We start from the raw sequence: 144,179 nt of genomic DNA, 5'->3' as shown, positions 1-144,179 counted from the left end.
TATGGAGAATACAAGAAAAAATTGATCATTCAAAGTCAACAATCTAAACTTAAAACAAACCTAAAATCTAAATGACTTGAACAAATAGCTTCAAAAGATTATTAAAAAAATTGAATAAGTTCAACTCAAAACTAATCTAAAATTAAATGAAGTAAAAAATTTAAAAATTCAAATTGATCTCATCCAAATTTATTAAAATTTAATACTAACCAAGGTCTCAAATTAACAAATCTAAATTAAGCACATAAAATTAGAAGAAAAAAAATCCAAACCCACCAAATCCCAATGCCCTTTTATTATTAGTATGAGAAGTGGGAACTTTGCTTTTTTTCTTCCCTTCTCTTTTCCCTGTTCTCATCCTTTCTTAATTTGCATTTTAAATCATCCTTATTAAATATTCGATTAAAAAAAAGCTTTTAAGTTTTATCCAAAATTTCATTCTTGTTGAGTGTTTCTGTGTGTCTTTTAGATCGCGAAGCTATGTATTTATATGATATTATGTTCATAGATGTGATGTCATAGGTAGGTTCCATGCATGTTGACACGTACTTTACTCTAGGTCTAACACGTGTTTATACGATAGGGGTTCACCTATGTGATGGCGTGCAAACCCACATCGTGTGATCTCATGTACGAACTCATAGTGTTACATGAGCTTGAAGTGCGAACCATGTAGAATCTGACCCGTACTCAATCAGGTTATAGGTCGGTAATAATGAGTATCATAACAACATGTCCCCCACCTAGTTCGAAGAAGAGCTATAAAGTGACTCTTCTTGGAACCTGGTTCTATGAGACGAGAAGTAATATATAAGGAGAAGCTTACTGAATACGCTTTATAACTTAATCTGCAACATACACTTCGTTATGTGTCAATAGGGGGTATAGCTGTACGCAACTAATTATGTCTTTGTTCTCAGATATACGAATTGTTAAAGTGCAAAAAAAAAACCTTTTAAAAGGAGTTTACTTGAGCCCTAAAAATTACATTGTTTGAATTCGAGATTTTGGAAAAGAAACAATTGTTGAGAAGGACAGTTTCAGAGGTAATCTCCCTAATTTTTCCATCATTCTTTCGATTTTTTCTAGTTTTATTAGAACACCATGGCTAGGACTAGAGGAAGTGGTTGTGTTATTCAAAACATCCCCCTGCGACGCTGTGAAGCGAGTACTCCTGTGGACGTTAAGGCCTACGTTTGCATTACGAAAGTGGAATAAATGAATCACATTTTGGCTGCTTGGGGAATTCAAATGCCAAACTTCGCTTATGACTTATCAATCCCTGAAGGATTAAATCAGTTGAGTGACACCAACGGCGATAGTTTTTACTTCCATTGCACGTGATAGAGGTAGGTTTCCATTTACCACTCAACCCTTTTTTTTATGCCACATTTTCGACGAGTACAAGATAACTGGGGCAGTTATTTGGTTTTTCATGGTGGGTTGCAATGGTATACTTCTTCGAATGCAGCCGATGCAAAGAAGTGCCACTGATCGTTGTTTTTCAGAATTTGTATCAGTTGAATGTCTGCAATCGAGAGGGTTCGATGGGTTTATTCTATTTCTCTCCTTGCGAAGATGTGGAATCCATCATTACCAACTGGTCTTCGAATCTTCATCTAAATCACTGCAAGTACATAAGGGTTAAGTACAAGCTTAATAGTGGCTTTGACTTTCCAACCGAGTGGTCAATACTTGGTAAGAGTATATGTTTGAAGAAGCAAGGAATTATAACAGAAGTAGGTTGGGGAATATTATAGACTTCACAAAGGTAGTGTACTAGATTTGGAGGAAGTGCTAATTGTGATGAATGTGTTTAAGCACTGCTTCTTAAATCCAAGACCCAATGGATAGAGGTAAGCTGATGCTGATGGTGGTGCGGACACCGTGGGACTATTACCTGCACAATTCGCTTGGCCACATAGAGCTATTAATGAGTTAGGGTTTATACTCTTGAGGAGAGGAGAAGAGAATAACTTAAAAAATTATTTTTATAGTTTTTTTTGTAAATTGAAGTCTTGTCCATGGCCTTCAAAAGTAGAAAGTAGTGCGAACAGTGTAGAACTCGACTTAGACCCAGACCCAATCAAATTATAGATCAATAATAATAACTATCATCACTATTATTAATACATTCAATCAAATAAATCACAAATCAAGATAATTATGCTTTACATTTGAAATTAAAATTTTCGAAATTTGAATTCAGCTTGAAATAATGAATGTTGTTCTTTGAATTGAGGAAAAAAAATAAGATTCAATATGAAAAATCGATCTGAAAACCGAGCAAAGCGTTGTCGTGTCTACTTTTTAAATAATTTTTTAAAAAAAGCTCGTGCTTTCAAAAAATTCCAGCCTTTGCTAAGCTGTCTTGTTCGAACACCAATCCAACGCGTTTCTTTTTCCACAACAAAAAACACTTTCCATTTGCTTTCGTTGTTTTGATCTTTCCCTTTCCGAATCTCATATCTTTCGATGGCTCTGAACCAGAGCTACGATCTGTTCTTCATCTTCAACCTCTCACTCCTTTTCGCTCTCTTACCCTTCTCTTTCTCTCAAACCGTCGCCGATGCCCCATCACCCGCCGCCGATACTTGCAATGGGATCTTCTTATCTTACGCTTACACCTCCGGAACCAAGTTAAAACCAACGGATCCCAAGCACCAGCCGTACAGATTCGAGTCAGTCTTAACGGTGCTGAATAACGGCGACGAGAAGCTTAAATCGTGGAGGGTTTTCGTGGGGTTTAAAAACGACGAGTATTTAGTTTCAGCGTCGAATGCGGTTTTGGCTGATGGGACGAGCTTGCCTGCCAATGTTGGGAACGGTACCGTTTTTGCTGGGTACCCCATGACTGATCTGAAAACAGCGATTGAGACTGCCGGAGATTTGAATCAGATTCAAGTTCAAGTTAAGCTTCTTGGGACTCAGTTTGGAGTGGCGGCTCCTAGTGTTCCCTTGCCTGAAACTATTCATCTTGCTAATGATGGCTTCCTTTGTCCTAAGCCTTCTTTGCAAGGTAAAAAAACACTTGGGTAAAGTTTATATGTATATGCTTGATTTTTCCTTGTTGTTTGAATGAGATATAATATTTGAGTAGATTAGTGGACAGTGGAAATTTTTTATTCCTGTATGGTTTTTTAGTGGATTTGGTCAAGTTTCTATGTCTGGGTTAGATCAAAAGATGATCATATAATAGAGAGTGGGAAATGTTTCATTTCAAGCTGTTTTGAAAGATCAAAATTATGATTTGGTTGAAGTAAATCATTTGTTTATAATCTCTGCTACTAGGAGTTTTCTGTTGCTGTAATGAAATTCTTCTGTTGTTAAAGATTTTATTACTGGGTTTGTCTCCTTATGCTGTTTTTTTTTTAGTTATCATTTTCTTCCTTGGTTGGATAGGGATGGACACTCTTTGATCTTGATTCTAGTTCACCTCTATGGCTTCGATCTGAATTCAATTATAATGGTGATGTTGAGGAATGCTTTAGATTGTATGAATATGATTTCCATTTGCTGTTTTCCAGGTAAAAGTGAGATGCAAGTTTGTTGCACCAAAGACCCGAAATTCAAGACGAATGTTACGGTAGAGGATGAGTTCCTACCTCGGCAAAGTGGTGATCTTACAATTATGTATGATGTGACGAGAACGTACGACTCGAACTATTGGGCACAGGTTACTATCTCAAACCATAACCCCCTTGGGCGACTTGATAATTGGAAATTGAGTTTTGATTGGATGAGGGATGAATTTATATATACGATGAAAGGGGCTTATCCGTATGTCGTTGATTCATCAGACTGCATATTCGGTCCGCAAGGACAACATTATAGGGATCTAGACTTTGGCAATGTGTTGAACTGTGAGAGGAGGCCGACGATTATTGACCTGCCTCTGACAAAGGCAAACGATACAACCATGGGGATGATCCCAAAATGTTGCCGGAATGGTACTATCTTGCCACCAACAATGGACCCTAGCAAGTCAAGTTCAGTATTCCAAATGCAGGTCTTTAAAATGCCACCGGATCTCAACCGCTCTGAGCTCTCTCCTCCTCAGAATTGGAAGATCAATGGCACGTTGAACCCTAATTACAAATGTGGTCCCCCAGTCCGTGTAAGCCCTAGTCAGTTCCCAGACCCAAGTGGCTTGCCGTCGAATACGACCGTAGTTGCTAGCTGGCAGGTGGTTTGCAATATTACACGGCCCAAGAATGCAAGCCCAAAGTGCTGCGTATCCTTTTCTGCATACTTCAATGAATCAGTTGTCCCATGCCCGACTTGTGCCTGTGGGTGCCCTCGCAACTCAGCCAACACTTGTAGAGCAAATGCTACAGCTGTTCTTGTTCCACCTGAGGCACTTCTTGTTCCGTTTGAGAACCGAACTGCTATAACCAGAGCTTGGGCTGATCTTAAACACTTCACGGTGCCAAATCCAATGCCGTGTGGTGACAATTGTGGGGTCAGCATAAACTGGCATCTTTATTCAGACTTCTCTCGAGGATGGAGTGCTAGGATCACAATATTCAACTGGGATGAAACCGCCTTCCCTGATTGGTTTGCTGCTGTACAGTTGAATAAGGCTACCCCCGGGTTTCAAAAGATGTACTCCTTCAACGGAACAGCCTTGGAGATGAATGGTGTTAACAATACTATATTCATGCAAGGTCTGCCCGGATTAAACTATATCGTTGCAGAAACCGATGCAGCTAACCCTCAGAAAGATCCTAGGGTGCCCGGAAAACAACAGACAGTTATCTCATTCACCAAGAAAACTACCCCTTCCATTAACATTGCTGCAGGTGATGGATTCCCCTCTAAAGTGTTCTTCAATGGCGAGGAGTGTGCACTCCCTTCAATGCTGCCAACAAACAGCGGTAATCGAAAGGGCTCAATGACTGTAATCTCGATCTTGCTAGCAGTTCTTGTGTTCATGCTGGTTCAACAATAGCTAGAAAGTAGTGTGCCATTACTTGTGGTTGTGTTGGGTCTTTTCAGCAGGTTCTTCTCTTTTGTTCATGTTGCATGAATAGCTTGGATGACATAAGGATTTTACAATATAGGGCAATGGGGGAAATCCCCCCACTGTTTTTTTTTTTTTGGGTATTCTGTAATTATTTATTTATTGATCCAAATGAATTTATTTTTTTTTCAGTGTTTCTTCTCTAATTAATATTATTGGAAAATTAAAAAAAACATAAAATAAAATTTGATTTTGTAACAGAAAATTACAATGATAACCCAAGATATATTGCCTGATAAGCTAAGATCAATTTAAAAGCCTTTAATAGTGTTTCTTTTTAATGAAACATGATTTGAATATATGTTTATATGCTAGATTGTTTTTTTTTGTAAAATTTTTTTATTGGATGTATTGTTAATGTATTAAAAATTATATAAATACATAACTAGGTTGATTTGAGAAGAAAATTTTAAAGTGTTTTATCTCTCGAGATGAGTGTTTATGTTCGGATTTTGTCTTTTGCTTGCATTGAGAATCACACCAAGTTCACGAAGGGGTGCCTCCACTCACAATGTAGATTCACATTTTGTTTTTTGTGAAATTTGAACTTATGTTTTATAACCTTCATAACTAGGTGAAAGTGAGAGATACAGTTTAAAAATAAAATTTTTAAATATAATTATCATAAAAATAATAAATATTTTGTACGTAAAAAATGACTAAATAGATTAAAAAAATATAAAATTAATTATATGTTTTTATAGTAAATATAATAAAAATTTAAAACCACAGCAAATTAATTCTAAATTAAGGTTATAATTATATTATATAATTTTACTCATTATTTATTATTTTTAATCCAATTGATTGATTAAATAAATTTGAACAAAATTGATGGCATATCATCTTATTATCTTTGTTTTGTTGTGTTGTGTGGCACACAAAAGAGAGTCCAAAATAAAGAAGGTTGAGGAAACGCGTTTCAAGGGATAGTCCAAATAAAAATACCGTGTTACGTACTCAGGTGCTCGGACAGACGCAATCACTGCCACCACAACCTACTCCTACTTTTCTTTAATGTCAATACAATGGATGTCAAAAATAAAGATTATAAAATAATAAAACTTTTTTAATAAGGATAGATGATGGAGCCAATTAGATTTTTCAATTTTCAATTTCATCCGTTTATTGAGTTTAATTAAATAAATTACTAAAACTCATAAAATTTTAAAAAATAAAGAGAATTCATTTAATTTATTTTTTTTAAATTTAGTTCAATTGATTTAATTGTTGGCTCAATCGATTTATTAGTCAATTAATTCAATCTTTTATTTCGAATTGATACCCAATCAATTTTTGATCCAACCGATTTGATTAAAATTTGGAAATAGTTACATTTGCTATAAATTATAATAATAAAATTAAATATTTAAACTAGTTTAAATCCAATTGAAACTAACCCATTTTTTACCTGATTTAACATTTTTTTTGGGTTCAATCTTCCTCTATTTTAGGGTTTCAATTCAAGTGATTGAATAATTTGAGTTTAATCAATTAATCTAGTCGGACTATGATAATAATGCTTTTCTTTTTAGCTTTCCCAATTTTTCTTACTTTTTCTTTTGTTTTTATATAGGAGTATGAAGAGTTTGTTTATATATAAATTCGACACCTCAAACAACACACAAATTTTATTAGTACACCGATGTTAACAATGTCGGTATTTTTTTTATTCAATACTTTTCCTATTCCTAATGGTCCAAAGTACTTGAATTTAAAGTATTATATATTTGTAGCTGATTGTGTCTTAATTTAATTAGTATGAACATTGTTATTAATGTAAAAGGACATAAATTTAAATATGTTAAATGTATTATTCTCCTATTTACGAGTTGAGTTAGAGAGGCATTATAGATAATTCTAAATATTGTGTAAAAAAAGAAGAAGATATAATCAAAATTTATAATGAGATTATTAAAAAATATACTATCTAAGCAATACTCTTAATGAACCTTTTTTAATTATTTATGTTAATTTAGTTCATTTTAATATTATTAAATTTTAAAATTTAAAATAAAAATTAACAAACTATTTTATTTTACATAAAAAAATTAAAGTTGAATACTTTTTTTATATGTTAATTTTTCTGTTTCTTATTGTTACTTATTTCAAAATTTAAAATAAAAGTGAACATGGTATTTTTTTTATTTAGGAAAAATTTTAAATTATACATTAACTTTGACTCAATGTACAATTTGATTTATGAACTTTAATTTAGTACAATTATTTATATAAAGCTTTGATTGTGGTTCAAATATATACACAAAACTTTACTTTTGATTCTTTACACACGTTTAAAGAAGTAAATATATCAAATTATTTACATATTAGATAAATATAATTATTTGTATATGCGATATAAATATATAAAAGTTACATCAATAACTGTGTCAATAATTTATGAGGACTTAATCAAAATAAACTTTTATACATAAAGTTGCACATTAGACTAAAATTTATATATACCGTCGAAATTTGCCCCTTTTTATTTTATATATAAAAATAAAGTTGAAATTTTTTTATGTTAATTTTTCCTTTTATATTTTTATGTTAATTTTTGTTCTTATTGTTACTTGTTTCAAAATGTCAAATAAAAATTAACATAATATTTTTTATTTTATATAAGAATAAAAAATTTTTATGTCAATTTTTCTATACAATATTGGGGATATGGATGGGGCATGGACCCATGCTAAACATATGTCTAACAAGAATTTTAACCACTACTACATACAAGTTAAGACTTATGTTAATTTAAGTTGGTTGAGTCTTAACTCGATTGGTATTGACATTGCTGCTAATATAGAAGGACGTGGGTTCAAGAGTGCTGAAACGCATTATTTTCCTATTTATGAGTTAGGGAGGGAATATGAGTAATTCTAGATATTGTGTCAAAAAGAGCAGATATGGTCAGAACTTATAATGAAATTGTTAAAAAAAGAGATTTATATACATATTACATAGACTATATGCAAATCCTTTTATTAAAATATTATTTCTATTTTTTTATTATGATTTTTAATAATTATGTAATGATTGAGTTAATTTTTTATTGGTATCATATACTCTATATGTGATACTATAAAATATTATAAAAAAAAGTTATTTTAATAATTAATTTATAACTAAGTTGTTTTTATTATTTTTATACAATGACTCAAAGGACTCTTAACTTTTCCTATCTAATAACTTTTGTTTTGCTATTTTTTCCTCAATACATCCATTAATTTTGTTAATAATTATTTTTTTAAGGAGAACATAAGAATGAAGATAAATTATTTAATTTTATCAATTATTATTATTTTAAATTATTAATTAAAAAATATATTTTCACTTACATGTTAGATGTACCTAAGACTAGTTGTTGTTGTTGTTGTTTTTTTTACCGAAAGCTAGACTTTCATTTATGTGAACATGAGCAACAAAATAGAATTTAAAGCAAAACTAAAAGCAAATAAAAGTCAAACCAACAACACACCAAAAAACAAAGCAAACAAAAGCAAACCAAAAGACAAAACATGAAGAACGCAACGAAAACAAAAGACCCTTCCGAACATGAAACTGAAACCAAAGAAAAACCAGCCAAACTCTCATGAATTGGAAAAGTCTTGTAGTGAGCGAGAGCCAGAGGAGAAGCATCCCAGAAGCAGAATAAAATCCGGTGAACCTGCTTCCCTGAAATGAAGATTTCAATAAATTAGTCCGACGGGTCCACTCACCAACGATTAGTGACGGCAATAGGCTCCACCTCCACCCTGAACTGATCGAGCGACACCTATGGCAGCAAGATGGCGAGCAACTCTATTACCCTATTGAAAACAATGTTGAATAATAGTATCAGTAAAGCAATTTCTAAGCTTGTATGTTCCTTCTTTAATAAGCATCGCAATTTCTGATTTGTCATCATGCAAGGAATTGGCTTTCTTAACCACCGCCAAAGGGTCCCCCTCAATAGTAACATGCATGAACCCCAGATCTGTTGTGAAACAGACTACTCGGACAAAAGCAAAAGTCTCTACAACAAAAGCATTAGGTACATTACTATGCATTTGTATACTTGCTTCCAAAACCAGACCCACTTCATTCCGAACAATAATACCCGAACAAGGTTGCCTAGAGTGAGACTGGAAAGAGGCATCAAAATTTACTTTCACAAAAGGCCCAATTGGGGGCTGCCATCGCACCTCCGAACTCCCCATAAAGTTGTGAACCCTCCCTTAGAAAGGATAACTCCCGAAGCTACGACCGGATGAAAGTCACCACACTCGAAACTGATTGAGGAAATCCTTCATGATAGCTTCAATTACGCCCCATCCATAGAGCCCAGATTGTAATAAGAATAAAATTGATAGAATATTCAAAATAGTTGTAAATAAATATGAAAACCAACTAAAGAAGTCAGAATTGTTTTGTTGTACATGCCACGAAATTTGCAATGCTTGCCATACTGCCGTAGCAATCAGACACTCCCATACAATATGTGCCACAGTTTCTGGTCTAGCGGAGAATTTGTTACAAAATCTTTTGTTCATTACCCACCTATTGTAAGGATTAGAAAGCGTACGAACATAATTGTTACAAAATCGCCAACATGTAATTCTAATTTTTGGTCGAATTTTGGCCTGCCACAATTTAGAATAAAAGTTACTAGTAAGTGAGTTGTCATTGTGGAAACCATGCGAGTGATCTGTGCAAGAAGACCTTAGTAACATATTGTACCCATTTTTCACTGTATAGAGCCCAGTAGGAGAACCCTTCCAGACAAGAATATCAGGGGGCCAAATTGGGCTAGTGGAATACTTAATATTCTCTCAGCTTCATCAACTACAAAAATGTCATAGATTTTAACCTCATCCCATTTGTATAAACCTGGTACCATAAGGTCACTCACCCAACTAACCGAAGGAGTAACAGCTACGTGTTGTACCTTGCAGTCACTAGGTCTCGAAAGCCAACAGTCATTCCAAATGGAAACCGAAGTTCTAATACCCATACAACAGCCTAGACCTTTTTCAAGAAGATCACGCAAACTCCACAAGCTACACCAGGTATAAGAAGGGTAAGAACACAATCGAGCATTTAAAAAATCTAAATTTGGAAAATATTTGCCTTTCAAAGCCCTACTTAAAAGACAATCGGGTATCGATAAAATATACCAACATTGCTTAGATAATAGTGCAATATTGAACTTGGATAAATTTTGAAAACCCACACCGCCTTGCAATTTTGGCTCACATAAAGAAGACCATGAGCACCAATGAATTCCTCTTTTCGTGCTGGAATTCTGCCACCAGAATTTACAGATAGCAGGTTCCAACTCTTTACATAAAGAAGACAGAAGTAAAAAAAATAAAACATTGCATCGCATAGGTCAGAATAGATTGAAGAACCGATCGTATAAAAACTTCTTTACCCCTTGTGACAAAAAATGCATACTCCAATGATCAATACACCTTCTGAACCAATCTTTGAAATGTTGGAAAGCTGCTCTTTTTCGTTGTCCAATCATAGTTGGGAGATTGAGATATTTTTCTAGATTAGAAGTAAACTTCACTCCCAAGCTAGTACTAATTTGATGGCACACAGATTCATCCACATTCGTACTGAAATAAATTAAAGATTTATCGAAATTCACTTGTTGCCCCAAACAAGCCTCGCATTCTCGTAAAATGAGCAAATATTATGAGCACCTGAAGTAGTGGCCTCCCCAAAGAGAATACTATCATCAACAAAAAAATAGATGCGATAAATGGGGCCCAGCTCTGCCAATACTTGTGCCATGAATAATACCCTCCCGCTGTGCTAGCCAGAGCAAGGAAGAAAGACTTTCACCACAGATTAGAAATATATAAGGACTTAAAGGGTCTCTCTGATAGAGCTCTCGCAAAAGATGGAGGACTTCTCCCAATTGACCATTAAGCACCACCGAATAGGAAACCATCTTAATACAACTTATAATCAGTGAAACCTAGTCCTTACGGAAACCCATACAGTGTATCATAGCTTCCAAAAAACTCCACTCGACTTGATCATATGCTTTACGCATATCGAGTTTGAGAGCAAAGCAGTTCATTTTACCAACCCGTCGTTTTTTAAAAGAATGCAGAATCTCATAGGAAATAAAAGTATTATTAGAAATAAATCTTCTGAGAACAAATGCAATTTGAGCTTCATCAAAACAAATATGGAGTACTCGCTGAAATCTATTTACCAGCACTTTGGAGATTATTTTATAGAGAACATTGTATAGACTGATAGGCTGAACTGTGACATATTCCTCGGATTCACTACTTTCAGCATAAGTACAATATTAGTGCGGTTAATAATCTCCAACAAAACCTCACATCGAAGGATCGCAAGATAGTAATTTGTAATATCAGCTCTAACAACATGCCAATATTTCTGGTAAAAAAAAACCAGAAAACCATCCATACCCGAAGCCTTAAGTGGAGGTATATTGTACACAGCAGCCCGAACCTCTTCCACTGTAAACTCTACCATCAGATCGTCATTCATTCGGCTAGTTTGTATCAATCCCCCCAAGAAATGATGAGGATTATTGTGACTAGTGGATGAAAATAAAAACTCAAAATATTGTTTGGCGACCAAAGCCATGACATCCAATTGAAGAAACAAAAGACGCATCTTAATCCTCCAAACCAGTAACAATATTTACACATCTTCGATGGGAAGCAAATTTATGAAAGAAAGCAGTGTTACAATCCCCTTGTTTTAACCAATTAGCATGAGCTTGTTGCTCTCAGTAATTTTCCTCCTATCTGCTTCCATATTCAATGCTAGCTTGACATCAACAATCTCAGCCAGAATCTCCTCAGTAGGATTTGCATTGTTCAATTCAACCAAGCGAGCTGATGTTATCCGAGCAATCCATTTTCGGTTACGAGAGAGAGTCTTCCACCAATCTAACAAAGTTGTGCCGAATTTTCCAATCAATAAGGAACGTCCCCCCTACAAGTATTCTAGACACGACGAATTTCATCCTCACAAGACTGTTCATAAATCCACAAGACTAGTTGTTATTAAATGCGAGTTTAGTGTCAATTAATTGAGTGATATTACTTCAAATAATGAGATGATAAAGAATAATTATCAATGCTTTCTTTTAAATAAAATTTTGAATAAGAATCACGTAAATAAATAAAAATATTTTCAAAATTTGCTCTTGATTTAACTTCAAATTTAGTTAAAAACTAACTTGACTATCGAAATATTTTGTAGCGTTTATGCCACCAAATGTTGTTAATAGTTTAAATGTACAACTGTGTTCTTAAATATAAAAATAGTTATAGTATTCCCACCAATGATTTTTGCGCGAAATTTATTCCCACAATTTGAAAATACATTTAGGGTGAGTTTGGATGGGCGTTGCGTTTACCTGCGATTAATGTAAAAACAGAGGTGGCGGTGAGATTAGATACTGTAATATGAGACAAAAAGTAAGCTAAACGCACCACACCATATCGCTACCTCAAACGAAGCCTTTCTGTGATGTTTATACATATAATCGCTACAGAATATATATAATAATGACATTCTTCGTCATAAACGTTGTTATAAACTGTCGCTAATTTTATTACTATAGTACAATTATAATATAGTTAACAAATAGAGATAAATATATATTTTTTACTATGAAACAGAACACTCACTAAATAATATTTTTCAATTTTTATTTACACAAATATCTAGTATTTATCAACTTTTTTTTATCAAATCCATTTGGTGAGCTAAATATCATTAATTTGTTATAATATGAAATTGGATTTTATGTAATTTCTCCATTAAATTGGTATTATTTTATTCAAATATTTTAAATATTCAGTTTTTATAAAAATAAAAATGTATTATTATATAACTAAAAACCGACCTCAGTTGGGGTCTTGAATGTTAAAACTAAAACCTGATATTTTTTTGCAAACGAATGACATTTTTTGTTAAATCTAGTTTTTCCCATATGATATTTTTGTCCACCCCTTATGAAGAATCTTCTGGCTTAAATGAAAAGGTCTAGAAAAGAGAGGGGCATTTCCACAATTTAAGAAAACTTAATGGGCAAGTTTTAAAAATAACCCAATAAAAGCAAAAACGTGTTTATAAAATAAGCTGAAAGCCAGAACCCCATACCAGAAAAGTTCGGTGGAGAGTCTCTCTCTGGTCTTTTTTTCCCCAAATTTTTTTTATTTCTCTTTCTTTTAATTTCTTCATTTTTCCCTAATTAGGGTTTTTTTTTTGTTAATTTATGAACTTTTTAGGGACTTTATTTCAATAAATTTACCAAGTTTCTCAATTACTTAGATCGAAACTCGAACGAGAGAGAAAAAAAAGTAGCGTTCTTTTCTCAACAGAAGGAAAAAGAATGGAGTCAAATTCATGGAGGTTTCGATTTTCCAATTCTTCTTCGTCTTCCTCAAGGCGTCATCAATCTCGATCTGGTTTGTTTTATTTTTTCTGTTTGGTTCACGAGAAAATAAGGAATTGATTTTTTTTTAATTTGCTATTATTTTTGTTTTTGTTATGTTTTTCTAGATCCGTTTCTGGGTGGAGGATATGAAGAATTTGATGGAGACGAGGATTTCAAGGCGGAGTTTTTATGTCCGTTTTGCGCTGAGGATTTCGATATTGTTGGGCTTTGTTGTCACATCGATGAGGAACATCCTGTTGAAGTAAAAAATGGGGTACCTTTTTTCCTATTTTCTCATAAAATTATTCCTTTTTTTTTTGTTTCTTTGGATGAAATTTGTATTTTTTCTTATTGAATTTATTAGAAAAAAGATTAACTTTGTTTACATAGTTTACATATTGATGGAGTATTTTTTGAAGTTTATAAGTAGAAGAAATGTAGAAGTAATGGTGCATAATTGGGGAAAAAAAAGATATTGAAATTTGAAATGGGATTTTACAGCTGAGTTGGTATTGAATTGGGGATTTAATTACAGTAAGATTCTTGATAATTTTGTTAATTATGCGTCTCTCATTGTGAATTTCACTGTTGCTTGAGTTATAGATGTTGTTTACTTGAATATCATTCTCATTTCTGGTGTATAGCATTAAGCTGTTTAGCTTCAAAGTTAATTTGATAATTTGTCTGTTCTTCATGCATTTGTACTTTGTTTTTTCACTTGTGAAAGATATGTATTTTTGGTCTTTTAGACACATAACATTGCTTGAGAGTTAAAATTGAGTTTCGCTTAATAGGTGTTTGGTTGAATGTTACCATTTCAGGTTTGCCCGGTTTGCGCGAAGAGGGTCGGGATGGATATAGTTAGCCACATTACCATGCAGCATGGGAATTTTCTTAAGATATCCTTTTTTTTATGTTGATTTTGTCTCGGCTTATTTAGTTTTGATGTCAAAGCTAGTTAAATAATATCTATCTATCTATCTACTTTAAAAAGGCTAAACACTTTAATCTGATTTGATCTTCACCATGGTGCTTGACGATCTTTGCCATGCATTAGGGATATGGGAATTTGGTTTTCATTTTTGTATAGTGATCTACATTTCTGCTCACGGTCACCAAGCTTATACTTTGTTTTCCCCGTAAAAGCCATTTTGCTTTCTTCTTTGTATGTCTAAATATCTCTTGTTTGTTTGTGAGTTGGCATGTCTTGATGAAAGGTTCAGGTTATTCCTTGACTGGATTTTACGTGCAGCGCAAGCGAAGATTACGCAAAGGTGGATCCAATTTGACATTTTCTATGTTGAGAAAAGAACTGAGAGATGGAAACTTGCATGCCCTTCTTGGGGGATCTTCATGCATTGTTTCTCCCCCCAATGTTGAAGCCGATCCATTATTGTCATCATTTATGTTCAATCCACCCACAGCCGATGAGCCTTTAAGCTTGCAGTCTCTCTCTATTGCTGAATCAAGTGCAGACAAGGAAAGCACAGATAAAGAATCTCTAGAAAGGTATAACTGCTGGTGTCATTTATTCTTGTGATATGTTTTGTTTTGTTTCTTTATCCGGTTAAAAGTGATACCTTTTGACTTTCACTGATAATTTTCCGATTGGATTCAAGTTTCTAAAACTCGTTTATCATGACAGAAAGCCTCAACAGTCACAACTGTCGGACCAGGAGCACGAGGAGAAGGCTCGAAGGTGTGAATTTGTCCGAGGGCTGCTGATGTCCACTATTCTCAATGAGAATTTATAAGTTAAATGAGGGTATTTGTAGAATCTATTGGTAAAATATAATATTAGGTCTGAGAGTAAAGCATAAAGAGGAAGGTCTTCACTCTACCTCAGAAATGGCAATCGGTTGAACTAAAAATCAAACAAAACTCTGTATTCCTACTGTATTTAGAGCTTTTGTGCATAATGGAAAGATGGAAGAACTTCTATCCTCCTATATATATATATATACACTTATATGTGTTTATGCTTTGTCTTTAAATGATACATGATTGGAATTAGCTGATTTATTATAACTAAATATCTATATGCGGTTTCTTTGCCTATTGCAAACAATGTTTTTGCAGAAAGTATTAAATGTTATATCACGTTAATAATTAGGGTAACGATGGAGGCCTCTAAAAGGCTCACCTTTTCTCTAGAAGTTTCATCTTTTCCTCCACTGACTTAAGAACTTTGGTTTTGTCTGTGATCGGCTGTTTTAGGCTAGTGTTGCCAGTGTATTTCAGAATTGGATCGGTCGAAAACCAACTTGGTTGAATTAGATTTTATAATATTTAATATTTTCTTTTCTTCTTCTTTTTTTTTGTGACTTCTTTAATTCGAATCAAATTGATCGATTTAACATTTATTTGATTCTAAAAACGGTCATTTATAAAAAATCTATTTTTTTTATTTTTGTTCTGTTTGGCTGTAATTTGTTGTCATAGGTCAATGATTGTATATAATTTATTATTATTTTCTTTTGGGTTACAAAAGAGAGGGTACTATCTTAAAGCTTGCATAAGTGACCTGGAACAGCGCCTTCTATATTGGAGGTACGCTGTCAAAAGTGTTTAACCCTGCTTCCTTCTCCATTGAGAGCCACCCAATTCGGGCTTCTCTATAGACACGCCTCAACTTAACTTCCCAATGCCGTTCGCAAAGTTCATTGATGCCTCCAACAAGAGCCAATGGGTTAAATCCTACATGCTGGTCATTAACTATTTGTACCATCGCATTGTTGTCACAATCAGCTTCAACCTCGCAAGCTCTAATGTCGCAGCCTAACTGCAACCCATCAAATAGTGCCCAGCACTATGTTTGATTTTTTAGAATGGAATACAATATTAATGTAATAATTATTTTGTAGGAATAAAATAAAAGGATAATAAGTATTATGTTGTTTGATTAGTTAAATAGAATAAACATATAATAGTATTGTATTATTTGATTGGATAAAATGATATTAAGTAATAGGACATGAATAGATATAAAATGATAAATTTATCTTAATTTAAATAATATTTTTTTAATATATTGTAAAAACAACTTGAACATTGATCTCATTATATGTTGTTATCATATTTACTCTTTTTAATACAATGCCTAGAACTACTTATAGTTCCTTCCAACCTTAAATAGGAGGATAATGTGCACCCGAACCCATGACTTTTTTACACTGGCAACAACATTAATACCAATCGAAATAAGACTCAATCGACTATATTGTAAAATTTTAAAATTATTACATTTGCTAATAAAATAGAACTTATAATAAATTATTTATAACTTTTGAGTGCAACTTTTAAAAAAAAATTACAACTATTATTTTAGAATCATATTTTATAGTAATTTTAAATAATATGTAATAATATTAAAATGTTAAATACAATATAAATGAATATTAGTTATAGTATTCAAGAGTTATATAAATATTTGCAATGACGGTTCGATTTTTACGTCAAAAAATGTCATTAATGTTTATTTAATACTTAATAAATATTAACATATATTTAATGTAGTAATAAAATTTTCTTTATTTTAATCATTTTTAACTCTCTTTTCTCTCTAATTATCCCCACGCCTCAATTTCTCTGCCTCTCTGTATTAAAAACATGAACCCTTCAAGAAAAAAAAAACATCAACACTCATAAGAAAGTTCATCCTTTCCAGAATCCGACTGTACTCCGTAACAATCGTCGCCTGTCATCGTTCACCGATGCCTCTTTTTTTTAAAAATCCTTCAGGGAACGATCTTAATCTCTCCAAATTTAGGGACTTTCTTGTGCAACAATAAGCACCTAGATACAAGCTCAAATAATCAGCCATACAGAAGTCGAGTTTAGATTTAAAAGTCATCTCATAACTAATTTGATTGGATGTTACAATTGTAAGAGTCATCTCCTCTACCGCAACAAACAATGCCTTGATATCCTCTACTTTCAGTTATGTCACTTCATATCCATTGACAACCTTCCAAAGGTCTTGTCCTTGCCCTTGCTTTTAAGACATTATGCAAGTTAACCATGTATTATAGTTGTTATTAAGCTTCTTCATTCCACAGACAACTTACAGGTCTGTTATCTTACCAAAAGATGATTCTTACAATTAAATATTTAAAAAGTGAGTATTTCGTGAACAATACACCAAGTAGTTACTGGAAAAGAAAGGTGGGTCACAACGAACTCTCTTAAATATCAATTCTTTTCTTAACAAAATATTTTCTCAGACACACAATTTCACACTACCACACTTCTAATCACTAAGGATAATCTTCAAGTGCCTATGAAAAATTCTTTTCTAAAGTGGAAGATCACTCCTTTAACCTAACTCTGATATCAATTGTCAAACACCTAGACCTATGATATCACTAAACAAAAATTTAACTACAACCTTACAACTTCAAAAATAAAAAAATAAAAGAGATTTAAAAATCAAATGGAAAATTCAATATTTAATTTAGTGCAAATAAATATTTACAACATAGATCTTTACATAAACCTAAGGTGCCACTATAATTATTTTTTTAAGCAATGTAGGATAGTTTTATATAAACTCATAACCCTTGGCAAGTGATATTACCCTATTAGCAAAATACTTTTTCTAGCAAGCTGATGTTGATATTCCACATTTTCTTCATGCAGGAAGTCAAACAAATACATGAAGCAGAAGGTTGAAGCAGTAGACGAAGAAACTTCTTCGTATATTTACAGTGTCATTGAAGGTAATGCATTGATGATCAAGCTAGAAAAAATCACTTAAGAAACGAAATTAGAGGCCTCTCCGAATGGGGGATCTATATGCAAGACTAGTAGCAAGTATTACACCATAGGTGATTTTGAGCTCAAGGAAGAGGGGATCGAGATAGGCAAAGAAAAAGCATTGGGGAATGTTCAAGGCCATTGAAGCCTACCTCCTGGCAAACCCTGATGCTTACTATGATAGCATCATCCACTTCAACAATTATCAAGCTTCTAGATTTGAGTTTTGAAGTTGGAGGTTCATATTAACTTCAGATTGCTAATAAAGAGTTCATAGTTTATTCTGATTACCAGGATGCTTGAGCTGAAATGCGCTAAACCTGTAATAAATAAATAAAAAGCATCCAATTTATTTACTGAATCTCTTCCACAACGTAGAGAAATTGGATTTTCATTTGATTCTGGTTTTATTTCACTATAATCCCGAATAAAAAACAGATACTACACTTGATCTTAGCCAAAAGGCCGAGAAAGGTATGCCCTTCTCTGTAAAGCATCGCGCTATTTAAAACCTGCTTCTCGCCGCTAATTACATACACTCCCTGATGTGGGATGCTATGCAAAGGAGCAAGGCACCATCCCAGCAAAGATTTAGTTTCCGTAGTTGCATCAGACAAACAAATTTAACATTGAAAGAAGCATGCTTAAGCTAATTAATTCAACAATAAAACCACTTTTCTAACGATCAAAACTTTGAAAAACAAACGCTACATTTGCAATTTGTAAATCACGCCAGGCATGGGATTACGGCTCTGCTCAAAGAAGCAGCAATTGAAACAGCATTAGTTTTATCTATGTTGAACTTAAATGGTTTCCACAAGCCATCCACAAGTTGTACTGGTTACTTTCTCCCTTGTTTCAGTTTCCTAAATCTTTAGTTTTATTATTATTTTCTAATCTAAAGCATAGGAGAGTGGAGAGAAAATTAAATAAAATCTCAATTCAAATAGGTATTTATTTCAATAATTACTAATCAAGAGAAAATCTTTGGCTTGTAACTATTAAAAAAAATGGAAATTACAAACTGGCATTATTTTTCATGAAATTCTTTATGCATGGTGGTATTATTGACTATTTCTTTGTTAATGGATCTTACCCAGTGAAGAAAGCAAAATAGAAATGAAATTGCTAAGCTTCAAATTGCAGTATATAAATAGCATGTTAGTTTCTCATTTCTTCCCACACTTCAAACTCAAATCCTATCCACTTCATAAATTCTGTCTGTGTGTTTAATCAAATTATTTGTATAATTGGAAGAGAAGAATGGGTGTTTTCGCAAAAGAAGCAGAGGTTAGTACCCCACTCTCACCTACCAAGGCGTTTAAGGCCTTTGCTGTTGATCTGGACACCCTAATGCCCAAGGTTGCCCCACAAGCAATCAAGAGTGTGGAGCTCCTTTAAGGAGATGGTGGCCCTAGAACTTTCAAGAAGATCACCTTTGCCAAAGGTAATTTAATTACTTAAAGGGTAAACTACTACAAATTGAGATAGTTCTCTTTATATACCTACGTGCAAGTCTGATTTGGTTGATATCTGTTGAAGATTTGCTTCAGTTATCATAATCTAGTTAATTTTAGTTATAATCATAACTCTTTGATTTGTTTCAGAATTTTTAGAGATATTTTTTAGAGATTATGATTATGTTAGTAGCCTATTTTTAGTTAGTAGTTGTTAACTTGTTTACTATATAAATACTAGTTTCAGTTCAATAAAATGTACCTTTTCCATTTCAATTATTTGACTTATTGTTTTCTCTTTTCAATAAGTTCTTTTTAGTTCAATTTTCTTCATCATTTTAGTTTTCTTTTCTGATAAAATACCAACAATTGGGAATCAGAGCTTTCTTCTTGAGGGACCTGCGTTAGTGTTTGTTGTATTATGGAAGTTGAAATTAATTTCTCTTCGATTGCGCCACCTATTTTTGATGGAGATAGTTATTAGATTTGGATAGTGCGAATGGAGACTTACTTGGAGGCTATAGATTTTTGGGAAGCAGTGGAAGAAGACTTTGAGATTCCTACATTGTCTACCAACCCCACCGTGGCACAAATCAAAACACAAAAAGAAAAGAAGACAAGGAAATCAAAGGCAAAAGCTTGTTTGTTTGCTACAGTTTCACCAACTATTTTTACGCGAATTATGTCTCTAAAGTCAGCAAAGGAGATATGAGATTATCTCAAGACTAAGTTCAAGGGAGACGAGAGAATTCGTGGGATGCAAGTGTTGAATCTTGTACATGATTTTGAGTTGTAGAAGATGAAGGAGACTGAGACAGTTAAGGAGTATTCTGAAAAGCTCCTTAACATAGACAATAGGGTCAAGTTGCTAGGTTCATCTCTAGTAGATTCAAGGATTATAGACAAAATTCTTATAATAGTACCTGAAAGGTTTGAGGCTACCATTACCACCTTAGAGAACACGAAGGTTATGCCAAAGATTACTTTGCCAGAACTCTTAAGTGATTTACAAGCACAAGAGCAAAGACGTGTAATGAGGCAAGAAGGGGATGTCGAAGGTGCTCTACTAGTTAAGCATCAAGATGATGGAAAGAACAGGAGGCCAGAGAACAAAAAGTTTCACGCTGCGAGTAGAGAAAGCTCTGCATTTGGGAACAAAAGTGAAACTGAAAATAGAAGATCAAGAGTAAAGAAGGATTATCCTTTATGTCAACATTGCGGCAAGAAAGGTCACGCTCCTTTCAATTGCTAGAGAAGACCAAATGCAAAGTGTAGTAAGTGTAGCCAAATGGGACGTGAAACTGTTATTTGTAAGTACAAAAATCAGTAACAAGAAGATGAAGTGCAATGTAATGAACCGAAAGTTACGGTATCGGAAATCCAGTCTTGAGTACTATTTCCGTGAAATTAATTCATGAATATTTATTAGAAATATTTATGAATTATAGTTGAGTGGTTGATTAATGTTTGATTAAGTTAAGTAGCTTGAATTTAGAATAAAGACTAAATTGCATAAGGTATAAAAGTCTAATTATAGATTAAAGATTAGTAAAGGGACTAATCTAGCAATTAGACCCTAAGTGACATGTGTGTGTTAATATGGTATAACAAGTGTAATAGTTGGTAAAAATATTAAATGTGTTAAAGTAGTTTTTCTTATAGATTAAGTTATTTTATTAGAATAATATTATATTATTAATATTATTATATTGAATATAGATTTATGAATAAAGGAAATGAAATAAAAAAAAGAAAGAAAGATAGAAAGAGTTACAGAGAGTAAACGTGAGAAAGAAAGAAAGAAAAAGAAAAGGGAAAATTTGAGGATTAAGGCCTAAAGCTTGATTGGTAAGTTGTTTTAGCTCATTTTCTTGTGATTTTTATGTTTATGGATGCCTAATTCAAAGTTCTACATGTATGAGGTTAAAATGAAAAAAAAAATAGAGAATTTTTAGATATTGATTTAGTTGAATAAATTGAGGTTTATGGGTTAAATTGATAGAAATTGAAGTTAGAAGTGATTTGTTAAAGGAATTTTTAAGTTAGGTTTAACTAGGGACTAAGTTGTATAGAGCTCAAAATTCATGTTTTATGATGATTTTTTTATGAGCTTGAAATTGTTAATGAGTTGATTAAATGAAAATATGATGATTTAGTTAAAAAAAAAGATTAGTAATGGGAAAATGACGAAATTGGAATTTTTGTAAAAGTTTGATAGAAAGTGAAAATGTGTTTTATGAATTAGTATATTGATGATTTTTAATTGTATGATTGTCCGTAGCTAACGTAGCACCGAATACATCATCCAAGAAGGGAAAAGAGAAAGTGAATGAAGATATCGATTAAATTCGATAAATAGTGGTTTGTATTTCTATAAATCGAGCTTAATCGTTATTGCTATATTTGATATTTATATTGTATGAAAATGTGAATGAGGTAAGTATTCTTACCATATTGAAATGAATGTGATTTTGAATACCCTATTAACAGTGTCGAGCTAGTCGGATATAGTTGATATGTCATAGGAATTGGAAGTATTGGGATATTCCGACATTGAGTCGATGAGACACTATGTGTCGACTACTGTTAAAGTTCCAGATTTGTTCCGATGAAGTACTTTGTGTACTATAATGTTAAAGTTCCAGATTTGTTTCGATGAAGCACTATGTGCTTATCCCGGAGTGTGGGTTGGATCCGTGTATCCGTCAGTATCCGAGTTATGTTAATAAGGGTAAATAAAGTAAAGATTATTAAAGTACTGATTGATTGACTATTATTGAAATGATGATTGATATTGAATAATAGCAATAATGTGTTTGAATTACCATGTTTTAAAGTTGATTAAGCTATTGTTTATAGAAATACCACCGAGAGTATTCTCAGCGTACGGTTTGTTTCCGTGCGCAGGCTAGGTGCGAAGTATAAGGACTCAGCATACAAGCCGATCCCCGAACTCAAATTGGTGAAGTTTCTATCTTTTTGGAAAATGGCATTGTACCTAGGATGTCTTTTGGTCATTTTGAAAGTACTTAAGTTATTAAGTGATATTTTGGTATGTTTTGTAAATGTTACCAAAACCTTAAGTATGGTATGTTTTTGATATGTTAGTGAAGAGAAATAAGAGGAAGTGATGGTAAATATTGTAGAGAGAAGAAATGAAGATGTTATAAACTTAGTTATCAACATTTTATACTAAAACAGATTTGGACAGTAGCAGTAGTCCAACTTTGAAAATACACCAAAAATAGTAGAAAGTGAATTAGATGATGAATAAAATATGTAATTGAAACTTAATGAATCTGTTTTTATGTGGAAGAAACAAAATAGGTAAAAGATTTTTATTTTATGAGATATTTACGTTTTGGTGAAACAGGGTTAGAGCAATTTCTAGATTCCTTATTCTGACTTTAGAAATTCACCATAAATTGTGTATAAATAATTAGGACTCACACTTTATATGTATGGATTTATTATTGAGTCTATTTTTAATTGAAACAAACAGAATAGTCATTGGATTTCTGTACAGGAAGAAATTTGATTCGTAGTGTATAGGGGTCAGAGTAGCCGAACCCTGAAACAGGGGAGACTTTTACTAATAAACTGTACTAATTGGCCTAACAAAAAATTCTAGAAAAAAATTAGTAAGTAGATATATGAGTATAGTTTCAGGGAAAATTTACAGAATTGGATTTTGAGTTTTGTAACTCGAGATATGATTTTTTTAGCGACTATGACATAGATGGATAGTTTACTACAAGAATTGTTTGAACTTGTTTAAATGCTAAAATAAGTTTAGTAATGTCTCATGCTTGACTCCGGTGACGGTCTCGGGTAAGGGGGCGTTACTGCAAGTGGAAAATCAAGAAGAAGAAGATCAGCTTTTTGTTGCAACTTATTTTACTAGTCACGAAACAAGCGAAAGTTGGTTCATTAATAGTGGTTGCACTAATCATATGACACATGATAAAGAGTTGTTTAAAGAATTGAAGAGTACCGAGTCCAAGAAGGTCAGAATTAGGAACATTGACTACATTGCAGTCAAAGAAAAGGGCACTATAGCCATTACAAGTTGTCCAGGTACCAAGTTTATTATTGATGTTTTATGAGTACCTGATATTGATCAAAACCTGTTTAGTGTTGGTCAATTAGTAGAGAAGGGATTCAAAGTGAAGTTCATGGAAAAGGTATGTGTGATAGAGGAAGATGTTCGAAGTTAAGATGGCAGGAAGAAGTTTTTCCCTCAATCTGATGCAGGAGGAGTAATCAGCTTTTCTAATCAAAGAAAGCTTCACAATGCTATGGCATAAAAGGCTTGGACACTATCACCATTAGGGGATACTGCAAATGAACTCCAAAAAAATGGTAATTGATTTTCTAGAACTTGATGATCACATAATGAAATGTAAGGCTTGTCAATTTGGAAAGCAAAATAGGAAGCCATTTCCGAAGATAGCATGGAAAGCCACTTGTAAGATATAGTTGATTCACACAGACATTTCTAGACCTCAAAAAACTCCTTCATTAGCAAGTAGTTAGTAATGCTGCTTTTATTGATGATTTACCAGAATGTGTTGGATTTTTTTCTTAAAATTCAAGTTAGAAGTGGTTGGAGTATTCTAGAAATTCAAGAAGACTGTGGAAAATCAAAGTGGCAACCATATCCAAATATTAAAATCCGATAATGGCAAGGAGTATACATCAAAAAAATTCAATGCACTTTGTGAAGAAGTTAACATTGTGCATCAGTTAACAACTCCATATACTCCACAATAGAATGGAGATAGTGAGAGATGAAATAAATACATCTTTGACATCACTAGATGTATGTTGCATGAGAAAAACTTACCTAAAAAGTTCTGGGCAGAAGTAGCCCATACCGCAGTTTTCCTACAGAATAGACTGCCACAAGAGCGATCAAGGATCAAACACCCTATGAGGCTTGGTATGGTCATAAACCATCTTTAAATTTTCTCAAAATATTTGGTTGTTTGTGCTTCACTCACATTCCACAGATCAAAAGAGACAAGCTAGACAAAAAGGCACTTCTAGGAGTCTTTATTGGCTATAGCACTATTGCAAAAGATTATAAAATTTTCCAACCGTAGTCTGGGAAAATTGTTATAAGCAGAGATGTTTTTTTGTAGAAATGAAGAGTGGAACTAGGATGAGAAAAGTGGCCAAAGCAAAACAGATCTGAAGCTTAATTTTCCTGTTTCAACCACAGATAAAAATAAAAATTGGCTGAATGAGTTGGTGGATGATGCTCCAACAAGGGGTACTAGATTGCTCACTAACATTTATGCAACATGTAATGTAGCTATATGTGAACTTGCAGATTTTTCCTCATCAATAAAGGACATAAAATGGGTGGTTGCAATGAAGGAGAAGTTGTCCATGATTGAGAAAAACAAAACATGGGAGTTGGTTAATCGACCCATGATAGGAAGGTGATTGGAATCAAATGGGTGTACAAAACCAAGCTTAATGTTGATGGTTGGAACGACGGAAAAATGTGCAAGTGTACACAATCGCAATAAGTAATAAAGTGACAAGTAATGTCGAGTTATCGTACTCACAGGGACTGTAAAAAGAATTATTTATGAAATAAATTGTAAAACACTTTGGTGAGGTAAAAAAAATTTGGTTTTAAAAAATGGTCAAAAACTATTTAAAAACTAAGTAAATAACTTAAAATAAAACAAAGGAGTTTTAATACTCGATTTCAAATAAGATTTAAAAACTAAGTTACTTGTGTTGGATTAATTACATTTCTTTAACTTAGAATTATTAAAATGATATTTATATTGCTACGAATAAATTCACGGCAACTTGGTAATTGGCTAACTTCTGAACATATTCACATACAAAAATCCATTCATCTCCTGACATATCCCTATGTCAATTCAACTGACTAAACAGATTCTAATAAACAAACATGTTGTTGCATATACATACTCATTAAATTGAACTAATCTCTTGCATATCCCTATGTCAATTCAAACGATTAATTAAATCTAATAAGCATATAAAAGACTATGTGAGGTAACAAGGCATCCCTACCTTGAAACAGTTTAATCACAATAATCTTGCAAGTTATGCAAGGCAATAATATCGCCAGATATATTGCTAATTTAACCTTCAGCTACCTTAGAAGAATAAACATGCAATGATTAAGTATTGCGTCAATTAATTATAATTTCAATCCGTTTAAATAATTAATTCATTAGTTACCTCACGATAGTAATGCAAGAATAACTTAGGCATGATTTTACTTAATCAAGCATTTTACCGAGGCCTATAACAACATAAACATCTTTTTAACAATTCAAGCAGACAAGATATAATCAACCCAACACAAACTTAATTTAAGCTGAATTGATTAAAATAACCATTTCAATAGCATCAATATTCATAAACATGTTTGTAAAAACAACAACAAAAATTAAAGAGATAGGGAACAAGAAGCAAATCCGGTGTTTCTCCGTGGCTTGACTAGCTACTCCGTTCTTCGTTCTTCGTTGCCCTTGGCTATCAAGGTGGCTTATGAACACCTAATTACTGCTCCAAAATGGCTGATGAGAGCCTCTTTCCCAAGAGAAGAAATCGGCACTTGAACAATAAGGGAAATGGAATGGAAAAAAATGAGAGAAAAGTGAGAGAGGAGAATAGAGAATGAAAGAATGTTATGGAATGAGGGATGGTTTGAATGATCAATAAGGGGTGGCTTTTATAGCTGATTGTGGTTGCTAAAAATAGCAAAAAGAATCAGCCTAAGAGACCTCCCTCGGCCGGCCACACACATGGCAAAGTTGAGTTTCAACTTTGCTATTTTAAGCTTGGGGCAATTTCATAAAGCCACAATTAGAGGAGGGGTTTGAATGCATTTTGAAAGTTCTTCAAGGGCCTTTTTGCAAGCATATTTAATCAGCTAAAATGCTAATTTGGTTCAGCATATGGACTGTTCTGGGATGCCCTGTAACACCCCTCGCCTATATCCGACGTCGGAACAGGGTTCGAGGTGCTACCTGAATTAAACAATAATAAACGTATAAAACCAAGTCATAAATCTGTAATTCAATTAAAAAATTTCTCAAATTTCATCTTTAAGTCCTTAATATGGACCTACGAGGCCCAAAATATGCTTAGGAAGTGATTTGAGACTAAACCGGGAACTTTGGAAATTTTCCTTGAAAATAGGGGCACACGCCCGTGTGGCCTGCCCATGGGTGATTTTGACTTTTCCACACGGCCTGGGCACACGCCCATGTGACTTAGCCGTGTGAAAACCTCATTTTTCACCATTTTTAAGCTGTTTTCACATATCAAACACACCTAGATCATGCCCAAAACATTGACTTATAAAATGTTGATCAAATAACATTCATTTATCCATTTCCTGTACTTAAACAGAACTATACACTAATAGAATCCATCCAATCATTTATTTCAAACCAAAACATGTATATTTCATTTTCAAACATAAAACATCACATTCAACATGCTTTGTATACTTAATCATTCACACAATTACATTATCAAATCAACTCCTATACATGCCATATAAACCAAAAAATTGTTTAACAAAATCTACCGGAGTGAATCTGGATAGTGTGACCCTTAATGTAGATCTGATCCTTCGTATGTATATAAGTCAATCTACAAAACAAATCACATACGCAAGTAAGCTTATAGAGGCTTAGTAAGCTCATAGGCATAAAAACACAAATCTTACCGAACACTGTACACAAGTATATATGTATTAGTTAAACTATTTCATCCTGCAAATCACAACTTCATTAATAAACTCATTTGAATAATTTTCATGATGCAATTCACAAACTTAATTCTTTTGGGCCCATTTCTTATTTATTTCCATTGTCAAATTAGGGACCAATAATGGAATTGAGTGCTTCATTATCACATTGCCATAGTAAACTATGGACTTCCTCATTGTCACACATCACACATCGAAGCCATAGCCCTGCCATGGTCTTATACAGATCACATTTCATACCGATGCCATATCCCAAATATGGTCTTATACGGAATCACATTATCACATTGTACCGATGCCATAGCCCAGCTATGGTCTTATACGAAAGTACATATCACATCTTTTCCATCAATTCATTATGGTTATAAAATGAAGCACTCAAAACCATTGTTCCAACTAATTTGTTCTTTTAGTCACACATGATTTATTAGTTAATACAATTTGATAGTTTACATCTACAATAAAATACTTTAACAATCATAAGATTTTCATATCAAACATTGAAATTTTTGTCATATGAACTTATCTGGGCTAATTTGCAAAAGTCGTATAAATTCAGGGACTATTCTTGAATTTTCTCCTTTCTACGATTCACTTCGTTTTCTTGATCTATAATTATAAAATCATTCCTTCATTAGCATATATTTGAATTCCATTCTATTTCACAATTTATGCCCTTAATTTTCAAAATTACATAATTACCCCAAACTTTTCAATTTTTACAATTTGGTCCCTACTCAATTCATTCATAAATTAAACTAATTCCTTTCAAATATAATTTTATCTAAACTCTACAAAATATTTCACAGTCTTTGACATTCCAAGCTTCAACACAAAACCCTAATTCCAACAAGTTTCACAATTAGGTCCTAAAATAAATTTCTATGTAAATCTCTTCATAAAATCATCATATAATGAAATTAAAACCTTTATTTCATGATAAATCATCATAAAATTTCAGCACTTATTCATGGAAACTTTCAAAATTACCCATGAATTCAAAAACTAATGAATTAAACAAGTGGACCTAGTTGTAAAAGTGTCGAAAACACAAAATTTACAAGAAATAATCAAGAATTGAGCTTACATGTAGTAAAAATATGAGAGACCAGCTTAAAAGAACCCTTCAATGGTGTTTTTTCTGGAGAGGATGAAGAAAAATGAAGAAAACTCTAGATTTTACCTAATATATCATATTTTACAATTTAATTTTTACCCTATTTCCAATTTTACCCCTTGTTCACACCTGATTGTTATTTTTCCTGCACACTCATACATCCAACCCAACAATAGCTGTTTAATTTCCTATTAGTCCTCCTTTAATTATTACTAGAGCTATTTAATCACATTTCACAATTTTGCACTTAATTCAATTTAGTCCTTTTTACCCAATCAACTACCAAAACCTTAAAATTTCTTAACGAAACTTTAATACTAACTTACTAACACTCCATAAATATTTCTAAAAATATTTATGGCTCAGTTCATGAATTTGAGGTCTCGATACCTCGTATTTATCTCTTTTAATCTACAAATTTCTTTTAATTTCATAATTTCACTAATTCAAAATTATTTCTAAAATCAAACTTAACTTTTACTTACTAATATCTAAACTCACATGTCGGATTTAGTGATCTCAAATCACTATTCCGATATCACTGAAATTTTGGGCCGTTACATGCCCAATTAGTGGCTGGTTCGGTTCACTCAATATGGTTCGACTAGTGCGGTTCAACTGGACCCTTTCTCTATAATTAATTAAAAATAATTTATTTAACCCAAATCAAATGGAGAATAAATTAAAATTAATTAAATTATGAATTAAAACACATTTCTGGACCGTCTTAGGCTGGAAATTAATGTGCCTCGATGCTTCAAATTGCTTTTCGGTTTTGTGCTTTAAGCAGTGTCAGTCGAGCCAATTTTCGCCCTTTGCGCGAATCTGTCGAAAATAGTCAAAATTAATCACAATTAAGTATAAAATTAACTAAATTCACTATGTTCATATTTTTTAACACAATTTAATAATTTTATAATATTTAATTATTTTTCGATAATAATTTAACCGGATTTGCATGAATTTAAGTAAAAATGGGTATGAAAAAGTATATGAATTTTTGTGTTTCCAATGGCTCAATCAACAAGCACAAAGCACGACTTGTGGTCAAAGGCTATGGACAAGTTTTTGGCGTGGACTATTCAGACACCTTTGCACCAGTTGCTCGTTTGGACACTATAAGACTTTTACTTGATGTAGCTGCTCAAATAAATTGGAGAGTGTATCAGCTTGCTATAAAATCATCTTTTTTATGTGGCATTTTGCAGGAAGAAATTTACGTTGAGCAGCTTAAAGGTTTTGTGAAGAAAGGAGAGGAAGATAAGGTGTTTCTTCTCAAGAAGGCTTTTTATGGGCTGAAACAAGCTCCAATAGCTTGGTATAGTAATATGATCATTTACTGAGCTTGGGTTTTGAAAAAAATCTATTTGAGACCACTCTTTATGTCAAACGTCAGAATAATGATATTTTGATAACCTCTCTTTATGTTGATGATGTAACAGCCCGGTTTAGACCCTAGTTGGAATAGTGGTTTCGGGACCACAAATCCAAGTCTGAAAAATATTTTAATATTATTTTCCGTGCTTATTATATGTGAATTGACATGTGTGAAAGTTTTGTACAAAAATTTGATCATTTGTGTGCTTAATTAGATGAAAGGATCTAATCGCATAAAATATAAAAGTGGCCTTCTAATTGTTAAAGTGCCTATTTGATTTGGCTTTATATTTGTGAGGTCATTATGTGGTTATTTGACCATGGTTATGATTAAATGACATTAGTGGACATTAGTTGGTGGAATATTAATGTTTTATTTCAAGGGTATAATGGTAAATGGTGTACTCTTATGTGTTAAATAAAAGAAATGTTAAAATTAGCTATTATATTCAACCATGCTTGCCGAAAATCAAAGAAATAAGAAAGAAAAAGATTGATTTAGGGTTTGGCTAGGAAATTTGAGAATTAAAGTATGTGTTTTAATTCGTTTTCGATAATTTCTACGTTTTTGTGATCGTTGCTTTGTGTTGTACTAAGCCCATGCCTCAATTTCTAAATTTGATTATGATTTTAAGTTATGCCATTGATTAAACTATGAGTTTTGTAAAGTTAGTTGTTGATAAATGGAAGATATGATTTGGGTTAATATGTTTTGTCTTTGAATTTTTGATGAAATTGAGTAAATTGGGCTAAATTGTGAAAATGATATTTTGAGGGACTAAAATGTGAAATAAATGAAATGTGTGAAATTGCATGAGTAATAGGAGAATTCGGCCAAGCATGAGTATAAGCAAATTATATGTATTTTATGATTTTGTGAAAATGCTAAAATGTGAAAATATGATGGCTAAATTGTAAGATCCCTAAACATGTGTATATGGATTGAATTGAATGATTCGATGAATAAACGAGTTAATTTTGAATACATTTAGATCAAGAAAGAGGAATTTGGAACTAGATCGGGGGAAGGACAAAGTTATCGAGTAATTGACTTGTCTTGCCATTTTCAAACCTGAGGTAAGTTAGTATGCTATAAGAGCATTATTTCTTTATATAATTAATGTTTTGAGAATGGTTAAATTGTACATTTGTGGTCACTATATTGATGGATGGTATATCGATTGTGAAAATGGCACTTAGTGTGCGAAACATCCAGAAATGACACTTAGTGTGTGAATTATTGAGGATGGCACTTAGTGTGCGAAACATCCAAAAATGAACACTTAGTGTTCGAGACATCTAGGATGGCACTTAGTGTGCGATACATCCGTGAAGGCACTGAGTGTGCGAAACTTCGAGAACAACATTTGGTTGTAAGTCATTGATTATGCAATGACACCTTTGGGTATGTACAAGTTTAAGAATAAGCTGGTGAAAGGTTTGTTAGAAATCCCGGATGATGTGTATATAATTTAAACTGTTAATGTATATGTATATAGATGAGTTTTCTATTATACTAACTTACTAAGCTTTAAAAGCTTACCTTGTGTGCTCCCTCTGTGTTTGATAGATATTTAAAGCTAGCTTGGACTCAGGGATTGTCGAGGAATGTCATCACACTATTGAGCGTCTTTTTGGTACTTTTTGGAGTTTTGAATATATGGTATATGGCATGTATAGGCTAGTATTATTTCGGTATGTTTTGTGATAGGAATATAGCCATGAGATTTGGCTTGTAAATATTGGTATGTTTGATAAGTAAGAATTGGGATGTTTATATTGTTCAAGTGATGGTTTAAATATAGGAAGTTGAATTGGTAAGTTTTGTGGTATGGAATAAGTGTTAAGATGATGAGTTTATGTATTGGAAAATTTGATAAGTTATGATGATTTAGTACATCAATTTTGGTATGTTTTAGTTGTGAAATTGAGTGATGAATTGGATAGTATTTAAATGATTTGCAATATGATTGAATTGGTTGAATTGGTTACTTATAAATGTATACAAATGATGTTCAAATGTTTTGGTTCTAAGTGCTTGAGATAGATGGGAAATGTGGCTTAGACTAAGCCTAAATTTCACCCCACACGGTTGAGCACACGGGCGTGTGCCTTGACCGTGTGTCTGTTATAAGTTAGCTATTCAAGTCAGTCTCGAGCACGGCCTAGACACACAGGCGTGTTTGGTGGCCGTGCGAGATACACAACCTTAGTACATGGGCGTGTGTGGCCATTTCGAAGGGTACACAAGCTAGACATATGAGCGTGTTGTAACACCCCTAACCCGAATCCGTCGCCGGAATAGGGTTACGAGGCATTACCGATCATAAAAAAATTAAGAACAAACTTTCATTACAAGTTAGTCATATAATATTTTTTATTTTTTTTAAAACAACCAAACTAACACGTTTCGTTATTCCATATATCTTGTTAACTCAATATACACATATAACCATAAAAAAATCAAATGCTTAAATTATAACCCACTATACTTCGTTTCATAAGTACATTATCAAACATTTCACACATATATATGTCTAGGTATATTCATATATACATATCAAAATAACCAAACCAATAAATTACTCACGAACCAATTAAACATGATCATATTATTTTGACCCAACCAAACATATATGCATCATATATTTATAGGTCATTTTACTTTTTTTTTTGTCAATATAAAATTGACTATTCATTTGGTCATTTATTTCAATGTATTACTCGATTATAAACTTACCTAGTAATCATACTCTATTCAAGATTACATCTACTTCATTTAACCCTATAATTTCATATATATATCCTATCACGAAAATAAAATTAATTAACATATAAATTAACCATAATTTACCCCTCAAATTTAAATCATTATGAACATACATTCATTTACATATATGCATATTTCATATCAACCTATCTCAATAAATAATTCACAACACATCAAATTATTGAATGACATAACCGAATTTACATTATAAGTAACATTAATACTTTGCCAACTTATGAACAACCATATTAAATTCATATACTCTATATCTTGAGCTCATGTATTTAAATTGTTGTAATGCAAGTCATATCTTCCCAATATATCAAAATAAAATCACAACAAAAATATTTATGTCTCTAAACAATCATCGTTCAACTCACTTCCAAAACACGTGACCAATCATCTATATATATATACAAATGCCGGACTACTAATAAAAAATATTCCTTAACTCATTTCAACATTTATTCAAATATACTTTTAACTAAATTTTTAAACCTTTACTAACACATAAGAAACATAATCGAATCACTTTAATTAGAGGTAGTATAACAAACATAACTCATACTATTATATGCATATCATAGCCGAATCACTCATACCACGTCCAAAATCATCAATTAACCTCAATGTACAAAACACATATCACATATTCTATTCATCCACTAAACTTATTATTTCCTGAATATAATCATGCATTTAGTTCACTTAACGAATAATCACATAACCATTACAACATGTTTATAATATAATTATGAAATTAATTCAATTCATCCTAATTTATATATTATACATATCAATACTCAACCAAATCATATAACCAAAACACCATTCAAACATGTCATAGATTATACTTACCATAATATATTTATTTCTTGTCAAAATAATAAATCAACAACTAATCTAACAACCAAGCCGAACCATATTACCAATTACTACACATTCAAAAATTACTAACCAGACGTATCCATAGCTTAATCAAATTTAAACCAAACTTAACATGAATAAACAAGCCATTTTCGCATGGCTTTTATATATACAAACCAAAATCCAATGCTTCCAAATATTATCTAGCCTATACATGCCATAGATCCGAAATTTAACTTAAAAAAAATACCGAAAATGGTCGAAAGTGTGATAGACCTTGCTGACGATCCCCGAGCTCGTAACCAACTTCTAAAATCTATAAATAGCAAACAAACACACACAATAAACTATCATAGCTTAGTAAGTCATAAGCAAATAATAACTTAAATTTATAACAACTTGACTTAACCAAAATAAATTATGCTAAAATAATCACATTTATTTCAAGATCACAATTTCATATGTATCATATATTTCCATATACAATTTTACCTTAGCCGAGCATATACATATATCTATTATCAAGGTAATATTAAATTTCAAAACCTTAGTACCATTAGATAGCCGAATATACATAACCCCCATACATATATATCCATGAAACATTTCATAAATATCCGCATAATATAATAAAAAAGGCCAAATACATTTTCAATATGCATATACAAAATTTCCATTTACATTATACATGATTTATAACACATATCGAGTAACTTACTTACCTTATTTCAAATAAGTATTAAGCTATCACATACTTGATTAGTTTAGCTCGTTTTATCCATTCAATCATAGTTATCATTTGTCGTTGAATCATTCAGAATTGGATAGGACACTCGGATAATCACATATATCGTACAATGCCAAAGTCCTAGTCGTGGTTTTACATGTAATCACATATCGATGCCACTGTCCCAGATAGGGTCTTACTCGCACACATATATCGGAGTCACATATCGATGCCAACGTATAAAACATGGTCTTACTTGCACACCTATATCAGAATCACATGTATTCATTAACAAAATTATCATGCACTACCAATGCCACAATAACATTATATAATCGAATATATATCTATGATTCACATTTTAACATCATATACACAAACATATATTATATAGCCGAATATAAACTTGCAACTTATATACAAAAAATCAACATTTTAACGTATGTAGCTCATGTCACCACTTTCAATACTAAAATTCATTCATTACTTTATGATCAAACGTAAATTACTTTCATTACTCAATGTCAATTCATAAATTACTTCATATTATTACAACTATTTATTGATCACGTATATATTAAAAATTTAACCACATGTGTTTGCTTATAAACTTACCTCGAACGATGTAAAACGGAACTTACTTTAGACGATGTAAAACGGAACGGGACGACTAGTCGACAACTTTCGTTTTCTCCCGATCCTAATCCAATTTCTTTGGTTCTTGATCTAAACATATTCAAATTAAGCTCATTCAAACATACTTTCATTCAATTTAGTCAAAAACACATAAATGGATAAATTACCATTTTACCCTTGACATTTACACTTTTTTTACAATTTAGTCCCTATTGCACAAAACACAAAATATAAAAAATTTCACTATACCCATGTTAGGCCAAATTTTACTCATATCCATACAAGTCAATATATTTCATTTATTTCACATCTTAGTCCCTCAAATTATTTTTTTTCAATTTAGTCCTAATTACTCAAAATCATCAAAAACTCCAATACAAAACATGTTAATCTAAAACATATCTTTCATATTTCATCATCAAACAAAATAAATCAAAAGCTTTCAACAATGACATAACTTAAAATATTCACCAAAATCATAAATTCAAACATGGGTCTTGTAGATAACTCAACAACGATCTCAAAAACGTAAAAATTATCAAAAACTGGACTAGTTACATACCTTAATCAAGATCAACCATGGACAAAACCTAAACTTCTTTGTCTTTTCTTTATGTTTTCATATTCGGTCATAAGAAAAAATAATAAACATGGCTTTTAAGTTATGTTATAATATAATATATAATAACATATTATTTAATTTATATATATAACCTAAATTAAAACATTAGATTATTACTTATATTATGTCCATTGCCGTCCAAATGTAAAACCAATGGCATAATTGCATAATAAACACTTCCTTTTATAAAGACACATTCATTTTGGCCCTTTTATAATTAACCACCAAATTTTCATTTTACGCGATTAAGTCCTTTTATTTAATCGAGCATCCAAACGATAAAATTAAATTACAAAAATTTCACACACACAAATTCACACATAATAAACATAGAAACTAATTTTTAAATATTTTTCTGACTCAGATTCGTGGTCCCGAAACCACCATTCCGACTAGGGTCTAAATCGGGCTGTATAGCCGTGTGACTCAAGTCAGTTTCGACCACGGCCAAGACACACGGGCGTGTCTTGTGGCTGTTTGGGCAAGTCAATATGCATGCCTTGTTTCGACACGGCCTAGACACACGGGTGTGTCTAAAACCGTGTGAGGCACACGGTCTGTTCACATGGGCGTGTGGCCAGTGCTATTTTGAAAAATATTTAAGTTTTGAAAAATTTTGTATGTGATCGGTTTAGTTCCGACCCCTTTTTAATGCATGTTTAAGGTCTCGATGACCTATGTAAGGGACTTAATATGGATGTTTGATTTATGATGCTATGAGGTTTATGAATTGAATGTTAAATGTTCTATTTTATCCGGTAACACCTTTAACTCTAGTCCGGGATGGATACGGGATAAGGGTGTTAAAGATGATCTCTTGCTAATGGGAAATGATGCACGGTTACTTAATGAATTCAAGCAGGAGATGATGAAGGTTTTTGAGATGATAGATCTCGGATTGATGTCCTTTTTTCTTGGAATGGAAATTAAACATGCTAAGCATGAAGTATTCATCTGCCAGAAGAAGTATGCCAAGGAAATCTTGAAGAAATTTAAACTTGAAGCATGGAAGGAAGTAAGTACTCCTATGAATCAAAAGGAGAAGTTGTGTAAAGAAGATGGAGCTGATAAAGTTGATGAAGGATATTTTAGAAGTTTGATTGGTTGCTTAATGTATCTTATAGCAACACGTCCTGATATTTTAAATGCTGTAAGTATTTGTTACGATTTATACATTGTGCCAGTGAATTGCATCTCAGAACTGCTAAGAGAGTAGTTCGTTATATCAAAGGCACAAGTAATTTTGGTGTTAAATTCACAAGAAGCAAGGAGTTCAAGCTTGTTGGCTTCTCTAATAGTGATTAGGGAGTTCCATTGATGACATGAGTACATCAGGCTATTGTTTTACTTTTGGATCTGGTGTCTTCTTATGGAGCTTGAAAAAGCAAGAAACTGTAGCACAATCCACTGCTGAAGCAAAATTTGTTGTTGCGGTAGCTGCTGTTAATCAAACTTTGTGGTTAAGAAAATTATTAAGTGATCTTAACCTTAAATAGAAGGAAAACACAAAGATTTTTGTTGATAATCAAGCTGCCCTTGCAATTTCTCATAATCCAGTATTTCATGGGAAGACTAAGCATTTCAATATTAAGCTTTTCTTTTTGAGGGAAGTGCAAAAAAAAGGTAACTTTATACTAGTTCATTGCAAAACAGAGGAGCATGTTGCAGATATCTTCACCAAGCTGCTTCCAGTAAGCAAATTTGAAGTTTTGAGAACAACACTTGGTGTTTGCAGCAACTGAAGCAAAGAGGATTGTTAAAGATTTACTTCAGTTATCTTAATCTACCTAATTTTAGATATAATCATAACTCTTTGATTTGTTTCAGATTTTTTAGAGATTATGATTATGTTAGTAGCCTATTTTTAGTTAGTAGTTGTTAACTTGTTTACTATATAAACACTAGTTTCAATTCAATAAAATATACTTTTTCCATTTCAATTACTTGACTTATTATTTTCTCTTTTCAATAAGTTCTTCTCAGTTCAATTTTTTTCATCATTTTAGTTTTCTTTTCTATAAAATATCAATAATATCAAATGTAGGGTATGGATTCACATATGCGAAACGCAGAGTCGATGTATTAGACAAAGACAACTCGTTATACACTTACGTTGTGATCGAAAGCGATTTTTTTAACAACGTGGTGGAGAAAATCAGCTACGAGACCAAGTTTGTAGTAGTAGCAGCAGATGGAGGAACAAGTACTAAGGTAACTACAACCTTTTACACCATTGGTGACATTCAGATCTCTCCAGACCTAATGCTCCAAATCAAGTTAGCATCCGAGAAGCGAGCCCTTGTTTTGAAAGCGATTGAAAATTATGTGTTGGCAAATCCCGATTTCTGAAACTCTACTTTCATGGCGTTCAAAGTTTAATGGTGAGGTTTGGATGATGTTTCATGTTTTGTCTTACCCAAAAACCGTGTTGGATTGCGTATTAAGTGATTTGTCTCTCTAGATTTCATCATTTCTATTTCCATTGTAATAAGAGTCTGTTGAGTCGTTTCAAAAATATATACTTGAAAGCAATGTTTTATGGTTCATGACAGTACACTGTTATTATTTTTAATAGAAATTGGCAATGATTGGGTGAATTAACAATTTAAGTTAATTATGTTTTGTTGACACTACCCTGCAAAGTCAAATGGAAATACCAAAACAAGAAAATAGAATTACAATTCGCAACATTCCAAGCACATTGATTCAGGGTATTATATTGAACATTATCCAAGGTGTCTACATCCAGATCATTCTCAACGCTCGTTCATGAACCAGATTAGGCCATTACTATCAAACATCTTGCCACAACTAAATAAGTTAAAAGAATAATTCATCAACCAATTATCTTTCAACGATAATCTCATCCCTTGCGTAGATAAATCAAACTTTTAGAACTGGAATTGCGTGCGGTGCGCCAGGCCCAAGCAATAGTGCAAAACCTGAGCGACGCTAAAGAACCCCAGTAGCAAGCTACTGTGATGGACCCTCCCACTCGAAAAATAAATTTAATATCTCGTGATCCAATGGATCACGTATCAGATATTAAACTGATAAGAACAGATACTACAATTGATCTTAGCCAAAAGGCCGAGAAAGGTATGACTTCTTATATCGAGGGTCGGGCTATTTAAAACCTGCTTCTCGCCTGTTCTTTCGTACTCTTCCTGATGTGGGATTTTTGCAAATCAGCTAGAAAAGAGCTGCCTACCGCTGCTCCTATAAAGACTGAACCCTTCCTGAATAGACTGATTCTGGGTCTTTTAGGATTTGATTCAACAATCAGGCACCATTTAAGATTTGGTACTTAGAGTTTTTTAAATTCTACCACTAAGGTTAAAAGATTGACAAATATCTTACAATGGTATGGAAAAATGTTACAAAAATAAAAAAAAAGAAACATGTGACAATTTTTTAAGATTGTTTGTGAAATAAAAAAATACACTCAGTATATCAAATATTAACTTTTTATATAATAAATTAAAATTAAATTTTATATTGAATTACTTTATTATTATGGTGTATTTTCATTAACTAAGAAAAAGGAAATTGACACTGCTAACAAAGACTGATGTGGTAGGTCTTGAGCATTCAAGTTCAAATCTCATGGTACCTCTTAAATGGGAGAAATATGCTTAAGCATACTTGAACCAACGTCTTTCTTATTTTAACAATTGGATTTACATTTTTAAATTTGAAAAAGAATAAATGGACGGAATAAGAACTAAATTTCTTAAATAAAAGTGGATGGACGAAATAAGAACTAAATTTCTTAAATAAAAGTGGATGGACAAAATTCTAAATATAAAAAGAATATAGAAACTTGAAACATATTTTAACTATAATTATATTGTACTTGTACATACATTGTATTTATATTTATATTTGTATTTGTAAAAATTCTCTCTTTCAAAAGAAAATATTACTTTAATTTTATTGGTCAAGTTATAATTATTTAACTATGTAGTAAATAATTTTATATGTCATACATAAACTTTTATGAGTAGTACATTTATGTAATACGATACAATTAAGTAATTAATATATAACTAAAGAAATAGTATATTCAATTTATTGATCAATAATTAGGAAAGTAAAGAAAATTGAAAATTGAAGGTGGTGAAGTAGTATGAATTTACAATATATCAATTTTTTTTTGTATTGTACAAATGTTTACATGTATCAATTAACATTAGCTTGGAAGAAGTGGCAAAATCAACTCTTTCTCCAAGAATTTATTGAGACAATTTTACTTGAATATCTTTCTGACCTAAATAGGATTAGATTTAAACTGTAAATTTTTTAAAATTTTTATCTTAATTATTTTAAAATAAATTTTATAAAAATATGATTTTAAAACTTTTTAGAAATAAGAGATGAATTGAAAATTTTTTATCACTAAAAGTCAAAATATAACAAGTTTAGTGAGACGGATAGAGTATTATAATATTTGAGTTATTAAAAATAAGTTGTATATTTTATTATGCTTCTTAGTTATTATTTTTTAATAATATTATTTTACACTAATTACATAAATTAAAAAACTTAAATGTATAAAATCACGTACAATGCATGTAGTATTAAAAATTAATATAAGTTCATCATATACTGATAGATAAGCAACCTGTCAGTATATTCCTACTTATTTTAACGGAATTTGATCATTAGTAAAAACAAACATCAACATATGACAAATTATTTTGTAATGGTGGCATGTAAACATGTTGTGGATAAACATGCTCCCCCTCACTTCCCCCACTTTTTTTTTTTAATTTCTCGATGTAAACATGTCACTATTTTTAAGGTTTTATTCACTTCAGTATAAATATTAGTGTGTAAAAGAGTTACCAACAAATAAATCTCGAGAATACAATGAAGCTTAATAATTGTTGTGTTTTCAATTGATGAAAACAAGCCACTAAACACTATATAGCAAGAATATTAATTTCTATAATGAAAAACTTCTGTAATAAATTTTTTTATAAAATAATCTATGAATATTACAAAAGGGTAGTACAAAATGAAACTTTCTTTACAAATTTTTAGTGTGTCTTCCAAATGAAATTTCACTTTCATTTATAAGAATTCTTATGTCTTCAAACATAACTATCTAACTAAATGTCCATATGGATATTTGCTTATCTTTGCAATAGTTATAACTATTCTAATAGGTATCTATTTAAATGATCATAACTTAAATAATTAAGTAGAGGTGAACAAAACTCGATTCGACTTGAAAAAACGAATTCTTTTTTTAATTTGAGTTAATCGATTTGGGTTATTTGGTTTTTCAAATAAACTTGAATAAGTGATTCAGTTTCTCAAGATTGACACGAGTTGAATTTTACAACTTAAATAACTAGAATAATTCGAATAACTCAAATTAAAAATTGGTGTAAATACCTCTTAGGTCCCTATCAATTTCAAAATTAAGCAAATTGGTCCATTATAAACAAATTTACAAAAAACTTCAAAATACTCTTCAAATTTTTTCTTATGTTGGTTGTTGACTTCGAAGCATGAAGCAATGAATGCAAGCTCCTCCTGAGCTTGATTTTCTTCAGCAGCTTGAGCTTGATTAGGCTGTTGCTACTGCACTTTGTTTTTACAAATTCTAAATCATGGCCAAATTGCTTACAATTTTTACACTGCACACCAGGTCGTGTCCAACAAAACTTTTTTGAATGACCCATCTTCCTGCAATTCGAGCATGGTGGATACTTTTTCTTTTCATCATCTCTTTTTTACCACTCTTTTGCTTGATTCCATTTCTTCTTGCTTTGGTTGCTTGAAGAACATGGAGTTTCCTTGTTTCTTGTTTGGTAAACACCTTCTGCGTGCCCCTCTTCTCTGCTCGCTCTTCTTTTCTTTTGTACATATAGAGCATTTATGAGCTTTGACAGAGAGATTGTTTTCAAGTCTCTCAAGTCTTCCAAGGACGAGATCTTAGACTTATACCTCTCAGGCAACATTGTGATGACTTTTTCAACAACCCTTTGCTCATTGAATTGATCTCCAAGTAGCCTTATATTGTTGACAATGGTCATTATCTTGCCTACATATTGCTTGATAGTTTCAATTTCTTTCATCTTCAGGTTCTCAAAGTCTCTTCACAGATTCAAAAGTTGTTGTTGTCTTGTCTTCATCGTGTAACACCTCTAACCCGTATTCGTCGCCGGAATAGGGTTACAAGACATTACCGGATAATACACATCACTCACATACATTTATACATTCATAATCAAAATCCATTCAACTCATTCACATTGTCCCTTATAAGGTCTTACGGGACCTTAAAACATGCTTAAAAGAGGTTCGGGATTAAGCCGATAACATTTGCAAACTTTGAGAAACATATAAAATTTTTTAACATTTAAGGGTCACACGCCCGTGTAAACAGGCCGTGTGCCCCACACGGCTACCAGACACGCTCGTGTCTCAGGCCGTGTGAAAATAGGGCATATATACTGACTTGCACCACACGGCCGGAGACACGCCTTTGTGCTATGGCCGTGGGAAAACTTGAGAGGTTACTGACTTCGGTCACACGGTCGGTCACACGCCTATGTGTCAGCCCGTGTGCCACACACGGCCAGTAGATGCGCCCGTGTATTTAGGCCGTGTCAAAATTGTAGGGTATACTGCCTTAATTCGAAAGGGTACCCCAAGGGACACACGGTCGTGTAACATGACTATGTGTCACACACGGCTGAGACAAACGCCCATGTCTTTGCTCATGTTAGGCCATTTGCAAAACAAATTTGCCACCCTTCTCTCATGTACACGTAGCCAACAAAATGGTGTCAAAACAACACATATATAGGCAGCCAAAACATACCAATTCACACAAATATCATGCCATTTATCATCAACCATTTCAAATACTCAACTCCTTATTCAAAACATACCAAATTATTAAGCCAAAATCATCACAAATTGCATAAATTCCAAATGCATTAATTCATCATCTTATCATTTATTTCATGTCACAACACACCATTTAGCCACATCAACAACCAAGGCAAACCTACCCAAAACAAGCCAATACATAAGGCATTATTTATATCACGTTTATCACTTACCAAACACATCACCTAGGCCAACTTAAATGACCAAATACATGCCAACATTTTCTACTAAAGCAAGCCAAATCTCATGGCTATATCAAATCTCAAAATATATCATCAACTCACTAGCCTATACATGCCATATACCATAATTACAAGCATCCAAAATATACGAACAAGTATTTGATAGTGTGATGATGGTTTCCGATGATCCCCGATGTCCGAGCTAGAAAATCTATAAAACATGAAAAGAACACACAAAGTAAGCTTTAAAAGCTTAGTAAATTCATACTAATTATACTCAACAGTTCATAATATACAAATCATCAATTTGAATTTATTAATATCTAAATCATGGTGACCAACAAACTTTCCTCATACTTACTCAAGTATTTATAAACAAGTTCATAACTTCTTCTATTTGGATTTCATGCTTTATATGTACATACTTATACAACTTCATATTGAACTCATACCTTTACGTGATACTGTCGAATACTCGCTATCTCGGACACTAAGTGCTTTTCTGTAACACCCTCTAACCCTTATCCATCCCCGGAACAGGATTACAGGGCATTAGCGGTCTGTACAGTTCAATTATAGTCATTTATTAAAATAAATATTTCTAACCCTGCAAATTAAAACTTCAACCAATACAATTTGCCAACATTCAAATAATCCAAATACACTTAAATATACTCAAATCTTACCAATCTAAAACATTTTTTAACCTATCCAATGAATCTTTTTAAGTATATCACTTACTTTATCAATTATTTCAACTTCATACTATATACCATTGCCAACCATAATTTACTTATTTCATCAATACTTTCACAACCTAGATGACTCTCATAAGACATCCTAGGTACATGCTATTACCAATACTCAACATACTTTACCTCATCGAATTCGGGATCGGCCTGGATGCTGATTTAACGGTCTAGCCTTAACTTAACCTACGCACTGAAATAAATCGAACGCTGAGTATACACTCAGTGGTATTTCAATAATCTGAACACTTAAACAATTATAAAACACATTAATTTATATATATTGAACTATTCAAACTCAGTGAGTATTCAAACATTCACTTTCCAACCAATGTTTTGGTCTACTTTAAATTCAAAATCATTTATTATTTTTCAATAGCAATTAATCAATCAGTAATATTCATTAACAATCAGTCAATCAGAACAATTATTTATTCAGTAACAGTCAGTTATTCGGTAACAATCAATTATTCAATAATAATCAGTTATTCAGTATTAGTCAATTGATCGCTTATCCAGTAATAGTCAATTATTCAATAAAAATTAGATATACAGTAACAATTAAATTATTCAGTAACAGTCGATCTTTCCAGTTCCTTTATTTACCCCTATTAGCATGACTCGGACCTAGACGGATACACGGATCCAACCAACACACCAGTACGACACATAGTGCCTCATCGGCCGATGCCGGAACAGTAACAGTAACAGCAGCAGTACGATACATAAAGTACCTCATCAGAACAAATCCGGAACGGTAACAGTAACAGTACGGTACACGGAGTACCTCATCAGAACAAATCCGAAATAGTAACAGTAACAGTAACAGTAACAGTAACAATATCCGACACACAAAGTGCCGAATCAGTAACAGTAACGGTAACAGTAACAGTAGTCGACACATAAGTGACTGATCAGTAAGTCGGTAAAACCCGTACTCTTCCATATCCTATGGCATGCCAACTATATCCGACTAGCCCGACTAGTTAATAGGGTATTTAATTCACTTTTCAGTTTTCAATTAATTCATATTTTAATTAATTAACTATATATTTTCAATTCAATATAATTCCATTCACTTTTCACTAATAAATATTCAATTTCACAATAATCACATTTTTCTATCAATTTCATCACACTTCCAACTACATATATTTTCCAATATAATAAATATTTATTATTCAATTTCCACATCAATATTCATTTCAATTCAAACATTCACATATATTCATAAATCAATTCAATATAATCAATATTCAATCCAATTCAAATAATCATATCAAAACACCTACTATATATATATTTTAAATAATAAATCCAACAATTTAAGTATTAAGTTCGGATTATAAAAATACAAACTGTAATTTCTGAGCTAACTCCCGTTGTCTTTGTCTTTTTCCTTGCTTAGCTGAGATTTCCCGAGACAACATTAGCTATTAAACTTCCAAGCTTTAAAATCCCTATTTCTTTGTTTTCCTTTCTTTTCTTCTTTATTTCTTTCCTTCCCCTCCTTTTCGATCCACATTCTGTTTCTTTCTCTTTATTTTCTTTATTTCATTTGTTTTGTTTATATATATATAATATAATAACATTAATAAATATCTATTTAATAATCAATTATTACTTTTACATTTGTATAAATATATATTAATACACTTGTATCAATTTATTTCTATACACTTGTCTTTATTTAATTTATTTATCATATAAATATCTTATAACATAATAATTTAATTAATAAATATATTTTATAAATAATAAATATCTATTAATACTTAAATACAAGTATTACAAGTGTATGTATTTTTATTAATACATTTGTATCCAATCATTACCATACATTTGTCTTACTTTTATTTATTTATCATATAATATCAATTTAATAATAATAAATACATTAATACTTTCTTAAATAAGAAGTAAATACATACATGTATTACAAATGTATGTACATTATTTATCACACATGTATTTTATTTTTATCACACACTTGGCACTCACTTTGACTTATTTACTTATTTAATCCCCTCAATTTTCTTTATTCTATAATTAAACTTTCACACTTCATTCGATTTAATCCTTTTATCCATTTATCCTTAATTAAGCTAAATTCACTTCATTAAACTTTAATTAACCACTCACTTAACTTCATAAATATTTTTACTAAATATTTACGAATCCATTTTTCAGAAATGAAGACTCGAAAATACACTTTTCCTATAACCGTAAAGTTCGGGTCATTACACTTTCATAGCCAAAGCTATTTCAATCTCACACATTAAGTGCCACATATAGCCGAAGCTATTTTGATTTGCACACTAAGTGCTTTATATAGCCGAAGCTATTTCAAACGCACACTAAGTGCCAAACATAATCGATTTGTCGTCGTACGTAACCATCATATCATATATATAATTCATGCAATATTAAAGCATTAAAACATAATTGTAATAATGTTTAGCACGTACGAACTTACTTCGGACGTAAAAACGATGAAAGTAGTTAATTAGTCGAGTACTTTGTTCTTGCCTCGATCTAAGTCCAGGTTCCTCTTTTCTTGATCTATATTATAACAATTCAACTCATTTAATCACATAATCTTTCAATTTCATCCATAAACATATATTTAAGCCAATTTACACTTTGGCCCTAAACTTTCACATTTCTTACAATTTAGTCCTTATTTCATAAATACACAAAATTCACACAATTAAATTCAATTACATGCTATAAAAATTTCCTAGGGACCCCTAGTAGCCTAAAAATTTCATTTATTTCACAATTTAACCCCTAAATTTACACTTTTCTTAATTTAATCCATAATATACATTTTTATTCAAAATCACTTTACAAACATGTATATCAAGCACCAAGCTTTCATAATTCATCATCAAACATCATAAAACACATGAATTCATCAATGGAAACTTTAAAATCATCAACCAATTCAAAAATTAGGGCATGGGCTAGCTAGAACACGAAGCAATGATCACAAAAAATATAGAAATCATTAAAAATCGAGCTCAAAACATACCTCAATTAAGCCACACAAGTGTCGAACCCTGAATGAGCTTAAATATTTTATTTTATTTTGATTTTTGGTGGAATATGATGATAATGAAGCCAAATTTTGGTTTTCTTTTATTAATAATAACATTAATAACCAAATTACCAATTTAACCTTAATTAAAACTATTTTAAAACATCAAATATAAGACCATTTATGTCCATTCCCACTATCAATGGTCTATTTACAACATAAGGACTTCACATGTAATAAGCCATAGCAATTTGACACCTTTATCAAATAGAATGCAACTTTTTCATTTTATGCGATTAAGTCTTTTCCTCAAATTGAGCTATAAATGATAAAATTAGCTCACAAAATTTTAACACATATATTCACATGCTATAAACACCAAAAATAATATTAAAACAATTTCACGACCTCAGATTTGTGGTTCCAAAACCACTATTTCAATTTAGCTAAAATCAGGTTGTTACACGCCGTCCCGTGGAACTCTTCCTGCAATCTATGTTAGGCTTGTTTGGGAGTTTCACAAGCCATAATTCTTGTGAAAATAACATCAGACACACTATTCTGAAGGCAAGACAAAGCCTTATACTTATTAGCAACTTCATCGATTTGCTTTCTAGTTTGAGCTATCGTTGGATTAGCTCGCAACAATGGTGGTTCTCTGTCTGAATCAAAACTTCCGAAAAATCATATGCCTGAAGATACATCTTCATCTTCATTACCCAAATATAGTAGTTTTCTCCAGCAAAACTAGGAGGTGGAGGTGATGTAAAACTTCCAAACAACATTGCAATACAAACAAGATACAATAGACACTATTTTCAACAAGAAAAAAAATACACACAAGGCCCTTAAAGACTTGGACTCTTGACACCAATTGTTGGAGTTTAGAAAAGTTGAGAGAATAAAACAAGGAAAAATACTTAGCAGAATTTTTACTGCTATAAAAGTTTTACTCATCATTATTTTCTTTACGCATGAAATACAATATATATGGGTGTATTGGTTACAAAGAATTCAACAAACCCTACTAAAAACACCTTGTAAATAAAAAAGATGAAACTTATACATAAATTGATTAGGTAAAAGTCAGTACCTAAAAATGTCTCTGCTTACTTTAACAAGTAATCTCAGCAAGCAAACTAATTACAAAATATCATCAGCAGAATATGCCAACCCTTCTTGTAATACATTTGGGGTTCGCCAACAACTCATAATAGCTCGCATTTGACTTAGTAAGCAATTTGAGTTGAGCTTGCACTTTTTGTTGATCTTGAAGCTTTAGGTGAGCTCGCAGTTTCACGGGAAGAGTTCGCCATTGCATGAATGGCCACTTCGCAACAAGCTTGATTCCCAATCAAATACGTGAACATGCTGCTTCGGTTCGCATATGACACTCTGCCAGGCAGTAGGCAAGCCATCCACAAATTGTAATTTCAGTGGTTTGTTGAAAAATATGGACATCACATATATAATAAGGGTAATTACATGTTATTATTTACTATCATAATAGGATAGCCCAAATTAAAATTGATTTAATTTTGTTAAGATTTATTGGGCTTTAGCTATTAAATAAAGTATGTGTCAAATATGTATAGATATTCTAGTAACTAATTTCTAATTAATGATGGGTTGATTAGAAATTAGGGTTAATATGCAAAAGTGATGTATTAGGATTATGGTCCCCAAATTACATATAAGATAAATTTTTTAATATTGCATCAACTTTTCTAATATTGCATCTTTAGAACAGAAAGATCCACTTTCTCTAGGTTACATATGTGCTAATTTGGAAGGTTAAAACAGCATGAACTGTAGATTTCAAGAAATTGATGAATTCAGGTACATTTCCGCATCTAGTTTTGGTCTTGATTTATCTTTGATAATTTGACATGATAGATCCTGATTTATGGTTTGTTATGTTTTACACCAAATATTATTTTACAGTTCTAATAAGTGGCATCTGAGCCTCGTCATGTTAAATAATTAAGAATGAATTGATTCTTTATTATTTTTAGATTTATTCTTTTTTGAAATTTTATGGATTTGGTAACTTAATTTTAGATTATATATTGATGTTTGAGATTCATATTGATGTTTTTTTAAGTTTTGATTATTATATTGAAACTTTGGGATTTATGAATATCGATTGAAATCTTTGAATGTTATTGGTTTGGTATGAATTGCTTTAGTGCAATCCACATGAATTATTTTGGCTAAATTGAAGTTTATCTATGGGAATTATTGTGCGATTGAAAACCATTAATTATTAGGCTTAAATCAATATATGTACTTTGGATGTATTAATTAATTTGGTGATTAACCCTCAAACAATACTCTGATATAGTTGAGTAGAATAATTTGGTGCAAGTAAAATTATGGATTAAGTTATGAGCTTTTAATATTTATTATGTTTTTCTATTTGGTTTTGGAGTCAGAAGCATAATGCGATTAGCAATTCTGATTTTCTTTTCGGTAATACTTTTTTGGTTCATTAAGTATTATTTATTTATTTATTGTTTCTTAAGTTTGCATAATGATATGTTTACGGTAGAATTTTGGAATATGCATGCTTTTGATTTTTTTTTTTTGTGATTTTCAGTTTAGTGATTTTAGTTTTTGGTAAAAGGATTTTGGTAGCACAAAATTATATTTTTATGATATATATATATTTAAAGAATTTGGTTTTAAGTTCGGTTATATAATATTAGGTTTTGGCTTTTTATGATTTCAAATATTTGGTTAAATTTTGATGATATGGTTTATTGTATGAATGGTCAGATATACTAACTATTATAATTTTGTTTTTGAGATTTATTGGCTAGAAAATATTTTTCAAATATTCACACAAAAATATGTTTAATCGTAAATACAATTTTGGATTTATATGTTATATACAGGGTAAATTTTTCTATTTGATTTTGAATACACGTATATGCATATGCATGGATTGCTTTGATATTTTGTCTATGTTAAAATTATGAATACATATGTTTGGTAATTATTTTTGGATTATTTTGGGAACTATAAAACAATAAAAAAAATTTAAAATTTCTAATATGAGAGTGAAGAATATACTAACGGGTTACTACTTTTATTTGCTTTTTACAAATTTAAAAACAAGATTACAAATAGCCACATTCCAAGCACATGAATTCAGGGTCTTATTTGAAGATTTTAAAAGGTATTCTGATTTAAATAATTCGCGGTGCTTGTTCATTAGCTAAAATAGGCCTCTACTTATTATAAAGACATTATTTACAATGATTGCATGAATTAGTGAAACTTATTGAACTGGAATTGGGTGTGGTTCGCCAGGCCTAAGCAATAGTGCAAAACCTGGTCGACGATAGAGAGCTCCAGTACTAAGCTAATGTGATGGACTCGCCCACTAAAAAAATAAATTTAATATCGTGTGATCCAATGGATCACACATCATGATAGAAGCTTAGCAAAATAGAAAATTCTTTCAAGAAGGAATGAAGTAACTAACAGAGGTATTATTCTTATTCAATCTTAGCTTCTCTTCAGTACAACATGTCGAAACCATTTTTTTATCAAATTTTGGAAAATGAGAATCGACTTTAAGAAAAACGAAAACGGGAGTCGGCACCAATCTTTTTAGGTGTGATTGGATCACCTTATAAAATGTTTTGTTTTAAAACATTAATTTTGGTCTACGAAAGTCGAGAAAACGGATTCGGGAGTCGGTTACGTACGAGAAAGGGTTAGCACCCTCGTAAAGCCCAAAAATTGGTACCTAATTGATTATCAAGTGTCTTTAATGTCGAAAATTTGAAAGTTTTAAGATGCAAACCTCTTTTAATTAGAATGTCTCAATTTTGAAAATTAAGGCTCACTTATTTCAAACGAGTCAAAACATCACATCCAGTAAGTTAGGACGCAACATTTTAAAACCTTCGAAACTAAGCTCGTCTTTCAAAAATTTCTATCTCGAAACAACAAAACGCCATATCCAGTAAGTTAGGACACTATGTTTTGAAATCTCAAAATAATTGTTTAAGTTTTGAAAACTCAAAATCACTTAGAAGGGTGCTTGACTATTCGAATTCAACGAGAAAAGTCGCAACCCAGTAAGTTAGGGCACTACCTTTCTTGAAGTTTCCAAACATCAAGCATTGCCTTTTATTTTTTTTTAAAAAAACCTTGGAATATTATTTTAAATGACGTTTTAGGATGACATATTAATGCATCATGAAGCATAGATGTACAAAATATTCTAACATTTCCATACAAGCATAAATAATATCATTAAGACAAAACTAAATAACATGAACATACGTTTAATGAAAAAAATTATACTAGGGTAAATATAAGATAATAAACAAATAAAAATATGAGTAAACTAAAAGAAAAACATAATACATGCAAAAATTATACAACAATATATATCATAAAATAGCATATAAAAGAAATAATTAAACATAGCATATAAAAAAATGAAACTATGCACAAATAAGATAAATGACATACACTAAAAAAAATGAATAAATAGAACATTTACAAATTATAAAAATATAATGCAATAGTTCAAAATACTGAAATGATAATATAATATATATACATGCATAGAAAATATATATTTAAAAATAAACTATATAAAAAGGTTAAATATTATAATATATAAAATACATAATCAAATGTATAAAAGATAGGAATAAATTTACATATTTGAAAAATGAAGAAATTAAAATAAAAAAAAGGTTGAAAAACTACGATAGACGAAGAATAAAATAAGAACAAACCACAGAGAGTAAGAACGCAAGAGGGAGAGAAATTTGAGTGAATGCTCTCAAGAATTCTTATTACTTCCCAAAACTCAAGTCATTTACAATGAAGGGAGATGCCTCTATTTATAGTTGAGCCTCCCCAAATCCAACGGTACAGATCAATTACATCAACGGTTAAGATTAAAGAATATCTACAAATTAAATCTCCAAGATTACAAGATCATATCTTCAAGATTGCATATCATATCTAAGATTGCATATCATATCTAAGATTGTATCATATCTAATATTGCATATCATATCTAAGATTGCATATCATATCTAAGATTGTATCATATCTAATATTGCATATCATATCTAAGATTGCATATCCTTAAAGATTATATTTCCATATGAGTCAAGCTCATAGATGGACCTTCAATCTTTTCAAGTAATGGGCCATTTCGATTGGACCAATTTATATGTTTGTAATTTTGTACTGGACTTGGACTTTATTTTTTTGTTTTTTTTAACTTATTTCTGGGCCCGGGCAAAATTGAGTGTCTACAGCTGCCCCTCTTTGCTTCTTGCTGTGTAACATGAATAGAGCAAAGACTATAAAAGGACCAATTTTGGCCGGGCTCGCCGAGTCTTGAGTTCTTGATCCTTGATCTTCTTTAAATGGCCTCTTGACGGCTTCAATCTGCTTCACTGCAACTAAGGAAGGCGATATCTGCTATCTTTGATCTGCTCCCCGTCTAATACAGAGACGCCAAATCTGTTATCTTCGATCTGTTTTCTGACAATACAGAGATGCCAAATCATCTTAGATCTGCTTCAGCGTAAACACATAAAAGCCAAATCTTCTATATCTTCGATTTGCTCCTTATGAACACAAAGATGCCAAATCATCTTGGATCTGCTTCAGTAAAATCATATGAAGGTTAGATCTGCTATGTATCTGCTCTCCGTCGAAATGGAGATGCCAGATCTGTTATCTTGGATCTGCTTTGGTGTGAGAACATCCGAAAGCCAAATCTGCCATGTCTTCGATTTGCTCTCCGTCAAATATAGAGACGTCCGATCTGCTATCTTCGACTTGTTCCCTGTCATTGCAGAGATACCAAATCATCTTGGACTCTACTGCTTAGGGGGTTAAGGTGCATCGTCTTCGATCTGCTTTGCTACTACTTAGGGATAAGATCTGCAAATTTAACCTGTTACCCTACTGCTTAGGGGATTAAGGTGGATCTTCAATCTGCTCCACTACTGCTTAGGGAGATAAGATCTGCAAATTTAACCTGTTACCCTACTGCTTAGGGGATTAAGGCGAGTAGTCGTCGATCTGCTCCGCTATTGCTTAGGGAGATAAGATCTGCGAACCTGTTACCCTACTGCTTAAGGGATTAAGGCGAGTCTTCGATCTGCTCCACTACTGCTTAGGGAGATAAGATCTGCAAATTTAACCTGTTACGCTACCGCTTAGGGGATTAAGGCGAGTTTTCGATCTGCTCCACTACTGCTTAGGGAGATAAGATCTGTAAATTTAACCTATTACCCTACTGCTTAGGGCATTAAGGCGAGTCTTCGATCTGCTCCACTATTGTTTAGGGATTAAGGCGAGTCTTAGATCTGCTCCACTACTGCTTAGGGAGATAAGATCTGCAAATTTAACCTGTTACCCTACTACTTAGGGGATTAAGGCGAGTCTTCGATCTGCTCCACTATTGCTTAGGGGATTAAGGCGCTGAATTTTGTAATTTTCAATCAACCTTGCTACATTATCCACTAGGGAATCCACCTGTAGAATTGATTTCCTGAAATTTATGCTTATGCCAAATAATTAAGATGCCATGATCGAAACGAGTCAAATGCTCCTAATTAGACATATTATGATGCAAAATGTTTATGAAAATAACTCCTATTTCGGACGTCATCACTCATTCATCTATCGAGCTTTCCACCTCGTTCTTCTCGACATATCAATCATACTCTGCTCGTATGCCTCGAATCTTCTCCATCAATTTGGTCTACCGTACCATTCCTCGAATGTTACGACCCACTGAAGATGTTTATAAAATGATCCTTTCTTAAGATCAATATTGCTTAAAACGTCCAACCACCTTTTGGACTGAAGAAGAAAATCTCTCGAGTATCCCTAACCCATACATATGAGAATTCCTTAAACAATTGTCTTGTTTCAGTTTCTTGTATTATCTAGAAATTTCCATAGTAATATGCAAAACTTCGTTTGTGAAGATATTTTAGTTCATCTATCATTATTTCAATGCAACATGCTTTTTGAATAATGGGAGACAAATAAATTGATCCTAAGGATAATTAGATTTGGACAAACTATTGGAATGAATGCAAAAGGATTAACCTGAGAACATATCTTTGGGAAGAAAAAGAATCCAAAGATAGTAAATAGGACAGAAATCAGATGCCTCAGATATCACCGCTTGAGCGTCTATACACTAGCTCCATGAAGACTTTCTTGAGTTCAACATGTGTTTAAAAGATCCAAAGTAATTCGTTGATGCATCGATATGTAGCATACTTCACTTCTCGTCGAATCCGGTATAGCAAGGTCACTGCATGACTTTCCAAATTTGAGCTGCCCTTTCGGGTTTTCAACTCAAAACCCCTTTGGTCTCAAGGCGCCCTTTGCGGGTTTTCACCTTGGCCTCTCCATTTTTTTCTTTTTTCTTTTTATTTATTTATTTTTCTTTTCTTTTCTTTTTTTCCTTCTTTTTGAAATAGAAGTTCTAAAGTGCCCTTTGCGGGTTTTCACCTTGGCTTCCCTTCTCCTTCAGACAAAGTACTCCTTGACCGAGTCCGAATTCACTGGATCAGATAAATTCTTCGTATCCATTTCTTGTCAAAATCAGTGCACCTCTAGAGAAAGCCCTCTTCGCAACATATGGCCCTTCCCAATTCGGCATCCTTTTGCATGGGAAGGATCTCTTTCAGCACAAGGTTTTCTTTATGAAATTCTTTTGGACGAACCTTCTTTGTCATAAGTCTGTGTCATCCATTCTTGGTACATTTGCTTGGGATGAATACTTTCAAGTTAAGTTTACTAGAGGTATTCAATTCTTGAATCCATCAAAGGTTGGAGGAAAAATCTTGATTCATAAACCCATGAGAAAGGGATTGCCCCAGCAGCAGTTCTGGCTGTTGTTTGTCAAACCCTACAAAAAGATGGTTCAATGATTCTCAGCAGACAAGAATGAAGTTGCTGACTTTATCCTTCAACCTGGAAAGCTGAGGTACAGAGATTACTCCCGGAGCATACACCTCACCACGACTCGATGATGTTTCTGAAGCATCCCTAATCTTCATAAATTGCCCCTAACTGTGAAGTTGCCAAATGAGCGTAGCAAATAGGAGCCACAACAAATATGGCTGTGGTGCTCCTTTGATACATATAGGATAGAGAATGAACAAACTCATGCAGATCATCAGCCGAAAACCCAGCCTGGTCTAAGAGAACATGATAGTGGGTCTACCTCGTGATTCCAATCATTCCAGCATGGGTACCAAGGTAAAAATCATTGTTCTTTAGATGGCATACTTTGTTGTTAATGACAGTACCATGTAGCACATTATCAGGAGATCCCTGCTAAAAAAACTTGGTATGATGGTTTTTCGTACAACAATAACCACAATCTTTAGGGTTCCACTTCTCGTCAAGGAACTTGCAAGCCTCAATAACTTGATCAAAACTTGATTGAATTGAGACTCGCTAACCCCATCCCTGAAAATAATGATTTGATCAGGTTTCCTCTTCCCTAAACTTGTATAGAAGTCTAAGAGAGCTTCCTTCATGATACCGTCATCCACTTTGTCAGAAACTGGTTTTGAAGAAAGAATCTATCATTTTAAGCTTCAGATACTGTGTACGGCCTGATGCCCCATAGCTGGAAATCAATGGCCACGGCCTGGAGCTAACCATCGCAGCTATTGACGGCACATCATACTGCTCAGGAAAGCCAAACAATGCACCCATTCCAAGGATGATGGTTGGAACATTTGAAACAACTGGAATTGAAGGTGTTTGCCCCAGCTTAAGCATAGAGAGTAGGCGGTAGTTTCTTATGCCAATTTTTACCAGTCTCAGTCATCTTCTGTAATTTGTTTTTTCTTCTTTTTCTTTTCTTTTGGAAACCTTTGTTGTACTGTGGTATGGCGCATTATCTTTGAAAAGACTGCAAACTTTTGGCATTGTGCAGTTATATATAATCTTTTTTTTTGAAATAGATGACTTTTGACTTTGTAATATTGGCATATGAAGCTATCTCCCCCTCTTAATGGAGTGGTTGACATCTACAAAGATGAGTCATTATCAGCTTGAAACTTTTGACGAGCTCAGGCCCATAACATACATACCCCATAAGTCTTGACTCCTTTAAATTTGGCATTCATTGTACAACTGATGCGATCCCTTTCCATGGTGGACCAGCAGTGCCCCAAAACCTCATGTTTATCCTGGCAATTGCAAATCCTCTTGTATGCATCTTTGGACTCCACATTTTTAAATTCCCATAATAGTTTCAACAAGGTCTTGTTTTGTCTTCTCAGCTAATTCCAATTTCGCAATCTTTCCTTCCTCCAAGGCTATATTTCCTACCACCACTTCATGGGGTAAAAACCATTTTCAACAAATTCAGAAACAAGTCACAATTTCTGTCCCCTTCAAAGTACTGAGATTCCTCTAAACACATATCGCACTCAAAAGGAACTCTGAATCTGTAGTATCGTTGCCCGTGTCATTGATATCTAGGGATCTATGATAGGCACACAAAAGAATATATAAGGAATAAATGAATTCAAGAATGACTATTTACATGAAACGAAAATTTATAAAGAATGTCAAAGGTCAAAAGAATCAGAATGAAAGAATATTTACTCGGATAAATAATAAAAAGTATGTTTTATTGAAAATAAAAATGTCTGAACATGAGTCCACTTCTCAAAAGAAATCTCATTACTCCTAGGCTTTAGAGCAACAAGAGTGTTCTGAATATTACTCCGTAAAATTCCTAAATATTACAAGAAGTTCTTCTGCAGTCCAATTGTTTAAAGAACTTCCCGGTTCGTAAGGGCGAATGCCCTCAAGGTTTCTTTGTTCAGTCCCTTTCTCATGTATGACATTGATGGGATAATTTTCATTTCCAAACACCCCCTTCTCCGGGTAAGCTATCCCTCCTAACAAAAAAGTCGGGGATATGTAAGGGAACGTCGTTAATTCCCATTCAGCTTCTTTTTCACTCAGCCGTGACCCTCTTCTCTCTCTCTCTCTCTCTCTCTCTCTCTTTCTTACTCTTTTTAATAACTTTAACTAATTAGGGTCTTTTTATAATTTTGAATGTAAATGATGCAATGAAATACTATAAGATGTAAATGAATGCAAAAGGTATCGATCTCGATTCAATCTCATTTAGAAAACTTTATTTAGAAAAATAATATCTTTACATATAAATGGATTACAAATACGCTTTAGCCCTAATGCCTAAAGTTTTAACAACAAAACAAACTCTTGGCCACGATCAGATTGTAGCTCATATTGGTGCTCAATATGTCAGCTAGTGCCGCCAATGTCTGTAGATAATCAGCTGCCTCCTGAGTTTGAGCTACGACCTCATCTGTGGGGTAATCCGTGCAGCTAAGGGCACCTCCTCCAATACCTGTGAAGTTGTTCTGATTATTTTGAGATAGATTAATGAACAGGTAGGTATCCCGTTCTGCAGTGTGCTACCTTAAAATAATATTCTATATCCTCAATGTTTCTTGAGAGCTTTCAAATTTCTACCCACGCAGAGCATCCTGCCTCGGTACCTTCGCAGTATCGCTAATCTCTAAAGGTCTTTGTATGATACGGTCTTCTTTAATCGCTTTCTTTCACGCTTACTTGAGCTATCCAGGCCATCGGGGCTTGCATTTCCATTGTTTCTGATAAGTACAACAGTAAACTCAAGCTTGTTGTTTGGTAGCGGTCCTATATTAAACGAGCTTTTTACCATCATAGGCAAAATTCTTTCCATCCAACTCATTTTTGTAGGTCTCATGCACTTTATCAATCACTTTCCTTCCAATACCCTTACCATCCACATGGCAACCGTCTTCATATGAAAGAGAAATGCTATAATGGTAGAAGTGTCCATCAACACTCCCACACTCACTTTGAAATGCTCATCTATCCTCCTGTCAAGCAAATATTGCAAGTCCCCTTAGTTATTGTAGAACAACTGCTTGGCTTCATTACTCCATTGACCTCAGATTTCCTTTAACTCCTGGAGATTATTTTGCGCCACGCTGATGCGAGTGTAACCCCATAATTCTGATGTGTATCCTTCAGCGTTTCCTTTGACCATTTATGGACGTTAGCATTATCCTCCATTTTATCAAGAAGTCCGTTCTCCATAATAAAATTTTCTAACTTAGAAACTGATCGTGAATCGATATATTTTAAATGCAAAATGACATGCACAAAAGAAAGAAAATAGTCAGTATCATATGATATTAATAAACATAAAGATAACCTAAGTATAATTCTATCTATATTGAGCTCTTACGGTTTTTCTATATGTGGTTTGTTTCTAAAGTTTGAGGTACCCGAACCAGCAGATTCCTCGATCCTCACCCATTATAGGCTCATTTGAATCGAGTTCAGTTCAGGGGAATTCATTTCCCTATGGCTACACGGAGATGAAAATCTCACGAAACCATAAGTACGGATGTATCCCGAAAGTGATCCACTATCCTGCACGGAGGTGGAAACCTCACGAAGGTGTAGCTTCTCACTCCCCTTAAGGGTGTGACCACAACGGTCATGCAAATGCAATGCGTATCAGAATATAGCAACACATGCAATAATACAAACACATGTAATGCAAAGAGGATTAAATTTTAAAATTTTTAATTTCCGACATTAAGACAAGAGATAATCAATTACACGGCTTGACTCTCTTATTAGTCCCCACTGGAGTCGCCAAGTTGTCGAAACCATTTTTTATCAAGTTTTGGAAAATGGGAATCGACTTTAAGAAAAACAAAAACGGGAGTCGGCACCAATCTTTTTAGGTGTGATTGGATCACCTTATAAAATATTTTGTTTTAAAACATTAATTTTGGTCTACGAAAGTCGAGAAAACAGATTCGGGAGTAGGTTACGTACGAGGAAGGGTTAGCACCCTCGTAACGCCCAAAAATTGGTACCTAATTGATTATCAAGTGTCTTTAATGTCAGAAATTTGAAAGTTTTAAGATGCAAACCTCTTTTAATTAGAATGTCTCAATTTTGAAAATTAAGGCTCACTTATTTCAAACGAGTCAAAACATCACATCCAGTAAGTTAGGACGCAACATTTTAAAACCTTCAAAACTAAGCTCGTCTTTCGAAAATTTCTATCTCGAAACAACAAAATGCCATATCCAGTAAGTTAGGACACTATGTTTTGAAATCTCGAAATAATTGTTTAAGTTTTGAAAACTCAAAATCACTTAGAAGGGTGCTTGACTATTCGAATTCAACGAGAAAAGTCGCAACCCAGTAAGTTAGGGCACTACCTTTCTCGAAGTTTCCAAACATCAAGCATTGCCTTTTATTTTTTAAAAAAAAAACCTTGGAATATTATTTTAAATGACGTTTTAGGATGACATATTAATGCATCATGAAGCATAGATGTACAAAATATTCTAACATTTCCATACAAACATAAATAATATCATTAAGACAAAACTAAATAACATGAACATACGTTTAATGAAAAAAAATCATACTAGGGTAAATATAAGATAATAAACAAATAAAAATATGAGTAAACTAAAAGAAAAACATAATACATGCAAAAATTATACAACAATATATATCATAAAATAACATATAAAAGAAATAATTAAACATAGCATATAAAAAAAATGAAACTATGCACAAATAAGATAAATGATATACACTAAAAAAATGAATAAATAGAACATTTACAATTTATAAAAATATAATACAATAGTTCAAAATACTGAAATGATAATATAATATATATACATGCATAGAAAATAAATATTTGAAAATTAACTATATAAAAAGGTTAATATTATAATATATAAAATACATAATCAAATGTATAAAAGATAGGAATAAATTTACATATTTGAAAAAAGAAGAAATTAAATGAAAAAAAAGGTTGAAAAACTAAGATAAACGAAGAATAAAATAAGAACGCAAGAGGGAGAGAAATTTGAGTGAATGCTCTCAGGAATTCTTATTACTTCCCAAAACTCAAGTCATTTACAATGAAGGGAGAGGCCTCTATTTATAGTTGAGCCTCCCCAAATCCAACGGTACAGATCAATTACATCAACGGTTAAGGTTAAAGGATATCTACAAATTAAATCTCTAAGATTACAAGATCATATCTTCAAGATTGCATATCATATCTAAGATTGCATATCATATCTAAGATTGTATCATATCTAATATTGCATATCATATCTAAGATTGCATATCCTTAAAGATTATATTTCCATATGAGTCAAGCTCATAGATGGACCTTCAATCTTTTCAAGTAATGGGCCATTTCGGTTGGGCCAAATTATATGTTTGTAATTTTGTAATGGACTTGGACTTTGTTTTTTGTTTTTTTTTGAACTTATTTCTGGGCCCGAGCAAAATTGAGTGTCTACACAGCATACATGACTTATATATAGAAGAAATAATCCTAACTGTTGCTAACAACTCTTTAACAAATACCAACTTTGTTAACTGCCTAACCATCTGCCTTATCACTATAACCTATAACATTCACCCAGCTTCCTCAAGTGGCAACACCTGAAGAAGACTACGAAATAGACTAAACATAGACACTGATAATGGTTTAGTGAGAATATCCGCCACCTGGTCACACGCTGGAACTTCACCAACAGCCAAGTCTCCACTAGCCACCTTCTCGCAAACAAAATATAAGTCAAGCTCAACTTGTTTAAACTTGGAGTGAAGAACCGGTTTAGCTGCAACAGCGACAGCACTAGAATTATCACACTATAATGTTGGCAGATCAACTGAACTGACTTTGAGTTCTACTAACAGGGAGACCAGCCAAGTCACATAACTAGTGGCTGCTGCTAAACTACGATACTCGGCTTTAGCCGTAGAGCGAGAAACAACTGTCTGCTTCTTAAAACACCACGATATAGGGGTATGGCTAAAATATACACAGTACCCCGTAGTAGACCTTCGATCATCAAAATCAAGACCACAATTTGCATCAGCATAACTGACCAAAGATAGGCGATCAGACCAGCGAAAAACTAACCCATGAGAAAGAGTTCCACGTAGATATCGCATAATTCATTTTAATGCCACCATATGAGAAGTAGTGGGAGCATGCATGAATTGGCACACCCGATTAACAGCATAAGCGATGTCTGGTCGAGTTAGTACAATATACTGAAGTGCTCTTGCAAGACTGCGATATTCAGTTGGATCTGCCAGTGGCTCACCCTCATTTTTAGACAACATAGACGAACTCACCATCGGCGTATGAACACTTTTAGCGTTAGACATAGAACTCCGATCAAGAAGCTCGCAAATGTATTTGTGCTGAGACAAGTGAAGACTGCTAGAGGAAGATTGACTGACTTCGATTCCAAAAAAATAATGGAGATCATCCATATCTTTTAAAGCAAATTCATTATGTAATTACTGAACAAAACAATTAATTTCGTCAGATGAACTGCCAGTGGTAACAATGTCATCCACATAGACAAGTACATAAAGCGTAAACTCGGGGGAAGATCTGACAAATAAAGAAGCATTCGACTTAGATAGAACAAACCCAGTAGAAATAAGAAACTACTGTAATTTGATAAACCAGGTACGCGGAGCTTACTGTAAGCCATACAAAGCCTTCGTCAGCCAACACACAAGCCTCTCACCCTTTGGACCCGATTGAACATAACCAGGGGGTTGCTGCATAAAAACTTCATCAGTCAGGTCATCGTTTAAAAAGGTGTTATTCACATCAACTTACCGTAGAGGCCATCCTCTAGTCACAGCAATAGACAAAATGGCTCGTATAGTGGCCGGCTTGACCACTAGACTGAACGTTTCCCTGAAATCACAGTCAGGAACTTGAGAACAGCCCTTGGTAACTAACCTAGCCTTATGACAATCAATAGTCCCATCAGGATTCTTCTTGACCTTGAAGATCCATTTGCACCCGATAACCTTGCGGTTGAGAGGTAGGGGAACAAGCTCCCAGGTAGAATTGTGAACGAGAGCATCATATTCGACTTGAACTGCAGCACGCCATTCTGGAGATGAAAAGGCTTCCTAAATTGTAGAGGGTTCAACAACTTTAACATTCATAACTTTAGGCTTAAAAATACCAGCCTTAGCTCGAGTCACCATGGGATGCGTATTATGGACAGGCTCAACAAACACTCCCTTAGCACCATCAGTAGATCTGGAGTGAATACTAGCACTAGGTAGTGAACAAATATGTGGCTCACGATCAGACCCAGCCCCAGACTGCGCTGTGACAGGTACGGAGGAGCAAACATCACGTAGAGATGGTTGAGCAAGCGAAGGAGCAACAGATCAAGCAGTATCAACAGATTAACTGAGATCAGTTCGAACAAGCAGAACGAACATTGACACAGAATGACTTTGTACTGGCAAGGCATTTGGAGCAGACTCAGAGGACAAAAATCTATTCTCATCAAATACAACATGACGAGAAATCACAATTTTGCCAGAAGGTAAGAGACACTGATATCCTTTGTGGTAAGGACTATAACCCAAGAAGATAGAGGGTTTAGAACGAATATTCAACTTATGAGATGTAAATGGTCGTAAATAAGGAAAACAACAACACCCGAACACACTCAGATGATCGTAAGTAGGAGCATGCCCATAAAGAGCCTGAAAAGAAGTCTGACCCTTCAGGACTGGAGTAGGAAGACGATTGAAAAGATGAACTGCACAACAAAACGCATAGCCCCAGTATTCCATAGATAGACTAGCTTGAGCTAGAAGAGTAATACCCATATCAATAATGTGACGATGTTTGCGCTCAACCACCCCATTTTGTTCAGAAGTATGTGGGCATGTTATACGATGAATAATTCCTTGGGAAGCGAGGACCGATGTAAAGGTACGATACTCTCCACCCCAATCACTCTAAAATTATTTAATACTCACCCTAAATTGATTCTTAACAAGTTGTTAGAATTGAACAAAACATTGCGCTGCCTGTGACTTTTGACGCAGCAAATACACCTACATGAACCAAGTACAAACATCAGTAAACGCTACATAATACCAATGATTTCCGCAAGCAATAGACGCAGGACCCTAGAGATAAGAAACAACCAAGTCAAAAGGAGTACTATATTTAGTAGTAGAAAGAGTAAAAGGCAATTTATGTGATTTCCCTTTTTGACATGCCATACATACAACATCAAGACAATCTTTTTGTGACACAACATTAAATTTGTTTAAAACAATTTTAACAATACAAGCAGAGGGATGACCAAGACGTTTATGCCACAAAGAAAACATATCCCCTTTATTAGATTTATTCTGAAGTTCAATGGAAGCAGCAACTGGAGACAAAACTGATTGATTAGCCAGATCTGGCAGAGAGAACTAATATAACCCATCACGAATGTGGCCCTTCAGTAGTGTTTCCCGGGTCACAATGTCTTTAACAACACAATAGGTTGGGTGAAACTCAAAATACACATTATTATCTCTAGTAAACTGGGACACAGACAGCAGATTTTTGCGTATCCGTGGTACACACAACACATCAGATAATCGGAGTAATTTAGATAGCACAGGCAAGACACAAGTACCAAAAGAGGAGATCGGTGTGGGAGTGTCGTTACCCATAAAGAGAGGACTTACCACGGAGAATAATCATGAAGAGCCGACGCATCTCGATAGACATGATTACTAGCTCCCGAATCGGGGTACCAGGATGCAGTCCCAACAGGCATGTGTATGTACGAATCAGTGCCACCACCATTAGTCCCACACTGAGCAGTGTTGACATGCGATCTAGAATAATTCAAATAATCAGATGCATGTAAATAACCAACCCGAGGAAGACCAATACACGGATCTGAGCCACTACAAACACGACCCAGCGACTTGGTTCTCCAAGGAATAGGCAAAGCCAAAGGATCACACCTATCTCCAACTATAGGGTCACGACTCAAAGGATAACCAACCTGAACACAATTGCTAACGGGCCAAAGCCATTTAAATTTCCTGCCCAAAATTCATTATAATTTGCAAGTGGCCTAGGGGGTCCATGATGGGCACCAACCAAATGCGGCCTACTAGGCCCAGGTCTATGCATATGCCCATCCAATGCATGATACGGCCCAGCATAATTTCTATGCACAGACCCACCAAAACACCCATCAGGATGACCAGTTGGAGTTTAATTTGGACTAAAAACATGCTGATTTTGACCAAAACCAAATTGATTTTGACTGAAGGAATGAGTAAATCTCATTCGTTGAGTAGTCGGCCCCTAATGCCATCACCAAAATCCCCTTGCATCGCAAGAAGAATCAGAATATTAGAAACTCCTAACGCCAGCGATGGACGAGAGGCTCCAAGAGAACAATCAGCACCCTACATCTGAGCCACCACTGATGACCCATCAAAGTCTCGATTAAACAAATAGAAACACTTTTGAGCAAGGTGCCCGATTCTATTGCAGATTGTAATGAATCCTTGGCCGAAAACCTCACCCACAAACACTCGACAGAGGACAACTACCATGAACGGAACCCTTCGGTGCCTACGACGAAGCACCTTCAACAAGATTGGCATGCATAACCACCTCCTGAATCGCCCGTAACTGTCGATTCTCACACTCGATCAGAGCATCAACGAGGCATTGAAACGGCACCGGTTCCAGCTAAAGAGATGCCAAGGAGACAACCGCATCAAAATCAGACGGCAAACCTACGAGCATGACATGCGTCTTCTTCGCCTCCGAGATTCGAATGCCAGATGCCACCAATAGAGCACATAGGTTTTTAATCTTAGCAACATAATCTTTAATAGACAGTGTACCTTTTTTAAACGAATGAAGTTCATGCTGAATCCAAGATTGTTTTGCACCAGTGCCCGCCGCGAAGAGGCTCGCCGCCGTAGTCTACACGTCACATGTTGACCGAGCATCCGTGAAAAAAGACAAACACAAAGAACTAATCGTGGATAGGAGCCACGAGGTAAGAAATTGATCTTGTTGAGCAAACACTTAAGCAGAGGGATTGTGAACAAGAGATCCGTCTGGTGAAGAAACAAATCACGATGGCTGAGATAACGTGTCATCCACAAACCCTAGCAAACCATAACCACCAAGTATTAGACATATCTGTTGTCACCACTGGATGAAGATACCGTCATCTAGCTTCACTACATCATGCCAAGGAAAGGAATTCACCACTTTGTCACCGTGAAACGCAGCACAACCACCATCAGTAGAGGCAGAATCAGCGGAGTTCGTGTGAGCCATAGAACCAGGAATTAAGAGGCGACTGGTGCCATGATAGAAGCTTAGCAAAATAGAAAGTTTTTTCAAGAAGGAATGAAGTAAATAATAGAGGTATTATTCTTATTCAATCTTAGCTTCCCTTCAATACAACATACATAACTTATATATAGAAGAAATAATCCTAATTGCTGCTAACAACTCTTTAACAAATACCGACTTTGTTACCTGCCTAACCACCTGCCTTTTCACCACCTACCTTATCACTATAACCTATAACATACCAGATATTAAACTGATAAGAACAGATACTACACTTGATCTTAGCCAAAAGGCCGAGAAAGGTATGCTTTCATTCACCAAGCATCGAGCAATTTAAAACCTGCTTCTCGCCTATTCTTACGTACTCTTCCTCATGAGGGATTTTATGCGAATCAGTTACAAGAGCCGCCTTGATACGAGTAACTCAGCCCAATTCAAAGGCCATAATAGAGATGAGTTTAGTTTTCCTCAAGGCCCAATTACGAGATCCAAATCCAAACAAATAAAGTCAAAACTCAACTTAGTGGTTCAAGACTTTGTCACAAAAAAAAAATTCAAGAAGAAGAGTTGAAGTTTCAAGACAATAAATTCTGGAGTAATGATGAATTAGAAGAGACTAATTATGTTTGTGGGCCTAAACTCTCAATCTATGACGACAAGCCCATGTGGAAAATGCTAACAAGCTTAAGCATTTCATTTCAAGAACCCCAATTGATCTTACAAGCTTAGACATTTCATATTGGGTTTAAGTTTTAGGCTTAATTTTTATTATATATAAGCACAATATTTTGTTTATTAGCTCTTATTATTTTATTATTATTTTATTCCGAATTTTTGATAATTATTAAGTATTTTAAGTTATTTAGGAATTTTATGTTAACAAGAAAGTTTAGTTTAAAACTACTTCTTGTTTAGATTAAATTAGAGTTCTAGTATACCTAGGAGTTTTATTTAGATTTATTTATCTAGCCTATATATAGGCCTTTGCATTGTACACAGGGAGACGATTGATTATTATTCTATTTCTCTTTTGAGTTAATAAATTCTCTTTGAGTTTTTTCTTTTCAAGAATTTCTCTTGAGTTTCTTTTAGAAGAGTTTTAACAATCTTTTTAGATTGTGGGGATCATCTTCAATCTTTTTCTTGCTAAGGTTTTTATCTTGGAGGGGAAATTAGAGCCACTTGAAGGGGGTCGTGGATTCTTCGTGTTTCCAAGGCTTCTTAGGACTTCTACACGCCACGTTCTATCTTTCCATTTATCTTCTTTATTCACTTCCTGAATCTTTGATTTATTATTTGTTTTAATTATTTTATCTAACTTGGATTTAATTTCGTTTCAGGTTGTGTCAAGAAAAATCCAAGTTTCTTTCCGAACGTCTAGAGCCCTAAGTCAAATCCGCGACTTTGACAAACTTTACGATCCGCTTTCGCGTTCATCCTTCTCAACCTTTATCATTTGGTATTAGATTTGGGCGTTTTAGGTGTTCTTTTTTAAATTGATTTCTCGAAAACAGCTTCAAAACAAATTTTACCCCTACAGTTTTCAAAAAAAATATTTTCCAGTGGGTAAACGATTTTCAAATGATCTAAAATTTTGCATACTATTTCTTGGAACAATTTTAAAGTATAAAAAAATATTTCCCACAAAAAAAAAGTGATAAAAAAGTACAAAAAATAAAATACGAAAAAAAATAAATAAAAAAATTCTGTGGGTTGAATTTTGTGCCGAAACTTTCCAGATCAAATTTACATTATTTGAGGAGGCTTCAGTTTAAATTTTGTGATTTTTGGAAATCGGGAACACCTTGAACGAAGTTTGTCAAGTTGCTTCGCAGTTTTTCGGGTTTTCGGGTTTCAACAATTTTCATTGACTCTTAGCTTTAAGTATTCATTTGTTTTCCTTTTTATTTGTTCCTTACGCATTCTAACACTTTCTTGTTTCTTGTGTTAGTAGGTTAAAGCACGTTGCAAATTCCTTCATTCGTGCAACAAAATTCTTTGATGTCTAAGCAAATTTTGGACTCATAGTGCTATTAGGTTTGCTTTGATAGTTTGATTCTAAAACATCTTGATTGATTAATATAGACACTTTTAAAAGACTCACAAGATTAATTCTTACCTCATTGAGATTTTTTTTTGAGTGCATATAGGTGAGGTTTGCTTAATTTTTTCTTTTGAAGTGTTGTGCTTTTCCAGGCTTTCACTATGACTCGTGACACTCGTGCCCGTAAAAACCATGATGAGATACCATCTGATGAAAAAGAACAAGATGTTACATTGGAGAATATTGTGGGGATGGTAAAATTGCAACATCAACAATTGAACGAGGTACGTGATACATTTGAGGCCAATTTGACTACTTGTCGAACAGAACTACAAGAGAACATTAATCAGCTTTTCAATCATATTCAATTGCTCACTCAAGCTGTTGCTCGTTTGGAGACTTCTTCGAATCGACGATCTTGTACTCGTGATAGTGATCATGATAGGGATAATGAACAACTTCGTATTCGTTCTAATCCTGGTAGACACGAATATCGTCACATTGATGAAACTTTGGGTATTTCTAATCAAGGCCATCCTTCTGTCGCTAAACCAAAGTTCAACATTCCACCATTCCAAGGAAAGTATGATCCAGATGCATATTGCGATTGGGAGGATAAAATGGAGATCATGTTCTGTTGTTATAAGTGTCCGGAGGAGGAGAAAGTTCCATTAGCTATATTGGCATTTTCTGATTATGCATTGAGTTGGTGGACTCAACTTGTGTTGAACCGCCAAAGGAATCGTGAACGAGATGTTGATTCATGGGAATAGTTGACACAAATCATGCGAAAACGTTTTATCCCACCTCATTATTATAGGGATATTAAACGAAGACTTCAATGCCTTGTTCAAGGTAATCGATCTGTTGATGAGTACTTTAAAGAGATGGAGATGCTTATGCATAGAGCAAATATCCAAGAAGATGAGGAGACTACCATGGTACGGTTTGTAGATGGTTTGAATGTTTCGATAGCCAATGTTCTTGATCTTCAAACCTACATTGATCTTGAAGATACGGTACGTAAGGCAATTGAGATTGAGCGACAGTTTCAACAACGTCAATCTCGTTTATTTAGTACTTCACAATATTATAGAGGTACGAGTTCTAATTCTACTTTCAAGAATTCGAAATTTCCTTTTGCTACTAATAAGTTGCTGCCAAAACATGATGAGACTAAATCTTTTGAGGGGAAAAGTGGGGCTCCTACAAAACCTTCTTCTTCATCTTCTAAGCAGTTTACTTCTACTACTTCACCAAAAAAACAACGAGCTCGTGAAATTGAATGTTTTAAGTGCAAAGGGCGTGGGCACTATAGCCATGATTGTGCCAACACAAGACTTTTGTTGATCAAAGAAGATGGTGATTATACTTCTGATTCCGATAAAACAGACCCAGATATGCCCGAATTAATTGATGATGTCAACGATTGCGGTAAATTTTATGGTGAAGAAGAGTTGGTGGAACCACTAACTCATCCCCGATGTTTAGTTGTGAGGCGCACACTCAACATCTAATTGAAGGATGATCATGATCTTCAACGGAGTAATATATTCCATTCGAGGTGTTTGATTAAAGGTACACTTTGCTCATTTATCATTGATAGTGGAAGTTGTGCTAATGTTGTGAGCAGCTACCTTGTGGATTCTCTTACTTTGCCATGTAGCAAACACCCTACACCATACCATCTTCAATGGCTTAACGAAGGTTCGGAGGTCCGTGTGGTAAAATAGTGCTTGATCACTTTTAAACTTGGGACTTACATTGATGATGTTTGGTGTGATGTCGTTCCCATGCATGCCGCCCACTTGTTACTTGGTAGACCATGGCAGTACGATCGTGATGTTATTCATCATGGTAAATTAAATCGATATTCTTTTATTTTCAGTGGGAAAAAGTACACTTTCACCCCTTTGAATCTGAAAGATATTCACAATGATCAAATCGACATGATGAAGTTTTGTAAGGAGGTTATGGGAAGTAAGACACAAAATTCAAAAAAGGCAGAGAGAAAAGAGGTCTCTAGTGAAAAAAGCCAAATTAATAATGACGTAATGGTGAGTGTATCCTCTTGTGAGAAAAAAAGAGTGGTTCATAATTTTTATGCGAGTGGAAAAGATGTGCGACGAGCCTTACTCACTAAACAACCTTGCATCATTATTCGATTTAGGCAAAACTGTTTATCTTTGACTAACCTTCATAACTCTTTGCCTAATGTTTTTATGTCTCTTTTGCAGGAATATGAAGATATTTTTGAAGAAGCACCTAAAGGGTTGCCACCTTTGAGGGGTATTGAGCACCAAATTGACTTAATACCTGGGTCAACAATTCCAAATCGACCAGCTTATAGAAGCAATCCCGATGAGACGAAGGAGTTACAAAAGCAAGTAGATGAACTTTTGGCGAAGGGTCATATTCGTGAAAGTTTAAGTCCTTGTGCAGTGCCGGTAATTCTGGTGCCAAAGAAAGATGGTACGTATAGAATGTGCGTCGATTGTCGACCAATTAACCAAATTACTATTAAGTATAGACATCCTATTCCAAGGCTTGATGATATGTTTGATGAACTTTATGGTGCTTGTATCTTTACAAAAATTGATTTAAAAAGTGGCTACCATCAAATTCGAATGAAAGAGGGGGATGAATGGAAAACAGCATTTAAAACTAAGTTTGGTTTATATGAATGGTTAGTCATGCCTTTCGGTTTGACTAATGCACCTAGTACTTTCATGCGCTTGATGAACCATGTTTTGAGACCTTATTTGGGTAAATTTGTGGTAGTATATTTTGATGATATTCTGATTTACTCAACTTCTTTAGATGACCATGTTTTTCATGTTAAATTAGTTTTGGATATTCTGCGAACTGAAAAATTATTTGCCAACCTTGATAAATGCACTTTTTGTTGTGATAAACTAATCTTTTTAGGTTTTATAGTAAGTGCTCAAGGTATTCATGTCGATGAGGACAAAGTAAAGGCAATTAGAGAATGGCCCACTCCTAAATCAATTACCGAGATGAGATCTTTCCATGGTTTAGCAAGTTTTTATAGACGTTTTGTGAAGGATTTCTCCACTATTGCTGCTCCATTAACTGAGATTATTAAAAAATCTGTGGGTTTTAAATGGGAAGAAGTTCAGGAAAAGGCTTTTCAAACTTTAAAGGATAAGTTATGTTCTGCTCCGGTTCTTAAATTACCTGATTTTTCTAATACTTTTGAACTTGAATGTGATGCTTCAGGTATTGGAATTGGTGCCGTGTTGATGCAAGAAAAAAGGCCAATTGCATATTTTAGTGAAAAACTGACAGGGGCACAATTAAACTACTCAACTTATGATAAGGAGTTGTTGGCATTAGTCCGAGCTCTACAAGTTTGGCAACATTATTTGTTGCCAAATGAGTTCGTTATCCATACAGATCATGAATCCCTAAAATGGTTAAAGGGACAATATAAGTTAAGTAAGAGACACGCTCGATGGGTGGAATTCATAGAGACATTTCCATATACAATTAAGTATAAAACAGGTAGAGAAAATGTAGTTGCTGATGCCTTATCTTGTAGATATTCTTTGATAACTACATTAAATGCTAAAGTCTTAGGGTTTGAACATATAAAAGATTTATACTTAAATGATAATGATTTTGCAAATGTTTTTTCTAATTGTGGGAATGGTGCCTTTAACAAGTTTTATCTTGTAGATGGGTTTCTTTTTCGCCTAAACAGGTTATGTGTTCCACAATGTTCAATGAGAGAGTTATTAGTTCGTGAATCACATAGTGGAGGCCTCATGGGACACTTCAGTGTCGCCAAAACACTAGATATTCTACATGAACATTTTTATTGGCCGCACATGAAAAAGGACGTTGAAAAGGTCTGTTCTAATTGTATTACTTGTAAACAAGCAAAATCTAAGGTAATGCCTCATGGACTTTATACTCCTTTACCGATCCCTTCTCCGCCATGGGTAGACTTATCTATGGATTTCATTCTTGGTTTACCACGAACAAAAAAGGGTCGAGATAGTATCTTTGTTGTTGTTGATAGGTTTTCAAAGATGGCTCACTTTATTCCTTGTCACAAAACAGACGATGCTACACATGTGGCTGACTTGTTCTTTCGAGAGGTGGTGCGCCTACATGGGATACCTCGCACCATTGTATCGGACAGAGACGTAAAGTTCCTAAGCCACTTTTGGAAAGTATTGTGGGGTAAGCTTGGTACTAAATTATTATATTCTACTACATGTCACCCCCAAACAGATGGACAAACCGAGGTAGTCAATCGAGTCTTAGGTGCTTTACTACGAACTGTTGTGGGTAAGAACCTTAAAACTTGGGAAGAATATTTGCCATTTGTTGAGTTTTCATATAACCGATCTATTCACTCTACAACTGCATATTCCCCATTTGAACTTGTTTATGGTTTTAATCCACTAACTGTACTTGATCTTGCACCATTGCCTATAGAAAACATTTCTAGTTTAGACGGTGAGAAGAAAGCTGAATTGGTGAAATCCATGCATGCGAAAGCAAGACAACGAATCGCCAAAACAAATGAAACAACTGCCAACAAAGCTAACAAGGGGCGCAAGCAAATTATCTTTGAGCCCGATGACTGGGTTTGGGTCCACATGAGGAAAGAGCAATTTCCAACTAAACGCAAAACAAAATTGGACCCACGTGGCGATGGACCTTTTCAAGTACTCAAGCGCATTAATGACAATGCATATCAAATCGACCTTCCCGGTGAGTATAATGTTAGTGCCACTTTTAATGTCGCTGACCTTTCTCCTTTTGATATTGCAGATTCGAGGGCGAATCCTTTTGTGGAAGAGGGGAATGATACGAGTAACTCAGCCCAATTCAAAGGCCATAATAGAGATGAGTTTAGTTTTCCTCAAGGCCCAATTACGAGATCCAAATCCAAACAAATAAAGTCAAAACTCAACTTAGTGGTTCAAGACTTTATCACAAAAAAATTCAAGAAGAAGAGTTGAAGTTTCAAGACAATAAATTCTGGAGTAATGATGAATTAGAAGAGACTAATTATGTTTGTGGGCCTAAACTCTCAATCTATGACGACAAGCCCATGTGGAAAATGCTAACAAGCTTAAGCATTTCACTTCAAGAACCCCAATTGATCTTACAAGCTTAGACATTTCATATTGGGTTTAAGTTTTAGGCTTAATTTTTATTATATATAAGCACAATATTTTGTTTATTAGCTCTTATTATTTTATTATTATTTTATTCCGAATTTTTGATAATTATTAAGTATTTTAAGTTATTTAGGAATTTTATGTTAACAAGAAAGTTTAGTTTAAAACTACTTCTTGTTTAGATTAAATTAGAGTTCTAGTATACCTAGGAGTTTTATTTAGATTTATTTATCTAGCCTATATATAGGCCTTTGCATTGTACACAGGGAGACGATTGATTATTATTCTATTTCTCTTTTGAGTTAATAAATTCTCTTTGAGTTTTTTCTTTTCAAGAATTTCTCTTGAGTTTCTTTTAGAAGAGTTTTAACAATCTTTTTTGATTGTGGGGATCATCTTCAAACTTTTTCTTGCCAAGGTTTTTATCTTGGAGGGGAAATTAGAGCCGCTTGAAGGGGGTTGTGGATTCTTCGTGTTTCCAAGGCTTCTTAGGACTTCTACAAGCCACGTTCTATCTTTCCATCTATCTTCTTTATTCACTTCCTGAATCCTTGATTTATTATTTGTTTTAATTATTTTATCTAACTTGGATTTAATTTCGTTTCAGGTTGTGTCAAGAAAAATCCAAGTTTCTTTCCGAACGTCTAGAGCCCTAAGTCAAATCCGCGACTTTGACAAACTTTATGATCCGCTTTCGCATTCATCCTTCTCAACCTTTATCACGCCTACTGGTGCTCCTATAAAGACTGAACCCTTCCTGAATAGACTGATTCTGGGAAACTTAGGATTTGATTCAACAACCAAGGCACCATACAACAAGAAAACAACTGTCCTAACCACCAAAACTTTGAAAAACAAACATTGCATTTGCAATTTATAAATCAAACCAAGAATAGGATTATGGCTCTGCTCAAAGAAGCAGCAATGGCAAAAGCATTAGTTGTATCTATGTTGAAATGGAAGTCCTTGTACAACATTGTTTCCCGGATGGAAGTCTTTCGCTTGGGATCATTGCAGACGGACCTTCCCATAAACAAACAGTACACAGTTCTGTATCAGACACCTTTTCTTTCATTATAAAAAGCAAGTTTAGGCAATAGGCAAGCCATCCATAAGTTGTAATTTCAGTGGTTTACTTTCTTCCTTGATTCCGTCTCCTATATCTTTTGTTTTATTATTCTTTTCTATTCTACAGGTTAGGACTCTACAATTTTTGTCATTTTCATGGAGAATGGGAGAATATAATCTGACTTAACGGATATCTGTTTTCAAGATTTATTATTACAGAGTTCTTTCTTTTTAACCTTCTTTTGATATTGGCTGCTTTCAAGATCCATATATTTTGTTCTCCATGATAAGCTTACATCTGTTTCATGTCCAACGATATGTAAGGTCAGTACGCAAACCAGAATCAATTTTGCAAGTTATCTTCGGTGATTTCCAGACTACATTTAAAAATTTTAATAAAATATGAAGAAATTGATCACCTACCTAGGCTTTGAAAGAGCCTAATATTCTTCATTATTCTCACTCTATAAATACTACATCATCCGGTTTACATCTCCACAGCTCAAAAACCTGTTCGATCATTTCCTAAAATCAGTAGAAAATAATGGGTGTTTTCACTTACGAATCTGAGATTGTTACTGCAATCCCACCAGCCAAGATGTTTAAGGCTTGCATCCTTGACGGGGACACTCTCATTCCCAAGATTGTTCCTCAGGTTTTTAAGAGTGTTGAGTACTTGGAAGGAAATGGCGAGCCTGGGAGCATCAGGAAGGTCACCTTTGCACAAGGTTATTTAGCTTATTTATTTAACTTCATAGTTTGAGCCAAATCTAATATATGATTAAGTTTGAAGGAAAAAAGGATGAAAATGATGTGGTTTTTGGACATGTATGTTGCAGGAAACCAATTCAATTACATGAAACAGAAGGTAGAAGCATTAGACAAAGAAAAATTTGAGTACATTTACAGTGTGATTGAAGGCGATCCGCTGATGAACATGCTGGACAAAATAACTTACGAAATAAAGTTAGAAGCCTCTCCAGGTGGGGGATCCATATGTAAGACTAGTAGTAAGTATTACACCATCGGTGACATTGAGCTCAAGGAAGAGGCAATCAAGGCAGGCAAAGAAAAGGCTTCGGGTGTATTGTTCAACTCCATCGAAGCCTACCTCGTTGCAAATCCTAACGCCTATTGAGATTGCATTCACTACAATGAATATCAAGAAATTGGCCTTCTCCTCTTCTAGCTTTTACTTCTGCAGCAAATGAGCTTCCAATTTCTAATAAAGACTTCATAGTCTGCCTGAAATAAACAAAAGAGCAGACAAATGTATTTACTGAATCTTGTTGTGTGAGATATTCATTGAGAATAAAGAGTTGGCCATCTTTCATCTGAATAATCCTTGTCCTATTAACCACCTTTAATCATTAGTTGCATAAGTTAAACACGTGTAGTTCATAATCCATTTACTCAAGACATTTACCTGAAAATTTAACAATTTCAGTTATGATTCCATGATCTGAAAATTTTTCCTCTCATAGTATTTACTACTGCCAGAGGATTCTGGATTAGTCTTGCCAATGATTTTAACCAGACTCATCATTTTGTATATCTGTACTGAAAAAAATCAGTATGCAACACTCAACATTAAGTCTGTATCACATAATGCTAGAATTGATGAATTAAAGGTACTCATTGACTGCAGGAACCTGATAACAGGATAGAAAATGCAAGTGCTGAAGATGGTTTTAAGTACCCAACACTTAAAAGTTCTAGGCTATAAAAACTGAAATAGGGTTAAAGTGAGTTTTTGGGAAATTCCTAGGGACAATTAAAGTATAAGATATTCACCTTTTGTTCTATCTTACAAGAACATAACCATGTTAAATTTGGCACATAAATCACTGATCAACTGAATTTCTGGAACCACGTACGGTGGCTGTAATAACATAATATTCAGGATTTCATATTATTACTTTTGCTGCAACATGTTTTATTTCTAGAAAACTAACAAACTATCACCGAAAGTTTCTATGTTGCCCCGACTATTCATTATTCTTGAATTACCCATACATGGTACTTATGTTATTTGGACATTAGTATGGGGATATGATCCTCATAAGACTCTCTAGATACATGAAACACGTAATAAAATTGAAGAAAACTGTGTTAGATACATACGGCTGTCCGGAAATCTGACTAATTTAGAGTACTGTATTGATTACAATGTCAAAATTGAAGATAACGGTGTTAGATCCAAGGTTTTGATTGCTTAAAATATTAGTGAATTAGAGTCTTTTCTTTTCAATCTTCTTCAGAGTTCCAATAATGTTGGTCTCATGATTCAATGATTTGTTGGTGTATGGTAAGCTTGATGTTGTATATTGAAGAGATAAGTAAGATATGTACACAAACCAGAATCATTTGAAAATTTTTAGGTGCTTTTCTCATACTAAAGTACAAAATTTCACTAAATGCCAAAAATCCCATAAAATATAAAGAAATCACCAAAGATTCCAGAGGGCCTAAAATTCACAAACAGCTAAATCTTGAAGCTGACGCTATAAATACTACAATTATATATCAGATCTGTACATCATCGGCAAACATAAAACATATCCTCTGCAAAGTAACCAAATCCCAAATCACTCGAAATCATGGGTGTTTTCACATATGAATCGGTGGTTATTACAGCGATCCCACCAGCAAAGATGTTTAAGGCTTGCATCCTTGATGGCGACACTCTCATTCCCAAGATTGGTCCTCAGGCTTTTAAGAGCGTTGAGTACATTGAAGGCAATGTTGAGGCTGGTAGCATCAAGAAGGTCACCTTTGGAGAGGGTCTGCTCATTTATATAAGTTTGAATCATATACATATATGTGTTGGAACAAAGGCAGCAAGCAAGCAAAAACAAAAACAAAATCAAAAGAACTAAAGCAAAAACGAGAGAGAGAGAGTAGAGTTTGAACAAGAAGATAACTGAAAAACTCACATAATTTCATTGATAATTTGAAAATATATGTAACTTACATTGCAATTGGACAGTTACCTAGTGATGTAACTGCTCCCACTAATGCATAACAAATACAATCTTTGAATTACATACAAAAGTAAGTTGACATACCAGCCTTTACATCAAGTTCAAATCAAAACTAATCCTACCAACTTTGATAACAAGTTACACGTTACATGTCAACTTGAACTAACAACTTACAATTGGACCAAAATGAATCAAACTAGCTGCTACACTTGGTTCAACTCCAATGTTGGTCTGCTTGATGAGCTGCTGCTGGTCACATGTTGTATTGCAGGCCAATGCTCAACAATATGTATATTAAGTCTGAAGGGAAAAGGGTGAAAGCTATGTGTTTTTCTTCATGCAGGAAGCCAATTCAAATACATGAAGCAGAAGGTTGAAGCAATAGACAAGGAGAATTTTGTGTACATTTACAGTGTGGTTGAAGGTGATGCATTGATGAACAAGCTTGAGAAAATCACTTACGAGACAAAGTTAGAGGCCTCTCCAAATGGGGGAGCCGTATGCAGGACTACTAGTAAGTATTATACCATTGGTGACTTTGAGCTCAAGGAGGAGGGAATCAAGGCTGGCAAATACAAGGCTCTAGGAACATTCAAGGCTATTGAAGCCTACATGCTGGAAAATCCTAACGCCTATTAAAAATATCCCAATATTGAGATTGCATCCACTGCATGCAATGAATATCAAACAACTGCCTTTTTTCTTCTAGTTTTTGGTGTTGCAGCGTACCACCTTCAAACTGCTAATAAGAGTTCATAGTTTGCCCTGGTTACTAGGAAGCTTGAACTGAAATGTAAAGCACGTAATAATCAGAAGAGCATCCAATGTATTTACTGAATCTTGTTGTCAGATATCCATTGATAATAAATAGTTCATCATCTTTCAAGTTTAAGAAGAAATTTGAAACTAATTTTGACAGATATTCCTTAAAATTCAACCTGGAAGAGAAACTATATTGACACATATGCTTCATACATTAACTCAAAATTTGAGTAATTTCAGTCATAATTCCATGATCCAAAAATTGTTCCTCTCACAGTACTAACATCAAGTCTTTAACTACTGCTAGAGGACTGTGGATTATTACCATCAATAACTTTTCATTTTATATATCTGTTGAAGTTGGCATGCATGTAGCAGATAAAGCAACCAAGGAGCAGACCATGCAACATAAGTTATGCTGATGAAGTATGAAGAAGCAGATCAAGCTACACTTACAGCACACAAAGTACATACAGTCCAAGTTATGTGGATGAAATGTGAAGATTAAGCTGCTGTAGTATTTCTGGATGAAGTACACGCAGCTACTGAAGTTGATGCTACTGTTCAATTTCAGTTTCATTTTGTTACTTTAAGTAATATTTTGTAACTTAGTTAAATTAAAACTAAGTAGGTAATGTATTTAATGTTATTGGGTGCTGATAAGATTGATAGATCAGCTTACCTAATTAAGCAAGTTGATTTGCAAGTTGCAATGTACAAGCGGTGCAAGTAAGTCTAAAAATAATAAATATGTTAAAGCTGACCAGCTTATGACTGGTATATGTATTGGCAGTATGCCATCTTTTTTAATCAATGAATTTCAATAGAAATCATTCAAGAAAAATACTCTCAATTTTTGCTTTCATAGTTCAAGCCAGATTCTGCTCATTTGCTAAAAAACCTTCAGACTTGAATTTCAAAGTTTTGTCATACTTTATCCGGATTTATTACGTTGTTACTCAAGTTCTTGACTGAGCTTCATACTTCCTCCGGATAAATTATTCAAAAACCCAACAATTGGTATCTAGTGCCTTATTCTTCGTGGACTTGTCATTTTTTTTCGATCCTTAGAACCATGTCTTCATCAAGATTCTCACCAACGCCACCACCAGTGTTCAATGGAAAAGGCTATCACATATGGGTAGTAAAAATGAAGACTTACCTACAGGCATTTGACCTATGGAAGGTTATCAATTCAGAAGCTAAACCAGCACCACTAAAAGCTAACCCAACAGTGGCTCAGATCAGACAACATTCAGATGAAAGAACCAAAAGGCACAAAGCCATGTCATGTATCCAAAACAGTGTGTCTAATGTGATTTTCACAAGAATCATGACTTGTGAGTCACCAAAGCAGGTGGGATAAGTTAAAGGAGGAGTTTCAAAGGACTGAAAGAACAAGGCAGCAATAGTTACTGAATTTAAAAAGGGACTTTGAAAACTTGAAGGTGAAAGATGAAAAAATAGTTAAGCAATATTCAGACAGAATCATGGTTATAGTAAATAGCATAAGGCTACTTGGAGAACAGTTTAGTGAAGCAAGAATTGTGGAAAAGGTGATCTCAACCTTGCCTGAAAGGTATGAGGCAAAGATCTCATCTCTTGAAGACTCGAAGGACCTGACCAGCATTTCATTGACAGAGCTGATCAATGCTCTTTATGCTCAAGAGAAAAGGAGAGCAAGTAGACTGGAGGAGCATCAAGAAGGTGCCTTCCAAGCTAAAAGCAGACCAGCCACAAATTCCTCTCCCTACAAGGGGAAGAAAACTTGGAAAGATAAGCCTAGAACAGATGGTGCAAGAAAATATCCACCTTGTCCACACTGCAAAAGGCTAAGTCATCTGGGTGAAGTATGTTGGTTTAGGCCTGATGTGCAGTGCAAAATCTGAAAAAAGATGGGCCATGCAAACAAAGTTTGCAAAAACAAAGGCAAACAGAGGCCAAATCAACCTCAACAGCCAAGAGCTGAAGCTTGAGTAGCAGAAGAAGGTAGTGACCAAGAAGAGCAAGTCTTTGTTGTCTCTTGCTCATCTACCAAAAGAAAAGCCACAAAAGGTTGGTTGATTGACAGTGGATGCACAAACCACATGACTCCGGATGCTACTATCTTCAAGTCAATATTCAAAAAAAATGTGAAGGTTGGAAATGGACATTTCATCAAAGCAGAAGGCAAATGAGATGTTCAAATTGACACTTCTACAGGTACCAAACTTGTTTCAATTGTACTTTTGGTGCCTGAAATAGATAGAAACCTGCTCAATATAGCTCAGTTGCTAGAAAAGGGCTACTCTATGGTTTTCAAAGGCAAGGAGTGCCTAATCAGTGATCCAAATGGATCCAAGCTCATGACAGTGACCATGGCTGACAAAAGCTTTGTTGTGAACTAGAATAAGAGCTCAAATAGTGCCTATATAACTGTTCAAAATGAATCCAAGCTGTGGCATAAAAGACTTGGCCATGTCAACTACAACTTAATGACTGAGCTAACCAAAAAAGATTTGGTTGAAAACTTCACTAACTCGGTTGAAAAAGAAGAAGTTTGTGAAGTATGTCAGCTAGGAAAACAAGTTAGACTACCATTTCCTACGAACAAAGCTTGGAGAGCTTCTGAAAGACTGCAACTTGTACACACTGATGTTTGTGGTCCAATGAAGACTCAATCTATGAATGGCAGCAGGTATTTCATCTTATTCATTGAAGATTACTCGAGATATTGCTGAATTTATTTTTTGAAACAGAAATCAGAAGTGGCTTCAGTATTTTTGAAGTTTAAAGCTGCAGTAGAGACTGAAACAGGTTGCAAGTTAAAGACATTGAGGTCTGATAATGGGACTGGGTATACTTTATCTGGGTTACATACGTTTTGTGATGAAGCATGCATCAAACACCAGCTCACCAACACTTATACACCTCAACAAAATAGTGTAAGTGAAAGAAAAAATAGAAGCTTGATGGATATGGCCAGGTGCCTAATGTTTGAAAAAAATTTGCCTAAGACATTTTGGGCAGAAGCAGTTAACACTGCAGTTTACCTCCAAAACAGGCTCCCAACCAAGGCTTTGGCTCAGAAACTCCATTCGAGGCCTGGTTCTGGTTCAAACCATCACTGGCTCACCTAAGAGTCTTTGGATATGTATGTTATGCTCATGTTCCAACAGTAAAAGGAGACAAGCTTGCTAAGAAAGCTCAACCTGGTATTCTAGTGGGCTACAGTAGTATCAAAAAGGGTTATAGGATACTTGATCCTTCAACAAACAAGGTCTCTGTGAGCAGAGATGTTGTATTCGATGAGAAGGTAAGTTGGAACTGGGATAAAAATGAACTAGAAACTGCTGCTGAAGATTTGATGACAGATCAGGCTGAAGCTGATCAAAATGGTCCTGAAATAGACATTGATGATGAACCAGTCAGAGGCACTAGACCATTGGCTGATATTTATGAAAGAGTTCATGTGGCTACTATTGAACCAAGCTGCTTTCACTACACCAAAACAGGCTTTTAGCGGCATTTTTAGTGGCGTTTGGGTAAAAAACGCCGCTAAAAATCGAGCATTAGCGGCGCTTTAAATAAAATGCCGCTAAAGATCGACCTTTCGGGACATTAGCGGCGTTTTAAGAAAAGCGCCGCTAATGCTCTGGTTTTTAGCGGCGTTTTTGGAGAAGCGCCGCTAATGCTCTGGTCTTTAGCAGCGTTTTTGGAAAAGCGCCGCAAAAACATTTTATTTGTCTAATTACTATTTAATTTGTTTATTTATATTAATTAAAATTCTATTTATTTTTAATTGAATATTTGTTAAAAATGGATAAATTTGAAATAATGACACTTAGAAATAATTTGAAATAAAAAATAGAAAAATATTTGTTAAAAATGGAAAATTTAAAATACTATTATTTTAAAATAATTTTAAAGTTTTTTGGGTACATTACTGAGTGTTTTTTATTTACATATTAAATAATTTCTTATATAATCGTAAGATATAGTATTAATTTTAAAAAATTGAATTAATTATCTCTATAGTTTAAGGTTTTTGGTTTAGGGTATATGATTTAGAGTTTAAGGTTTAAGAGTTACTATTTTAAGGTTTATGGATTATGAGTTTAGGGGTTATGGTTTATAGTTTATGGTTTAAGATTTAGGGTTTAAGGGTTGCGGTTTATGGTTTAATGTTACAGGTTAAGGGTTGAGGTTTAAGGTTTAGGGGTTGAGAGTTAAGAGTTAGGGGTTTAGGATTTAGGGTTTAGATTAATTAGTTTTTTAAATTTATATATTAAATAATTTCTTATATAATTGTAAAAGAGATAATATTAAATTGATATATTAAAATTATTATTATAGTTTAAATTCTTTATAAATAATTTATATATTAAATAATTTAATATATTAAATATAGTGTTCTTGGTACATGATTGATTGTTTTTAATTTATATAATCGTAAAAGAAATAGTATTAATTTTAAAATATTGAATTAATTATGATTATAGTTTAGGGTATATGGTGTAGGGTTTAAAGTTTAAGAGTTATTATTTTAAGGTTTATGGATTATGGGTTTAAGAATTACGGTTTATGGTTTATTGTTTAAGGGTTGGGATTTAAAGTTTAGGGGTTAGGGGTTTAGGGTTTTAGAGTTATATTTTATGATTTATGGTTTAGGGGATAAGGGTTTAGGGTTTAGATTAATTAGTATTTTTTAATTTATATATTAAATAATTTTTTATATAATTGTGAAAGAGATAATATTAATTTTAATATATTAAAATTATGATTATAGTTTAAATTATTTAAGAGATAATCGATAAACTTTATATATATTAAATGGTTTAGGATTTAAGGTTTATTTGAGATTTGTTAAATGATGAAATTTTATACAATCAATTAATGCTTTTATATTTAAATATTTTTAATCTAAACCATTTGATATATTTAAATATTAGATTTAAAAAAATTAATAAATAAATAAAATCACTTAACTAATAATTTTAACAAATAAAATAAAAATTTTAACAAATAAATAAATAAAATCACTAAAAATAAGCATTAGCGGCGCTTTTCGAAAAACGCCGCTAAAAATGAGCATTAGTGGCGTTTTTAGAAAAGCGCCGCAAAAAAACTAAGCCCAACGACGTCATTTTATTGAGTTTTTGAGACTTTAGTGGCGTTTTTAAAAAAGCGCCACAAATACTAATATTTATTCTAAACCATTTGATATATAAGCAATAACGGCATTTTTTTTAAAACGCCACAAAATTTATTTTGCTTAAAAAAAATTGGCGCTGCTTTTTTCCCCAAATTTCCCCCTAAACCCAAAAACTAAAAAATCCCAAATTCGCGCTGATTTGTTCACAAAATCCCAATCGAAAAAATTTGGAGGAGCAGAACGACGCGCTGCGATTCCTCCCTCTGCGATTCGATTGTTAGCTTCTCCCACTCTATTTTCACAGCGGATGCACTGTTCTCAGCTCGTTAAATCTAATGGAAAGCGATTGTTTCTCATCGACACTTTAGCTTTGGTAAATTACAATGATTCCTTCTTTTGTTTTAGAAACTGTACTTTTGTTTGATTTTTGGAATCTTGAAAATATCTGAAGACATGGTGCTTATACTTATAGGTTAGGAGATCAGAGGCGGAAGGTCTGCCTTCGAAGCAAGCCGAGGCAATAACAGCAGCCATGACTGAAATTTTGAATGACAGCTTAGAAAATGTGTCTCTTTCAGTTGTTTCCAATACTACTTGCTCAATTCCTTCCCTTCCATTTCAATGAAAAAGAATTCAACCATGGTTTACCATTCTATTTATTTAGAAAAAAAAAAGACAGGAAATCAGGTATATTTAATTGTTTAATTTGGGTTACAAACTTTATCTGTTTTTTATATGTTTATCTCACAAATTTTCTTTTATCCGCTTTTTACATGTTTATCTCACAAAGTTCGGTTTATCAATTGTTTTACCTTCACTTTTTTAATGTGTTTCATGTGTTTATCGGCTAACTTTGCTTCTATTTATTATTATTTCCACTGAGAACAAAACTTGAGGGATTCATTTATTATTATTATTTGATTCATTGCACTGTGATCTTTGGATGGAAAACAAGTTTAATCAGGGTGGCTTATGTGGTAAGGTTTAATGGTTGCCCGTGAGATTGAATTATTTATGATTAATTCATATATTTTTTTACCAGACATCGTAGCGGGTTGTATGGTAAATATGGAACTGTTGGTTTTCTTTTGGTACATATCTATCGTTATTTAATAAAAATGATGAAATTCAATTCTTATTTTGTTCTTCCCAAACTTTTATCATTTTCTTTTGTAATTGTTCTTCCCAGATTTGTTTATATTCTGATATGTAATTTGGGGTCTTTTACAGGATGCTGAAGAGTGTTGGACACAACTTTTATACACTCTTTCTCAGTCTCTTCGATCAGCTGGTTCTAGGTAGGTTTCTTGTTATTTGTCATTTAGATATACTAAGTTATACTTACTGGCAAAATTTGAGCAAGTCCATGGTGCCTTTAACAACTGAAACAACTGAAACAGTTTGAAGCTGTTGCTTTTGGTTTATCAAACTTTTTCTTCAAAATTAGGGATCTCTTATTTGGAGCAGTGTTACCTTGCATAGTTCTTTTGCCACTGCAATGCTTCTCTAGCATATATATTTCTAATTTAGCAGCAAACATCTCTTTTAGAAAAAAATTCTAATCTCTCGCTGTCTTTTTTTTTCTTTCTATAGTGAAAATATAGATACTGTAAAGGACCTTATTGGTATTGACCTTGCAAGCAGGTAGATATCTACAGATTTGATAGTCATTTTTTTTTCTTTTTAATAATGATGACATTACCTAGTTAGACAATTTATATATGCTGATGCCATTTTCTATAACTGTTGAAGAATTGTTGCTGCTATTCAAATTTTCAAATACCACTAGTGCCGTTCATGTAAGAAATACATGTAAAAGTATATCATCTTTATACCGAGGGAAAAGATAAAGAATTTCAAAATTCAACTAGTCTAAACAAGCAAAACCAGAACATCCTTCTACTTATGCCTACATTGATATAGTTTATGCAGTTTTTAAGTTCAAATCTGTATTCCTTTTTGTCCTAGCCACTGTTCCATGCAGTTTTCGTTACAAATTAATGATTCATCCTTCTGTAGCTTCATTGGCTTCCAAATGAAGAATACTATTTCTAATCGTTAACGCATTTATTGTTAACATGAGTTAATAATATTTCTGTATTTTGGGTGTTTGGTTGATGAGAAAATATAAGAAAATTTGGTAAAAGATTTTTGATGAGAAAAAATTATAAATTTATAATTGTTAACTAGTAGATTGAGCTAGGTAATGGTGGTGGTGCTAATTTGCCTGCAATCAAAGAGAAGTTTGGTCAGTACATGGTGAGTAGGTGCTCCACCTTTACGGCGCAAACATGTTTACAATGCATGTAAGAAATAATTTGCTACTATTTTCCTTATCTTTGTATGTTCTACAGTGTATCTCCTATTTTAATTTCATCTAAAGCTGTCATTTAATTTGCATTATAGAGACCAAATGTTCGATTCTTTTGTTATTATACATTAATGAATAATTGGTTTATTGACTACTCTAAGCTTGTCAGATTGGGATGCAGTGAATAGGATTAATGATTATTTGTTTATATAGGAGCTAGAAGGGATTGTGTGTTGGCTATTGTAGCTAGTTTGCGGTAAGAAATGACTCCTATTTCTATTTTATGGTACCTGGAATGGTTTAATACTTCACCATCTATAATATTTCACTTGGGTAAAATAATTAGGTGGAATTTCTTTATTAGGGTTTTTATGTCTCATCTATGCTTGATAATTTCTGACGAATAAACTTGAAAACCTGATGAATTGAATGTACGGAAGTATCATATGCTTCAGGTTATACATGATTCTCTTTTCATGCTAATGTCAACTTATGCAATTTAAGATTGTGATACCTCCTTAAATTTTGCTAATTAGTCTCTTTATGAAATCATTTCTGATATTGTCAATGTTATTTTCTGTTTAGGAAATTGTGTTTTGTTAGTTAATTTAAGAAGAATGAGATTAGAGAAGTGCTGGTTTTGTTCCTCCACTGTATATCCGGGGCATGGTATTCAATTTGTTCGCAACGATGCCAAGGTAGGAGTTTCTTTCTTACTTTTACATGTATTCAAAGGTTATATTACTTTATTGCTCTTAAAGGTTCTTCGCTTTTGTTTGTTTCTATTTAGTTATTATCCATATTGGCTTATCATGCTACACATTTGGTTTGATTCTATGGAGTTGGCCTTTGGTTTGTCCAGAAGTCGCCTTTCTGTCTTTCTCATCCATTTTTTAGTTACTCTCGTTGCAGTATTTTTCTTTTTTGTTGCATTTCTCTATGTAGTGGCCTAAAATTTGATACTTGGTATGTGTTTATGCTTGGCAGTGTTCAGATACATGCAGTTTTCAGCAACATTTATGCCAGATTGAGGGCATCAATTAAAATAATTTATAGTACTATGTTCCCTACATGTCATTCGTGCTGTTTGCATTGATTTTAATTTCTGATGGTCCAAACATTTTCAGATTTTCCATTTCTGTAGATCGAAATGCCACAAGAACTTCAAGATGAAGAGGAATCCCCGTAAAGTAAAATGGACCAAGGCCTATAGGCGTTTGCATGGAAAGGACATGACACAGGTGATAGACCTAAGGCATTGATTTTGGACTTTTTATTGCATTATTACAATGCTTATACCAAAACACTGCATGATTTCTATTTCTTTTCTTTTTGCACCAGGATTCAACATTTGAGTTTGAGAGAAAACGTAATAGGCCGGAGAGATATGATAGAAACCTTGCAGAGAATACTCTGAAGGCCATTAAAAAGATTGATAAAATCAGATCAGACAGGGCATCTGACCACATCAAAAACAGGTTGGTTTGTGGTGCTTTCAGTTCCCATTGAAAGATATTATAACATGCACTTTAGTAAATAATAACCCTTCCATTTTTAAATCTTTTTCCAGGCTTAAGACAGGCAAAGTCCAGAGGCAGAAAGAAGCAAGGAAGCAATTGGAGCTGGGCATTCACTTGGTCAAAGCTCCGCTCGCACTTGCACAAGATTCATCTCTTTGTCTTCCAAAAATCAAAGTCAATGTGTCCCAAGCACAGACAGAAGAGAATCAGCCCATGGAAGACTGAAATTGCTTCTGCTGTTCCTCGGCTTGGTATTTTTGTCCACCAAAATCTTATGCATGCAACTCGTGGCTTAAGTTATCAAGAGGTTTTTTATGTTGTGTCTAGCGGTCCAGAATTTTGATTAGCATGTTCAAATGTTATTGTTTTGAGTAGCATATTTTGTAGTCACTAATTATGGAAAAGTCATTAAAAACGGATTATCTTTGTTTTTCCCTTTTAAATGTGGTGTTGAATATCTAGACTGATAATTTCTGGGGATAGTCTAAGAATCTTAAATTTTATAGAAAGCCAATAAAGTGCTTGCTGGACGAAATGTGGTGATTAATTGAATTGCAAGGTCATACATGCCGTTAATTTTTTAATAGCTGATAAATGAGTATGACATAGTGCTCATAAATTTTCTATGAAGGATGTCTTTAGATGAATGGAATTGTTTGATAGCTTGAGGTTATAAATCTTTGTATTGATTTTTCTCAACAATCTGAAGCCTGTCATACTTAGCAAATTTTTCTGTGAGAATGGGTGTTTAAGAATTGTGAATTGTCTTGAAATATATGCGGTTGTGATGGTTGATATATTATCAAGCATGCAATACATATCACTGTCATGACAGGTTTTTATAGGAAATATTTGAAATCGGTACGAATTTATATTCCTGTTACATAGAAATATATATTTAGCTTTATAGTTAAAATTTTAATAGAAATTTTAATTTAATTAATATTTTTATCCTTAAAAACAAAACAAAACATAATATAATAATTATCATACAAATAAATATTATTTAATTAAAATATTTTTTCAAAAGCCATGTTTTAGCGGTGTTTGTTAAAAAGCGCCGTTAAAACTTATCTTCATTGTGGCGTAAGGTCGTGGTCTTTAGCGGCGTTTTTGGGAAAAGCGTCGCTAAAGGTCGTGGTCTTTAGCGGCGTTTTTGGGAAAAGCGTCGCTAAAAGTCATTGTCTTTAGCGGCGTTTGTCGAAAAAGCGCCGCTAAAGATCATGGTCTTTAGCGGCGTTTGTGGGAAAAGCGCCGCTAAAGGTCATGGTCTTTAGCGGCATTTGTCGGAAAAGCGTCGCTAAAAGTCATCGTCTTTAGCGGCGTTTGTCGGAAAAGCGCCTCTAAAGATCATGGTCTTTAGTGGCGTTTGTGGGAAAAGCGCCGCTAAAGGTCATGGTCTTTAGCGGCGTTTGTGGGAAAGCGCCGCTAAAGTTAGCGACGCTGTCATTAGCGGCGTTTTTTGCGACGCTTCTCAAAGCGCCGCAAATTCTTTTAACGGCGCTAAAAAACGCCGCTAAAGGCCTAAAAAGCGCCGCTAAAAGCCTGTTTTGGTGTAGTGTTTGAAGAAGCTGAAGCTCATCAAGGCTGGAAATAGGCAGTGGCTAATAAAATCAATATGATTGAGAAGAATCAGACCTAGTAGCTAGTTGAAAGGCCACTCAATAGAAAAGTCATTGAAGTGAAGTGGGTGTTTAGAGCCAAGCACAATGCTGATGGAAGCTTGAACAAACTGAAAGTAAGGCTGGTTGTAAAAGGGTTCAGCCAAAAGTATGGCATTGACTACTTTGAAACCTTTGCACCAGTGGCTAAGCTTGACACCATAAGGCTGCTAGTTGCCTTATCAGCACAATTGTAATGGAAAATCCATCAGCTCGATGTGAAGTCAGCCTTTCTCAATGGTCTCCTTGAAGAAGAGATATATGTTGAGCAGCTTGAAGGCTTCAAAATTGTTGGTTAAGAAGACAAGGTGTACAAACTGAAGAAAGCCTTGTATAGCTTGAAACAGGCTCCAAGAGCCTGGTATAGCAGGATCGATGGCTATCTAGCTAACCTTGGATTTGAAAGAAGCATCAGTAAACCTACTTTGTATGTGAAAAAGTAAGGTAGTGAAACTCAACTGATAGTGTCTCTATATGTTGATGATTTGTTAGTAATAGGAGGAGACCAAGCAATGCTGACAGACTTCAAGTGCAAAATGCAACAAGTGTTTGAGATGTCTGATTTGGGACAAATGTCTTACTTCCTTGGCATGGAAGTATCCCAAACTCAGCAAGGGATCTTCCTAAGTCAAAAGGCTTTTGCCTTAAAAATTCTAAACAAATTCTCCATGCTGAATTGCAAAGCAACAAGTACACCAGTAGCCATTGGAGAGAAACTATCAAGCCAATGCGATTTTGAGAAGGTTAGTGAATCAACATATAGAAGTCTAGTTGGATGTTTGTTCTATTTAACTGCCACTAGACCAGACATTATGTTTGCTGCAAGTTTGCTTTCAAGATTTATGCATTGCTGCAATGAAAAGCACTTTCAAGCTGCCAAAAGAGTGCTCAGGTACATCAAAGGTACTAAGAGTTATGAAATGTTCTTTAGCAAAGTTGAAAACATGAAATTAATTGGCTATGCTGATAGTGATTGGGCTGGATCGATAGATGATATGAAGAGTACCTCAGGGTATCTATTCACCCTTGGTTCAACCATTTTTTGCTGGAGTTCAAAGAAGCAAACTGTTGTTGCTCAATCAACTGCTGAAGTAGAGTATGTGGCAGTTGCAGGAGCTGTCAACCAAGCCATTTGGCTAAGAAAAATAATGGTCGATTTAAATCAACACTAAAGGGAAGCAACAGAGATCAATTGTGACAACCAATCTACTGTTGGAATTGCAAAAAATCCAGTGTTCCATGGGAGAACGAAACACTTCAAGATCAAATTTCACTTTATTAGAGAGATGGAGCAAGCTCAAGAAGTAAAGCTGATTTATTGCAGTTTTGAAGAACAACTTGCTGATATTCTAACAAAGCCCCTTAGTGTGTTAAGATTTGAATATTTAAGAGCCAAAATGGGAGTTTGCAGCATGCTAGCCAAGAAGGAGTGTTGAAGTTGGCATGCATGCAACAGATAAAGCAACCAAAGAGCATACCATGCAACATAAGTTATGCGGATGAAGTATGAAGAAGCAGATCAAGCTACATTTATAGCACACAAAGTACATACAGTCCAAGTTATGTGGATGAAGTATGAAGATCAAGCTGCTGTAGTATTTCTGGATGAAGTACATGCAACTATTGAAGTTGATGCTACTGCTCAATTTCAGTTTCATTTTGTTACTTTAAGTAATATTTTGTAACTTAGTTAAATTAGAACTAAGTAGGCAGTGTATTTAATGTTATTGGGTGCTGATAAGATTGATAGATCAGCTTACCTAATTGTGCAAGTTGATTTGCAAGTTGCAATGTGCAAGCGGTGCAAGTAAGTCTAAAAATAGTAAATATGTTAAAGCTGACCAGCTTATGACTGGTATATGTATTGGCAGTATGCCATCTTTTTTAATCAAAATTTCAATAGAAATCATTCAAGAGAAATACTCTCTCAATTTTTGCTTTCATAGTTGTTCAAGCCAGATTCTGTTTGTTTGCTAAAAAACCTCCAGACTTGAATTTCAAAGTTTTGTCATTCTTTATCCGGATTTATTACGTTGTTGCTCAAGTTTTTTACTGAGCTTTAACTTCCTCCGGATAAATTATTCAAAAACCCAACAATACCTATAGTGGAAATATATCTATATCCAAAACTCATCATCAAGTTCAGGTAACATAATGAAAGAAATGATAAATAGAAGGTACCCATTGACTGCAACAACCAATAACTCAATAGGAAAATTGAAGTGCTAAAGATGGTTTGAATTACCCAACACTGAAATGGGGTTAAAGAGAGTTTTAGGGATGATTTCACCATTTGTTCTATCTATCTTAGAAGATAAGTGCTAGGAGTAACATGTTTTAATCTCATTTTAATACTTATTTTATGCTCTTAATCCTTTAAATTCATATTTTTATACTTAAGAGAGTATTTGGAAGTAAAAAGAACGAAAATCAGAAAAATCGGAGTAAGGTACAGGAGCTACACGGGCTGATCCTTTCATATGGCCGTGTGAGCCACACGGAATGCCACACGGTTATGTGGCAAGTCATATTGATTTCATGAATTAGCACTCTAAATTGCTATGATATTCTATGTTAAGATATAAACAACATTTTTTTGTTTTCATAATTAATAACAATCTTATAATCTATATGAAAATGAAAGCATTTAACAAAAAAAAGGGGGGGGATTGTGTATATGAATGGATTTAAGAAAGAAAGACAAGTTATTGATTTGTGAAATGTAAAAGTAAATGTAAAAGGAAATGCACATCAAGGTAAATATTATTACTATTTTGCTAACTTAATATTCTTATCATTAAGTTAAGAGACTCTTGACCACATTCATCTATATTATTACTTAATAAAAATTTAAAGGGTAAACTATTTAAATAATCACCCAAGTTTTAACGCAGTATTGTTTTAGTTATTTAATTTTTTTATTAATTTAATTACTTCTATAGCTCGATTTAATTTTTTAATCACTCTATTATTAAAATGTTTTGGTCATTAAACAGAAATGTTGATGTAACATTATTTTGAATAATATAATATTTAAAAATATATATGAAACTCTTTATATGGATTAGATTTGAAAATGAAGCATTTTAAAAAATGAGGATAAATTATATATGAACTTTGATTTAATAATTTGACATATGAACTTTAATTTGTTACAATTATACATATGAAACTTTGATTATGGTTCAAATATATATATGAAACTTTAATTTTGATTCAATCATGCTCATTTAAAGAAATAAATACATCAATTTATTTTTATATTCTATAAATATAATTATATGCGTACATCAATAAATCATGTTTATTTAAAGAAATAAAATGATTATATACTTATGTAATAATTAAAAATTATAAATATTATACAAAAACATTCAAACCCATTTCTATCCGAGTTATTTACCATTTTGATTCTTATATTTAAAAATAATAATTCCAATAACCAATTTATGGACATTTATGAAATTTTGTTTCACATTGCTTTCTAGATTGTCAAGCATTTGACTGTAATTTTGATATCTCGGTTACAAGGATTGCATGAAAAACGAGTTCGCCGCATTTTGTTTGTATTGAAAACTAGCCGCCGCCGCATAATATGCAGAGAAGAGGAATAAAATTACATTCTTTGTGCAAGGTGGTATTATTTTGTCTATTTCTTTGTCAATCAATCTTATCCAATGAAGAATAAGATGGAAATGAAATGTGAGTGTATAAATAGCATGTTAGTTTCTCATTTCTTCCCATATCGAATAGCATCAGTTCATAATATTTGTGTTGAATCAATTTGTTTGTATAATTTGAAGAGAAAAATGGGTGGTTTTGCAAAAGAAGTAGAGGTTAGTACATCACTTCCCCCAGCCAAGGCATTTAAGGCATTTGCTGAAGATCTGGACACCCTATTGCCCACAGTTGCCCCACAAGCAATCAAGAGTGTGGAGCGCCTTGAAGGAGATGGTGGCCCTGGAACTATAAAGAAGATCACCTTTGCTGAAGGTAATTTAATTACTTAAAAACGGTAAACTACAAATTTAGATTATCTTTCTTCACATACCAATGTGCTTGTGGGGTGATAACAAATGCAGGGTATGGATTCAGTTATGCGAAACACAGGGTTGATGTGTTGGACAAAGACAACTTCTTGTACACTTACGTTGTGATCGAAAGCGACTTTTTTAACAACACGGTGGAGAAAATCAGCTACGAGACAAAGTTTGTAGCAGCAGCAGATGGAGGAACAAGTATTAAGGTAACTACCACGTTTTACACCATTGGTGACAATCAGATTACTCCAGACCTAATGCTCCAAATCAAGGAAGCATCCGAGAAGCGAGCCCTTATTTTGAAGGCTATTGAAAATTATGTGTTGGCAAATCCCGATGTCTGATTTGTCTTACCCAAAAAACTGTATTTGATTTGGGTAGTAACTCGTTTGTCTCTCTGGATTTCATCATTTCTATTTCCATTGTAATAAAAGTCTTTTCAGTTGTTATCATCTTTCATATATACTTGAAACCAATGTTTTATGGTTCATGACACTAACACACTCATTATTTGTAAACCTCTAGCTTTTGTTTGTGTTTTTAAGGTTGGATTTATAGTTTTGTTAATTACTTATGTACTTTTTCATGTTTCTATATATGGGATCTTTTGCTTGGTTACTAAACTCTTAAGAGGGTTTTTAGAATCTCTTTAGTGTCTAACACTGTGGAAAAAAGTGGACATCAGAAGTCTATTTTATATTTCATTTTTTGTTACTCCTAAATTATTTAACTTGAAGATATGTATAATGGCCTAAATTTTTAGTGGTGTCGGAACAGTGATACGAGATCACTAAATCCGACAAATGATTAGAAAATATTATTAATTTAGTGAATATAAATTAAATGTGAAGTTAGGAAAATTTTTGAAATATCGAATAGTGTACTAGAAATAAATATTAAAATAATTAGAATCGAAAACGAGGTATCGAGACTTTGAAAATTTTAAACCGAGCCATAAATATTTTTATAAATGTTTATGGAGTGTTAATAAGTTAGTATTAAAGTTTGTCAATAAATTTTAAAGTTTCGATAGTTAATTGAATAAAAAGGACTAAATTGTAATAAATGTAAAATTATGGAAAATGATTAAATAGCTTAAATGATAAAAGAAAGAGGGTTTAAAAGGCAAATAGACCCAAGGTCTATTTGGGTTAGACGGCAAGGGCATGAAATCAGCAAGAAAATAAGGAGAATTAAGGGTAAAATTGGAATATTGCAAAATTTACTTAATAAAGCTAGGACTAAAGTGGAATTATCTAGATTTCTCTTTATTTTTATGTATTCTCATTAGCAAAAACACCATAAAATGGTTTCATTAAGTTGGTTTTTCATATTTTTACTGCAAGTAAGTTCAATTCTTGATTATTTCTTGAAATTTTTGTGTTTTTGTGACTTTTACAACTAGGTCCACTTGTTGAATTCATTAGTTTTTGATTCTATGAAAGAAATTTAAAGTTTCTATGAATATGTTCTGGAATTATATGATGATTTAGCATGGAATTAGAGCTTTAAATTGTTTATATGCAGATTTTATTGAAAGAATTGAATAGAAAGTGAATGTTTGGGACCTAATGGTGAAAGAGTTTGAAGTTAGGGTTTTATGTGGAAATTCTGAATTTAAATAGTTGTGAAATAACTTATAATGTCTAGGCAAAGTATTAATTGGGAAAAAAATAGTTTAATAGAGGGGTTAGTTGAGCAAGGACTGAATTGTATGAACTGTGAAATTTGGGGCAAAATGGAAATCAACATTTTTCACTAAAACAGTTATGGACAACAACAATAGTCTAATTTTGAAAAATCACCAAAAATTTTAGAAATCAAATTAGAGAATGAATAAAATATGAAATTAAAGCTTATTAAGTCTAGTTTCTTATAGAAGAAATGGTGTAAGCAACGGAATTGTAAATCATGAGATATAATAGATTTTGTGGGACAAGATCAGAATGATTTCGAGTTCCCCTGTTCTGATTTTGGAAAATCATAAAAAATTGGATAAAAATAATTAGGGGCTTAAATTTATATTTTTAAAATCCTCAATGAGTCTATTTTCAAGAAAAAGAAACGGAAACATCATCCGAATTCTGTAAAAGGAGATAATTAATTTTTAATGAGGAAGGGTCTGAACTGTTAGATAGTAGAACAGGGGTGACTTTAAAGAATAAACTGTACTTATTGGCTAAACCACAAATTCTGAAAATTTTATCATAAGAAAATATGTGAGTCTAATTTCAGGAAAAATTAGTGGATTATAATTTTGAGTTCTGTAGCTAAAGATAAAAATAATTTAGTGACTATGATACGGATGGACAGCATTGGAATATACATAAGTAAATAGTGAAATTATAGATAATGTTACTTATAAGCGGGTTATAAACATCAAGAATGTGAAATAGAGTGAAGATGAAGTCAATATTGATAAGTGAATGATTTTACAATGATAGATCGAGAACCCGAAGCAAGTCGAGGAAAAAAAAAGTAGCTAATTAGTCCCTGAACTTTCACAAATTTTGCAAATCGACTCAGGTAAGTTTATGTGGTTGAAATTTAATGATTAAATGTTAATGTTATGAATTATATAATGTATGATGAGATATATTTATTGATGAATAGAGAATAAAATAATTACCCGAAAACCGAATAAATGATCAAATTGAGCGGAACGTCAGATTTGAGTACTTCTGATCAGTGACAAGTGATAAGTGGTAGCCCCAGCTACACTTATCTGATCAGTGACAAGTGGCAAGTGATAAATGTGATCCTTGTAAGACCGTGGCAAGATTATGACTTCAAAAAGTGATAAGTGACCATACGCAAGACCATAGTTATACTATGGCAAAGTGGAAGTGAAGTACTCAATTTTCTGTAACTGTTCCCTAATTTGATTAAGAATGGTATGTGACAAATGGGCCCAAAAGAATTAAAGGAAATGGATAAGTGGTAGTGAGTTTATACAAGGGAACTCACTAATGATTGTGGTTGACAAGTGAACTTAATAATTGTGTATATTGTATACGTGTATAAATATTTGGTAAGATTTATGTTTTATGTCTATGAACTTACTAAGCTCCTATAAGTTTACTTGAGTGTATTCAATGTCTCTTGTATATTGATGCGAAAATATACGGAGGATCGGATCAACACTGAGGATCACACTATCCAGATTATCTCCGGTAGTTTTTCTTTGTAAATTTCTTTGTTGATTTATATGGCATGTATATAGTTTGATGATTAAGTAAATGCTAAGACTTGTTTAATGAATATGTATTAAAGTAAAGAGTAATGAATATGCTAAATGGTATAATTATAATAGAAGTATGATTTAGTATGAAATTGGTTGAAATGAATTGGTTGGTTTGAATTGGTCTTGGTCTTAAAATTGCAGGGAAGGTTAGATATTTATAAAGAGGTTATATTAAGCTTATTTTAAAAAAAAAACTGAGATTTTGTGAAAAATTCCCTATGGTTTCGATTTAATTCTGATTTGGTCCCGAAGTATGTTCTGGGCTTTGGAGGCCCATCTAAAGGACGTCATGACATGTTTTAGTAAATGATTAGTGTTTAACTCGTAATAACGGAAAATTAATTCGGTAAATTCCGGTAATGCCTCGTACCCTATTCTGGCGACGAATACGGGTAATGGGTGTTACAATATGAGAAAAGAAAGACAATTTATTTGCTTTATGAGATGTAAAAGGAAATACATATGAAGGTAATTATTAAATATTGTGTTTACTATTTGATAAAAGCTTACAATTTTTTATAACAATGCTTAAACTTTCTACAAAACAAATATTTGAATAAACTTTATTCAAAGCAAATAACTAGTTAGAAAAAGGTAGGAATGGACATTTTTTCTAGGTATTTAAATCAAGTTTGAATTTTGATGTCATCATTGTTGGGAGTATTTTACCTAAATATTACCTCACCCGAACAAGATTATTCTTAAACTATAAAACGGACAAGGACACATGTACTTATACCAAAAAATAAAAACAAATTTCATTCAAATATTCTTATTCTATAATTAAAATTTTTTATTTCATGCGAAAATATATTTATATGTTAGGCTTTTTAATTATGAATGTTAAAATATGACAAGGCTTGTTTTTATTGGTGATATTCATTAGAATGGGAAGTTACCTTGTGGATGGTGGGGTAGGATCCCAAACTCTACAACAACAGTGGACGTAATATATGGAGAAACACACACAATGGGGAATTTAGGGTCAAAATTGTGGTCTCTTAAAATGCCTTTCAAAGTAGTAATGTTAGAACAATGAACTCGTGTCTCCCATGCAAAGTGGAAATTCAAAGAAGAATTGGATCAGCTGAGACGAACTGTGCCATCTGTCTTGAGGAAGATGAAAGTAAATATCACGTACGCTATTGGTCATTTTTCTCTTCTAGTTTATAATTTTGAATTGGTGGTTCATATGAACTTCAGATTGCTAATAAAGAATCAATAATTTACTCTGATTACCGGGAAGCTTGAGCTGAAATGCGTGAAGCCTGTAATTAATAAATAAAAAGCATCCAATTTATTTACTAAATCTATCAAGATTTGTATATTGAATATTATGCGCTACGTGTTGAATTTAGATTTTCGATTGATTCTGGTTTTTCTTTATTTTATTCCCTAAGAAAACACAACAATCAACTAACCATTGAAGAACAATTTGTGAAACTAGAAAGCTACACCTGGAACTTAAAACAAGAGCCATTAACTTTGCACCTAGAAGTGATAATTGAAAATTCTGGTACTGGAATTAGGTGGAGTGCGCCGTGCCCAAACTATAGTGCAACGCCTGGGCGACGCTCGAAAGCCCCAATAGCAAGCTACTGTGATGGACTCTCCCCCTTCAAAAATACATTTAATACCATGTGAGCCAATGGCCCACGTATCAGATATTAAACTGATAAGAACAGATACTACACTTGATCTTAGCCAAAAGGCCGAGAAAGGTATGCTGTTTTATGTCAAGCATCGCACTATTTAAGGCCTGCTTCTCGCCTCTTCTTACGCTCGCTCCCTGATGTGGGATCTTATGCAAAGGAGCAAGGCACCATCCCAGCAAAGATTTAGTTTCCGTAATTGCATCGGACAAACAAATTTAACATTGAAAGAAGCAGGCTTAAGCTAAATAATTCAACAATAAAACCACTTTTCTAACGATCAAAACTTTGAAAAACAAACGCTACAGATTATGGCCTAAAAGAAGCAGCAATTGGATTTTAGAATACAGATTATCTTCTGCCCTCATTAATTAAATTATTTTTCAAGATTTTTTATTTGGAACAAAATGGAAATTTCTCTGGAACCCGGTGGTGATCCCATATGGAAATAGATGATGGTGAAGGTTCTTGAGAAGATGTGGATAGAAATACTAAGAAGGAAGAGACCAACGGTAAGGCAGACACAAAAATGATGGTTGACCCAAGGCCGACCCCAAATCTATCATGGAAGGACACTAATGGGGATTGGAACTGGTAATATTGCTAAAACGGCGATGACAAATTCTGGCATGGGGGATGATGATCATCTTGAATTCCTGGAAGGAGATATTGACAGATCTACTGTCAATGGGATTCCTGCGATAGATTTTTCTGATAGCATTCAACGAATCCTTTTTAAGGAAATGGAAACTATGGTGGTTCTGAAACTGCTAGGTAGGAACATCGACTATGGGGCTTTAAGCAATCGGATTAGTAGCTTTTGGAGACCTTCTAAACCCTTTCATCTTATGGATAAAAAAAACAGATATTACTTGGCAAAGTTTCAGTGCACGAATGATTTTGAGAAAGTTATATCGCAAGGCCCTTGAATAATCTATGGGCAATACTTGACTATCCAACGTTGGACCAAAGAGTTTAATCCGTTACAACCATATCCAAGCATGGTGATGGCTTGAATACTTGACTGTCCAACGTTGGACCAAAGACTCTCAGGTTTTTTATATAAAAAGAGGATTTATGTAATGATCCAAATTCACGAGCATCAGAAAAGTATAATATCGGGTCTCCGTCTTAGTAAACCGAATTAGTAAATATTATTAGAAATATTTATGAGTCTAGTAATGTGTTTAATTAAGTTTTAATTAAGTGAATTTAGTTTAATTAAGAGTAATTAGTAAAAATGACTAAGTTGAATAAGGGGTAAAAGTTGAATTATAGATCAATAGAAAATAAAAAGGATTAAAATGGAATTAAGCCATTAATAAGAAATGAGCGGCAAATATGCAATAAAAATCTAAGATTTTTATTTTAGATTTTAATTATATAATTAATATTTTAGATATAAATTATGATAAGTTAATTTAAAATAATTATATTATAAGATTTTTATAGGATAAATAAATTAAAATTTTGACAAGTGGATGGTGATGATAATATACAAAAGTAACAATGTATATGTGAACATTTGTAATATATGTATTTGTGTATTAAATAGATATTTATTATATTTATTATTATTATTTAATTAATTGATATTATATTATTATTTTAATGAATAAATTAGTAAGTTGACAAATGTAAGGTGATAATAAAATACAAGTGTAATAAATCGTATACATACAATTGTAATATACATATTTATTTACTTATTATTTAAGAAATAATAATATTTATTAAGTTAATATAATAAAATAATAAACTAAAGTAAAATAAAATGAAACAAAACAAAGCATAAAAGGAACAGAATCATTCGAAAACAGAGAAGGGAAAGAAGAAAAGAAAAGAAAAGAAAAGAAAAGAAAAGGGGGAAATAGGGATTTTAAAGCTTGGAACTTAAATAGGTAAGTAAATTAAGTCATTTTCTTTTAATTTTGATGTTTTAGAAGCTTTAGAACAAAATTTTGTTGAAATTAAGCTAAAGTTTTGGAAGTTCTTAGGTTTTTGAACATAATTCAGGTTGAACAAATTAAGCTATTAGTTTTACATAGTAGGGACTAAACTGAAAGAATTTTGAAATTAGGGTTTTATGATGAAATTTAGATAGTTATGTCTAAGTTTGGTTGAAGATTGAGTAGAAATAAAGTATGAATTGAGATAGAAAAGTAAGTGAATTTAGTTAAGACTAAATTGAAATTAAAGTAGAAAATTGAATAGAAATTAAATTTATTAGATATAAATTAGTAGTGTATTGATGATTATGAAATTATCTTAATTTTTTTGTAGCTAACATCGCACCCGAGGCATCTACGAAGAAAGGAAAAGAAAAGGTGACGAGGAGTAAACTCGAGAAAATTCACGGTTTTTTTTACTATAATTCAAACTATTATTTATTAAATGTTATATTTAAATTTATGTGTATGGTAAGTAAAGTAAGTATCAATATTGAATTGAATGAAATTGAGATGAAGTATTATTATGTATGAATATTTGATAGTATATTGTTGGAAAGTGAAAAATTGTATCGAATTGAATTGTACATTGAAAGTGAAATTGAAATTGAGAAATGATTTGAATACCCTATTAACTAGTGCGGCTGAGTCGGATATAGTTGGCATGCCATAGGATTGGAAAAGTATGAGAATTTATCGGCTTTGCCGATCAGGCACTATATGTGTCGTATTAGGCACCACGTGTGTCGTTTCAGGCACTTTATGTGTCGTATACTGTTTCTAATATATTAATCAGGTACTGAGTACTGTTTTAGGCATACTGTGCTGTACTGGTGTGTTTGATTGAAATCCGTATATCTGTCAAAGTCCGGGTTTGTTAATAGGGTGAATATTCGAAATGAGTTAATTGAATAAATTTGATTGATTGTATGACTAAAAGTATGACAAAGAAATTGTTAGTCGAATTGTGAATTGAAATTGTATGTGAGATTTGGAAACATGAACCTAAGGTTCATGAATTGATCAAGTTCAAGTTTTTAAGATATGATATTGTTGATGAATTATTATATATGAAATATGAAATTGAATGTAAATTAGTTCTTATGAGTTATAAATTTTACATGTTTAATGTTATATGATTAATATTTTTAATTCATTAGAGTTATATAGTTTGAATTTTGGTAATACCACTGAGTATGATATACTCAGCGTACGATTGTTTTCGTGCGCAGGTCAGTAGAAGTCAAAGGTTCCGATTTAGCATCCAGATCAATCCCAACTTCAGCACAACTTTGGTGATGTATTTTCTTTTCCTTTTGGTAAATGTGACATGTACCTAGGTTATATACATAGGTCAAATGATTTTGGTTATAAAGTATGGATGGTTTGTAATGTTTTAAACTTAGTCTAAGTGAAATGGTAAAGAGTATACTATAAAATTTGGCATTAAGTTTGAATGGAAAATAAATGAAGTTATTAGTCAATTTGAATGATATTATGAATGTTTAATTATTAAATTACTATGTTAATGAATTGGTTATGATATAAGTGTATTTGAGTATAAATTGTTTTTGGTTGCTGTTTGAAAATTTCAGGGAAGTTTAGATGTTTCTAAGGGGATTATATTGAGTTTAAAAAAAATATTTACGAAAATTTTTTGGAGTACTCGAACAAGTCCCATTCAACTTCTAATACATATTCTGGGCCTCGAAGGTCCTTGAAATGGACTAAATCATTAAATTATAATATGTATGTTATTTATTTGTGAATTAATCGTAAATTATCCGATATGTTCAATAATGCCTCGTAACCCTGCTCCGGCGACAGTATGGGGTTAAGGGGTGTTACAGGGGCTATAGGCCAGGTAACCAAATTGGACTTCAACACATACAATAGCTCTTCAACACATACAATAGGACTAGAAGCCGATTTGCATGAATAGTCGTTTACATGAATCTTGACAAGCCCCTGGTATCATAAGTCTTGGTTAATGGAGCTCTTCAAAAGGTTCAATATGAATCACTACCTACGATTTGTTTCAATTGTGTAAAGTATGGGCACACCAAAGAAGTCTATTCGTTACTGGAATAGAGATTGACAGTGGAAAAGGATCGAACGAAATTTGCTTTGAATGTGGTAATAAGCGGAGGGGACATATCAATCTATGGGCCATGGATGGTGGTTGAGAGGAAAATTAGGCAATACTCAAGGGTTAATAGTAATAAGAAAGTTGATTTTGGAGGGAAAGAGGGATCGGGATCCAAATCTGATGCACTGTCTAATCTGCAAATATCAGATGGCTAGGGGGTGAGGTGAGTAATGTAGGGTTGGAAGGTGAGATAAGTAAAGAAGAATCTGGAAAAGCGACAAGGGTTAAGGAAAAAGGGTTGGCTCAAAGGAGGGGATTATTTTGCAGGAAAACCCTATTGAGTGCATTGGGCCTTCCCTTTTAAGTAGCAGGCCTGCTGAGACACACATATCCAATGCAAAACCCATTTTGAGAAATTACAAGGCAGATTTTGCAGGCAATAAGCTGTTTGGGTCAAGAGACAAAAAGGATTTTTAGCATCCAATGGCCTTCCTTCAAAGCGACAATCTAAGGAGTTCTATTAATAATGCAAATTCCATTACAAACAAACCCCCAATAGGTTTTAGAATTTTTAATGCTTCCAATAATTTTTTTTAATTCTTTCTCAATGACTATTTCTTGTCTTAATCCCATTTTTTAAGGTATGGAAGAAATCATGGTTAAATTAAATGATGCAGTTCTGAATATTGGAAAACACTCAACAGTCATTTTTAAAAATAACAATAATGACCTAAATGGGGGGAGTTTAGGTAATGGTGAAATTCATAACCGAGACTGTGATACATCTATCACCTTTAAGGGGCATTTTGATATCAGAAGTGGCCAAATATGTAGTGGAAAGATACTTAACTGGACAATTAGAGATCGTGGGGAATGATTAAAGTTACCGGTAATTCTAAGGTTCCTTTAACGGAATCGATGAATTCGATAGTCGAGCTAATTAGCACCCAATTAAACACGAAAGTTCAACAAGTGCCTAGGAACATAGATAGAGAACCTATGGATAAATCCATGAGCCTCAAATAGTAAGGTTTGATTTTCCCTCTCATCATTTCTTTATGAATTTAACATATTTTTCTTGGAACTTTCAAAGTTGTGCGAATGCTAAATTCCCACAAATTTTTTGAGAGTATAATAAGAAGCATAACCGGATATTATGAGTCTACTTCAGACAAGAGTCAGTTGTGATGAGGCAAATAGAATCATTGTGAAGCTAGGATTTCAATATTCCCATTGAGTGGAGGCGATTGGTTTCTCTGGTGGTATTTAGGTTGGTTGGAAGGATTCGGTCCAAGTAGAGATAATGTTAATCATCTACAATTTATTGTGTTACGGGTCCTTGAAGGTAATAATTCACAACCCATTTTAATTGCTTTTGTGTGTGGGAGTCTAGATAGACTGATGCAAGCATCAGGGCCCAATCAATGGAGCATGAACATAATGGGCTAACTCTACCTCAAGGTCCTATTACAAGATTGAAAGGTAAGCAAATCAAGTCCAGATTGAATGTAGTAGTCCAAGAGTTTGTAACAAAGACCTTACAAGCTTATTCAAAGGAAAAAGGAGATTAAGATTCACTTTCTTGGCCCAATTCCAACATGTATGAAGATCCAAGAGTTTAAAGAACATAAGATTCTGAATATTGTTCTAAGAAACCACATTTTGGAGTTGGAACGAAATGGATCACACTGATGAGCTTAAACGAGACTAATCTTGCAATGAACAGATCCAACATCTAAAATTAGTTGATGGAGACGTCCATAAGCCCATTTTGAAGTTTAAACTAGAGTCTATTAGGATCCCTTTAGGACTTAATTTATTTTTCAGTTTTAGTTTGGCCCAATCTGTTAATGGCCCAGTTAATAAGCTTAATCAAGTCAAGTTATCTTCCACAATTTTAGGGATATGTTTGGCTAAATTGTGGGCATTTGTCTTCCACCATTTTAAGGATTTGTTTCTCTTTTATCCAACCTCCTTGTAGTATAAAAAAGGAGCATTATCCACCATATTTAGGATGCATTGTGAGGTTTTGATTAATAAAAAAGAAATAGTCTTTGAGTTTCCTTTTCCAAGATTTGTTTCTTGTTTGTTTTAGAAGTTGTTCAACACAGTCTTCTTAGATTTTTGGGGATCGTCTTCAAGCTTTGACTTGCCAAGAGCTCTTTCTTGGAGGGAAGATTAGAACCAATTAAAGGGAGTTGTTGGATCTCTTGTTCCAAAGGCTTCTTAGGGCGTCTATTCAATCATTCATACTCCATATTTCATCTTCAACTTTATCCACCCATCATCTTTTTCATCTCTTCTTTAGTTTTACTCGTTATTTATTTTATTTATTTACTTTCTTGAATCCAATAACTTCAAGTTCTTGTTTTCTAGGTTCAAGAATCTGAAGATCCATTTGGTATTAAGGCTACAATTTTCCATTCAAGTCGGTCTAGCGCCTTAAGTCAAACCCGCAATTTGAAAGCTTTTCGATCCTAAGCTAATACCTATATCATAGACGAAAAAAGGAAGAGTCTGTAGGGAAATCTCAAATTGGTCATTCCGAAAATTCTATTCTACGACTTGCGATCAGTGATTTTAATGTCACACTGTCTCTCAATGAAAAGAGAGGAAGACGACAAGAAGCGATGAGGTGTTCGCTTTTTAGTAATTTTCTTGAAGAGGCTGTGTTACATGATTTGGGCTTTAAGGGTCTTAATTTTACATGGCATAGGGGGCATTTTTGAGTGTTTGGATAAAGCTATAGGGAATTTTACTTGGGGTAATGCTTTCCCTCACATTTTGATCACGCACCTTCTTAGATTAAAATCTAATCATATACCTCTTTTACTCTCTCTTAGTCGAATGTTCTTTGCCTAGGGGGCTTCCGTTCAAGTTTTTGGCTGGTTGGGTGGAGCAATCAATTTTACTAATTTTATTAGAGATAATTGAAACTTTAACAGAAATATGGCTAAGTCTATCTCTCGGTTTACCATGTCCATAAAAAATTGGAATAAGGCAGTATATGGACATTTAGATTTTCACAAAAGACAGTTGATATAAAAACTTGCTAGGATTTAGAAAGCTCTATTTTAGATTCGAGAGGAGATTGGTAATGTCCTACATCATGAAAAGTTGTTGTGGAAACAAAAAGCCAAATGCAATTGGCTTCATTTAGCAGATTGTAATACCAAGTTCTTTCATGCCCGCATGCTACAAAGAAGGAAGCATAAATGGATCACGTGTCTAAAAAATGAAAAAAAGAGAATGGTTATATGATGAAGATGATATTTAGGGTGAGGCTGTTAAGTTTTTTCAGAGATTGTATAAGGGAAAACCAAGTCAGATGCTAGTGTTATCAACCAACCCCTTTCTAAGGCTAGATCATAGTGACATCATGTGATTTAAGCACGCCCGGGGGTTCCACAACTATGAACCAAGATCCATTAGAGCTTCCAAAAGGCCCCATGACTTGAGCGCGCACTAGGCGACTCCAAGAAGCTTTAACAGCTTTGTTGACGAAACAAAGCCCTTTTTCATTGAAGAAGTTGCGGACAACTCCTTAAAGACTCATTGCATCCTTGTGCAAACCCAATTTAGCTCCTCTCCAGCTACCCGAGCTCAACTCAGCTCCAATTAGCTCACTTGAGCTTGTTTTAGCTCGTTTGAGCTCAATTTAGCTTCTTTCTAGCTCATTTATTTTTCCATTTCAATAAACTACGTTTTAACTTTATTTTAACTCAATTTGCTACAGCTCAAGCCGAATTCCCTAGCTCAAATCAGTTCATTGATAGTTTTATGTTTATTTGAGCTAGTCGAATTTAATATGATAGTTAGTTTTAATTTAATGTGTCCAAATTGGTTAGTTGTTATTTAAGTTGTTTAGTTGCTGTTTAATTATGTCTAAATGAATATATATTTTAATTAATTGTGTTCATTTCCCTTGTAGGTTTGGTCGAATATGGAAGTGCAATTAAGGCTAGGTGCATGCACGGTTTTATTCAATGAATGGGAAGATTCATGCACGACCAGGTTCAAGGCTAAGGAGGGTTCATGAACGATTTGCTACATGCATTTCAAGCTGATGGTTGGCTTCCCAAAATGCCTATTCGGCTAAGGAGTAGCTACCTAATTAATTCTCATGTTACATTCATGGATGAAGTTTAATGAAGATGCATGGACAGCAAGTTACAACGAATGGGAGAATGCATCAATATCTTGATACATGAATTGTTTGCTGACCAATTGACTCCCCTAGGTGTCTATTCGGCCAAGAGACACTTCTTGAATGCTCTATTCATTCCATGGCCAAATTTAGACAAGCCAATAAGCTGCCATTTATTCATCATCCTTCAAATGGTTTTTCTTTAATCATGAAGCTAGCAATTGGAGTTATATTCAGCCGAATGTGGACTTGACCTTATTAATGATTTGTTCTAGAATTTTCTAGTGCATTCTTAGCTGAATTGCTTAGCCTTTAAGCTAGTTATTTTTTCCATTTGGCTATCACATGCTAGGCTATAAATAGTTTGTTTATTTCTTTGTAAAAGGACTTTTTGACAATTTGTTTTAATGAAACTCTGTTTCTGTGAGGTTGCTTCCTCTCATATCTCATTCAAGTTTCGAAGACTTATCTAGTTGTGCTAGTGGCGTCTACCGAGCTTGTTTGAACTTATCACTATCTCTGGTGTGGCATTCACCTATCCTATGACTTCATATTTCACCTTAACAATATAGGAACCAGGGTGACACTTTTTAGTGTTGAATCGCTCCTAACTTTGAGTTCAATATTCCATCTCCACCTTTTGTTATTTCTTTCTTGTTATTTCCAAAACCAAACCAACTACTCAACACCCATCTTTACTTCCCATAGCCGAACCTATCACCATACACTTACCCCCTTTTTTAACCCCATTTACTTCTAACAAGCCTATTAAGCCTGTATCTCCAATCAAGGCCCTCTTGCGAATGACTCTTCTCAAAAACGATCAGGCACATCATGAATTCGACTCTATCACCCGAGCCGGATCACATCATCATGTTCTAAGGGAGAGACGTTTCAAGGGAAGAAATTAATGCAGCACTATTCAACATGACACATTTAAAAGCACCTGGAAGTGATGGTTTCTATGCACTGTTCTTCCAAACTCAGTGGGACTTGGTTGGGGGTGTAGTTTGTGATTTAGTTCGGAAGGTCTTCACTGGACACACTGTTGACCCAGAGTTCAATAATTTGCTCATTGTCCTTAAACCGAAGTTTGCCAATCTGGAAAGCTTTGTGCAATTTAGATCAATAAGCTTATGTTCGATTCTCTATAAACTGGTAATGAAGGTCATCGCCAATCGGTTCAAAGTGGTATTCTATAAGATCATCACTCCTGAGCAGACAGGGTTCATTGTAGGTAGAAATATTACTAACAACATCATTGTGACCCAGGAAGTAATTCACCTCGTGAGAAGAAAACAAAAGAACAAGAAATGGATAACCATCAAAATGGACTTGGAAAAAGCTTACGATCGAGCTAGGTCAGACTTTATTGAAGCTTCACTCTATACTACAACTATCCCTGTATTTCTTATAAATGTTATTATGTCGATAATTACAAGTTCTTCTTTGTAGATTTTATGGAATGGAGCTCCATCGCAGAAATTTCATACTGCAAGAGTAGTTAGGCACGGGTATCCTTTGTCATCATACTTGTTCATCTTGTGTATGGAATGACTTGGACATTGCATAAAGTCTAATATCCATGTTTGGCAATGGTGTCCAATATGTTTATCCCAATCTGCTCCAACGCTTTCACATATTGTAACACCCCAAACTCGTATCTGACATCAGAATAGGGTTACGGAGCATTACCAGACTTATTTAAATAATCACTTATTCAACAGATACCCTTCTCATGCAAACCAAACATCACTCAATTTTAGTCATATCGTCACTAATACGAGCTCTCGAGGCCCTAAAAAATATTAAAAGTGGTTTGGGACTATGTAACACCCCAACCTGGCTGGGACGTTATTGTCAGATCCAGCGTGTCACATTAAAGTGTTTTATCGAAAACCTTGTTTTCATTGAAAACCCTTCCTTGGAATGAAAAACCTTAATTACTTTGTAAAGTCTCTTTTCAGTTGCGGAAGTTTTATTCAAAACATATGGTTTATGGAAACTTGTCATTTAAAAATTTAGTTGCGGAAACATAGTATTTCAAAAACTATGGTTTAGGAAGCCCATGTTCAACTTCTCACAAATATAATGCATGAAAATAAATAATACTAATTTGAACAATAACCAAAGGGAGGGCCTTATTACAATCCAGTCTGAAATAACTTAATAAACTAGAAACTATATGTTTTTTCAAAACAAAAATCAAGTCCAAGTCGTCTTGCTAGCTGGCCACCACGGAGTCCCTCCAACCGTCGATCCTCCTACTGAGCATCACCTGAGAAAAATAAAGAGGGGGTGAGTTTTCAAAAACTCAGTGTGTACAACCCTCAAAGAGTCTTAAGCAAACATCAATCACCATAATGTCATACATGCAATGCTGTGCAACCCACCCCAACATTCCAACCACTATACACCAACTCCGTCCCTCGGTACACATCATGTGGGGATATAAATATTGACCCACCCATCCGCTACACATCAATGGTAGCTCGGTTGCGGTACTACCTTCATTGCAGCAAGCTGCTAATCACATATTGGGCTTAATAGCCGTCGGTAGATCCACGGTTGTCAAGCAACCATGCGATCCTCATATACTTCCTCCATTCCGTAATTCCCAACCCATATGCCACCTAAACAGAATATCATATGAATGCAGCAGATATACATTTAACATTCGTAAATCTTACCTTCAACACATAAGGGTATTTTGGTCATTTTCACCTTTAGGAGCATTTCGGTAATTTCTCTTTATTATGGGTTTACTACTTACTTTGGCCCGCTAACAAGTCCTCGTTGGCTAAAGTGAACGGATACTATACACCAGGTAGGATTCCAGAGAAGAAGAGGTGAGTCATTAAGACCGCTTAAGTACCAAGCTCTCCCTAGATCCAATCCTAAACATGCATACACCCATTGCCACACCTTAACCTTATAACTCGTCCACGGTCGCAATTAATTAATTAAGTTTTATGTCCGTTTAAGTAGTTTTAGATACTAAGCCCAAAACCCCTTACAAAGCCCAAACAAGTCTACATATATGCATATGGTCCACTAGGCCTAATCTCATTCATGTGGTCCATTAGGCCCAAATCACATTCGTATGGCCCAAAAGGCCCAAATCACATTCATAGTCATGCTTTCATACAATTTCTCATCACTTAGTACCAAGTTGCAAATTTTGCCTATTATGGGCCCTACAACACATTGGGCCCATTTAGCCCATTCTGGCCCGGTTGGCCAATACATGGCCTAAGTCCATGGTATTGCTCATGGGGCCTTTGATAACCTATCAGTTTCCCCTTACGAGTGTACGCGCACTCGCAAGTCTTTTGTAGCCAAAATTTTGGCATTTCGGCTTTTTGGCATTTCGGGATTTACCGATCTACTGTGTGTGTGTAGTGTATGTACTCACCTGGTAATAAAGCGTGCTGCGATCTCCCTAGCCACGAAACTACAATCGATGTCACTCAATGATTAATCACATATACTTATCGAATACTTTTACCAGAAGCCGAAATCTTACCATAATCCTTACCTGAAACGCCAAGCCTTAATAGCTTTTCTTTGATCACTAATCACGAGTACTTTCCATATCTGTATTAACCTTTATCGTTAAAAAAAGACATAATAGGTGATTTGTATCCAACATAAGTCACCCTTCCCTACTAAGGCCCATTCGGCCAATCCTTACCAAAGTGAAGAACACTTACCAAAGTCCCAACACCTAAGGAGCAAATCGGCAAAGATCCAAAAGACTGAGATTCAATACTAATCTCCTACCAAAACCGATTTAGAAATAGTAAGGGACAGGAGTAATTGATACTAGCAAAACCAACTGGAAGAGCAAGTACTTACACTAGAATCGGGCGAAGTAGAGGAAGTAGTGGTGGTACAGAAGGTATTTGGCTTTTGAGAATTGTATGTTGAAAAAGGTTACTCTGCACAAAGAAGAAGAAAAGAAGGAATCGACTAAACCAAAGGTGAGTCAAAAGAGAATTAAGAAGAGAAAGGCAAGCGAAGAGCAAGGAATTCGGCTTTTGAGCACTTAGACTGAAAAGTGTTTCCGCAACACAAAATAAAGAATTCGGCTAAAGGAAGAGAAATAGTTTCAGCACCTACATATATAATAGCCGAATTACCTATCCCCAACTTCTCAATTCAGCTCCACCACTCTTCACATCCCTCATCCCCTAATTTTTCTCCATGATAACTCCTTAATCCCTTCTTTAAATTTCTCCTCTTATCACTCCCTACAGAGTTCATGCCCAATGCCACTATTAACCATCTATAGAGCAAAAATAAATCCTCCTTTTGAGCAAAGAGGGATTCGAACCTCAAACCTCCTTGTCATGCATGTGACGCCACCTTTGGCCTCACATGTGACGTCACTTGCCACACCAACATATGGCTTTTTATGTCCAAGTCCTCCTTCATTTATTTAAAAACCAACCCACTAGCCAACAAGGTTCTTTTGGTTATTAAACTATAATTTCCTTCACCCTTAAGTTCGAACCCTATAACTAACCTAGGCCTATTAACACATAATTAGGACTTAATTAGGAATACCAAACGCATATTTTATCAAAACTGAAACAATAAGAAAGTTCGAGATTTTGGGCCGTTACAGACTAAACCGGGTACTTAAGAAATTTTTGGAAAAACATGAAAAATTTTCAAAGTGCAGGGGACACATGCCTAAGTGGCCAGGCCGTATGGGCATTCGAAATGGGATCACATGGTCGAGTCCCAGCCTGTGTTTGACCCCGTGTAACTCTCTGTCTTGGGTCACACGGCCAAGCCACAAGCCCTTGAGCCAGGCCGTGTTCCCTTCGTAATATCCTCACACACCTGTGTGCTAGGCCGTGTAAAAACTAAAGGGTATACTGACTTATGCCCCATAACCATGCCACACGCCCGTCTGCTAGGCCATGGGAAGCTACTGACTTGGTTTCTAATGAAATATCAGGGGACACACGCCCATGTCTCTTCCATTGTGGACAAAAATAGACTATTCTCCAAGCCATTTTTCTCACCCAAAGTGGTGCCTACCTATACACATCAATATGCATAAAACCAAGGCATAATAGGCATACAAAATCAGCCAATGTCAAGTTTAAAACATGTAATACCAACACATATAAGTATGGTATTAATTGACATCTCAATTAGCCATATAAACTCATACCAAATATGTCGTCCATATCTACCTAAATGGTCAAACACATATATGCAATCTTTGTGCCTAAAACTTAACATGTATGTCATTTAAGAATCATAACCATGTGGTACACAAAAGACCATTTTGCAGTCAAGGCATTCATATGACAACCATACATCGAATACCAAGGCCATTTACATATTTACATGTCAAAATGTATCAAATTCAAGCCAAATTGATTGGCTAAATACTTAACAAAACACATAGGCTATCATTAGCCAAAAAGACCTATACATGCCTTTTAACCCAAAATACAAAGTTAAAAGTACCAAAATAATGTTTGATAGTGTGATGCAATCTTCGACAACTTTCAATTCGAGCGAGCTTCCAAAACACAAAAAAAAAACAAGAAAAATAAACAGAGTAAGCAATTAAGCTTGGTAAGTTCATTTAATATAGAATTAGGCTTAGCAATTGACTTCAATTTAAGTAATATGTTCAAAGCAAGGTACAATTCGATTTAGCCAAAGCCTACGATACAATCCATATTCACATTAGTCATATTTTCACATAAAAACCAAGAATCATATATAAATTCATCAATTAGTTGATTTCCCTGTACATGTAACATCTATGTCATGTAGTCATATACTAAATATGAACCATTTCCATGTAAATACCTATACTTGTTCATGACGAACTTGTATTATCTCATAATAAGACCATGCCCGTTGAACTACTTAGAATAGCATTAGATACGTGAGTGATACACATGAAGGTGTATTGAACTGTAATCCATCAACTCTTGTACAAGTATGCTCTTACGAGCGATAATCGGTAAGCTCCTCCAAGCTGAGTATCGGTAAGCTCTCACGAGATGCAAATCGGTAAGCTCATACGAACTATGGTGAGTCCCCAATAAATGCGGGATCTCAACCAAAACAGTAACCCTAATGACAAGTTATTTGTATCCTATGAATTTCTAAAGTTCAAACAAGGCTCGGTATTCATCTTACATTATCAGTTACGTGCTAGAAAATTATACATAACAATTAAATTTAATCTCATGCAAATATATTTCAATCAAAGCATATAAATATGAAATTATTTATACGAACTTACCTCGAGTTAATACGGAGTAAGTCGATTGATCAATCATTTACTTTTTCTTTGCCTCGATCTAATTTCGAACGTGGCTTTTGTTGATCTATATATATAATCATATTTAGCTAATTTAATACTTATTCTAATCAATTCAATCCAATTTCATGTTATGGAAAAATTATCATTTTGCCCCTAAACATTTAACTTCTTTACAATTTAGTCCCTAAGCCCGTAAAAATGAAATTCATGAAATTTTAATACACCCAAACGTAGCTGAAACTTATATGTGCTTATAACAGCCCATACATTTCACAAATTCATACATTTAACACATAAATTTCGAAGTTATCAAAAAACCCCTAATTGATAATTTCATTAAAATCCTTTAACAAAAGTTGTTTAATTAACAACAAAGACTCATATTCTCCCATTAAAATTCAAAAATAATAAAAAATATCTCATGTAAAAACCCTATACTTGCAACCATATTGCAAATTAATCCTCCATTTAGCTTGATTAAGCTACAATGGTCCCGAAAACATAAAAATCAACAAAAATAAGTCAAAGGGTTAATTACATGCAAGGTTACATGCAAGGTTACATGAAAGGGAACTAAGCAGATGAATTTTTAAGCTTCAAAAATCCCTATTTTGCTGCAATTTTTGGTGGAGAAGAAGATGAACACTATCGTCTTCTTTTTGTTTTATTTTTTTATCTTTTAAATCACCTAATACCAACCTAACATTGACAATTTCATAATTGAAATCCATGTACATCCACTAACTCATTTATTGGTCTAATTACTCAATAAGGACCTCTAGATTAAATTTCTATAGCTATTTAACACTCTTAGCTAATAGAACATAACTTTCGTAGTTTATGCGATTTAGTCCTTTTTCACAAATTAAGCATACAAACAGTAAAATTTCTTAACGAAATTTATATACCATGATTCTAACATGCTATGGATATTAAAAATATATTAAATAAATTTTACGACATCAGATTTGTTGTTCCAAAACTACTATTCCGATGTCACTGAAAAAAGGCTATTACAACTCTCCCCCTTAGAAATTTTCGTCCATGAAAATCTTACTAGAAAATAGGTTAGGTTATTTTTTTTCTCAAGGTTTCCTTGGGTTCCCAAGTAACTTCCTCAATACTATGACGATGCCAAAGAACCTTCACTAAAGCCATTGCAACACCCCTAACCTGTATCCGTCGCCGGAATAGGGCTACGAGGTATTACCGATCAAACACAATACAAAAGCATACATTCTACATATATTACGTATTTCCATATAAACATCAATCATACATAACCACATCATCCCTTAAGAGGGCCAATGAGGCCTTAAAACATGTTTGGAAAAGGTTCGTGACTAAACCAATAACATTTGCAAACTTTAGGAAACTTAGAAAATTTTCTTTGCTCCGTGTGAATAGGCCAAGTGCCTCACATGGCCACAAGACACGCCCGTGTCACAAGTCATGAGAAAATAGGGCATATATACTGAATTGTAACACACGGCCGAGGAGACGCCCGTGTGCTAGGCTATGTGAAATCTAAAAGGGGTTACTGACTTAGGTCACACGGCCAACTACATGCCCATATGCTAGCCCGTGTGCCACACACGGCTAGTAGAAACACCCGTGTGTCTAGGCTGTTGATCGCATGATTTCATGATAGGTTTTAAATATATATAATTACTCGTTCTTGAACTAACTATTACCGCGATGTAGGCAAGTGTACCTATCAAACAGTAGTATAGTTTTAGCAAAATCGGATTGTCGAACCCAAAGGAACTAAAAGTACTAGTAATGACTATTTTTTTATTATCTAACCTAAGAATAAAGAGGTTTTGTTTTAATTAACTAATTATCTAAACTAAGAACACACAGAGAATAGAATTGGGGAATTGCTTTTGGGAAAATCGATTGAATGAAGAAAATACCTAAGGAAAAATCCACCTAGACTGTACTTGTTGTTCTGGCTCCGAATCGGACGATTTATTCATTTAACTTGTTTCGTAGAGATCTCTAAGTTATGTTATTATCCCTATTCAAGACTAATAACATATAATCCCTTAGATTGAATAACCGAGACTTTTCTCTAATTAACACTCTAGGGTTGCATTAACTCGATCTATGGATCCCCTTATTAGGTTTCACCCTAATCTAGCAAAATATTGTCACCCTATGTCTAGGCGTGCAATCAACTCCGCTTAATTATGAAAAATGTACTCTTAGACAGGGTCTATTCCTCCTCTGAATAAGAGCTTATCTTGAATCAGTATCCTGGGATATCAAAACAAGATTTAAGAACACATAATTAAGAACAAGTTAAATATTTATCATACTATTCAGAAAATAATAACAAGATTCGTCTTAGGTTTCATTCCCCTTAGGTATATAGGGGATTTAGTTCATAAATAAATAAGAAAACATCGTAGAATAATAAAGAATACAAAACATAAAGAAAACCCAAAACTCTTGAAGAGGAATTGAGGAGAGATCTTCAGTCTTGATAATGAATCCGGCTTCTGAGATGAATCAATCGGCTTTCTTAGAGTAATTCCTTACCCCCTCCTCCCTCCTCATTTTCTTCCTCCTCTAGGGTGTATTTATAGGCTTTGGAATGCCTAAAAGTCCTCAAAATTAGCATTTTCTAAATTGGACTCAACTTGGGCTCGGCAAGGACAAGCCCGTGTGACAAGTCCGTGTGCGATTACTTCAGGCCATGCTTGAGCCTTGCAAATTGACACAGTCGTGTGGTCTGCCTGTGTGAGGAGGTCTAGGCTATGTTGATTTCGTACTTTGACCCATTTTCTCCTTTTTTGGCCCGTTTCTCGTTCTTTTCACTTTCCTATGCTCTCCTAAGTATAAAACATGAAATTAAAGTATTAGGAGCATCGAATTCACCAATTCTAATGGAAAATCATCCATAAAATGCGTTAAACATGGGGTAAAAATATGTATAAATTACGGTTTATCAAATACCCCCATACTTAAGCATTTGCTTGTCCTCAAGCAAAATTCTCAACTCATAATCAAAATAAATTCTTCTCAACTTATAATTTCTATCGATAATATCTCAAAATAATCCATAGGTAATCATACATTGATAATTCAACTAAAAGAAAATAAAAATTTCAAACACTCCAAGTTGAGTATTTAATCATGCAAACATAGGTGTCTCTCCTCATTTAAGTAATTACCTTTGATTCAGAATATCACAGAGTTTCACATCCTCACTAAATATTTACTTAAATCACTCAAGGGGTTTAAGGACAATAAATGAAGCACTCAATAGTCAATAATGAAAAGTCATTACCATAGGCTTGCATGAAAATCAAATTTCCACCACTATAATTTAAGATGATACATCAATCAAAAGGTCTTTAGAGGGTTGTAATGAGGTTTGGTTAGGGGGTGTGGTCACAAGCTGAAAGAAAGGGTTAGAATCGAGATTGAATTGAAAAATTGCCTAACTAGAAAAAGGGTTGATCAACACTTACGTACAATAGGGCTTCTTTTCAGAATATGGAATTACTAATGTGTATACATTTTTTTTAAGAACAAGTTAAATTACAAAGTAGAATAAAACATAGCTAAGCAACTATTTCAATTTAAATCTCGATAAAAATGGGGCTTAAATTAATTTAGGGGATTTTAACAAAAATGGGTTAAAAGTTAATATTAAGGGTAATACAAGAAATGACTTGTTAGGTTCAAGGGGGCTCACTAGGGGTTAATTGTGGAGGTAGGCTTTTCATGGAATGAGTGGGTTAATCATAAGTGCCTTAATCATTTTGACATATCAAATCAAATGGTGTGGTCTCGACATGCATAATCAAGCAAGTTCTATAATAACAGTTTAATACTGACGCACTCAAAGCAACAATAAAAGTAAGCATGAAAGAATTAATAGATGCTCAAAAGGCTCAAAAATCTCACAAAAATAATGGCTTTTTGATGTTTAAAACTTGTGAATCCCAACTCAAAGTAATACCTAAACTTTGGGGAAACAACCTGAGATTTAAATTCTTAAAAATCAACTTTTCATGCTTGATTCTCTAATATCTTGAGGTTTAAACAATCAATGCATAAATGCCTATGTTTTAATTCAAGACATATAAATCGAAATCATAAATCAATCAAAATTTATCCTAAATATGATATGAGAGCTTTTTAAGAGAACAATGCAGTCATTCAGAGATTTTTCTGATAATGAAATAAATACCCCCCACAATTAAGATGTACATTGCCCTCAATGTACAAAGATAGATATTAGAGTATAAAAATAAGATAGGGAAAGAAGTGAAACTTCCTGTATAATGAATTCCTCGAACTTGAGTTTTGGAGAGTAATCGGTTCGAGAGTGGAGGAGGATACTCCGGCGGTTGTAGAGGTTCATTATGCCATAAGTCCTGCACCAAAAGGATATTATCTCTAATGGTAGCTATGGTCGTGGGCGAGCAGGACATGGCAGTCGTGGAGAATCTGTCCCGGTGGAGTTTTAGTTCCTATGTGACGATGAGCTTAAGAGCTCTATATAACTATGATAAAATCAGGAACTTTTTAAGAGATATTAGGAAGAATAATTACTCAAAAAGAAATAACCGAAATTAATAATTAAAAATAAAATTTCTAAAATTTAATAAAAATAAAAAGTAGTTTTAATAAAAATTAAAAACATAAAATAATAAATAAATATTTTTAAACATCTTTATCGCTGGATGGTTCGCGAGGTGGGACTAGCGATAAGATGCGAAGGTGCTGACAAATCTGCTGTAGAGTAGCATCAATGTTGTCAAATCATTAAAAACACTGCTGCTCGAATCGAGTGAGGCGCTCAGAGATGTCAGCATATGAAGCCACCGCATGAACTGGACGAAAGGGTGGTGGTGGTTGAGTCGGTGGGTCCTCGTGCTGTGGGGGGACATCATCAGGAATGTCCTCGTAGGCCTCCTCCTCGGTAGATTGGGTGAGACGATACTGGGGAGGGTAGGTTCCTCGGCGCCTTTCGATCATCCTCATGCTAAGCATGCTCGAGATGCCTTGTGGAGACATCTGGCCGATGAGGGTAAGGGATGATTCTTGGGCCGCGGTGTTGAGGAGCCCGAAGTGTCGTACCAGTCGAGTCACGCAGGGGCCAATGGAGATGAACCCCTTCCGATGTCGCTCCGTCTGGTGCTGAATCGCGAGGGCGATGAAATAGGCAAGGTTGATTACGTGCCCGTGCGACATGCACCATAAAAAGTAGGCGTCGTGAGTGTTGACGACGCCAGTGCTCTCTCACCTCCCTGTAATCGTGTGAGCCAAAATGGCGTGTAGGTACCTCAGGGATGGTGGGAGAACTGATGCTTTGGAGTGGCTAGGATTGTAGGAGGCTGCGCCAGGGGCCAAAGTGTGCCAGCATTTCAAGGGAGAGATATGTATGTGGCGTGTAAGAGCATTTAAGTCATTCTCTTCCTTGAACTCCTCCGTATATAAACTCAATACCGTACTGAATTCTAGGACGCTAAGCTGGCGGACTAATCCGCCTAGGAGAAATTACACCATGTCGGAATCATCGTAGTTTGTCATTACGGTCTGGAGATGGAGCGTTGAGTATAGTTCTATCGTGAGCTCGAGGTATGTTGGTTCGATGATCCCAATGAACAGCTCCCAAGGGTCGGTGGTTAAGAGGGCCCGAATTACATCAACCAACTGAACTTGTTCTACGGTGGCCCAGTCAGTGCAGCGGCCCATAATTAAAGGTCGTAGCCAAAGTATCTGGAAAAGTTCTTCCTTGGGCCCATGGGGAAACTGTAGGAGGGGGTGACGAATTTCTGCGGTTGGACCTGTAGAAGATGACGCTCCTTTTCGTTTCTTGGAAGCAGGGACAGTAGCCTTTTTACCCCGTGAAGATGACATGGTATCTGCGATTAGAATCATCAAGTCATCTTGCTGAGTGGTCAAAGTAAAACGAAAGACAAATCTTAAAAATCATAATTTCAAGCCTCAACTACTAAAACTAACTAAAAACGATAAGTTCAATAGTATACTTTTGTGGCACTAGCATGCTGATATAAGTAAAATGGCAAAGAATGGAATGCACATTACTGTATGAATGAATAAAAATGTCAATACAAAAGGCATGATTATTTTAATTGTCCTAACCATGGATATTCATTTCTAACTAATTAAATGGAGTAGATAAATCATGTAATGAGTAGGAATTTGAACATGAAAAAGATGATGACTTGTATCATAAATGAAATTTGTGTGACAGAGAGATAAAAATGACATGAAAAATATAGACTACTAAGATAAATAGCATTATAAATTAGTATAATTAAAGGGAAAAGAGTAAACAAACGCTAGAAATGGAAGAATGGACGTAAAAAATAAAGTTGGAGGCGGCGCACAGGCGTGGTAAGGAGGCCGTGTGAACTTGCAACGGCTAGGTTTAGGGTTTTTGAAAGGGGAAGAAAGTGAATAGTGCAAGGTATTTATAGATTTTGGGCCACACGACCATGACACACACCCGTGTTACCCAATTTATGCCCGTGTGTTTCGCGTTTTTCCTATTTGGGCACTTCTAAAATTCGCCCTACGCTCGAGTACCTCGGGCGTGTGGGTTCACACGGCCGTGTCGCACAATCATGTCTAGCTTCATTCACTTCTCCCACGCCTGTGTGTGCACGCCCCACGCCCGTGTTAATTTTACAGGTTCGACCACGGGTGTTAGACACGAGCGTGTCGCACGCACGCCCGTGCTAGTTTCTCAGTTTCAACAACGGGTCTTCCACACGGGCATGTCACACGCCCGTGTAGTTTTGATAGGCTCGACCACGACCATGTCGCACGGCCATGGCATTTTATCATAGCCCGTGTTTGGAGAATTCCTTGCCCTATTTTCACACGGCCATAAGCACGCCCGTGTGCTTAGCCATGTCTCTGTGGAAAACCTGTATTCAAGAGCTCCATTAGTAAGTTAGGTGTTGAAGACTAAATTTTAAATGAAGTTAATACAGTTAGTGCTCGAGTTGCCTCCCGAGAAACGCTTATTTATAGTCTAAGCTTGACTTACCTCTTCGTTGAATGATCATGGTGGTTCGAGGAGTTTATACTCCTCATTCTTGCTATCAATCTTAAAATAAGGTTTTAAACGGGTGTTGTTTACTTTAAAAGTGCCGAACTTGGGATGATTCACCTCCACCGTATCGAATAGAAAAATGCTGAGTACCGTAAGAGGGATTTCTTCATTCGGTGTGGTAGTGACAATGTAGGGGTCTGCGGCATCTAATAAGACTTCATCTCCAACTGTAAGTTGATTTGGAGAGGTATCAAGCTTGTTCTGGTGTAGTTTTGGTTTATCGTGTGTTCTTAGTTTATGTGTTCACCATTCATCTAACTCCTTTATGTGCAGCCTTCAGTCTTCAGGAATAGATCCTTTACTTTTATTTGAGAGTGGCTCATGTACTTCCTTCAGACTTATCTCCTGTAAAGTGGGTTGTATCCTGTGGTCAGCTTTAATAGAATAGTTTAGACGATCACTTCAATTTCCAATGTGTTGTCAGAATTGTGAGCTTGAAGGGTGAGTATTTCGTCTCTTACGCGAAGCGTGAGCTCACCTGTGCCAACATCAATAATTGTTTTAGCAGTTGCTAAAAAGGGCCTTCCTAGAATTAAAGGGGTGCTGCTATCCTCCTCTATGTCTAAAACAATGAAGTCAACAGGAAATATAAATTTATTGATTTTGACTACCACATCTTCAATAATACCCCTAGGAAATCTTATAGTTTTATCTGCTAATTGAATGCTCATCCTAGTCTGTATGGGTTTCCCCAGACCTAGTTGCTTAAACATTTTATAAGGCATGACGTTGATACTAGCCCCTAAATCGGCTAATGCATTATTAACATCTAAACTACCAATTAAGTCAGGAATCGTAAAAATCCTTGGATCTTTTAGTTTGTTCGAAGCTTATTTTTTAGAATAGCTGAGCACACTGCGGTTAGTTCCATATACGATGCATCGTCCAACTTTCGCTTATTTGCTAAAAGATCTTTTAAAAATTTCATTGCGTTTAGTATCTGCGATAGGGCTTCAATAAACGGTAAGTTAATATGCAATTTTTTTAAGATTTTATGGAATTTACCAAATTGTTCATCTGAGCGGTCTTTCCTTGTCGCGTTGGGGTATGGCACATGAGGTTTATATTCAACATTCACTGTTTTGTTTTTATTGTTATCTACTTCACCTTAACCTTTGCTTACCACAATTTCTTGCCTTAGTTTTGGTTCAGGCTCAACAACTCCTTCTTCATCTTGAATATTAATTGCGTTGAGCTGTTCCCTTGGTTTGGGTTCAGTATTACTTGGCAAGCTACCTTGTGGTCGTTCGGAGATTAATTTGGAAAGCTGGCCTATCTGAGTTTCGAGCCATTGGATCGACGCTTGTTGATTTTTAAGTGCTGTCTCGGTGTTCTGAAAACGAGTTTCGGACACTGATATAAACTTTAAGAGCATCTCTTCAAGGTTCGGCTTTTCTTATTGGTAGGGTGGTTGTTGGTAGCCTAAAGGTGGTTATGGTCTTTGATTTCCTTGACCACTCCACGAGAAATTGGGATGGTTCCTCCAACCTGCATTGTAAGTGTTACTACATGAATTGTTTTGAGGTTGAGGATTATTACCCATGTAGTTTAATTTCTCGTTATCCATGTTGTGGCCATAAGGTTGGTATTCTGAATGGCTTGTTACACCTCCACTTGCTTCGCACTGCATTACTGGGTGAACCTGTGAAGAACTAAGAAAACCATCAAAATTTTTATTTAAGAGTTCTACCTGATTAGAGAGAATGGTGACCGAATCGATGTTATAAACACTGGCTATTTTCGTTGGCTTTTTCCTCATGACTTACCACTGATAGTTATTCAGTGACATCTCCTCAATAAACTCATAGGCATCTTCAGGTGTTTTATTATTGATGGTTCCGCCAGCAGCTGCGTCAACCATTTGTCGAGTCGAAGGATTCAGACCATTGTGGAATATTTGTACTTGGAGCCAAAGCGGTAACCCATGGTAAGGGCACCTTCTCAAAAGGTCCTTGTATCTCTCCCATGCACCGTAGAGTGTTTCTAAATCCATCTGCACAAAAGAAGAGATATCATTACGTAATTTAGCCGTTTTAGCCGGCGGAAAATATTTTAGTAAAAATTTTTCAGTCATTTGTTCCCAAGTAGTAATTGACCCTCGTGGTAACGAGTTCAACCACTGTTTAGCTTTGTTCCTTAATGAAAAAGGGAATAACCGAAGATGAATGGCATCACCAGAAACACCATTAATTTTAAATGTATCGCATAGTTCTAAGAAGTTGACTAAATGAGCGTTGGGATCCTCATCCTACAAACCATGAATTTGAACAAATTGCTGTATCATTTGAATAGTGTTAGGTTTTAATTCAAAAGTATTTGCAGCTACAGTAGGTCTAACTATGCTCGATTAAGTTCCTGTTAAAGAAGGTTTAGCATAATCATACATAGTACGTCGAGCAGGATTTTGATTTACCGCAATTGCAGGAGGTAGCTGATTGCCTTGGTTTTCATCCATCTTTTTGGTTGGGGGTTGAGTATCATCTTCTTGCTCATTCTTTATGTATCATAAGCTTCGCCTTATTTCTCTTTGATTTCTGCGAACTGTACGATCGATTTCTTCGTCAAAAAGTAATGGTCCTGACGGGTTTCTTCTAGTCATAAACTATAAAAACCTGCCAAAAGAAAGAAAAAGTAAATTAATAAATAATAATAATAAAATTAAATTAAATTGCAAGAAAAATAAATGGCTAAAGTAATAAAAATTGAGCGTTCCTAATATCTTAGTTTCCCGGCAACGACGCCAAAAACTTAATCGCGTGATTTCGTGATAGGTTTTAAATATTTATAATTATTCGTTCTTGAACTAACTATTATCGCGATGTAGGCAAGTGTACCTATCGAACAGTAGTATAGTTTTAGCAAGACCGAATTGTCGAACCCAAAGGAGCTAAAAGTACTAGTAATGACTGTCTTTTTATTATCTAGCCTAAGAATAAAGAGGTTTTTGTTTTAACTAACTAATTATCTAAACTAAAAACGCACAGAGAATAGAATTGGGGAATTGCTTCTGGGAAAATCGATTGAATGAAGACAATACCTAAGGAAAAATTCACCTAGACTGTACTTGTTATTCTGGCTCCGAATCAGACGATTTATTCATTTAACTTGTTCCGTAGAGATCCTTAAGTTTTGTTATTATCCCTATTCAAGACTAATAACGTCTAATCCCTTAGATTGAATAAACGAGACTTTTCTCTAATTAACACTCTAGGGTTGCATTAACTCGATCTATGGATCCCCTTATTAGGTTTCACCCTAATCCGGTAAAATCTTGTCACCCTATGTCTAGGCGCGCAATCAACTCCGCTTAATTATGACAAATGTACTCTTAGACAAGGTCTATTCCTCCTCTGAATAAGAGCTTATCTTGAATCAGTATCCTGGGATATCAAAACAAGATTTAAGAACACATAATTAAGAACAAGTTAAATATTGATCATACGATTCAAAAAATAATAACAAGATTCGTCTTAGGTTTCATTCCCCTTAGGTATTTAGGGGATTTAGTTCATAACTAAATAAGAAAACATCTCAGAATAATAAAGAATACAAAACATAAAGAAAACCCAAAACTCCTGAAGGGGAATTGAGGAGAGATCTTCAGTCTTGATGATGAATCCGGCTTCTGAGATGAATCAATCGGCTTTCTTGGAGTAATTCCTTACCCCCTCCTCCCTCCTCCTTTTCTTCCTCCTCTAGGGTGTATTTATAGGCTTTGGAATGCCTAAAAGTCCTCAAAATTAGCCTTTTCTGAATTGGACTCAACTTGGATTCGGCAGGGACATGCCCGTGTGACACGCCCGTGTGCGATTACTTCAGGCCGTGCTCGAGCCTGCCAAATTGACACAGCTATGTGGTCTGCCCGTGTGAGGAGGTCCAGGCCGTGTTGATTTCGTACTTTGGTCTATTTTCTCCGTTTTTGGCCCGTTTCTCGTTCCTTTCGCTTTCCTATGCTCTCCTAAGTGTAAAACATGAAATTAAAGCATTAGGAGCATCGAATTCACCAATTCTAATGGAAAATCATCCATAAAATGCGTTAAATATGGGGTAAAATATGTATAAATTACGATTTATCAGCCGTGTCAAATCTGTAGAGTATACTGACTTTAATTCAAAGGGTACCCTAAGGGACACACGACCGTGTAGCATGACCATGTGTCGTACACGGCTGAGACACACGCCCGTGTCTCTGCCCGTGTGGACAAATATAGGCCATTTGCAAAGCCAATTTGCCACTTTTTTTCTCATGTTCACCTAGCCATCAAAATAGTATCAATTCATCACATATATAGGTAGCCAAAACATACCAAATCACATATAATTCATGTCATTTCATAATCAACCATTTCACTATTTAAATTCTCAAACACAATCATGCCAAAACAATCAAACTTGCATAACTTCTAAATGCATTTCATCATCAACATCATCTTATCACCTATTTCAAACCACAAGACTTACCATTTTAACATCCCATAATCAAGCCATCACATAAGCATTATATACATCATATAATTTACTTATTAAACACATCATTTAGGCCACTTAAATGACCAAATACATACCAATAATTACAACCAAAAGTAAGCCAGATCTCATGGCTTAAATCATAATTCAAAACATATCATCAATTCACTAGCCTATACATGCCATATACCATATTTACAAGCATCCAAAAGTACCAACAAGATGATCGATAGTGTGATGATGTATTCCCAATGATCCACGAGTCCGAGCTAGCTTGGATACTCTATAAAACAAAGACAAATAACCAACAGTAAGCTTCATAGCTTAGTAAGTTCGTACCAACAATACTCAACAGTTCATAAAAATACAAATCATCAATTAATAAACACTTAGTAGTTCTTATATCATCATTCAATTATAATTTATGATTATTTATTTTGCATATACAAATTCATCAGCTTCATACACATAGTATCAACTACCACATAGGTATAGTACGTACTTGTACTTTCCCGTATTTATTTATCTCATTCTCACCTCTTTGTTCAATACATTAAATCGTTCGGAAATCTTTCAATACTTTAAGAACTTGCACACTCAGTGCATAAATGTTTAGCCTAAGCTACAACGATATCACACACTGAATGCCATCACATTAAACTGAAGATATCTCGGTATCGCACACTTAGTGCCACATAAAGCCGAAACTATTCCAATTCGAGCATTAAGTGTTGTATATAGTCGAAGCTATCTCGAAACGCACACTAAGAGCGAAATATAGTCGATTTATCGTCGTACACATTCGTAGTCGCATATATACAATTTAAGCATTATTAAAGCATTAAAAACATAATTGTAACAATGTTTATCCCATACAAACTTACCTCGTACTCGGAATTGACGATTCGGATCGATTACTCGATAACCTTTGATTTTTCCCGATCTAAATCTGAATTCTTTATTTCTTGATCTATATGTATTCCAAAGTAACTTATTCAATCACATATTTATTCAATTTAATCCACAAACCATATTTAGGCATTTTTACACTTTAGCCCCTAAAGTTACACATTTATTCAATTTAGTCCTTATTTCATAAATACACAAAATTCACAAAATTAAATTCAATTATATGCTAGCAGAATTTCCTAGGGAACCCTAGCAGACCAAAAATTTCATTTATTTCACAATTTAACCCCTCAATTTACACTTTTCTCAATTTAATCCCTAATATGTATTTTTACTCAAAATCACTTTACAAAGCATGTATATCAAGCACCAAGCTTTCATAATTCATTATCAAACATCATAAAACACATGAATTCATCAATGGAAACTTTCAAAATCATCAACACTTTCAGAAATTGCGACATGGGCTAGCTAGTCTTCAAAGCAACGATCACAAAAACGTAGAAATTATAAAAAAACGAGACAAAACACATACCAATTAGACAAATATGAGCTTGCCGAAAGCTTGAGCCTCAAAAATGGCTTCCTAAGCCCTAATTTTTTGTTACAAGAGATGGAAATAAAGATGATACATAGTTTGTTTTATTATAATTATCATTAGTTACCAATTTAGCAAATTAACCTTAATGAATATTAATTATTTCACTACATGCCAAACCATTATCATCCATTAACTCTCTAATGGGTAAATTATCACTTAAGAATCTTTACTTCAAAGTTCTATAGCTATTTGACATCATTAGCTAATAGAACAACACTTTTGCAATTTATGCGATTTAGTCCTTTTTCTCAAATTGAGCTATTAAACGATAAAATTAACTAACGAAATTTTCACACATACATTCAATCATGCTATAAACATAAAAAATAATATAAAAATAATTTTATGAACTTGAATTTTTGGTCTTGAAATTACTGTTCTAATTTAGTTAAAATCGGGCTGTTATAGTTATTCTTTTATTTCTTAACTCTTTGATCTCTTGAGCAAAAAATTCTCATTGGTTCTTCATCATACAACATGTTGGGCTGGATTTCAACCTCGATTGGAGATATTACATGTGATGGGTCTGATCGATACTATCGTAACATCGAAACATGAAACATATTATGAATCTTTTCAACCTCTGACTGTAACTCAAGTTGATAAGCCACTAGCCCAATTATTTCAGTAATATCGTATGGTCCGATAAATCGCGGACTCAACTTTCCTTTACGACCAAAATGGAGGATTTTTTTCCAAGGCGAAAATTTCAGAAACACTTTATCACCAAACTGAAATTCAATATCTTTACGCTTCAAGTCCGCGTAAGATTTCTATCGATCTGAAGTAGCTTTCAAACTGTCACTAATCACTTTCACTTTTTCTTCAGTTTCTCTGATCAATTCAACCATGTGTATATTTTTCTCACGAAGCTCAATCCAGTACAATGGGGTTTGGCATTTACGATCATACAAAGCTTGATACAGTGACATCTTAATACTCGATTGAAAACTATTATTATACGCGAATTCTACCAACGGTAAATATTTTTCTCAATTACCTTCGAACTCTAAAACACAACAACAAAGCATATGCTTGAGAATCTGAATTACTCTCTCAGATTGACCATCGGTTTGGGGATGAAATACAGTACTAAAATGCAATCGCGTACCCAAAGCCTCTTGTAATTTCTTCCAAAACCGTGAGTTAAATCGCGGGTCCCTATCTAAAATAATAAAGGCTAACACTCCGTGTAATCTAACAATTTTAGAAATATACAACTTAGCTAGTCTATCAAGAGAGAAGTCTGTACACACTAGAATGAAATGTGCGGATTTCGTCGAACGATCTAAAATGACACAGATAACATCTTTTTTTTGAAGACAGAGGTAATCCCGATACGAAATCCATCGTAACTCTATCCCATTTCCACTCCGGTATCATCACTGGTTGTAAAAATCCCAAAAGCACTTGATGTTCAGCTTTTACTTGTTGACAAATCAAGCATTTCGACACAAAATAAAAAATGTCACGTTTCATACCTGACCACCAGTACATTTGCCTTAAATCAGTGTACATCTTAGTACTCTTTGGATGAATAGACAACCTGCCACTGTGTGCTTCGTATAAATTTTTTTGTATAAGCTCGGGATTCTTCGGCACACAAACTCTACCTTATAACAACAAACAATCATCAAATCCGGTCTAAAACTTTGAATTAGTAGTCGACTCGCACTGTACTCTTCTAGTTTGAAATTCATTATCACTTTTCTAAGCCTCGCAAATTTGTTGTAAAAACATTAGTTTAACTCTTCGTTCAGCTAAAATTGAACCATTATCAGACAAGCTCAATCGTGTATTCATTGCTGTCAGAGCAAAGAAAGATTTTCTACTCAAAGCATCCGCTACTACATTTGCTTTCCTCGGGTGATAATCAATCACTAACTCATAGTTTTTCAATAGTTCGAGTCATTTTTGTTGTCGCAAATTCAGATCCTTCTGAGACATCAAATACTTCAAGCTCTTGTGATCGGTAAATATATGGCACTTCTCACTGAATAAATGGTGTCGCCAAAATTTTAACGCAAATACTATTGCGGCCAACTCCAAATCGTATGTCGGATAATTATTTTCATGCGTTTTTAACTATCTGGAAGCATATGCTATTACTTTTCCTTCTTGCATTAAAACATAACCCAATCTGTTCAACAACGCATCACTGAAAACTACAAACTCCTTTCTCGACTCAAGTTGAAATAAAATTGGGTTTCGGTTAACAATGCTTTCAACTAATTAAAACCTGATTAAAACTTTGTTTACATTTCTCAGACCACTCAAATTTTACATCTTTCTACAATAATCGAGTCATCGATGTAGCTATCATTGAGAAACCTTTAACAAATCTTCGATAATAGCCCGCTAATCCCAAGAAACTTTTGACCTCGAAAATATTTCTTGGTGGTTTCCAGTCAACAACCGCTGAAATCTTGCTCGGATCAACTCTAATGCCTTTCACTGATACTATGTGTCCCAAAACTCTAACTTCTTGGAGCCAAAACTCACATTTGCTAAATTTAGCAAATAGTTGTTTATCACGCAGAGTCTGTAACACAATCCTCAAATGCTCGACATGCTTAGATTCATTTCGAGAAAGTATTAATATATCAGCAATGAACACTACGACAAATTTGTCCAGATCCGGTCTAAAAATTCAATTCATCAAATCTATGAATACTACCAGAGCATTAGTTAACCCAAACGGCATAACAAGAAATTCATAATGCCCATACCTGGTCCTAAATGCAGTTTTCGATATATCTGAATCTTTAACTCGCAACTGATAATAACCGGATCGCAATCAATCTTTGAGAATATTGTTTCTCCTTTCAACTAATCGAACAAATCATCAATTTTCGACAAAGAATACTTATTCTTAATCGTAACCTTGTTAAGCTGTTGATAGTCAAAACACAACCTCATTGATCCATCTTTCTTCTTTACAAACAAAATCGGTGCACCCCAAGGTGAGAAACTTGGTCGTGCAAAACCTCTATCCGTTAACTATTGCAACTAAGCTTTCAACTCTTTCAACTTTTTCGGAGCCAATCTGTACGGAGCTATCGATATCGGTGATGTTCCAGGTACTAACTCAATAGCAAATTCAACCTCTCTGATTGGTGGCAACCTGGGTAATTCCTCTGGAAAAACATCTGAGTATTCACAAACAACTGGCACTACCTCAATCTTTAATTTCAACACTTTCATATCCAATACATATGAAAGATATGCCTCACAACCTTTTTTTCACATACTTTTGCGCTAACATAGCTGATATCACGATAAGTAACCCACTCAAATCATCGGGTTCTATACTAAGAGTCTCATTGTTCTGACATTTCAATACAATAAAATTTCGTCTACAATTAACAACCGCATCATGTAAGGTCAACCAGTCCATACCCAAAATTACATCAAACCCATCAAATGGTAAAAGCATTAAATCAGCCAGAAAAATGTAAACTCGAATCCTCAAAGGACAATTCTTACAAACTTTAACAATTAGGACATATTGACCTAAGGGGTTCGATACCTTAACCACAAATTCAGTGGACTCAATAGGTAAACTCTTATTAGACACTAATTTTGTACATACATATGAATGAGTTGATCCAGGATCAACCAAAGCAGTTACAGTAGTGTTATAAAGAGAAAATATACCGGTGATAACATCTGGTGCTGACGCATCTTCACGAGCGCGAATGGCATAAGCTCTGGCTGGCGCTCGTGCCTCTGATCTCACTGTAGTATTCCTCATAGCACCTTGACTACCACTCATATTTCTAGTGTTTCGGGGTGGTCTCCCTCTAGTAGTTGTATTGCTTGGCCTCACGGTTTGAGATTTTCCTTTCTCAGACTTCTCAGGGCAATCTCTAAGGTAATGGTCGAATGAACCACACCTAAAACATGCTCCACTCTTTACCCGACACTAGCCATAATTTGGCCTGTTGCAATGTTTACACTCGGGTCTAACATTTCTAACACTACCCACGTAGCTACGGATGTAGCCTGAGGTTTAAGACTGAAGTGTCTCGCATATCTATTTTGACAAGAATGTCCTGCAGGAAGAGTGGAACGGTAGTGATGTTCTTTAGATTTCTTCGATGTTGATTGATGAGACTTTCCCGTAAATCTCTTCCTCGAATCTCTAGCTTCAAATTTGGCCTTTTTATTTTCTTTGCTAAGCTCATCGGTTTTGTGATCTCTTTCGACTAAAACCACAAATTCTTTTAATTCAAGTATCCCGACTAAAAGCTTGATATCTTCGTTTAACCCATCTTGAAATCGTTTGCACATAATTTCTTCAGTGGATACGCATTCTCGGGCATACTACTTAGTCTCACGACTTCTTTTTCGTACTCAATTATGGTCATACGACCCTGTTTCAACTCTAGAAATTCTTGCACTTTTTATTAAGAAATCACTGACTTATGTACTTTTTCCTAAACTCGATCTGGAAGAATTCACACGTGACCCGTTCTCTTGGCACTACAGATATCAAGGTATTCCACCACTGATAACCTGAATCTTTCATAAGAGACACAGCACATTTAATACACTCAGTCGGTGTACAGGACAGTTCATTAAAAACTCTAATTGTATTCTCAAGCCAGAACTCAGCTCTCTCAGAGTTGTCATCAACTGTAGCGCTAAACTCTTCAGTCTCACACTTTCGAATTTTATCAGCTGGTGGTCTGTTCATACGTACTGGTTCTAGAACTTGATGAGCTACGGGAATCAGTTGGGGATAAGGTGGGGGTGAAGGTTGTTAAGCAGTCGGGTTCGTCTGGACAATCTTAGTGAACTATTCATTCATTATCTGGAAGAAGGCTTCTTTAGAATTTCCTCCCTGACTATCAAAATCGGGTCTAGACCCAGACGATACTACCTCTCGAACTGAGGCTAGCGCGTTACTTTCAACATCATCTGAATCTACTCGATTGGGATCCATTACTATATGAAAAACATGATTTAAACTGTTAGGAGATGTCACACTATCATATGTTAATAAATTGCATGTATAGCTAGACTTACACACACTACGTTAATCCTAGAATCGACTAAACCGTAGCTCTGATACCAGTAATGTAACACTCTTAACTCGTACCCGACGTCAGAATAGGGTTATAGAGTATTACTAGACTTATAGATTAAACAATCACTTATTCAACATATATCCTTCTCATGCAAACCAAACATCATTCAATTTCAGTCCTATCGTCCCTAATACGAGCCCTCGAGGTCCCAAATAAACATTAAAAATGGTTCGGGACTAAACTAGATACTTAAGAAATTTAAAAAAAAAACATGGAAAATTTTCAAAGTGCAGGGGACACACACCCGTGTGGTCAGGCCGTGTATGCATTCGAAACGAGATCACATGGCCGTGTCTTAGCTCGTGTCTGACCCCGTCTAACTCTCTGACTTGAGTCACACAGCCAAGCCACACGCTCGTGAGCCAAGCCGTGTTCTCTTCGAAATGGCCTCACACGCCCGTATGCTAGGCCGTGTAAAAATTGAAGGGTATACTGACTTGTACCCCACAGCCATGCTACACGCCCATGTTCTAGGCCTTGTGAAGCTAATGACTTGGTTTCTAATGAAATATCAGGGGACACACACCCGTGTCTCTATCATTATGGACAAAAATAAGCTATTTTCCAAGCCATTTTTCTCATTCAAAGTGGTGCCAACCTACACACATTAGTATGCAAAAAACCAAGGCATAATAGGCATACAATATCAGCCAATGTCAAGTTTACAACATGTAATATCAACACATACAAGTATAGTACTAATAGACATCTTAATTAGCCATATAAACTCATACCAAATATGTTGTCCATATCTACCTAAATGGTCAAACACATATATGAAATCTTTGTACCTAAAACTTAACATGTATGTCATTTAAGAATCATAACCATGTGGTACCCAAAAGACCATTTCGCAGTCAAGGCATTCATATGACAATTGTACATCGTATACCACGGCTATTTACATATTTACATGTCAAAATGTATCAAATTCAAGCCAAATTGATTGGCTAAATACTTAACAAAACACATAGGCTATCGTTAGCCAAAAAGGCCTATACATGCTATTTAACCAAAAATACAAAGTCAAAAGTACCAAAATAACATTTGATAGTGTGATGCGATCTCTGACAACTTTTAATCCAAGCGAGCTTTCGAAACACTAAAAAAAATACAAAAAATAAACAGAGTAAGCAATTAAGCTTAGTAAATTCGTTTAATACAGAATTAGGCTTACCAATTTACTTCAATTTAAGTAATAAATTCAAAGCAAGGTACAATTCGATTTGGTCAAAGCCTACCATACAATCCATAATCACATTAGTCATATTTTCACATAAAAACCAAGAATCATATATAAATTCATCAATTAGTTGATTTCTCTGTACATGTAACATCTATGTCATGTAGTCATATACTAAATATGAACCATTTCCATGTAAATACCTATAGTTGTTCATAACGAACTTGTATTATCTCATAATAAGACCATACCCGTTGAACTACTTAGAATAACGTTAGATACGCAAGTGATACACACGCATGGTGTATTGAACTATAATCCGTCAATTCTTGTACAAGTATGCTCTTATGAGCGATAATCGGTAAGCTCCTCTAAGCTGAGTATCGATAAGCTCATATGAACTATGGTGAGTCCCCAACAAATGCAGGATCTCAACCAAAACGGTAACTTTAATAACAAGTCATTTGTATCCTACAAATTTTTAGGGTTCAAACGGGGCTCGGTATTCGCTTACATTGTCAGTTACGTGCTAGATAATTATACATAACAATTAAATATAATCTCATGCAAATATATTTGACTCAAAGCATATAAATATGTAAATTATTTATACAAACTTACCTCAAGTTAATATGGAGTAAGTCGACCGATTAATCCACTACTTTTTCTTTGCCTCGATCTAATTCCGAACGTGGCTTTTGTTGATCTATATATATAATCAAATTTAACTAATTTAATACTTATTCTAATCAATTCAATCCAATTTCATGTTATAGAAAAATTACCATTTTGTCCCTAACATTTAACTTCTTTACAATTTAGTCCCTAGGCTCAGAAAAATGAAATTCATGAAATTTCAGTTCACCCAAGCATAGCTGAAACTTATATGTGCTTATAACAGCCCATACATTCCACAATTTCATACATTTAACACATAAATTTTGAAGTTATCAAAAGAACCCCTAATTGATAATTTCATTAAAATCCTTTAACAAAAGTTGTCTAATTAACAACAAAGACTCATATTATCCTATTAAACTTCAAGAATAATAAAAAATCTCTAATGGAAAAACCCTATACTTTCAACCATTAATTAATCTTCCATTTAGCTAGATTAAGCTACAATGGTCTCGAAAACATATAAATCAACAAAAACTAGTCAAAGGATCACTTACATGCAAGGGAACTAAGTGGATGAATTTTTAAACTTCAAAAACCCCTATTTTTCTACAATTTCCTATGGAGAAAAAGGTAAACACTATGGTCTTCTTTTTGTTTTATTTTTTTATCTGTTAAATCACCTAATACCAACCTAACCTTGGCAATTTCATAATTGAAATCCATGTACATACACTAACTCATTTATTGGTCTAATTACTCAATAAGGACCTCTACATTAAAGTTCTATAACTATTTAGCACTTTTAGCTAATAGAACATAACTTTCGCACTTTATAAAATTTAGTCATTTTTCACAAATTGAGCATAGAAACGGTAAAATTTCTTAACGAAATGTTCATACCATGATTCTAACATGCTATAGATATTAAAAATATATTAAAATAAATTTTACAATATCAGATTTGTGGTTAAGAAATTATTGTTCCGATTTCACTAAAAACAGGCCGTTACACATATGCTCTTCGCAGGCGATCTGGTCATTTTTAGTTAAGTTGATATACAATATGTAACTGTGATTAAGAAAGTTTTAGATGAATTTTTTTTTCAAGACATCGAATTAATGTGTCGAAGACCAATGTGGTTTTCTCTAATGGAGTGGATAAAGATCTGGGAAGGAAATTGTGTGAAACTCTTGGATTTCAAATGACACAAAATCTAGGGAAATATCTTAGAGTTCCCCTATTTTCAAGAAAGGGTAACGAACAGTTCTCTGTGATTGATAGTTGACGAGGTTTGAAACAAGTTTCAGAGTTGGGAAGCTAGGAAACTACTACTGCCAATCAAGCTACTTTAGCCCAATTGGTTCTCCTATCTATCTCTAATTTTTTGCATGCAGTTTGTAATGATCCCCTAAGGTATTTGTGATGGAATCGAAGGTTTGGTGCTAAAGTTTATTTGGGGGACGACTGGTGACAACAGGAAAGTGTCATTGGTTGTCAATCGACCTACTTTAGCCCAAGTTCTCCTATCTATCCCTAATTTTTTCATGCAATCTGTAACGATTCCCCAAGTTATTTGTGATGAAATTGAAGGTTTGGTGCTAAAGTTCATTTAGGGGGTGACTGGGGACAATAAGAAAGTGTTATTGGTTAGTTGGCAAGCGGTTTGTCAACCAAAGGCTTGTGGTAGGCTTGGTTTTCACAAACTAAAATACCAAAATTAGTATTTTATGTTGAAGTTGGGCTTCAATATTGTATCAATCAATATTTTTTGTGGGTGCGAGTACTTAGGTCTAAGTATGGGGTTAAAGAAGGCATACCGAAAGATATATCTCGCAGTAAATGTTCATTCCTTTGGAGGTCTCTTTCTAGAATTTGACCCGCGCTCAGAAATAACATATTTTGGTCAGTAGGTAATGGGGAAAGTATTAGGTATTGGAGGGATAATTGGATACTGACAGTTGGCCCTTTAGTTAATCACATCCCTTCCTATACTTGAATTTAGATTGTTCTTTTAGGGAATTGGTCACTGAAGATAGGTCCTGGAATATGGATATGTTTCGGGTTTGGTTGTCAGATGGGATCATCAATTACATTGCAAGTATTCCTCCTCTACGACCTTTAGTAGGACCTGATAAAATTGCTTGGATTGGATCTGCTTCTGAGGGCTTTATTGTTCAGAATGTGTATCAATAGCTTAGTAAGGAACCATGGAATTCAATAGATGATATGTGGAAGATGGTGTGGAAATTTCTAGGACCGTAGGGAGTTTGGTTGTTTTTTTGGCTTGCATTTAAAGAAAGGTTACTCACATAAATAGAACGAGTAAGGCAAGGGATAAGGGATGAAAAGTGTTGAACAATGTGTGAAAATGCACTCGATGATGTTATTCTTGTCCTTAAAGATTGTTCTGTGGCTAAAAAAGTGCAGTATCAGCTTATTCTAGTGGAAAAGCAAGACAAGTTCTTTTCAGGGAATTTGCAAGAATGGCTTGAATCTAATTTAGGGAATCCTTACAAGATTTCATTAAGAGAAGTGGATTGGCAATGTTTCTTTGGCCTAATGATGTGGTGTATTTGGAAGAACTGAAATCTTCTTATATTTCAAGGCAATCAGTGGAGCGTCGATGAGATGATTAAAAGCTCATACAATTGGATCTTACAATATATTTCTTCCCAAAAGTCATTGCCATTTGAGACTAGCTACAGGGATATTAGCCACTGAAGAAGGTAATTGGGTGTATCTGAAGACTGATGGCGCTATGAAGTTAGATTCTAGGTTGACTACTGCTAGAGGAATATTGCAATATCATTAGGGGGTTGGATCCTTGGGTTCAATAGGAGTTTAGGTTAGTGTTCTATCTTCAATAAAGAATTATGGGATATTCTTGATGACTTGAGAGTTTTAAAAAATCAAAGCATGATGGAGTGTTAATTAAAACAGATAGTTAAGAAGCTATTTGAACTATTCAGGAATCCTTCTCAAAGACATATTCCTCAACACTTATCCGGTACATTCAACAGAACTTGCTGGACATTGGCCAATAGAAGCTTGAATATATTTCTCAAGAGATGAACCTAGAAGCAGATTATATTGCTAAGATGGTTTTTAACAAGAATGAGGGTCTTCAATGCAGAAGATTGAAGACTTGGAAATTGAAGGCGATGCATTGATGAACAAGTTTGAGAAAATCACTTACGAGACGAAATTAGAGGCCTCTCCAGATAGGGGATCTATATGCAAGAGTAGTAGCAAGTATTACAACCTATGTGAGTTTGAGCTAAAGGAAGAGGCAATCAAGGCGGGCAAAGAAAAAGCATTGGCAATATCCAAGGCCATTGAAGCCTACCTCCTGGCAAATCCTGATGCTTAATAAGATAGCATCATCCACTTTAACAATTATCAAGCTTCTAGATTTGAGTTTTGAAGTTGGTGGTTCATATGTACTTCAGATTGCTAATAAAGAGTTCATAGTTTATTCTGATTACCAGTAAGCTTGATCTGAAATGCATGAAGCCTGTAACAAATAAAAAGCATCCAATTTATTTACTGAATCTATAAAGATCTATATATTGAATATTATCCGCAACGTTTTGAATTTAGATTTTTAATTGACTCTGATTTTACTTTATTTTATTCCCTCAGAAAAAACAACAAACTTACCATTGAAGAACAATCTGTGAAAGTTGAAAGCAACATACCTGGAACTTTAGAACAAGAGCCGAAAAATCTTTTAATCAGAGCTGGTTAATTTATCATAATTGGCCATTAACTTTGTACCTTGCAGGAATAATTGAAAATTTTGGATCTGAAATTGGGTGGAGTGCGCCGAACCCAAGCTATAGTGCAACGCCTGGGCGACGCTCAAGAGCCCCTGTAGCAAGCTTCTGTGATGGACTATCCCATCAAAAATAAATTTAATATCATGTGAGCCAAGGGCCCAGTATCAGATATTAAACTGATAAGAACGGATAGTACACTTGATCTCAGCCAAAAGGCCGAGAAAGGTATGCTTTTTTCCGTCAAGCATCGCGCTATTTAAAACCTGCTTCTCGCCTTTCTCACGTACGCTCCCTGATGTGGGATATTATGCAAAGGAGCAAGGCACCATCCCAACAAAGATTTAGTTTCCGTAGTTGCATCAGACAAACAATTTAACATTGAAACAAGCATGCTTAAGCTAATTAATTCAACAATAAAACCATTTTTCTAACGATCAAAACTTTGAAAAACAAACGCTACATTTGCAATTTGTAAAGCACGCCAGCAATGGGATTATGGCTCTGCTCAAAGAAGCAGCAACGGAAACAGCATTAGTTTTATCTATGCTGAACTTAAATGGTTTACTTTCTCCCTTGTTTCAGTTTCCTAAATCTTTTGTTTTATTATTATTATTTTCTAATCTAAAGCTTAGGAGAGTGGAGAGAAAATTAAATAATATCTCAATTCAAATAGGTATCTATTTCAATAATTACGAATCAAGAGATAATCTTTGGCATCCGAGACCTAATGCTCCAAATCAAGGAAGCATCCGAGAATCGAGCCCTTGTTTTGAAAGCTATTGAAAATTATGTGTTAGCAAATCCCAATTTCTAAAACTCTACTCTCATGGCGTTTGGATAATGTTTCATGTTTTGTCTTACCCAAAAACTGTGTTCGATTGTGTTATAATTGATCTGTCTCACTAGATTTCATCATTTCTATTTTCATTGTAATAAGAGTCTTTTGAGTTTTTTCAATTATATATACTTGAAAGCAATGTTTTAAGGTTCACGACAGTAACACAGTTATTATTCAACAGAAATAGACAATGATGGGTTGAATTAACAATTAAGTTAATTATGTTTTGTTGACACTAACCTGGAAAATCAAATGGAAATACCGAAACAAGAAAAATATTGGTATGTTTACTTAATTTTATATCAACTACGTTAAAGTATATCTGTTTAATTATTAATATTTGAATTTATTATTGATGTCAAACCTTACATTAAGGAAACTATGTTAGGTGTTAAATTAAAATAATGATACAAATATAAATTTTATATTATTATAAGAAATTAGTGTATAATAATTATATATAACCTTGAATTAAGGAAACCGTGTTGGGTGTTGATTAAAATAATAATAGAAATATAGGTTTTATATTAATAAAATTTTCTATATAAAAAGTTAATTTATAAGAACTATTTTTTATATATAATTTTAGGATGAAACCATAACAGTATTATTACTAAGAAGTTTAGCAGAAATTGAAAGACAATTAAGATTATTATTATCACATGATTATATATTTGTGACATTTTGTCAATGGATGGTTTTGATTTAAACTTCAGTTAAAGTTGATTTGGGAGGTTAATGTCTACTTTACATAAATGACCATTTTGAATATGGAAATTAATGTTGTGTATAAGTATGTATATGTTTTGGTAAGGTGACAAACCATTATATTACTAAGATAATGTGAAATGAAATGGTTAAGTGTTGGTTGTGACGGTTTAAAATTCATGTGAAGTAAGTTGAAATAAGTTGTTTTGGTTTGATTTGATTTGGTGTCAACTTGTGTGGCATGAATGATGTGGGATGGGTTAATTGCATTGTTTTGGGATGAATTTTGGTCAGTTTTGTGCATGTATGGATGTGTAATTGTGCACCAAATGATTAATGGTATAGTTGGCTTGAAATATGTATCAAATAGCTTGATTTTCACCAAAAACAGAGTTTTCGTCTTGTCGACCACATTTCCTCGTCGCAACGTTGAATGGACAGTATGTGACGTCAGGTGGTTTAATACGTGATGTTGGTCCTGAATTTTTAAAACTTTACAATTTGGTACTATTTCATTCTCGAGTCAACAAAAGAACTTTCATAAACTCGATTAAGAGTTGAACTTAATTATATATTATAATATTTGAGTGTTTATGACATGATTGATTAGTTGAAGGATTTATTTATGATATAATTGATCTAAAATTTTGAAAATGTTGCAAATTAGTCTTTGTTCAATTCTGAGTTGATTCTAGAGCATATGTAGGCTCGTGTAAGGCACAAGAAAAGTTGTATTAATTGATTATGAACTAAATTGACTATGATTGTATGATTTGTGTGTAATTTGAATGTTAACTGTCCGTATTTACTCCGATAATGATTGTAGCATCCCGTAACTCGAATTTGACGATCAGGTTGGGTGTGGGGTGTTACACCTATCTTGAGCATCAATAAACTCGGGTTGTATCGGAGCGCCAATCTTTAACTTCTCTAATTTTTTCGGGTCATTCAAATCAGACACAATAGTGTTTGAAGGAACGATCCCCTGCTTCAAACTAGGCACTCCTTGCACTGGATGGTTTGAAGCACTGGCATTGGCAAATTGTTGCCTTGCAATCATGGGGGGCCCGTGGGTATACCCCTAGTGGCACATGAGGTGGGGTAAATCCTGGCGGGTATATAGGATCCTCGATACCATTTGTATAGTGTTGGTATCCTCTTGTGTTAGGATTTTTAGGATTTTCAGCAAGACCTTTGCCATTGATCAGATTCCTTATCATCTGTATCATCAGAGTCATCTCATCTCTTGACTCCTCCCTTTGCTCCCTCATTTCTTGTTAAGAATTGGCTAATTGTTCTTTCAATTCCTTTTATGCCTTTTCTAACTTCGCTATCTAGGCTGCTTGTTCGTTTTCCATAATTCCTCTTTGTCGTATATTGTACTAATGATGAATCTGTTGATTGACCATTAATTAGGGATCAAAACCATGAGATGATGGCAAAAGGCATGTCATGTTCATGAGTGAACGTTTTTGAATGAAAGGCTAAAAGGATGGAAACATAGATGATAATGTAAGCATAGCCAAAAAAATGCATGAATGCAAAAAGTGTTGATTGAGACCCAATCCGGTTAAAATTAACCCTTTGCTACAACATGTTTTATTCCTAGAAAAATAACAAACACACACTGAAAACTTTTCATTATTCTTGAAGTACCTGTATATGGTACTTGTGTTTGTGTTAGTGTTATCCGGACATTAGTGGAGGACGTGATCCTTATAAGACTCTCTAAATATATGAAACATATAATAAAATTGAAGATAACTGTGTTAGATACATGCCCATGTCTGGAAATCTGTCTTATTTAGAATAATATATTGATTACAATGTCAAAATAAAAGCTGCAACAATAATTTAATAGTCCAAGCACTTGCATCCAAGGTTTTGATTGCTCAAAATATTAGTCTATTTAGAGTTCTTTTCCTTCTAATCTTCTTCAGAGTTCCAATAATATTGCTCTCAAGATTCAATAATTTGTCCATTTATGATAAGCTTGATTGAAGACATAAGTAAGATAAGTACACAAACCGGAATCAGTTAAAAAATATAGGTGTTTTTCTTGTACTGAAGGTCAAAATTTCACTAAATGGCAAAACATCCCATAAAATATAAAGAAATCACCCAAGATTTCTAAGGGCCTAAAACTCACAACCGCTAAATCTTGAAGCTGACACTATAAATACTTCCCTTATATATCAGATATGTACATCAGCAAACATAAAAAAAATCACTGCAAAGTAGTAATCAAATCCCAAATCACTAGAAATCATGGGAGTTTTCACTTATGAATCTGAGGTTATTACAGCAATCCCACCAGCCAAGATGTTTAAGGCTTGCATCCTTGATGGTGACAATCTCATTCCCAAGATTCTTCCCCAAGCTTTTAAGAGCATTGAGTACATTGAAGGCAATAGTGAGCCTGGTAGCATCAAGAAGGTCACCTTTGGAGAAGGTTACTTCATTTATGTAACTTTATACTTTGAATCATATATATAAATATATATTAATTGGAAGGAAAAAGGTGAAAACTGTGTTTTTCTTCATACAGGAAGCCAATTCAAATACATGAAGCAGAAGGTTAAAGCAGTAGACAAAGAAAATTTTGTGTACATTTACAGTGTGATTGAAGGCGATGCGTTGATGAACAAGCTTGAAAAAATCACTTACGAGACAAAGCTAGAAGCATCTCCAGATGGGGGATCCGTATGTAAGACTACTAGTAAGTATCACACCATTGGTGACTTTGAGCTCAAGGAAGAGGGAATCAAGGTTGGCAAAGAAAAGGCCTTGGGAATATTCAAGGCCATTGAAGCTTACCTACTGGCGAATCCCGATGCCCACTAAAAGTCCTAGTTCTATGATAGGATCCACTTCTTGTTTTCAGTTTATATTGCTAATAAGAGTTCATAGTTTGCCTGGTTACAGGGAAGCTTGAACTGTAATGTGAGGCCTGTAATAAACAAAAGTGCATGCAATGTATTCAATAAAATTTGTTGTATGAGATATCCATTGAGAATAAAGAATACATTATCTTCCATCTTTGAAGATTTATTAATTATATATTAAAGTTGAGCATAACAAACTTGAGTTTCAGAAGAATCGAAATTAATTATATAACTCCATTCATACATTAGAAAACTTTAAGGATAGGCTACAATATAATGGGATATTTTCATTAGTGGCGGGGATTTGCAAGGACATAAGCGTCAACAGCCTTGAGTATTTGCAAGGCTTTTTCTTTGCCAGCCTTGAGTCCTTCTGTGATCTCAAAATCACCAATGGTGTAATACTTACAGCTGATCTTAGAAATGGATCCACCTGCCGATGATGGCTCCAACTTGGTTTCATATGCGATTTTCTCCATTTTATTGATAAAAACACTCCCTTCAATCACACTGTAGCTGTACACAAGTTTATCTTTGTCCAATGCTTCCACCTTTTCCACCATATAATGACTGGCTTCCTACATGTTGATAAACACATAATTTTCACCAACTTAATAGTATATATGATTCAAGTTATATAAATGAACTGACCTTATTCAAAGGTAATCTTCTTGATGCTACCAGGCTCATCATTGCCTTCAATGTAGTCAATACTCTTAAAAGCTTGATCAGAAACAACCTTAGGAATAAGGTTCTCTCCATCAAGGATGCAAGCCTTAAACATCTTTGCTGGTGGGATTACTGTAATAACCTCAAATTCATAAGAGAAAATGCTCATGATTGGAAATTATCAAAATGCAGAGGGAAATTATAGTTATTTTGCACATGTGAGATTCTGGGTTAGAGGTTGTTGAATTGATATTTCTTTAGATTTGATTTTTTAAAATTAAATGACTTGAATCCTTATTTAATTAAAATAAAAATAAAATCCATATAGAAGTACACTTCTTTTATTTTATTTTAGAATAAGGTTTTTTAAACCTTATTAAACTCCATTTATTTTATATTAATTAGAATAAAGTGTTTCAATCTTACTACACTCTTATTAGAATATGGTTTTACAAGCCTATAAATAGACATAGTCAAGTCTTCTTGTAATCATTCGAATTCGACATAGTGAATTTTCTTCTCCTCTCCCCGTGACTTTTTCCCAAAAGGGTTTCCACTTAAAAATCTGTGTGTTTTTTATTTTTATTTCTCTTTTATTTGCGATATATTGTCATTACTAACAATCTATTTTTTACAAATTGGTATCAAAGCTTCAGGGTTGTTCATCTCGATCACGGTAATGGCGTCTTTAAAGTATGAAATTCTGTTGTTAGATCGCAACACCAGATTTACGTTGTGGCAGATTAAGATGCAAGCAGTTCTTGCGCAGATAGATCTGGAGGATGCCTTGCTAGGGATAGATAAGATGCCTTCAACATTAATGGATGAAGAGAAGAAGTGTAAGGATCGAAAGACATTAACACAATTACATCTGCATTTGTCTAACAAAATTTTGCAAGATGTGATGAAGGAGAAGACCGTCGCTGCATTATGGAAGAGGCTGGAACAAATATGTATGTCGAAAACTCTAACCAGCAAGTTACATATGAAGCAGTGTCTTTATGCTCATCATTTGGAGGAAGGTGCGTATGTGTAAGAACATTTAACAATGTTTAAATAAATTCTCTCAAACTTAGAGGCCATGGAGGTTCAGTATGATAAGAAAGATCTAGCGTTGTTTCTACTTTGTTCGTTGTCCCCGTCTTATTCACCCTTTAGAGACATGATTTTATATAACTGCAAGTCTCTCACAGTTGATGAGGTTTATGATTCTTTAACCTCGTATAATAAGATAAAGCATAATGTGGTTAAACTTGACTCTCAGGGAGAAGGTCTCATTGTTTATAGGGGACATTATTGGAATGCTGATAATGATCTTGGAAGGACACAGGAACGGAATCCTCACAGTAAATCTAAGGGTAGATCGAAATCTTCAAATAGAGGTAAAACTTGTAACTTCTGCAAGAAGAAGAGACACATTAAATTTAAGTGCTATAAGCTACAGAACAAGATCAAAAGGGAGGCTGCGAATTAAAAAGGAAAACAACTAGAAAAATACGGTGAAGCTAATGTTGTAGAAGACTATAGCGATGCTGAACTTCTAGTCACTTCTATCAATAATTCTAAAGTGAGCGAGGAGTGGATCCTTGATTCAAATCGCACCTCCACATGAGTCCCAATCGGGATTGGTTTATAACTTACAAAATAATGTTTGAAGGTGTTGTTTTGATGAGAAATAATGCTTCGTGTAAAATTGCAAGTGTTGGAACGATTAAAGTTAAGATGTTTGACAGAGTTGTCAGAACACTTAGTGACGTGCGACATGTTCCAGAATTGAAGAGAAATTTAATTTCATTAGATACTCTTGATTCAAAAGGGTACAGATACATAGCTGAAAGTGGGTCTTTAAAGATTTCCAAAGGTTCCCTTGTTGTGATGAAAGAACAAAGAAAGACTGCCAAGTTATATGTTTTGCAGGGTTCTACTATTACTTGTGATGTAGCTATCGCTTCCTCTTCCTTGTCAGATGATGATATTACTAAAATTTGGCATATGCGCTTAGGGCATATGAGTGAGAATAGCATGGCAGAATTGAGCAAAAAAGAATTTCTTGGTGGGCAATGAATTTGCAAACTAAAGTTTTGTTAGAACTGCGCTTTTGGGAAGCAAAAGAGAGTTCGATTCACTAGAGGAATCCATAACACGAAAGGAAAATTGTAGTATATTCATTTTGATCTGTGGGGGCCATCTAAAGTGCCTTCAAGAGGTGGAGCTAATTATATGCTAACTTTTATTGATGATTTTTCCAGAAAAGTTTGGGCATTCTTCCTAAAGCAGAAAAACGATATGTTTTCTGCATTTAAGTTTTGGAAAACTATGATTAAAAAATAGACGGAAAAATAAATAAAACACCTCCACACAGACAATGGCTTAGAGTTCTATTCTAATGAGTTTAATGAACTATGCAAGTCAGAAGGGATCATGAGACACTTGACAATTTGTCATACTCTACAACAAAATGGTGTTGTAGAACGAATAAACAGAATGATAATGGAGAAAGTTCGATGTATGTTGTCGAATGTTAACTTACTGAAGTCGTTTTGGGCTGAAGCAGCCTCTACTACATGTTTTTTGATTAATCGATCTCCATCCGTTCCCATTAAGAAAAAGACTCCACAAGAGGTATAGTCTGGTAATCCTGCTGACTATTCTAATTTAAATATCTTTGGGTATTCTGCGTATGCTCATGTTAATAATGGAAAATTGGAACCGGGATCCATTAAATGTGTTTTTCTTGGTTATAAAGTTGGTGTAAAAAGGTATAAGTTATGGTGTCTTGAAAATAGAAAAGTTGTGATTAGCAGAGATGTTATTTTTGATGAAACTGCTATGCTACCTAACTTATCTCTTAAAGACTCTTTCAATAAAGAAAACCAAAAGCAGGTGGAGCATCAAATTAATCCAGAATCTACAACAGAGCCGACTACTCAAGCCAGTACAAAAATTCATAATAGAGTTGTTTCTTCACCATAATACTCTATCGCCAAAAATAGAACTAGAAGAGAAATTAAACTTCCAAAAAAGTATGCCGGGGCTAATCTAGTCACTTATACTTTAAATGTGGCTGAAGATATAGATGTAAACCAAGAGCCATCCAATTATTCTAAGGCGGTTAGCTATGAAGACTCAGAAAAGTGGATGTTTGCTATGCAAGAGGAGATGGAATCACTTCACAAAAATAGAACATAGGATCTTGTGAAACTTCCTAAAGGTAAAAAGGTTATTCGTTGTAAATGGGTGTTTAAAAAGAAACAAGGGACTCTAGGAGTTGAAGAACTCAGATATAAAGTAAGGCTTTTTACAAAGGGTTACAGTCAAATTCCAGGAGTTGACTTCACAGATATGTTCTCCCCAATTGTGAAGCATAGTTCAATTCAAGCTTAGTTTGGTATTGTGCCCATGCATGATTTGGAGCTTGAGTAGTTAGATGTAAAAACTGAATTTTTGCATGGATAACTTGAGGAGGATATTTATATACAACAACCAGAGGGTTTTACAGTCTCAGAATAGGAGGATTATGTTTGTTAGCTGAAAAGTCCCTTTACGGTTTGAACCAGTCACCAATACAGTGGTACAAGAGCTTTGATTCCTTTATGACTTCTCATGATTTCAAAAGAAGTAGCTTTGACAGTTGTGTTTACTTTAAGAAAAACAGTGATGGTTCTTTTGTGCATATACTCATTTATGTTGATGACATGTTGATAGCAGCGAAAGATAAAGGAGAGATAAGAAATGTCATAGCCCAACTAAGTGAAGAATTTGATATGAAAGATTTGGGACCAGCAAAGAAGATACTTGGTATAAAGATTCTCATATATAGAAAAGTAAGTAAATTGTACTTAAGTCAGAAGGGGTACATTGAGAAAGTTCTTTGCAGGTTCAATATGTAGAGTGCTGAGCCTGTTAGTACTCCTTTAGCAGCCCATTTTAGACTTTCACCAGCTTTGTCTCTACAATTAGATGATGAGATTGAGTACATGTCACATGTTTCATACTCTAGTGTAGTGGGATCTCTTATGTATGATATGGTTTGTTCACGTCTAGATTTATTATTTGTAATTAGTGTAGTTAGTAGATATATGGCAAATCCTGGTAAAGAACTAGAGATTGAGTCATTGGGTATGTTGATGCTGATTTTGCTGGAGACCTTGATAGAATAAGATCTCTCACAAGCTATGTCTTTACAATCAGAAGTTGTGTAATCAGTTGGAAAGCCACTTTGCAAACTACAGTTGTAACACCCCTCACCCGTATTCAACGCTGGAATAGGGTTACAGAGTATTACCGAACATATCACACATTAAACATACATTTCATAAACAATTTAATCAATTCATATACAATTCATTCATAACCAAACATTTTGTCCCTAATACGAGCCTACAAGGCCCTAAACATGCATTGGGAGTGATTTGGGACTAAACTGATAACTTTGGAAACTTTTTAAACACTTAGAAAAATTTTCTCAAAATAGGAAGGACACATGCTAGTGTGGCCAGGCCGGGTCTCTCACACGGCCAAAGACACGCCCGTGTCATA

The 144,179-nt window shown here is 34.2% G+C and overlaps 9 protein-coding genes, 2 long non-coding RNA genes, 5 other non-coding genes and 1 pseudogene across 17 annotated transcripts; 10 read left to right on the top strand and 7 right to left on the bottom strand.

Moving 5' to 3' along the window:
- Window positions 1–2,206: 2,206 nt before the first annotated feature.
- Window positions 2,207–5,154, top strand: LOC107933235 (COBRA-like protein 7). Its single transcript, XM_016865391.2, has 2 exons — window positions 2,207–3,019; window positions 3,528–5,154. The coding sequence occupies exons 1-2, from the start codon at window positions 2,476–2,478 to the stop codon at window positions 4,949–4,951; spliced, it is 1,968 nt and encodes a 655-aa protein (XP_016720880.1). The 5' UTR covers window positions 2,207–2,475; the 3' UTR covers window positions 4,952–5,154.
- An 8,000-nt stretch (window positions 5,155–13,154) lies between these two features.
- LOC107933240 (protein DEHYDRATION-INDUCED 19 homolog 4) lies at window positions 13,155–15,473 on the top strand. The gene is made up of 5 exons (XM_016865397.2): window positions 13,155–13,476; window positions 13,571–13,719; window positions 14,267–14,344; window positions 14,692–14,954; window positions 15,091–15,473. The coding sequence occupies exons 1-5, from the start codon at window positions 13,401–13,403 to the stop codon at window positions 15,197–15,199; spliced, it is 675 nt and encodes a 224-aa protein (XP_016720886.1). The 5' UTR covers window positions 13,155–13,400; the 3' UTR covers window positions 15,200–15,473.
- Window positions 15,474–18,480: 3,007 nt separating this feature from the next.
- On the bottom strand, window positions 18,481–18,678 carry LOC121216864 (U2 spliceosomal RNA). Its single transcript, XR_005913069.1, has one exon. It is a non-coding gene; the product is annotated as a U2 spliceosomal RNA (small nuclear RNA).
- A 19,776-nt stretch (window positions 18,679–38,454) lies between these two features.
- Window positions 38,455–38,650, bottom strand: LOC121216743 (U2 spliceosomal RNA). The gene has a single exon (XR_005912923.1). It is a non-coding gene; the product is annotated as a U2 spliceosomal RNA (small nuclear RNA).
- Window positions 38,651–64,912: 26,262 nt separating this feature from the next.
- LOC121216843 (uncharacterized) lies at window positions 64,913–65,019 on the bottom strand (annotated as a pseudogene).
- An 8,488-nt stretch (window positions 65,020–73,507) lies between these two features.
- On the top strand, window positions 73,508–74,567 carry LOC107933227 (major allergen Pru ar 1). The gene is made up of 2 exons (XM_016865386.2): window positions 73,508–73,712; window positions 73,824–74,567. Exons 1-2 carry the CDS (start codon window positions 73,529–73,531, stop codon window positions 74,120–74,122), a joined length of 483 nt encoding a protein of 160 aa, XP_016720875.1. The 5' UTR covers window positions 73,508–73,528; the 3' UTR covers window positions 74,123–74,567.
- A 1,017-nt stretch (window positions 74,568–75,584) lies between these two features.
- LOC107933226 (major strawberry allergen Fra a 1.06) lies at window positions 75,585–76,607 on the top strand. The gene is made up of 2 exons (XM_016865385.2): window positions 75,585–75,768; window positions 76,312–76,607. The coding sequence occupies exons 1-2, from the start codon at window positions 75,585–75,587 to the stop codon at window positions 76,605–76,607; spliced, it is 480 nt and encodes a 159-aa protein (XP_016720874.1).
- Window positions 76,608–82,037: 5,430 nt separating this feature from the next.
- On the top strand, window positions 82,038–83,414 carry LOC107933218 (uncharacterized). The gene is made up of 3 exons (XR_001693578.2): window positions 82,038–82,237; window positions 82,337–82,551; window positions 83,095–83,414. It is a non-coding gene; the product is annotated as an uncharacterized lncRNA (long non-coding RNA).
- A 1,346-nt stretch (window positions 83,415–84,760) lies between these two features.
- On the top strand, window positions 84,761–86,242 carry LOC107933199 (probable ribosome biogenesis protein RLP24). The gene is made up of 4 exons (XM_016865367.2): window positions 84,761–84,873; window positions 85,303–85,416; window positions 85,517–85,653; window positions 85,746–86,242. The coding sequence occupies exons 1-4, from the start codon at window positions 84,793–84,795 to the stop codon at window positions 85,918–85,920; spliced, it is 507 nt and encodes a 168-aa protein (XP_016720856.1). The 5' UTR covers window positions 84,761–84,792; the 3' UTR covers window positions 85,921–86,242.
- A 1,626-nt stretch (window positions 86,243–87,868) lies between these two features.
- Window positions 87,869–88,528, top strand: LOC107933209 (secreted RxLR effector protein 161-like). The gene has a single exon (XM_016865374.1). The coding sequence runs from the start codon at window positions 87,869–87,871 to the stop codon at window positions 88,526–88,528; it is 660 nt and encodes a 219-aa protein (XP_016720863.1).
- A 2,513-nt stretch (window positions 88,529–91,041) lies between these two features.
- Window positions 91,042–134,256, top strand: LOC107933202 (major allergen Pru ar 1). Of its 2 annotated transcripts, XM_041089946.1 has the most exons (3): window positions 91,117–91,349; window positions 91,439–91,506; window positions 133,895–134,256. In XM_041089946.1, the coding sequence occupies exons 1-3, from the start codon at window positions 91,166–91,168 to the stop codon at window positions 134,129–134,131; spliced, it is 489 nt and encodes a 162-aa protein (XP_040945880.1). In that variant the 5' UTR covers window positions 91,117–91,165; the 3' UTR covers window positions 134,132–134,256. The 2 variants fall into 2 exon arrangements, with proteins under 2 accessions (XP_016720857.2, XP_040945880.1); XM_016865368.2 differs by lacking the exon at window positions 133,895–134,256 and having other exon boundaries at window positions 91,042–91,349; window positions 91,439–91,914.
- On the bottom strand, window positions 96,170–96,365 carry LOC121216402 (U2 spliceosomal RNA). The gene has a single exon (XR_005912593.1). It is a non-coding gene; the product is annotated as a U2 spliceosomal RNA (small nuclear RNA).
- LOC121216329 (small nucleolar RNA R71) lies at window positions 119,806–119,912 on the top strand. The gene has a single exon (XR_005912495.1). It is a non-coding gene; the product is annotated as a small nucleolar RNA R71 (small nucleolar RNA).
- On the bottom strand, window positions 129,881–130,868 carry LOC107933203 (uncharacterized). The gene is made up of 2 exons (XR_001693577.2): window positions 130,761–130,868; window positions 129,881–130,058 (listed from the first exon to the last, which is right to left on the bottom strand). It is a non-coding gene; the product is annotated as an uncharacterized lncRNA (long non-coding RNA).
- Window positions 134,257–134,576: 320 nt separating the features above from the next.
- LOC121216793 (U2 spliceosomal RNA) lies at window positions 134,577–134,769 on the bottom strand. Its single transcript, XR_005913014.1, has one exon. It is a non-coding gene; the product is annotated as a U2 spliceosomal RNA (small nuclear RNA).
- Window positions 134,770–138,354: 3,585 nt separating this feature from the next.
- Window positions 138,355–138,930, top strand: LOC107933229 (major allergen Pru ar 1). Its single transcript, XM_016865387.1, has 2 exons — window positions 138,355–138,538; window positions 138,635–138,930. Exons 1-2 carry the CDS (start codon window positions 138,355–138,357, stop codon window positions 138,928–138,930), a joined length of 480 nt encoding a protein of 159 aa, XP_016720876.1.
- Window positions 138,931–139,261: 331 nt separating this feature from the next.
- Window positions 139,262–139,809, bottom strand: LOC107933210 (major strawberry allergen Fra a 1.05-like). Its single transcript, XM_016865375.1, has 3 exons — window positions 139,711–139,809; window positions 139,623–139,667; window positions 139,262–139,549 (listed from the first exon to the last, which is right to left on the bottom strand). Exons 1-3 carry the CDS (start codon window positions 139,807–139,809, stop codon window positions 139,262–139,264), a joined length of 432 nt encoding a protein of 143 aa, XP_016720864.1.
- Window positions 139,810–144,179: the final 4,370 nt, after the last annotated feature.

This window comes from Gossypium hirsutum, chromosome A02, assembly GCF_007990345.1.
Source record: "Gossypium hirsutum isolate 1008001.06 chromosome A02, Gossypium_hirsutum_v2.1, whole genome shotgun sequence".
NCBI lineage: Eukaryota > Viridiplantae > Streptophyta > Magnoliopsida > Malvales > Malvaceae > Gossypium > Gossypium hirsutum.
Note: the sequence above shows the minus strand (reverse complement) of the source record. Positions and strands in the feature narration are given on the sequence as shown.

Bases quoted from the DNA above. Each gene is read 5' to 3' on its own strand.
- LOC107933210 (XM_016865375.1), bottom strand. From the start codon at position 139,809: ATGAGCATTTTCTCTTATGAATTTGAGGTTATTACAGTAATCCCACCA. The intron at 139,668-139,710 runs GTTGTTTCTGAT...ACTACATTGAAG, and splicing joins GAGAGAACCTTATTCCTAAG to GCAATGATGAGCCTGGTAGC. The intron at 139,550-139,622 runs GTCAGTTCATTT...ATCAACATGTAG, and splicing joins GAAGATTACCTTTGAATAAG to GAAGCCAGTCATTATATGGT.
- LOC107933202 (XM_016865368.2), top strand. From the start codon at position 91,046: ATGGAAATGAAATGTGAGTGTATAAATAGCATGTTAGTTTCTCATTTC. The intron at 91,350-91,438 runs GTAATTTAATTA...TAACAAATGCAG, and splicing joins GAAGATCACCTTTGCTGAAG to GGTATGGATTCAGTTATGCG.
- LOC107933209 (XM_016865374.1), top strand. From the start codon at position 87,869: ATGCTGACAGACTTCAAGTGCAAAATGCAACAAGTGTTTGAGATGTCT.
- LOC107933235 (XM_016865391.2), top strand. From the start codon at position 2,476: ATGGCTCTGAACCAGAGCTACGATCTGTTCTTCATCTTCAACCTCTCA. The intron at 3,020-3,527 runs GTAAAAAAACAC...GCTGTTTTCCAG, and splicing joins TCCTAAGCCTTCTTTGCAAG to GTAAAAGTGAGATGCAAGTT.
- LOC107933240 (XM_016865397.2), top strand. From the start codon at position 13,401: ATGGAGTCAAATTCATGGAGGTTTCGATTTTCCAATTCTTCTTCGTCT. The intron at 13,477-13,570 runs GTTTGTTTTATT...ATGTTTTTCTAG, and splicing joins GCGTCATCAATCTCGATCTG to ATCCGTTTCTGGGTGGAGGA. The intron at 14,955-15,090 runs GTATAACTGCTG...TTATCATGACAG, and splicing joins GATAAAGAATCTCTAGAAAG to AAAGCCTCAACAGTCACAAC.
- LOC107933229 (XM_016865387.1), top strand. From the start codon at position 138,355: ATGGGAGTTTTCACTTATGAATCTGAGGTTATTACAGCAATCCCACCA. The intron at 138,539-138,634 runs GTTACTTCATTT...TTCTTCATACAG, and splicing joins GAAGGTCACCTTTGGAGAAG to GAAGCCAATTCAAATACATG.
- LOC107933199 (XM_016865367.2), top strand. From the start codon at position 84,793: ATGAGATTAGAGAAGTGCTGGTTTTGTTCCTCCACTGTATATCCGGGG. The intron at 84,874-85,302 runs GTAGGAGTTTCT...AAACATTTTCAG, and splicing joins TTGTTCGCAACGATGCCAAG to ATTTTCCATTTCTGTAGATC. The intron at 85,654-85,745 runs GTTGGTTTGTGG...ATCTTTTTCCAG, and splicing joins TCTGACCACATCAAAAACAG to GCTTAAGACAGGCAAAGTCC.
- LOC107933227 (XM_016865386.2), top strand. From the start codon at position 73,529: ATGGGTGTTTTCACTTACGAATCTGAGATTGTTACTGCAATCCCACCA. The intron at 73,713-73,823 runs GTTATTTAGCTT...TGTATGTTGCAG, and splicing joins GAAGGTCACCTTTGCACAAG to GAAACCAATTCAATTACATG.
- LOC107933226 (XM_016865385.2), top strand. From the start codon at position 75,585: ATGGGTGTTTTCACATATGAATCGGTGGTTATTACAGCGATCCCACCA. The intron at 75,769-76,311 runs GTCTGCTCATTT...TTCTTCATGCAG, and splicing joins GAAGGTCACCTTTGGAGAGG to GAAGCCAATTCAAATACATG.